General features: G+C 40.6%; 7 protein-coding genes, 1 non-coding gene and 1 pseudogene across 13 annotated transcripts in view; all 9 read left to right on the top strand.

Annotated features, from left to right (window-relative positions):
• The window catches only part of LOC132527575 (zinc finger protein 239-like), an 11,335-nt pseudogene extending 817 nt beyond the window's left edge, over positions 1-10,518 (top strand).
• Positions 1,968-22,085, top strand: ZSCAN16 (zinc finger and SCAN domain containing 16). 5 transcript variants are annotated; one of them, XM_060163475.1, is made up of 4 exons: positions 1,968-2,085; positions 15,669-16,091; positions 17,089-17,227; positions 21,225-22,085. In XM_060163475.1, exons 2-4 carry the CDS (start codon positions 15,708-15,710, stop codon positions 21,743-21,745), a joined length of 1,044 nt encoding a protein of 347 aa, XP_060019458.1. In that variant the 5' UTR covers positions 1,968-2,085; positions 15,669-15,707; the 3' UTR covers positions 21,746-22,085. The 5 variants fall into 5 exon arrangements, with proteins under 5 accessions (XP_060019458.1, XP_060019457.1, XP_060019459.1 ...); XM_060163474.1 differs by lacking the exon at positions 1,968-2,085 and adding an exon at positions 14,989-15,045 and having other exon boundaries at positions 15,625-16,091; XM_060163476.1 differs by lacking the exon at positions 1,968-2,085 and adding an exon at positions 15,017-15,045.
• A 10,269-nt stretch (positions 22,086-32,354) lies between these two features.
• On the top strand, positions 32,355-47,366 carry LOC132527563 (zinc finger protein with KRAB and SCAN domains 8). The gene is made up of 6 exons (XM_060163449.1): positions 32,355-32,467; positions 38,955-39,458; positions 40,103-40,244; positions 42,288-42,379; positions 42,641-42,764; positions 44,431-47,366. The coding sequence occupies exons 2-6, from the start codon at positions 39,042-39,044 to the stop codon at positions 45,390-45,392; spliced, it is 1,737 nt and encodes a 578-aa protein (XP_060019432.1). The 5' UTR covers positions 32,355-32,467; positions 38,955-39,041; the 3' UTR covers positions 45,393-47,366.
• Positions 47,367-52,659: 5,293 nt separating this feature from the next.
• On the top strand, positions 52,660-66,177 carry LOC132527580 (zinc finger protein 501-like). 2 transcript variants are annotated; one of them, XM_060163479.1, is made up of 6 exons: positions 52,660-54,010; positions 55,786-55,935; positions 58,684-59,770; positions 62,008-62,122; positions 62,942-63,113; positions 64,446-66,177. In XM_060163479.1, exons 1-3 carry the CDS (start codon positions 53,997-53,999, stop codon positions 59,549-59,551), a joined length of 1,032 nt encoding a protein of 343 aa, XP_060019462.1. In that variant the 5' UTR covers positions 52,660-53,996; the 3' UTR covers positions 59,552-59,770; positions 62,008-62,122; positions 62,942-63,113; positions 64,446-66,177. The 2 variants fall into 2 exon arrangements, with proteins under 2 accessions (XP_060019462.1, XP_060019461.1); XM_060163478.1 differs by lacking the exon at positions 62,942-63,113.
• Positions 66,178-75,161: 8,984 nt separating this feature from the next.
• Positions 75,162-79,659, top strand: LOC132527936 (zinc finger and SCAN domain-containing protein 31-like). Its single transcript, XM_060163941.1, is given in 4 exon segments — positions 75,162-75,590; positions 75,881-76,010; positions 78,835-79,583; positions 79,585-79,659. Coding segments are annotated over 4 exon segments (1,383 nt in total).
• Positions 79,660-92,286: 12,627 nt separating this feature from the next.
• Positions 92,287-99,917, top strand: LOC132527935 (zinc finger protein 260-like). Its single transcript, XM_060163940.1, has 6 exons — positions 92,287-92,311; positions 92,978-93,051; positions 93,187-93,662; positions 93,772-93,889; positions 94,162-94,309; positions 98,171-99,917. Exons 2-6 carry the CDS (start codon positions 93,016-93,018, stop codon positions 99,562-99,564), a joined length of 2,172 nt encoding a protein of 723 aa, XP_060019923.1. The 5' UTR covers positions 92,287-92,311; positions 92,978-93,015; the 3' UTR covers positions 99,565-99,917.
• Positions 99,918-113,551: 13,634 nt separating this feature from the next.
• Positions 113,552-113,633, top strand: TRNAS-GCU (transfer RNA serine (anticodon GCU)). The gene has a single exon. It is a non-coding gene; the product is annotated as a tRNA-Ser (tRNA).
• A 12,433-nt stretch (positions 113,634-126,066) lies between these two features.
• Positions 126,067-134,772, top strand: ZSCAN9 (zinc finger and SCAN domain containing 9). Its single transcript, XM_060163939.1, has 5 exons — positions 126,067-126,570; positions 126,753-127,078; positions 129,506-129,654; positions 130,850-131,513; positions 134,680-134,772. The coding sequence occupies exons 1-4, from the start codon at positions 126,154-126,156 to the stop codon at positions 131,464-131,466; spliced, it is 1,509 nt and encodes a 502-aa protein (XP_060019922.1). The 5' UTR covers positions 126,067-126,153; the 3' UTR covers positions 131,467-131,513; positions 134,680-134,772.
• A 6,572-nt stretch (positions 134,773-141,344) lies between these two features.
• The window catches only part of ZKSCAN4 (zinc finger with KRAB and SCAN domains 4), a 7,420-nt gene continuing 5,033 nt past the window's right edge, over positions 141,345-143,731 (top strand). The window contains exons 1-2 of the mRNA XM_060163541.1: positions 141,345-142,001; positions 143,389-143,536. Coding sequence (XP_060019524.1) covers positions 141,579-142,001; positions 143,389-143,536 — 571 coding nt within the window. The 5' untranslated portion in view covers positions 141,345-141,578. The remainder of the gene's footprint in view (positions 142,002-143,388; positions 143,537-143,731) is intronic.

Genomic DNA, 143,731 nt, shown 5'->3' with positions numbered 1-143,731 from the left:
CACTATGTGATAAGGTCTGCCGTTTAGTTAATCGCACTGTAACATTATTTTCCTGGTTTTGTAATTGTGCTGTGGTTATGTAAGATGTTAACTAGGGGAAGCTGGGTGAAGGTTATAGGGATTGTTCTGTACCTTTTTTCTGGCAATTTTCTATAAGTTTAAAATTATTTCAAAATAAGACGTTTAAAAACCTCTACGATATTTTTAGAGAGGGGAAAACAGAAGTTTAGAGATGTTAAGCCACCACACATAAGAAAAGAGGATTCAAGCCCAGGTCTTTTGGAATCCACAGCCCGTGCCCTTAACCACTGCCTGCCATGCTAATTAGTTGGTAATCCACATTTCTGCAAACCCATAGGCCCTGCTTAAGTCTGTTGCTACATGGAAAACTGAAACCACCTACCCCCACACAGCCTACTACCTACACTAACATAATTTGACTGTTCAACTGTCTTCCCTAAATGTAACTCCACTATTCCACTTCTTTAGCAACATACCTTTACTATTCCAGGAAATTCTTGCCCTAGAAAGTAAAAGTTGCCGATAATTATATTTGTTTCAAGAACTTGCCCCTCAATCCATTTATGTGAACATCAAACTGTTCAACTTTCAATGGATAGGATCTAGACATTTTGTAACCGTCAACTCAAATTCTGCACCTTGCTGTGCCCATCAATCCTAAACTATTGTATCATGATCCTTGCCCAATCCTTATCCTGCTTTGAAAGATCTGCCTTAAGCCCCCAAAACCTCATAAATATCCTGACTTTGCCTTCTTCCCTGGGAGACACTACTAAGACTCTGTCAAGTAGTACTCTCTAAGAATAAACTTGGGCTGGCCTTATCAACTGATTGTTTTGGTGTTATTTGGAGGAAGCAAGCATCCAACAATATTCCCAGTATTGTCAAAAATGCAGTCTCCTGACAAACTTCCCTTCTCCTACTTGGAAAAAGGTTTGAATTGCCTTAAACTTATTTTTTTTTAATTTTCTTTATTGAATTCTCTTTAATTTGGGATTGAGCCTCCTTTTTCTTCTAAAACAGAAAGATTAGACTTAGTGTGTGAGCTCAAGTATTGAATCAGCCTGCATATACATATCTTTTTAACTATGGTTTCTGTAACCTTAGGAGTGTGCCCTAAAGGATAACACGTATCAGCAATCCTCCTCTTGGCCCATTGGAGTGGGAATAGCTGCTGTTTTCCTTCCAGATGTTCCTGAAGAGCCAAAAGGGCTCTTCGAAGTAACTAATAAGAAAGGGCCTGCTCGGCTTCCCTGGTGGCGCAGTGGTTGAGGGTCCGCCTGCCGATGCGGGAGACACGGGTTTGTGCCCCCGTCCGGGAGGATCCCACATGCCGCGGAGCAGCTGGGCCCGTGAGCCATGGCCGCTGAGCCTGCGCGTCCGGAGCCTGTGCTCCGCAACGGGAGAGGCCACAACAGTGAGAGGCCCGTGTACCGCAAAAAAAAAAAAAAAAAAGGGCTTGCTGTGAGTCAGAGATCTGGCACAAAAGGGAGCAGCCAAAACAACCAGGAGTTATTCTGCCAGCGCTTCCAACATTTCTGCTACAAGGAGACTCCTGGGCCCCATGAGGCCTTGAGCCAGCTCTGGGTGTTCTGCTGTGAGTGGCTAAGGCCTGAGATGCACACCAAGGAGCAGATGTTGGACTTGCTGGTGCTGGAGCAGTTCTTGACCATCCTGCCTGAGGAGCTGCAGGCCCGGGTGCGGGAGCATCACCCAGAGAGTGGGGAGGAGGCAGTAGCTATGCTGGAAGATCTGGAGAGGGAGCTGGATGAATCAGGCCAACAGGTAGGAAAGGGCCCTATGCTCAGCAGAGAGATAGTTGGGAGTGAGCTTCCAAGCTGGTCCTTTGTGGGGTCTCTGGGTATCATTTACTCTGTTGGCCCTTCAGATGCCTAAATGAGCTTGCTTGACCTCAGGTTTCAACCCAAGCCTGTGCGCAGGAAGTTCTTTCTGAGACATCGGTACCTCTGGACCCAGCTAAGAAAGCAACATATCTCCAGCCTCAACCCATGGAGATCCAGCTTAAGGGTGAATCTCAGGACGCTCTATAGCAACAGGATTGTGGTTAGTATTGACACTTAGGTCATATGGCTCGCCTGGAGACCTTAGAATCATTCATCATTCAGCAGATGTATATTGAGTACTTATTATATGCCAGGCACTGTGCAAGGCACTAGGTGTAATAAGCAAAGTGGACATGATCTTTGTTTTCATGGAGCTTATAATAATCTGACGACAGAGGCATTAAACAAACAACCACACAAATAAATGTGCCATGATAGATTGTACATGGGGGGAGAGGGATGACAGAGAAGGTGTCTTTGAGGAAATAACATGGTAACTGAATCCTAAAAGTAGAGTAGGAATTAACCAAGTGAATAATAGAGGGGAAAGCATTCCAGGCCAAAAGAGCATGTGCAAAAACAAGTGTGAAAGAAATTGGTGGGTTTGAAAGACGGCCAGTGTGACTGGAACGTGGAGAGACAGGCAGAGTAGCAGAGAGAAGATGGTCAGGAACAAGAAAATGGGGGCTTTGTGGGTCCTGTTAAGAAGTCAGTAAATCTTTACCTTTCACTGTGTGTAAGCCTAGCTCTGGGTTCTCTGAGGATCCCTGCCCTAAAGGGGTTGAGTATCCATAAAAAGATAGCTGTTGATTTGAGACAGTGAATGATTATGTGCCAAATTGGAGATCAGGTTCTTAGGAGAAGAAATCTACTTCTTCAGGCCCTCGTGGTAGCAGAATGGCTGGGATTTGAACTGGGTCATAAAAAAAACGGGTAGCATTTCACTGGGCAGAGAACATCAGGAAGGCTGTTGCTCATACTTCCTCCTCTTGTAGCTCTCTCTGTCCTGCTACCCTGTTCTTCAGTTCTTCAGTGGAGATTTCTAGTTATTTAGCCCATTTTTTCCTCCCAGTGCTCTTTCCTTCCCTGTCCTAACAGACCCATGACATATTTGGGTTTTGCTAATATGCTCAACATTCTCCCAGCCACCCTCACTGCACTGCCACACACATCACCACCCTTTTGGATTCATAAAACACCACCTGTGACCATACCTTCTCCACTCGCCTGCCAAACCAACTCAGAGCTATTCTTCAAGACTCACCTCAGCTGTCGCCTCCTTCAGGAAGCCTTTCTTGATACTTTCCTACATGTTTGAGTTATGTGATACCTCTTGTGCATACCTGTCACAGCAGTTAGCATATTGTATTTCCACTTCACTTGTCTGAAGCTCCTTCCATTGATTACAGTTGGTCATTCTTAGGAACCAGTTTCTTTTTTAAATGTGAAATGGACATTTTCTTTAATACTAAGATGTTAGTTAAGTTTTCTGACATGTTTTATCAATTTCTGAGGCACCATTCTTGTATGCCAGCACCTTTTCTCTGGATTCACTCTTGTTGAAGTTCATCCTTTAATAATTATTTTGTTGAGTCATTTGTTGAGACGTGGATGGATCTAGAGACTGTCATACAGAGTGAAGTAGGTCAGAAAGAGAAAAACAAATATCGTATATTAACGCATGTATGTGGAACCTAGAAAAATGGTACAGATGAACCGGTTTGCAGGGCAAAAATAGAGACGCAGATGTAGAGAACAAACGTATGGACACCAAGGGGGGAAAGCCGTGGTGGGGGGTGGGAGTGTGATGAATTGGGAGATTGGGATTGACATGTATACACTGATGTGTATAAAATGGATGACTAATAAGAACCTGCTGTATAAAAAATAAAATAAAATAAAATTCAAAAATTAAAATAATAATAATTTTAGCAAGATTCTTTGGGTAGTAGACTTAGTCTTTGCATGTCGGAAAATACCCTTATTTTGCCCTCCCTCCTTTTTAATCATGGTTTAGCTAGTGTAAAATTCTAATTGACAATTTTTTTTCCTCAGCATTTTGAAGACACTACTTCACTGTCTTCTAGCTTCTATTTGCTATTAAAAGGTTACTATCAGTCTTACTGCCTTTTAAATTTTTTTAGGGATTCCATCTTTATCCATTAGTGGCTTTTAGATTTACTCTTAACCTTTATGATCTGAATTTTCATTAAAAAGTGTGTCCTGATAGGGTTTTATTTTTGTTTGTCTTGCTTCATCTGAAAATGCTCTTTTGCTCTAAGATCTCACGTTTTTCTTCAATTCTCGGAAAATTCTCAGCTACTAATTCTTTAAATTGTGCTGCTTTTAAAATTCCTTATATTATTTTCTTCTGGAGCTCCCAGAATACACTGATTAGAACCTACTTATCAATCTATTCATTTAGCCACTTTTTCACATATTTTATGTCTTTGTCTCTCTGTGGTACATCCAAGTGGATTCCTCTTCTGTTATCTTTGAGTTTATTCTGCCTCTAGTTTATTCACTTCTAAAATTTCTATTCAGTTTTTATACCACATATCTTTGTTTCATTTTTGCTTATTTTATTTCATAATTCCATGCTTATTTGCCATGGATGGTATGTCATCATTTAGCTCTTTTAGGTATCTTTATTCTACTAATTTTTCAGGATTTTTGATGAAAATAACTTCATCTGGATTGAATTCATGTTCCAATTGACTTTGTGAACCATCTTTCTTAGTGTTCCATTCATTCTGAAATTTTCATATCTAGGCTCACTTTGAGTTCTTTCTGATCTGTTTAACATCATCTGCTTCCATGTTTAGCTATTCTGTTGTTACTGTTACCTGGCCCCCTGGAAGCAGGTTTTAGGGCTCCTGTTTCATGTCATACACAAATATCACCAGTGTAGTCACAGGCTTCCAGGTGGCTTGACATGGTTCTTGGTCAGAGTTGTATCTTTCTCTGTATGTGTCTGTGTGCTTGTGTATGTGTGTACCTGCGTGTCCCACCCAGCCTCTGGCATCAAGCAGTGAGCTGGTGCTACTCCTTTCAGGAAGTAATTTTAGGTCCCCATTTTCCTCTGGGACTAAGATTTCAGTCACTCTCTGGGGCCCAGCAGACCCACAGCTTCAACTGTAGCCACCATTGTGTATTTTTGTTTCCATTCTGGTCCGCAGAGATGTTTCTCTTACTTTTTAGCACAGATGGGTTTTTAGATTTATTTTTATTTTTTACTCAGTGTATTTAGAGCTGAAGTGTGAACTCCTGGCGCCATCCTGTCTAGAAGTATACCATTTTCCCCAACCTTTTTAAAATATATTTATTTATTTATTTATTTTAGGCTGTCTTGGGTCTTCGTTTCTGTGCGAGGGCTTTCTCCAGTTGCGGCGAGCGGGGGCCACTCTTCATCGCGGTGCGTGGGCCTCTCACTGTGGCGGCCTCTCTTGTTGAGGAGCACAGGCTCCAGACGCGCAGGCTCAGTAGTTGTGGCTCACGGGCCTAGTTGCTCCGCGGCATGTGGGATCTTCCCAGACCAGGGCTCGAACCCGTGTCCCCTGCATTAGCAGGCAGATTATCAACCACTGCGCCACCAGGGAAGCCCCCAACCTTTTTTAGACAGTTAGAAATTGAGTTTCTGTGCTGTACTTTATTATATTAATCCATAAATTTTTTTCTCATGCTGATACGGATTTTAGTTCTATTATATGTGCAATGCTGCTTTGTAACCCATCTGCAGTAGCCATTTTTTATTTGCTAATGGCTCTAAAAGACTATGTTCTTGCATAAATGCATCTCTTTGTGTAATTTGCCTTTAAATTCTACACAGATATATCTAAGGTAACTGTAACATAAATTAAAGTTTTAAAGCACCTAAATACTTTAAGATAACCTTATATTAAACCACTAACAATGAGGGTTTTTTACCATAGTGGCAAGCTGGTTTGGTGAGGAAATTATTGCAGGTTCCTGTCCTAAAAGGAAACCCCGAGGAAAGGCTTCTCTCACTCTTGGCAACATTCTTTCTCAGCTCTGCCTTATCTCTGGGTTTCTGCCCTTCACAGAATGGGAGCTCCAGGACCCAGAAGTGGCTGTCACTTTTCTCAGGCAGACTGCCAGTGAGCTTCTTCCCTCATCCACACTCTCAGAGGTCTGGAATGTGCTGTTTGACCATGGCTCCTTCTCACCCCTCATCCCAGATTCTCTTTAGGCAACGCATTTTGGCACAGTCAGCCCAGTACTTCTGCTTAGAGTTAGGTCTGACTTGTACTACATCCTAGATCTTCAACTGGCTCCATAGTAGTCTTTCCCTTTTTTCTCCCATTTAATATCTTTTATAACACAAAGCAAACCACTTTTCCCTGCATTATTTCTACATAGTTATAAATTCTGCCCTTTACTCTGGGTCCTAAAAATGTGATTACTTCAGGGAGAACATGGCTTGAATGGGACAATCTCACTTTTTTTCAGAAACTGTTGATCATTGAGGAAGTGGCCACATCTCCCACCCTGGAAGAGTGGGGAGTGTCGGGACTCTACTCAAAAGCAACCTCTGTAGGAAAGAAAGGCAGAGGAATTATGGAATCATGCTTTCCTTGGATGAGGTCAGATGGGAGTCTAGGGTCTGCTAAAGAACCTTCTCTGTGCTAGTACTGGTTTCCTGGGAAATCTCGAATGACCCACAGAATGTAGCTTCAGGTTTGACAGATTTCCAGTGTTCTTTGCAAGAAGAGTAGTAATGTCTCTGGGAGCTAAAGCAATTTCTGTCTGTCCCCACATGAGAACATCCTCTTTTACCCCCTGTGTCTAGACTCTAATCTCTTTGTCCTGCCTGTTTACAAATGTGATACTTCTCTGTGGCTGATCCCAGAGGCCTTCAGAGCAACCTGCACAGAACTGTTTCATGACTCCCAACTTGGTACCTGCCACTGTCAGCTTCCTGTTTCGTTTTGTTTCTCCCACAGTTTCTGTTCTTTCATCCCTCTCTACTCAACTTTTGGCCTTCCTGGTGAACCCATTCTTATCTTAGGTCTTCTTCTGTTGTTTATGATGCTTGTTCATTGGACCATTCTTAATCCTCCCTGATGTTTCTCCACTCTTTTCTTGAATCACCCCCTCCCAGTCCAGCCACTGTTAGTCCTCTCTTCCTTTGCCATCTCCAAATTTCCTCCTCAAACGCTGTAAAACCATTTTGTTGGTATATTGAAGCTGTGTACTTCTAGTATAAGTGTTTCATTTTATTTCCTGTATATTTCAGTGACATTTGAATACTGTATTTTTTATTTCGGATGATGTGATACGAATTGAGAAAGAAGAATTGGTTCAAAAGCAGGAGCTTACTGTAGATATGGAATCCCAAGGAAAGTTATCAGACCAAATCAATGGAGAGGCTCTTGAATGTGGAGAAACCCAAGAACATGAAGGATGGACAGAAAGGTATCAGAGAAACACTTCAAATGGCAGAAGATACAAATGTGATGAATGTAGAAAAAGATTCACTCAAAACTCAAGCCTCATTAGACATAAAAGAATCCACACTGGAGAGAGACCCTGTTCATGTAATGTATGTGGCAAAACTTTCATTCAGAGCTCACAACTTCCTGACCATCAGAGAATACATAGCCAATTAAAACCGTATCAGTGTGATGAATGTGGAAAAGCCTTTTATTACAGTTTACACCTTGTTCAGCATCAAAGGACCCACACTGGAGAAAAACCTTTCTAATGTAATGAGTGTGAAAGCTTTTCATTACAGCTCAGGCCTTATTCAACACCAAAGGACCCACACAGGAGAGAAACCATACCAGTGTAATGACTGCGGGAAAGCTTTCTCTCTGAGCTCACATCTGATACAACATCAGAGAGTCCATACTGGAGAGAAGCCATACCAGTGTAGTGAGTGTGGGAAAAGCTTCAGTCAGCGTTCAGGCCTCTTCCGTCACCAGAGAATCCACAGTGAGGAGAAACCATATGAATGTGATGAGTGTGGAAAGGCTTTCAGTCATAGTTCAGCTCTTGTTGGACGCCAGCGAATCCACAGTGAAGAGAGGCCCTATGAGTGTGATGTGTGTGGGAAAGCTTTCAGCTATAGCTCACATCTTCTGGGACACCAAAGAATCCACACTGGAGAGAAGGCCTATGAATGCGATGTGTGTGGAAAAGCTTTCCGGCAGAGCTCACACTTCATTGTACATCAGCGAATCCACACTGGAGAGAAGCCCTGGCGATGTCAAGAGTGATGTAGAATTTTCCGTCTATGTCCATTCCTGTGGGACATCATCAGAAAAGCACAGCTAGATGTAGGGAACTCTGTGATCCTATTGCAATTTCAGCTGTCATTTGAAAATACTTATAGAGGCTGAAATAGGCAGACACCTGACAGCTTACCAAGCAAGACATTGTGATGTTCTGCCACTAAGCACATCATGTGATGAACTGGGACTTTGGAAGGGCTCATTCCATATTCTCAAACTTTTCTTCTCTGAAGCAAGTGGCTCAGGCAATCTAAATGGTCTGTTAGACAAATAACAAGATTTTAGAGATTACTACTGTTTCTTTTCCCTTTCCCTTTTTATTCTCCCGTTTTCTTTGGAGTTGGAATAATAATCTTGTCTAAAGTGTGAATTTAGAATTAACATCTGATCTGCATTTTTTTAAAAAACCATGAATTTTTGGTTAGCTTGATAAAATACATTAACCAATCAATTACATACACTAAAACATTGTGCAATACAAAAGCCATTTTGTAATATTGGAATGAACTATGATTTGCACGGGTAGGATGGGTTAGTGGCAGTAGAGCAAGAAGATTTACCATGCAATTTCCCAGTGACCTTTCACATCTTAAACCAGAGAGGGCAAACAGGCCAATGGGCTGTAGTTGGCCTGCACATGCATTTTTCTCACAAAGTTTTTTTGTTTTTTTGGTGATATAAAATTATTGCAACTACTTAAATTCACATAAAGTCTGACTTTCCAGATTCTCTTACAAAAATGCATGATGTGGCAACCCTGGGCACCACATTCCCATGTGGGAACAACTGACTGGAGCTGATTATCACTGTTGTCTAGTTGGACATGGTCCCCACTGCCACACAGATTCCTACTGTCTTATATCCCCCCCTTAATTCATTTTGTCTGTGTGAACCCTGCCCCTGCCCTAAGGGTTTCTCAGAGAGGCTTCAGGGCTCTAGGTCCCTCACCACTGAAACAGCTTCATTTTAATTTGTTTTAAATATTGGCCTCTAAATAAGATTTCTCTGAAGAAAGGGTTTTCTGCTAGCAACAGTTTGAAGATTTAGATTAAATAATAAATTCTAAAATGTAACTTTTGAGCACCTGAAGGTAGAGGAAAGCCACTTTAAAATTTTCTTTAGATAGAATGTATAGGTAATCTATTGAAAGTCAATTATAATAGCTTCTAACCAAATTCTTAGAGACCAGTTAATCAGGTGAGATGAAAAACATAAAAACACATGAAGGGAGTCAACATTAAGTGAAAAATTGAAAAAACGCGAGGCCAAAAGCAGAGACCATTTGGGAAAGAGAACTGTTGAAATGTGAAACATTCAGTTATAGGAGCAGTTGTGGGAAAACAGTGGGATGAGGCCTTAATGGGAGAGTAGGCAGAAGTGAAAAGAAAAAGCAGCTAAGAAATGGAAAGATGGGGATAAACTCTACGAGAGGAAGAAAGCGAAGAGAAGTTAGGGAGAAAAGGGAAAGACCAGAGATGCCAGAAAAACAAACTTCAAAGAGGAAATGGAAGCAAAATTAGTGAAAACATAATAAATGAAAAAGCAACCTTTAAAGAAACATGAAGGGGAGGTTGAGGGTTTGTAGAGGCTAGAGCCCATGTTTTGATCGTTAACCTCCCAGTGACTTCAGAGTAATAATCAACCCTTTATTTCTATGCCATGTAGGCCAAATCCCTCATATGAAAGATCCTAACCCAAACCTGAGTTCACTACTCTATGTACCACTCAGGATCCTGGTCCTGCATGGGTCTTTGAGTGTTGAGACACAGGACGCCCCTCTTTACCACTCTAAGCCCCAACTTGTTGAACTCTGCTCAGCCTGAACTCTACCTTCTTAGCAAAACCAAACAAGCAGAAGGATTCTCCTGAGGAGCAATAATATATTCTTGGCCTCTCTCTGCGAGGCATGTGGCTTGCCTATTCCACTGAAGAGGAAAAAGCATGATGTTGTGAGATAGTAATATCCATTATAAATTAAATAATGATATATGCAAAAGGAAAAGCCCTTTGCAAAGTATAACAGTAATAGCTATCGTCTGTTGAACCCATGTCCCACACACTATACCAAGCACCTTATTATCAATATATATCTCATGTAAACTTTTCATCTCTTCTATAAGCACTACTTATTATATCTCAATGTCTATATATAATTTATTCTTATGAAAAGCTTGTAATAAAATGAAAAGTTTTTATTATATTAAAATGTTAAATAGCCTGTTAAAGTGCTTTTAGAATAAAATCACACAACTATGTAAAACAGATTAAAAATATCAAAAATTGGAAGGGAATGACAACAAAATGTCAATAGTGACTGTATTTAGGTGATGAAAATAGAACGATTCTCTTCTTTTCTTTCTACTTGTCTTATATTCCAAATGGAAAATTTAGAATTTATCCTACACATGTAATAAATACTTTTAAAAAATTAAAATGCTACAGAATTTTCTGAGCCTTTCTGGAGATGATTCTTTGATAGTTTTTTCAATTATTTCCTTTAGGATTGGTTTTTTCAGATTTTTCTACTTCTTGAATGAATTTCGGAACTAATGGTTTTTTCCCAGAAAACGATCAATTTCATTAAGATTTTTAAAAATTTTGGTAGCATACTTACCTCATCTGCTATTATTTGTCATTGATAACTTAATTTTCTTCTCTCACTTGGATTTACCATAGGTTTGTTGTTTTTATGGGCTCATTTACAAAGATTTCATTCTTGGATTTATTTATTAACATGACTTTTTCTATTTTTAATTCATTTACTTTTATTTTTCTTTTCTAACCTTTTCCTTGGGAATTTCTCATTCTTTTTCTGATTTCTTGAGTTCAATTCTTAGTTCATTTATTTTCTCTCTGTTGAAATAATTAAAGCAAGTGAGTATATACATCTACCAAGTGCTGATATTTTTTTAAATTGTCCACTAGTGTTTTTTCTGGGTTTTTGTTTTGCTTTGCTTTGTTTCTTGGTAGTTTTGAAAGATATAACTAGAGGGGGAGAAGGGAGGACTCTCCTTGTCATACATAGACTGTCTGCTTATGCCTTAGTAAAGAGGTCAGAGAGGCTTTATCCAAGTAGAGGAAGGACATACCTAAGACAAGGGCAGAGCCAGGATTTTAACAGGATCTGTGACAGTGGTTGGAAGCCTCATTTTGTCTGGTGCTCAACCACTCAAGTTACCACAGCTGGTGCTCCAAGGCGCTGGTGTGTTGATTCTCTGAAGTTGACGAGTGACTGAAGCCAGGGGTACCTGAAGAATACTCTGGGCTACTCAGTATGTTCACGGCCTCTAGCAAGGTTTGTGTTTGAAAACCTGATAAGAGAATTTGATACAACAAGGCACTAAATAAGGAGGGAGAAACATGCTAATAGTGCACCGTGCACTAAAGGGGGAACAGGAAATAGTTAAGCATTTTCTAGATGTTTTACTTGCTCAGTTGGTTATGAGGGACATATTATGCCAGTCAAGGGAAAGGGCTTTGGCTTTCCATCATGTAATTCTAGTGAAAGAAGAACAGGGGTTATCCTTTGTCTAAATGTTTCTCCCCAGAGAGGAGAGTTTTCTAAAGCTTACATGAAAGTCACTCATTTCTACGCTTTCTAAATGTTCCACCCATGTTTACTTGATCACTTATATTTGCCTGAAGCACAGGAAAGTTAGATCTGATTTTCATCTTAAAGGAGTTATACTCTTTTACAGGATGACTTGTCAGGCAAAGAATTTCAGAGAGAGAAAAGAGATATTGATGGCATTCTCCAAACAGGAAAATTGTTTGTAAGTTGTGAAGAATAAATAGGGTTTAAAAGCAATTATCTTTTTCTATTTATGCCAATATTAAGTTTTTATAAAAATTAAACCTTAACAGAAATATATAATGTATAAAATGCAAGTTCTCTGTAAGTTTACCCCAAGTGATAATCACTGAGAACACATTTAAGATGATTATTTTACAAAAATGATCATATCATACTGTTTTGTAACTTACTTTTTTTACTCAGTATGTCTTTGGCATCTTATAGTTTTTAGTTTTAAAAATGATGAGGGTATAAGGGCTTCCCTGCTGGCACAGTGGTTAAGAATCTGCCTGCCAATGCAGAAGACGTGGGTTCGAGCCCTGGTCCAGGTAAATCCCACAGGCCGCGAGACAACTAAGCCCGTGTGCCACAACTACTGAGCCTGCGCTCTAGAGCTCATGAGCCCCAACTACTGAAGCCCACATCTAGAGCCTGTGCTCCCAACAAGAGAATCCACCACAGTGAGAAGCCTGCACACCAAAACGAAGAGTAGCCCCGGCTCACCGCAAGCAGAGAAAAGCCTACATGCAGCAATGAAGACCCAACGCAGCCAAATAAATAAAATTTTTTAAAAAGTGATTGGGTATATAGAAATTTAAATTCCCAAATGATGGATATTCAAGTTTCCCCATTTAAATAAAAAATGTCTCTTTGTACACATTTTCAAACATTTGTATAAGTATTTTATATGGATAATTCAAAGAAGCTAAGTTGCTGGATCAAGGAGTACAGACATATTAATTTTAAGATGTCTTCCAAAAATATACGACTAACAGTGCCTCTATTTCCACACACTTTCTAATATTGAATATTATCGATTTTTTGTCTTTAGTAATGGAAAAGATTTTTTAAATCTCATTGTTTTAATGTAAATTCTTTAAGTAGTAAATTTGAATACTTTTTAACAGTCATTTTTGTCTATCAATATTTGTGTTCTATAAATGCCAACTTAGGTCCTTTGCCAATTTTTCTACTGGCCTGTTCACGTTTTTCTTTTCTTTTTTTTTTTTTCAAGAGATCTTTGCTTATTAGGAAAATCAGCCCTGTGTCTTTGAGATGTGTGGTATATTTTACTCTGAGCTTATATTTTAGGTGGGTTTTTTTTTCATTCAAAAATCCTAAACTGTTCCATCACCAGTTCCGTTTATCTTTCTCTTCATGGCTTTTCAGTTATCTCTTTAGGGTTTTTTATGTCACACTTAGAAAGTCCCTCCCCACTCCAAGGTAGCAATAGCTTCACATTTACAAGTCTATTGTTAACACAGCAGCCAGAAAAATCTTTTCAATGCCTAAATCTGATTAAGCTACTCCTCTGCTCAGAAATTCTGAACGGCTTTTCATCTTGGAGTACAAAACAATAACCTCGCACTCACGCAAGACCCTCATCTCTCTCTCTCTCTACTCCCAACACCCTTTTGCTCCTTCAGCTCCAGACACGTAAGTCTCCTTCCTGTTCTTTGATTATTTAAAATACTCTCCATTCCAAGCCTCTGCATTTTCTATCCCTCTCCCAGAAACCCCTTTACCCCTAAGGGCCCACTCACTCATCTCCCTCAATCTTTGCTCAAGTCAATGTACTAGTGAGGTCCTCAATGACTCACCCTATTAAAAGTGCATTACTCCTGGGCTTCCCTGGTGGCGCGGTGGTTGAGAGTCCGCCTGCCGATGCAGGAGACACGGATTCTGTGCCCCGGTCCGGGAAGATCCCACATGCCGCGGAGTGGCTGGGCCCGTGAGCCATGGCCGCTGAGCCTGTGCGTCTGGAGCCTGTGCCCCGCAATGGGAGAGGCCACAGCAGTGAGAAGCCCGCGTACCGAAAAAAAAAAAAAAAAAAAAAACTTGCATTACTCCTTCATTGTCATCCCAAACTCCATATTTTCTTTATTTTCTCCTGAGCACTAACAACCACCATCTGATACACTATATATTTTTCTTGTTTGTTTATTGCCTGCCTCCCTACCGCCACCCTCCACACACACACACTTAGAAGTTTTATGAAGGCACGGGCATTGTTCTACTTTACACTAGTTCCAGCTTCTAGAACAGTGCCTGGCACAGTAGGTGAATAATCAATATTTGTGAAAGAAAGAGAAAGGAGAAAAAAAACCTAAGCTTTTCTTACCCATCAGCTTGGCAAAGATCAAAATATTTCATAACATTGCATTGGCAAGTATGGGTAAACAGCGCAGATGCGTTCTATGATTAGTAATTTGGCACTAAGAAAAGTACAAATGCCCCTACTCTGTGCTCTAGTAAATCTTTTTCTAGGAATATATACTATGGGTATATCCTTACACACAAGAAATTATGATGTTCAGAGTAATTTATTGCAGCATTGTTTGAAAAATAAAAGAATGGAAACAACCTACTTGACCATCAATAGGGTAATTATTAATAAATTATGGCATAACTGAATACTATGTGATTATTCTTTTTAAAAAAGAGCAAGATGGAAGAAGCCCTTTATGTACAATCTCCAAAATCAATTAGTAGGAGGGAAAAAAAAAATCAAGTTGCAGAACTGTTACCATTTGTGTATGGGTGTGTGTATTTGGGGGTGAGGGTGAGGGAATCTAAACCTGCGTAATATACCTATGGAATGATATAGCATATGTCACGAAAAATGGTTGTCAAATCTAGATGCGGGGGCCAGTTATCCTTTTCTTTTCTAATCTTTTTTATTGAAGTTTACTTAATTTACAGTGTTGTGTTAGTTTCGAGTGTACAGCAGAGTGATTCAGTTATACCTATATTCTTCTTAGATTCTTTTTCACTATAGTTTATAATTCTTTTTAAACACTGAACCATGTGAATGCATTACATACTCATATTATTTATTTAATAATTAAGTGGGGGAAGAAAATCTTGAGAGGGAAAAAGTTTTTTTTAAGAGCAAAAAAAACCAGCTTGCGGGCGCCTAAGTCCCATCAGTCCAATGTACAGGAACCGGGCGCTCCGCGGGTTAGAGCTGAGGCTGGGCAGCCCGGCGGACGCCACCGAGGCGAGGCTTCCTAGAGCGGCCCGGAAGTGCCCAGCTGACAGCGACCCAGCGCCGATTGGTCGGTTTGAGTCTGACCTTTGTTCGGGCCGCCCAAAAGACGCTAGCTGTCGCACCTGTACCTCTCGGCGCGAGGTGAGTCTCTTCCGGCTCCTGGGTGGAGGAGGGGGCAGGGTATAGTCGTGGTCTGCAGCAACTGTCTCCCCACACCTCCCCCTCACAGGCTGTCCCCTCCCTCCAGACATAGCTACGAGAGAGGACTTAGGCCGACATCCCGGGAGAACGGAGCTAAAGGGAACACTGGTTACGAGTTGCTCTGCGAGGGCATTCATCCTAACCCCTTTCCTGAGTTGGCGCATGTACCCCACAACCCCTGCATCCTAGGGACCCGTACATCTCAGGTTGTGGAATGAAAGAGGCTTTTAACAACGCTGTTAATACTTAGCGATTATTTAGTGCTTGCTCTCAGGCCAAGGACTTTGCATACTTATTTAATCTACACGTCGATCCTATGAGAAACACGAGAATTTTTACAGATGAGGAGCTAGTAACTTGCTCTAAATTACACAACAGCCCAGATTCAAATGCATGCTCCTGCTTCAGTGTTCTTATTTACAGCCTCCTGTCAGACTGTTTTCTCTACTCAGTTCTGGTTGCTTCCCTTTATCAGTGTTTATGTTCACAGCAGCTTTTGTCATTTCTCTATGGTAACAGATTTTTCTCTGAGACAAGATTCTAAGAGATTCTCCTTGAATCAGTTCCAGATAGAGGATTAATCTCCTGAAAAACAGCCCAGAATGGCCACATCCCTGGAACCTGAGGAACAAAAAGGACTTTTAATAGTTAAGGCAGACCATTATGGGGGACAGGACTCCATCTCACAAAAGTACAGTCCTCACAGAAGGGAACTCTTCAGGCAGCACTTCAGGAAGCTCTGCTATCAGGATGCACCTGGACCCCGTGAAGCTCTTACCCAGCTCTGGGAGCTTTGCCACCAGTGGCTGAGGCCAGAATGCCACACAAAGGAGCAGATTTTAGACCTGCTGGTGCTTGAACAGTTCCTGAACATTCTCCCTAGGGACCTGCAAGCATGGGTGCAGGCACACCATCCAGAGACTGGAGAGGAGGCGGTGACTGTGCTGGAGGATCTGGAGAGAGAGCTTGATGAACCTCGAAAGCAGGTGGGAAGGGAGCGGTCATTTGGCTGTGAGAGAGCAGGGTTTAGACCAAGCCAAAGCAAAAAGCATATGAAAGAACACCTGAAGGTATTTAATACGTTACCCTAGAGAAGAACAAGGCTTAGGGACTGACTGCCAGTGTCAAATAACTGAAGTGTGACTGATTAAAAAGAGACACTAGACTGATTCTATGTCAGTTTGGAAGGCTAGGATCAGTGAGAAGCTGTAGGAAGGCATAAAGGTATCAGGAAAACAAACAATTTTCTAACATTCATGGTTACCTATACGTAACATAGGCTACCTTGGAATAAAAAACTCCCCTTCAAGGTTTGGTTCAAGTAGATAATAAGGATAATACAGAACAGCATGGTCTAATTGTGACCCATTCACATTTAATACATGTAATTATACATTTAATATATGGTAATTAAATATAATGTGAGCCCTATATGTGGTTTAAATTTTTAGTAGCCACATTTGTGAAATTAAATACATTTCATTTAACCAAAAATATGTAATCATGTAATCAATATTAAACATGAGGTATTTTACATTTTTTAATTTCAGTTTTCAATATTTGAATGTATTTTACACTTCACATATCTCAATTTGTATTAGCCACATTTCAAGTGCTCAGTAACCACATCTGGCTAGTGGCTATCATATTGGACCACATGGCTATAGAAGAAATGCCCCCATTTGGTGGAAGTTGGGTTCGATGATCTTTAAGGTACCTTTCAAGTCCCCAGACTCTGATTCTGGACCTCTGCAGATCACTGTTAGAGGCACCGAATTTTCTTCTCCAGTGTCCTGAACTGTACAGATTAGACTGCGTCTCTTGGTTTTTAGTCATTATTGCCATTTGCAGTTGCATCAGAATTTGTCCTCTTTTCTATGGCCCTGGTCCCTGGCACATGCTTCTTTTGATCTTTCTCTGAAGTTCTTTCAGTTCTTTCACAAAATCTACCTTGCAAGCCCAATCATACTTCATTGTTCCCAGGTCCCAGCCAATTCAGAAAGACAGGACACACTTTTGGACAAGTTGGCCCCCTTGAGAAGGCCACATGAGTCACTGACTATCCAGCTCCATCCCAAGAAGACCCAGCAGGAGCAGGAATCTGGGGAGCCCCAAAGGAATGGTAAGGAGCAGGAGTCTGTGTTTATGAGGGAAGAGCTGGTTCCTTAGGTTACAGAGGAGCTTTCTCACTTTCATCTTCTCCCTTTTAAGTTTTCCTGCTTGTCCTTCACCTCACTGTGGAAGATCTTATCTCCCTTCCTACCCTTGCCCTGTCATGAAAAGAACTGTATTCCAGTTTTTCATTACACTTAAAAGCTGCTATTTGGCCCAAGGGGTGGGGGAGGAGTTCACCAGATGTAATCAATGCTACTAATAGAACACAAGATGAGGACTGATAAGAGTCCTTTGAGTTTGGTATTTAGAAGTTAATGAGTCTTACCAAGAGTATCAGGAGGCAGAAGCTGAAAGAGTCAGACTATTTTAATAAGCTTTAGTAAGCTTAACTCTGTGGAATCCTCACCTCTTTTCTGTGAGAAGCCATATAAGTTTCTCTCCTCACCTTTCAGAGAAGATAGGACACGCACTTATAAAATAGGTCGCAATAATAATTTAACGTGTCTATTGTGCTAAATTGTATTGCAGAGAACATGGAGAATTATTATTATTATGACTAATGGCTTATCTATGCAAAACTTTGAATTCTAGATATCTTTCCTTCTGTGTTTTTTTTTTTTTAATACTTCTGGACCAGTTTCACTCTGCTTCCCGTTAACGTAAGTCCAGAAAATTACACACTTCCTATACCTAAAATTATAGAGGTTTACACATGTGCTGCTACCAAAATAACCTTTCAAGGGAATACTATACAGTTAAAATGTGAATTGTATTTTCTTAATCTAATGTACCAAAAGATACCTCATGAAATCTAGCTATCCTTGAGGCCTATGACTTCTTAGGGAAGTCTACTTTGTCTGCATTGAACAGTATTAATATGACTTTTTTCTAAGGTACAACCCTGGCAATCTTACACAATTTTTATCTGTGTTCCCACTACCACTATACTCCCCACCAAAAAACAGACAAACAAAAAACAAAACCATCAAAGCAAAACCAAAGGAAAAAAAGAAAAAAACCCTGCAGAAATCACAACAAATACATTTGAAGAAATGCCTCTCAACTTTATTAAAAGAATGTAATATCTGGTCCAAATCCTCATTTTACAATTAAACAGATATACCCACAGTGATTGTGACTTTTCCAAGTTTCCATAAGGAGTTAGAGGGAAAGCTGGGGCTCCTGTCTACTAGTAGAACAAATTTTTAAAACCATCATGATAATATACCAAAAAGCCAGTGTCTTTTAAAATAAATTTATTGTTAAATAGAGAGACTTTTTTATGCAATATCTCATTTTAAAATTTTCATTGTATCCATTTCAGCAAGATTATTAGTATTAGCCGTTGGCTAGGGTAATGGGACTCGTCTCTGTAAACATACCTGGAAATTATAATAGTGGTCACTTAACACAGAATTATCTTCACATATGAGAGAACTTGGAGAACCGAGTGTTTTGCAGTTCTTTGTAGCACATTGTCAGGTATTTCAAAGGGAATTTTTGGATGTTCTGTTAACCCACAACTCTGACTCTGTGGTAGCAGTAAATGATTGTCTACTTAACTCTGTTCCAGTTTCACTTCAGTCAGCATTTAACCTTGTTCTTTCCCTCTAGACTGTCAAGCAAGTTGTACATATGGTAATCAAATGGTCTTTATGGACATAGCCTCATCTCAGTGACAAGCAGGACTGGGCTTACCTGGAATGTAACTGATAGGGACTCTTGGATATGCCAAAATAAAATTGGAAGAATGGCCCTGGCAGAAGATGCTAAAATGAAATACTCCTAATTTCGTCAGTTCTGAAACAAGATCTCCTAGAATCCTATTAGCCTGGGAATAGCTGGCACTTGGAAGAGATACATAAAGCCCTGAAACTCCAGTTGGCCAAGTAGACTGCAGGTCCCTGAGATGAGAAAAGTTCCCATTTGACAGTTTCCATACAATTTTCTTTATGTTGTTCAATTGCAGATGTAAGGGAGAGGGTTGTAATTTGAATTGCTGAACAAGGAAAACTGACCCTGTATTTAAAAAAAAAAAATCTTTTCAAGTCCTGGTGAGGGATTTTTCTCCAGACTTCTCCTGAAGTTGTAGGAGAGAGACTCATCCTAAGGACTGGTAGATTCCCCTGAAGGTGGTAAACTGACCATAAGTGCCAACTCTTTGTATCCTTTTTTAAAAGATATTCATCTTCATCAGTAAGCCACCGAAAACCAACCATCAGTGACTCCAGTATGTAAAAGAAGCTGTTGAGCCAATATGTTGATGTTTGAAAACACTTTTCTTAATGGTATGGGGGTGTCTCTGATTTCTATGATTTGCTTAATGATCATTAACCTACTAACTTAGCAGTACTTCTGCCACACGCTATACTTTTACACATGCTTTATCATACATTTCATCATCTGATCAAACTATAGGAAAGGAGGAGGGCACAGAGGTGATAAGGAAACCAAAATGGTTATAATCTGCCAACATTTAAACAATTTTCAGCAAAGCCAGGACTGATATCTGGACTTTCTGGCTCTAATCCAGTCCTTGTAATTTGTAGCCTGAGATAATATGGTATTTAGATTCCAAAACAATATCACTTTAGAGCAAATAACCAAACTTTAAGAAATTTATTGCCTGATTTAAAAAAATATATTGTAAGGAGGACGGTAAGATTTGAGGAAGATTTAGTAGGATGGGGACACTGTGATGACAATGAAGAATGGGGTTCATGGCGCTCAGTCCAGAGCCAATGTTTTCCATACCCAGCCCAGGAACTGAAATGTTCTAGTAGCTCTTGCTGCTTCTTCCATCATACCGAGTGAACCACTGAAAACTATATGTGATTAAATGATTGTTCTACAGTTGGGATTCCTAGGCCTGTTGAGATGGAGGTTTCATCATAACCAAATAGGTGACACCCAGCATTAAGACCAAATAGGTTTATTCCCTCCAAATCATCAAAACACCTATTTTCTTATAGAATTCAACTCAACAAATATTTATTGAGTACTTGCTACGTGCCAAGTTCTATGCTTAGCTTGGGGTTGAGGATATGGGGATCAGAAAGAGGGAGAGAGCACATCCGATTTAGGAGGTTAGGGAAGACTTCCTGGAGGAGACAGCATTTGAGATGGACCTTGAATAATAGCTAGGCCAGTGGCTCTCGAAGTGCAGTCCCTGGACCAGCAGTGTCTGTCATACCAAGAAGAGCAAATTTCAGGGTTCTACTCCAGCCTTATCAAATCAGAAGCTCTGGGGGTAGGTAGCACAGCAATGTTTTGATAAGCCATCCAGATGGTTCTGATGCACAATAAAGTTTGAGAACCACCAAGCTAGGGTTTAGACAGGAGGAGATGATAGTGAGGATGTCAGTTTCAGAAAAAGAATTCCACCCAGCACATACACCAGACCATTCACTGTCACTTCCTGCTTAGCTTCCTCCATTTATCCTGACCTGCATGCTCTCTCTGCTTTTAGCTAACTATTATTTATACATACTTCTCTCCTTTAATGGTTCCAACTCACTATATTCCTCTCAGACCCCTGATCCCATTACCTTCTCCAGTCACTTTTACTTGGTTTTACTCCCACTTACTACCTAGGTTTCAGACCCCTCATGTTTCTCCCAAAATTTTACCTCCCTCCCCATCTGTTTTCTAATCTCCCTGTTTATCCTTCTTAGTTATCCTTGGCATGTGTGTAGTTCCTATTTACCACTCTGCATTTGCACAGGATTGCCAGGTAACCCCTCATCCACATTTTTGCCTTTTCCTCTCTTCATAATCTATTCACAAATAATGTATCCTGCTATCTTCCTTACTGGCCTCTTCTTTAATTTCTTCCCTATATTGTCAATATATGTTTTGATGGTGCCAAAGATCTAATTTTTGCATTGCATGTGACTTTTCACTTTTATAACACATTTTTAACATTTACATGTTCTTTATTCCATAGGCTTTTTGCTTCTTAAACCTAGAATAGGACCTGTTTGTATACTGTTCATTTGTTACAGGTGATAAAACCAAGACTAAGAATGAAGAGTTGTCCCAGAAGGAAGATATACCCAAAGACATGGAATTCCTTGGGAAAATAAACAACAGACTTACCAAAGCTATTCCTCAGTATCCTGAATCCAAAGATGCTATTGAAAGTGAAGGCAGATTCGAGTGGCAACAGAGGGAAAGAAGACGCTATAAATGTGATGACTGTGGAAAAAGTTTCAGTCATAGCTCAGACCTTAGTAAACACAGGAGAACTCACACTGGAGAGAAGCCCTATAAATGTGACGAATGTGGAAAAGCCTTCATTCAATACTCACATCTCATTGGACATCATAGAGTACACACTGGAGTGAAACCCTATAAATGTAAAGAATGTGGGAAAGATTTCAGCGGGCGCACAGGTCTCATTCAGCATCAGAGAATCCACACAGGTGAAAAACCCTATGAATGTGATGAGTGTGGGAGGCCTTTCCGTGTAAGTTCAGCCCTTATTAGACATCAAAGAATTCATACAGCAAATAAGCTCTACTAATATGGTGGAAGTAACAAAAGTTCTTCAGACACTCAGGCCTAATTAGTTATCAGAGAAATCTGCCTTGGAGACCTTGAGTATCCTGATGTAGGCAAAGCTTCAATCATCATTAAAAATTTCTCTGGCACCAGAGAATTTACCTGAGTAAAATTTCCTTTTATTTCTGAAGTAGTTCAGTTTCTTGGAAGGAACTAAGAGTTATTTCAGAAAGCCTTGTCCACTGCCAGCATTGCTCACTTGCAGCCCCAAATAACCATGTTTCCTGGTCCTGGTTGAAAGATGTGAATTCTACCTCTCGACTCTGGCTCCTTTTTCCTTGGCCACTCAGTGTATGACTTTAGGCAAGACATTCATATTTTCTCTGCCTTCGTTTTCCCATTCTGCAAAGTGCAGATGATATAATAGAAGCCCACCGGGTATGCTGTATTAAGTTAAAATAGATGAAAACTGCTTTTGAAATTAAGAACTAAAACCATACTATTTTTCCCCATCATTAGTGATATAATGGCCTAAACATCCCTTATCTTAAAGTGGGGAATATAATAATTTTGTGGAATATTTTGCTTTGCCAGTGATAAAAAAATGAGGAAACCACCAGAAAGATAGCAGACTAAGAAAAACATTAAAATGGAGAGGAAAGCTATAAGTCATCAGTGGGAGCTGCTGGGAAGGGGGATGATGGAGTGTGTTAGGGATCTGTAACTTTGGATAAGTCACCTCTCTTCTGAATCTCAGGTCATTTAAACTGAGGGAGATCGGGAGAGGTTGGTCTAGAACTGCACTGTCCAATATGGTAGCCAGTACCCACATGTGGCTATATACATTTAAACTTAACTGAAATAAAGGGGGAAATTCAGTTCCTTGGTGACATTAGCCACATTCCAAGTGCTCAGTAGCCACATGTGGCTGGTAGCTACAATAATGGACAGCACAGATCCAGACCATTTTTTATCACTGCAGAAACTTCTCAAGGACATTGCTGTTCAATCATTGGTAAGGTAACTTCCAGCTTTGGTATGTGATTCTGAGTTCAGGAAGGTAGCAAAAGAGATAGCTGAAGAGGCTGTAATAGCAATAGGAGATAAAATACAAACACCTTAAAACAAAGTAATTTAGTAAAAATAACTCTGTGGTACTTTTTCAGCCTTAGAAAGAGAGTGTATTGTAATTGGAGAAAGATGATTATTAAGTAAATACAATAACCTAATAATCAAAATTGAAAGCTTAACTTACTACCTCATCTCTATAAAAAGAGTGTAATTACCTTTACAAGGTAACATCCCCTGTCAGTTACCCTATACTAATGAGAAACTGGGACTCTCAGGACACTAATACTTTAAGACACAGTGAACAATTTAGTTTTTCTTTTTCTTTTGGCTTCGGAATGTATTAGCATTTCATGAACGTATTTGCGACAGTTTTACATCACTAGTTTGAGAATTTTATAGCATGACAGGAATTGTGACCAAAGGCCAACACATTCAAATTTACAACACCATCAAACTGCCACGAACCACTGATTCTAGGAATAGCCATCACCAAAATGATCAGGAAGTGATCTAATCTCTTACTGAAGACATTAATTACACATACTTGCTTTGAGAGTAGGAAAAGCACCAGAATCATTTTGTGTCTACTACTGTTGGAAGGTGACTCTTAAATCATTCTTCATAACACCATAAAGATAAACTGAGCTTTTACATCTTTTGAACATAATGCTCCTTTTAAAAAAATAAAAGTAAGTTTACTTTGAATGTATACATCAACTGATACAAATATTTTAAGACATCAAGTTTCACACTCATACTTGCTTTTTCATTTATCTGAGCACTATTTCAAAACATTTGAAACAAAGGATTTTTTAATGATCATGAAAAGTAAAGTATTAAATCTTTAGTATTAGAAACATCCTTATCTAAAAAATAAAGTTAGATGCTTAATGAATGATAGCTTTTCCCCCTTTACCTTCAGTCTTGCTAAAAAACTGTCATGTGTAGAAGCTGTTCACAGTCTTTAAAGGGGAAACTCATGTTTCTGATCTTATCCTTGAATTTAGAGACTTCTGCAATGGTAAGAAAGATGATCTTGGCTACCACAACATTAAGTTTACTTAAATGGGTAAAAACGATGACAGACTGATTTTCCTCTAACGTACTCTGTATGATTGAACATTCTATTCAGGTAGTAGTTTTGAATACCTGTTGTGTATAAAGAACTGTTCTAGTCTTAGAGTTGTACACCCTCAAAGTCTGAGTGAAGAGTAGTTTGGAGCACTGAGACTATGCTACCCTTTTTAGTCTGGTGTTGATTCCAAATTGCCACCACAGTGTCCACCATCTGATCTTGACCAGAGGGGCAAGGATAAGAGTCAGGGAGGTACAGAAAGATTTGGGGCCAGAGACAGCCTGGAGTGATAGTGGCAAGAGAAGAAAGTCCAGTGGGACCTGGGATAACTGCTGGCATAAGGCAAAGGGGGCATGAGGTTGAAGGAGATCTAAGTAGTAGTTAGTATTATGAAGGATTAGGCAGTGTCCTAGTAAGTCTGTAGAAACGCACAAAAAAATTGGTGAGGATGCAAGCAGTTAGAAAGAGGAGCTCTGAGTTCAATCACAGCTACAGTTATTCGAAAAGAAGGTGTAATATGTTAGACGCCGTAATGAGAACCACTGAGTTCTAGCAGAGAGCCATCCTGGAATGATGGCACCTGCTCGAAAAGAACCCTAAACATGGAAGGCAGTTTCTTAAATAGTTGTGTCAAAAACACATGCATCACTCCTCCCAAATTTTTTGGAGGGTTTTTCTTTTTTTTGGAGGGAGGCAAGAACTTGTAGTTTGTAGTTTTCATGAACTAGTAGAACAGACAGTGATTTTAAGAGGCATCTAAAGGGAGTACGGGGGCAGTTCTTTCAGATACAGTTGGGGAATGGTGGTTAAACTGGTGATTTTGAATGAGGAGCCAACAGCTATAAAGGGAGGAAACAGATGAGAGTTGGGGTAGGAGAGGATGTCGGAGGTATGCACGGGCCTTGGTGAACAGGGGGGAAACAAGATAGAGGAGAAGGGGATGGAACAAAAAGAGAGTGATAAAAAAAGAGCAAGGGTGTAGGGAAAGGAACAAAGATAAAATAAGAGATGGTGATAGAGAAAGAAAAGAGTGACAAGTAATTCCAATATTGACATCAATTATAATTGAGACAGTGGGTCATATGCCACAGCCATACGAAGGTGAACAGATCAGCTTATCCCAAGGTTGTTGAGTCTTACATGCACAGCACATATTATTTATGTTATCTTTATTGAATGGGTCTACAATCTCATTCTGAGCATGAAATTGTTTCTTTATAGTCTAATCAAAAAGTCCATCAACAATGAAACTGCTAGAAACTTTGAAATGCTTCAAAACAACCTGTTCTCCCCTTAGTAATATCACAAGGCAATTAGACTAAGGTTCTAAAAGAATAGATCTCTCAGTCTTTCTTCCTCAAATCCTCTAAAGCACAGTTTCTCAACCTTGGTTTTACTGACATTTTCAGCCAAACAATTTCTTGCTGTGGGGGGCTGTCCTCTGCAGTGTGGGATGTTTAGCAGCATTCCTGGCCTCTACCCTCTAGATACCAGCAGCCCCAACTTGTGGCAAGCAAAAATTTCTTAAGAGATATAAATGTTCCCTGAGGGACAAAATCTCTCCCCCGCCCTGCCAGCCCAGTTGAGAACCACTGCTCTATAGGAAAATAATCTGATTTCCATGACCGTTCCACATCATATACAATAAGATTCAACTTAGAAATGTTATATATGGCCAGCACTGTTAGACCCTTTTACTACCCCACAAAATGATTTTCTAGACCTTCTTCTCTCTATACCGTACTTCTGCTGCTACCCTCTCCTTTGCCCCTTGATCCAACCACAAATAGACACTTTATCCTTGATCTGCACTGTCCAATACATTAGCCACTAGGTACATGTGGCTATCGAGCACTTGAAATGTGGCTATGCAACTGAGGAACTAAATTTTTTTCACTTTAATTTAAATTTAAAAACTGATACTCAATTCAGTTATTGGAAAACCTTTAAGTATGTTCCGAGTATTTTGGGTATAGGAATCTATTTTTTCTATTCAAAATTTTATGTAATCTCAATACAGATCAAGTACTTCCAATGAAAATTTAATAACTGAATTGAGATGTGTAGTAAGTATAAACACACTGGATTACAAAGACTTAGTATGAAAAAGGAATGTAAAATATTTCATTAATAAGATATTATTTTAAAATAATATTTTGGATATACTGGTTTAAATAAAATACATTAAGAATTAATTTCACCTATCTTTTTACATTTTTAATGTGGCTACTAGAAAACTTACATCCACATAGGTGGATCACATTACATTCCTATTAATTGGACAACAATGATCAAGATCTTCTCACTCTCAGGGTAGGTCCCATTCACTATGTTCCAAACCACCTCAATTCTGTGAGGCTAAGTTCTGTGCTGCCAAGGACTTTTTACCTTTTTCTTCTTATTCATTAATCCAACAGGTATTTACTGAGTGCATGCTATGTGCCACGCCTCTATTTTAGGTATTGGGGATAGAGCAGGATATAACAAGATATTTCCATGTAAGACTGTGAGAAAAATAGTGAATGTTAAAATTAAAGGTATAATGCTGTCCTTTCAGATGGAAGACTATTAGGAAAAAAAAGGCAGGGCATTTCAGGTTAGGTGTGGGGAGGAAGGAAAGAAAAGGGGGAAAAATAGATTGTTACTTCGGGATTACAATTCCATTTCAATTTAATAAGATTTTAAGTTTGGTTTGTTTGGCAAGTCCAATAGCACAGCAATAGGGACTAAAGGTCTTTGGATATGCCATTGCATGAGAGGACTTATTAATGGTTAGACCTGCTTTATGCATTATTTTTAATACACACTTCATAGTATTTACTGCAGAAGTCTCTTTGGGGAAATTAGCAATGGAACAATTTCTATATGTAAGAACCATAAGTTCCCATGTATGTTGAATTAACCTATTATATATCACCGTAATACTGGGTACAAGGAAGGAAATTTCATTAATCCAGTTATTGTGCCTTTTTGTTTTTCTCTACTCTACTCAGTAGATAGTCTTGGAAAACTCTCCTATAGCCTTAACTTTATCTCAAAGACATGAAGTGATTACGTGCTTTTGATGTTTTTTGTTTAAAAATAACTTACCTATGAAGAACAATCAACAGTTAGATAATTATAAACATTCTATTTTACTATCTATATAAAAATACAAACATGAATATGAGGACATCTAAAAATGCAGAAATAGTTATATATTCCATGTATCAATGTATAAAAACATAGCTGGAAGGAAATCCTTTTTCAGAATCAGGAAATAGTGCCTTATCTACTAGGTTAAAATCCTAAACCCTCCAGCAAATGTATAATTCCATATTTTGAACAATTTTAGTATTTCATTGTCACATAAAATATGTAAATAGCTATTCACATTATTGTGGTGATTTGCATGTACAATAGGAGTCAGATGGGAAAGAAAATACCATTCTTATTTGTAAAGCAATGACAACACAATAAATCTGGAATCTTTGAAATAATTTTAAGTTAAAACATTTCTTCACCTACTGCATATATTTATAAGTTACGTTAATGTCTAACTCTTACACAAGTTGAGTTTTTTGCATAAACACTTAATGCTACTTTCTAGGCACTCTGTTACTCAAGGGTTGACCTTAAATTCATTTTTCCCCTTGGATCAGTATTCTTGACACCTATGGAAAAGAACATCCTGGCTCCTCCAGAAAGTAGATAAAGCTAAGTCAGAAATAAAGAACAGATAAACATGACACTCCAATTGGAAAAGTATAAAACCATCACAGTCAGTTTGGCTTCAAATGAAGAGTAAAGTACATCAATACCTCCTAGAAAAATCTATGCCATTTCTTACATAAAACCCAAACTACTACCAGGACTTTGAGTTAGTTCAGTGTAGACATTCTACCAGACATAATGTATTTGATAAAGCTTCTAGCTTTTTATCTTCAGACTGGTTTGCTATATTAATTCCAGTTAAAAAAGGGAGATATCCAACTGTCCCAAATGCAATTCTTAAATGAATAGCCCATTCTTGCCATTTGCACCTCTTGGTCCTGAGGTTTGAACTTCTCCAGGATTCTTTTGCAGATGCATACCTGGCCCTGGTGTCTTACAGGGCAATTTCCTCTGCTTCTTCAACAATCTGATCCCAATTGCTGATTCTTTTCCAGAAATGCCTCAAAATTTCTGCTCCACTCTTTATTTTCTAGCACTGTTATTTATTTATTTTGTTTTAAATTTTTTCAGTCATTTAAGTGTGTTCTTGGGAGGGAAAGGAAGTAGATATATGTCACCCTTCCAACTTGAACTTAAAACAAGCCATGTTCTTCTATACCACCTCTCTCTCACTTTCTCATTTTTACACACCTCATTTTTGGATTCTTAGAGAAGGCTTTCTGATTAAAGTGAAATCTGAGCCAGACCTTGAAGGATGGATAGAGTTTAGGTAAGTGGAGAGTAGTAGGAAGTACACTTCTAGCAGAGGGGTCAGTATGAGCAAAAGTGTGATACTGAATGAAGTAGCAGGTATGAGAACCAAGTCACCTCCTATTAAGCCAGACATTAAAGAGATTTGCAAAATGATTCCACTCCTTTTACTTTTTTTGAAAATATAGTTAAATTTCATAAAATATTAAAGTAACAAAATATGTTACTTAAGTTAACATGTAATGGGTATGTTATTGTTAAAGAATAAATACTTTTAATTCCTGTTTTAATTTCGAACAAAGCAAATCTTGATGGATATGACCCATATAAACATAAGCTCTTTGGAGTCCTCACTAGTTTTTAAGAGTATAAAAGGAGTCATGAGACCAAAATATTTGAGAATTAATATGCTAGTCCATACACTATATGAAGTGATGCTTCTGAAACTAAAATGTAGAGCAACTACGGAAAATGTGGGAACACCCTTGTGGCCCTAGGTGTGGAAAATATTTGGAGTCTTATTAAAAACTTGTCACCTGCTTATACAAATAAGGAAAGTATGAGTAACCAGGGTCTAACTTTTTTTGTGCTTTGGTGGGGCTGTCATGGTTGTTGGACCTAGCGACTCAGGCAGTTTAAAATATGTTCTAAACCCTGGTGTGGCTAATTATAGTAGTGATTTAAAAGGGTTAAATGCTTACTTCCCATAGCAGGAAGTCAATAGATAATATATCTATACCTGAAAAATCAAGAAATGGCAGTGTTAGCGTGTTATTTATAAATATGGAGGTTAATATCAAGAGTAAAAGGAAAGAGTTAAAGTGGTTGTCTCTGGGGAATAGATATTGATAACGGAAGGGAAGAGTGAGGCCTGGTGTTTTTCACACCATAAACCTGAGAGTACTATTCAATTTTATTTACTTTTTTTTTTTTTTTTAGGCTGCATTGGGTCTGTTGCTGCCTGCGGGCTTTCTCTAGTTGTGGTGAGGCGGGGCTACTCTTTGTTGCGATGTGTGGCCTTCTCTTGTTGCAGAGCACAGACTCTAGGCATGCGGGCTTCAGTAGTTGCAGCACATGGGCTCAGTAGTTGTGGCTCGCAGGCTCTAGAGCACAGGCTCAGTAGTTGTGGCGCACAGGCTTGGTTGCTCTGCAGTATGTGGGATCTTCCCGGACCAGGGATCGAACCCATGTCCCCTGCATTGGCAGGTGGATTCTTATCCACTGCGCCACCAGGGGAGTCCGTACTTTTTTAAAATGTATTTTTATTAGTAAAATGCACAAATCAGGTGTGCAACTCAATGAATTTTTACATATGTATGCAACCATGTTAACTACAACTCCAATCAGTGGTAAACACTTTTTTGTCTTCTGTCACCAGAGATTAATTTTACTTGTTCATACAAGGCTACTTTTATTCAACATAATATTTTTTAGATTCATCTACATTGTTCATCTATCAGTAGCTCCTTTTAATTTCTGAGTAGTATTCCACTGTATGAACATAACACTATTTGATTCTCTGTTATCCTGTTGATGAGCATTTGGGTTTTTCCAGTTTGGGCCTACTATGAATAAAGCTGCTATGGACTTATGTTTTCATATCTCTTAGGTAAATACTTAAGGGTGAGATTACTGGGTCATAATGTAGGCATTATTTAACTTCATTAAAAATTGCCATTTTTCAAACTAGTACCATTTTACACTCCCATTAGGAGTGTATAAGAGTTCCAGTTGCTTCATATCCTCATTAGCACTTGGTATTGTCAGTCATTTTAATTTTAGCCATTCTAATGGATGTGTAGTAGCTTTAGTTTTATATTTCCTTGATGAATATGACCTTGAGTACCTTTTAATGTACTTATTGATAATTCATATATATTCTTTGGTAAAGTGTGTGTCCATAACTTTTGCCTATTTATGTTTGTCTTCTTATGATTGAGTTGTAAGAGTTCTTTATATATTCTGGATACCGGCTATCAGAAATATGTATTGAAAATACAGAACTATGAGATATGAGGCAAGAACTATGAGATAAAGAGTAGAAATAAGTGTTTTGAAAGAGCTGAAGCACTGTAACTTCTCAATGTTTATTGTTATTTGTTTCATTATGATGATTAGATGACAAAACTCTTAAAAACAAATCAAAGCTACTGGGGGTAGACAAAATATTTTTAGGTTAAGGTTGGGGACTGGATAGAAACATCGGTGGTGGCTATCAGCAGGAACAGATAAGGAGGGGAAATTAAGATGAAGACTGGAGGGACTTCCCTGGTGGTTAAGAATCGGCCTGCCAATGCTAGGAGACACGGGTTCAAGCCCTGGTCCCACATGCCGCGCAGTAACTAAGCGCGGGCGCCACAACTACTGAGCCTGCGCTCTAGAGCCCGTGCTCTGCAACAAGAGAAGCCACTGCAATGAGAAGCACTCACACCGCAACGAAGAGTAGCCCCCACTCACCGCAACTAAAGGAAGCCTTTGTGCAGCAACGAAGACCCTACGCAGCCAAAAATAAATAAATAAAATAAATAAATATATTTTTTAAAAAGTGAAGACTGGAGGGGAACCTGAAAACCCAAAATAAATGGGTAGTTAGAAAAAGTGTTAAAGGAATAAAAATGGGGGACCAAAGTAAAACAGTTTTCATGTGAAAATAAATTAAGGAAAAACCTCATTTAAATTGGAGTCAGGAAGCCCTGAAGGAGAGCTCTCACGCATGTACCACTGTTACAGCCTGCATAACCAGCAGGAATAAGGAAGATACAAATGATTTTAACGAGGTCAGCTTATACAGAATTCTTTGTATAAATTTTTCTCTGTCACAACTTCTTATCCATGATAATAAGAACGTTACTTCTCTTCTGGTACAAGGGAGGACATTTTTCACATGGGAACTGCATCACCTGCTTTTAAGAAGATCACTTCTTGTCCTAGCAACAAGGCACTGACCACTGCTTGCAGCTAATAAGAAACCGCCATAACAACTAACACTTGTTCTTCTCCAATGAACTTTTATTCAAGACAACCCTCCCCAGTCTCCTCCTAAAACCTAGTAAAAGCTGACCTTCCCTTTGTCTCTTGCACTTGCCTATGATTCACTACGGCTTGCCTGACCGAAATTGCAATTTTCTGCTTTTCCTGCATAAACCCATTTTGCTGTTTAAAAAATTGTGTTTTATTTCTAAGGTTAACATCCACAACCTCCACCCCAAAATCCTACGTAGTCTGAAAAGTTAAAATTGTAAGGGTGTATAAAGAATGAACATAGATTTGAACTTAGGTTTTTCGAAATTTGTGGTATTAGAACTAGGGTCTACTACTGAAGCTTAAGGCACAGATTACGTCATGATGCTAAGCTTAACTCAGCACTAAAAATAAAGTACAAAGCAGGTTTGGTAAGAGACTGCAATTCATTAAGATAGGAAAGGGTGGAACATATGTACAGACTCGAAAAGAATTTACATTTAATTATAATTATTTTTCGAATACATAATAGTATATGGTATACTATTACTAGGTGCCGTAGGGGATTCGAAAAGCTATGAACCATGATTAACAAAATTCCTCAAGAGATCTGCAGTCTACGTGAGAGGACTGGACATATTTATGAAGCGAGAACAGTAAAGTACAGGGGTAACTAACCCGGCCAAACGCGAGTCTAGTTAATTAGCATCATAAGGATCCTTAAGGCGCATCCTCCTCCACCGATACCCCAGCTTCCGCCTGCTCTCATCGCTGGCTCCCGCACGCCCTCGGATCAGCCCGCCGGGGGACAGTTACCTCCCCAGCGACCGTGCCGGGCGGACTGGGTGAGCCAGGTGCGCGGGGCAGAGGTGACACCACAGTCCGTTATTCCCCACGACTTTCCCGATGCCTTAGAGCCGCGCAACCCTGCGACGCGTAGACGCAAGAGAAACGCTAGGCCCAGAGTACTGGTAAGAGGGGCGCGGTGCCCCCGTCCGCTTAGTCGGCCGACCATAGAGCTTTCAGACCTCCAGGATTCCTAGAGAGCTCCCGGAAGTGGCTTGGGGCAAGATGCTTGCTGGCCGGTGCTGTGCCTCCGCACGTTTGGAAGTTAGGGGCTGGAGGGGCCTGGTCCGGTTACAGCTTTCGCCCCTTTTTCTACCAGCCCTCCCTCCAGGTCTGTCCACAGTTTGCAGCCTCACTTCCCCACCCGGGCCGCCGCTGGAACTCACGGTGAGTACGGTTCGGGCTCCGGGCCGGAGGAAGGGGAGGGCTTTGTGGCCAGACCAGGCCGCAGGTGAGAACAAGCGTGAGGGGTCTTGAGAGGGGACCTGAGCCGAAGTCGGCGCCCCGGTGATTCGGTGGATCACGGGTCGCTTTGGTTGCCAGCGCAGGCCGAGTCCGCGTGCCTAAACTTTTTGCGAGGGAACCTTTAGTAGAGATTCGCTGTCTTCATCGCTAATCGTTTTGTGGCGTTATTTGCAGTCGATTTTGTCTTAAAATAGGAAACTGTTCCCGGGTTATCTTTTTTTTTCCCCCGTGTTATCTTTCATCCTCCTCTTTCCACGATCTGAATTGTTTTTACTTAGCAATTTTGCATTTCCGTCACAATTCTCTTTTTTTTTTTTTAAGATATATTTTGCTTTTGGAAACCCCAGTTATCCTTGGAAGCCAATTTTTCCTGCTAAGTTATTTTGCTCTTTGTGGTGTATTCAGAATGTGGTGGTGTGTTGACTGCATAAATGTACAAAAGAAACATTTTTTGACAGCTTCGTGGTGATGTAAAATTCAGACTTATTCAGAATACTTAGTTTATTAAAGCTAATTGAAGCAGATGCCTGGGAACTCTTTCGGAGGGGCCCCATTTCCAAAACTCAAGTGACTCATGAGTAATTTTTGTCAGGCAACATTAAGACTGCCACTACCACCTCTAAAAAATAATCCCTATTTCTATTTGATTAGTTCAGTTAAGTATACTTATGCAGTAATCATTGTTGTAGCAAATGCATACATATTTTGAATTTCTGCTGTGGTTAAGTGTAAAATGTGGTAGATGTTAAAACTTAACGCAGTTTGAGATACCTATAAAGCACAGTGTTTACTTCACCTTTATCTTTAAAGCCTGGAAAATATCTTTGTTTTGTTTTATTTTCAGCTCTCAAACATCCCAAATTAGACTTAAATTAGTCTAAAGGAAGAAAACATTCTTTCTTCATCTGTTGAAATGCTGTTAAAATGGGTTGTGCTTTCAGTAGTTCACAGGATTATAGCGTTTGAGATGAGAAGAAGCTTTAAAGATTGATTATTTTAGCTTCCTAAATCAAGAAACTTGATGAGGTATTCTTAAAAGAGAATGTAAGACGCAATCTTGATCCACAAGGTGCTTACCAACCTAAATACAGGTGTATATACTTTGAGAGGAGGGTACATAGTAGACTAATTTTGTAGTACGTATCTTTGTACTTGTTTAGTTATAGGCTGTAATTTTCAAAAACTTGTCTCATGGGAGAGGGAAGAGGCTAAAAATGGAAAGTTAGCTACTAAAAAGAATAATCAAATGGATAATGGATAAGATTGGTTGATTTGGTTTAAAATATGAACAAATCTGATAATTAGATGACTCCCATCAGTTTCACTACTGAGGTTTTAATGTCATTTAGTATTATATTACCGTTTTAACATATCAACAATATAAAGTTCTTGCGTGATGCACACTTAACATTGAAACCTTTTAAAGCTAGTATTGACGAGCATTGATTATAAGATGGAAGATGGCCAGTAGTTCAGTACTTAAAGATGAACCTTGACTTTAGGAAATTCATAGGAAAACATGGTAAAACTATGACTATGCAGAATCACATTCAAAACAATTAGAGTTCAGAATTCATGTCCCATAGTAATGACCTTTTAAGTTTTTAAACTATAAGTATCTATTTTAAGAATTTATTAAATTTTCCTTGATTTTTTAAATGAATTATTTTAAAACCATGGATGTTAACCCTGTCTGTTCAAAACAAAATTGTTTACCCCTTGTCTCAAACCCTCCACAAAATCTCAGCCTCTTGTCCAAATTCACTCTTCCCTCAAATCTCTGTATTCCAGGAAATTCCCCCACTTCTCTGTAAAGTTATCATCTATGAATTAAACCCTCTGTTGTCAGTTACCATATTTAACGTTATCTCTAGCTCCTTGATTTCTCCTATCTGTAGTTTACTCCCAAAACTACTGTCACCAGTCTTGTCTGATTTTAAAGATAACTTTTCAAATTCTCTTCCTTTTCTGTCCACTCTCTCTACGTAGGGGTTCTTAACCTTCCTGGAGTCCTTAGGTGGACGTTTGGTGTATGAACCCGATGAAATTGAATGTAAACTTTTGTGCCTATGGGCTTTTTTATGGGGAGAAGTTCTGTGTTTTCATTAGACTGAGAGACTATGAGCCAACCCTACCCCACCCTCTCGGCCCAAAACCCCTGAAAGATAGAGACACTGCTTTGAAGACTCATGTCAGGAACAATATGTAATCTGATTTTCCTTATAAGTGCCTACCTCTTCTTTCCCTTGGCGGACTACAGGTCTGGGATTTTATCTTGATGTTCGCATTTCTTGCCAGTTGCTTTTGGATATGATGCCCTTGGTTATGCTCTTTTCCATTCTCTACAGTGATGCCTTCAGTTATGTTTTTCTCCATCCTGTTTTCCACAGTGCTGCCATTGTGATCTTTCTGACATACAAATATGTAATATAACTTCCCTGCTTAAAAAGAGATACAAAGAAAAAGGTCACGGCTACAAACTAACATTTGCAAGAAAACCATGGCCATGGGCTGACATTTGCAGTACATACTGTACACAGTGTGATAAATCCTATGTCTGGACCATGTAAAAAATAACTTGGCAAGAATGAGCACCTTAGGGCTTCCCTGGTGGTGCAGTGGTTGAGAGTCCGCCTGCCGATGCAGGGGATGCGGGTTCGTGCCCCGGTCCAGGAAGATCCCACATGCCACGGAGTGGCTGGGCCCGTGAGCCATGGCCGAGCCTGCGCATCCGGAGGCCACAACAGTGAGAGGCCCTCGTACCACAAAAACAAAACAAAACAAAACAAAAAGCAAAAAAACAAACAAACAAAAAAGAATGAGCACCTTAGTCTTCTGGGGCAGGGGGTTGGGGGTATTGGCGGCTGAGGAGTGAGGGCAACAGGAATTTAAAAGGTAATAGGTAAGCTGAGACTTTTTAAGTTAGAGTTGAATGATTTCCACGAGACCAGGATTTATCAGCCTCGATATTGACACTTTGGACCAGATCATTCTTTGTTGTGGGGATTATGTTATGCATTGTAGTACGTTTTGTTTTGTTTTGTTTTGTTTTGTTTGTGGTACGTGGGCCTCTCACTGTTGTGGCCTCTCCCATTGCGGAGCACAGGCTCCAGACGGACGTGCAGGCTCAGCGGCCATGGCTCACGGGCCCAGCCGCTCCGCGGCATGTGGGATCTTCCCGGACCGGGGCATGAACCCGTGTCCCCTGCATCGGCAGGCGGACTCTCAACCACTGCGCCACCAGGGAAGCCCTGTAGTATGTTTTTTGTTTGTTTGTTTGCTGTTAGTACCTCGACATATCTTTTTTTGGGGGGGGAAACAATTCAACCCACAATAAGCATCTTTATGGAACATGAATGGAAAGAAAGCATAACCAAAGGCAGGAAGACCACTTACCACTGCTACTGCAGGCAAGAGATGATGCCTAATACCAAAGGTAAAAGCCATAGACATATATCCCCCAAAGAAATAGGACCCTGTAATTGAACAGGTCTAAAGAAGACCTCAGGCCTTATATCTAAAACTTACTCTTCAACAAATATAAATACAGTCTGTGTCGGGTATTGTAAATAATAGCCCTCTAATGTTCTTCAATTCTATCAGTAAGATAAAAGATAAAGACCTGTACTCATGGGAAACATACAGTTAAGTTAGAAAGTCAAAACTCCTTTGCAACTAATAATACACAATTATGGCAAAAGTAACATTAAAGTAATACATACTTATGTAACAGATGTATAGAATAAGAGGGAAATCACTTCCAATTGGAATCATTAAGAAAGGATTTTAAGAAGAAAGCATTTTATCTTGTCCTTTGAGAATAGGTAAATAGTGTGGGTACTAATGAAAGAAATCAGAAGACTTAAATAAATGGACAGATATACCATGTTTATGGAATAGAAAACAATATTGTTAAGATGTCAGTTGTACCTCAACTGAGTTACAGATTCAACACAGATCCTATTCCAGGAATTTTTTTTGTAGGAGAAGCCAATTATAACATTTATATCAAAAGGCAACAGAACTAGAAAAGCTGAAACAATTTTGAAAATGAACAACAAAGTTGCAGGACTCTTAGTAATTTCAGGATTTTAAAAGCCACAGCAATCAAGACAGTTTTGTATTGGCAAAAAGAAAAACATATAGGTCAGTGGAACAAAATAGACTCCAGAAAGAGATCCACACATGTATAGTCACTTGATTTTTGACAAAGATGCAAAGACAATTCAATGGGTAAAGTTTAATCTGTTTTTGCAAATAGTGCTGGAACAATTGATATTTGTATGCAAAAAAATGAACCTCCATCCATACCTCAAACTCTGAACAAAAATTAACTTAAAAGCAATCATAGAACTAAAGGTAAAACCTAAAACTATAAAACTTTTAGGAAAAAAACAGGAGAAAATCTTTGTGACCTTAGATTAAGCAAAGATTTCTTAGATATGACACCAAAAGTACAATGCCTAAAAGGAAAAAGTTGACAAACTTCAAAAATTTATAAATTTCAGGGCTTCTCTGGTGGCGCAGTGGTTGAGAGTCCTCCTGCCGATGCAGGGGACGCGGGTTCGTGCCCTGGTCCGGGAAGATCCCACATGCCGCGGAGCGGCTGGGCCCGTGAGCCATGGCCGCTGAGCCTGTGCGTCCGGAGCCTGTGCTCCGCAACGGGAGAGGCCACAACAGTGAGAGGCCCGCGTACCACAAAAAAAAAAAAAATTACGAATTTCTGTTCTTGGAAAGGCACTTTTAAAAGAATGTAAAGGAGGAAATATTTGCAAGTCACGTATTTCATAAAGGACTTGTATCCAAAATATGTAAGGAATTCTCAAAGCTCAATTATAAAATAAACTAATTTTATAAATAGGCAAAAGTTTTGAGCAGATACTTACCAAAAAAGATACAGTTGTCCCTTGGTATCCATGGGGGATTTGTTTCAGGACCCCTCATGGATACTAAAATTTGTCGATGCTCGAGTCTCATATAAAATGGCATAGTCTTTGCATATAACCTACACACATCCTCACGTATACTTTAAATCATCTCTAGATTACTTATAATACCTAATAAAATGTAAAGGCTATGTAAATAGTTGGTGGTGTGTAGCAAATTCAGGTTTTCCTTTTGGGAACTTTCTGGAATTTTTTTTCCCCAAACATCTTTGACCCGTGGTTGATTGAATCAAGGGATGTGGAACCCATGGGTATGAAGGACCAACTATATGGATGGCAAATAAGCACAGGAAAGGGTGCTCAACGTCATTAGTCAATAGAGAAATGCAAATTAAAACCCTTGTGAGATACCACTATATGCCTTTAGGATATCTAAATCTATATATATGTCTATATATTTATTTATTTATATGTCAAATGCTGGTCAGGATATGGAGCAACTGCAGTTCTCACATCTTGCTAGTGGAATGCAAAGTATTATAGCCACTTTGGAAAACAGTTTGGCAGTTTCTTATAAAGTTATACATATACTTACAATATGACCTAGCAATTTTACTTCTGGATGTTTACCCAGGTGAAATGAAAACTGTGTTCACACAAAAACTCATGTGCAGATGTTTATAGTGGCATCACTTGTAATCATCAAAAACTGGAAGCAATTGAGGTATTGTCAACTAGAGAATGGGTAAACATTCATCCATATAAGGAATAAACTCCTGATATGTACAACAGCATTGATGATCTCAAGTACAATATGCTAAGTGAAAGATGCCAGACTCAAAAGGCTACATACTGTATGATTTTATTTATAAAACGTTCTGGAACATCATTAGTGTATGGGACTAGGTTTTGGGGTTGCAGGTGTTGATAGGGCATCCAGGTTCCTTGGAGATACAGGACCTGTGCCCCAGAGAAGAGTTACAGAGCTTGAGGTAAAGTCCATAGTAGAAGTTAGCCTGGAGACAGGGGGAAGATGGCAGGGGGAGCACATGTATGATAATGTTAGGTGGAGAAGAAGAAAGTGTTAGGACAGTTCTTGACAATATCTTGAGCTAGATTATATGGAAATTAGTCTCATGTTGAGAGTGAGGGGCAGGTTGAGAGCCAAAGTGTGTAGAAACAGTATAGCTGGTATAGCGAATGTTGAAAGGAGTTAAATCAGCAGCCCTGAGGGCCAGATGAGGTTAAATGCAGAATTTCAGTTAGACCCAGTCTACATGGTTTCCTGACTTTGTTTAGCCATGTTCCACATCCCCAAGAGAGAAGGCAGAAGGAAAGGGTTATTCCCAGATGAGATTGGCATGCAGAAGGCTAAGGAGGCAAGGAGTTATTTCTGGAGAGGATCACTTAAATGACTGAGCCATGAAGTCCATGTCATGGAAGGGAACTTGTTAAGATATCTCAGTAGATTACTATGACCTTTGACTTGCCTTTACACTATTTGTCATTTTCTCTTCCCAAAGAAGTACCCTTAAAGAAGAGGCCCTCAGAAGGTTCTCTTAAGAAGATAAAGTAGTGGAAACAAGTCTCCTGAGCTTTTCTGGCCCTAAATGGCTGCAGAATCAAGGAAGTCTTCAGCCCCATCCCCACCAGACCAGGCTCCTGAAGAGGACCTTGTAATCATCAAGGTAGAGGAAGATCATGGTTGGGACCAGGAATCAAGTCTACATGAAAATAACCCTCCTGGCCAAGAGCTGTTCCGCCTGCGCTTCAGGAAGTTATGCTACCAAGAGACACTAGGACCCCGAGAAGCGCTGATCCAACTCCGAGCACTTTGCCACCAGTGGCTGAGGCCAGATTTGAACACCAAGGAGCAGATCCTGGAGCTGCTGGTGCTGGAGCAGTTCTTGACCATCCTGCCTGAGGAGCTCCAGACTCTGGTTAAGGAACATCATCTAGAGAATGGAGAGGAGGTGGTGACTCTATTGGAGGATTTGGAAAGGCAAATTGATATACTGGGACGGCCAGTAAGTAGAAGGAGGTGGGCATGCTCTGACTGTGAGAGTCCAGGAAGCTGGGTGGAGGGACATTGACACAACAATGGGAGAATAAATGCTGAGCATGAGTTTGTGTTGCAGGAGGATGAAAAGAGTTATCGTGTGGTATGGCTTGTATTTGTAGAGTTCTTTTTATTCTTGTAAAGGATATAAATCCATTTTTTATCCTCATAACATCCCTACAACTGTATTATTGTTCTGTTTGCTAGATGGGAAACTGATGCATAGAGAGCTTAACTTACTTTTTCAGGGGCACCCAAATAACTAAATGCAGATCTGAGCCCCTAACTCAGGTTTCCTAGTTCCTTATCAAAAGTTGTTTCCACTAAAGAGCACTGTTTTAAGCTTCTGTTTATCATTCTTCCCCTTTCTTGGGAATGCAGAATATCAGCATTGTGGGCAGCAGGGAGGGCATCAGCAGAAATCTTTTCCTTCAGTACTAAGCAGAAATGATGCCTTTCTGTGCAAATCAACATGTTTGTGTTCCTAACTAAGTGAGATTCTGCTTTTTCCTTCCCCCAGTATGTACCCCTTTAGATGTGCTCTTGGTACTGTTACATTGTTCACTTCATTTCTCAAAGGGATTCCTTGTAATGCAGGTGTCTTGTTTCTAGGTCCCTGCTCGTGCACATGGACATAGGGTACTCTGGGAGGAGGTCGTGCATTCCAAATCTGCACCAGAGCCTCCGGATACTCAGCTCCAACCTGTGGCAACCCAGCACGAATCTCCAGTGCTCCAAGGGCCACAAGACAGAGGTGAGGAGCTAGATTTCATTGATGAGGAGTGGGAAAGCAGAGAGGAAAGAAAGTACCTTTGGGACACCTGTCTAGTTCCTGGAAGGAACTAGCCTCTACTGTTTACAGACCAGCAATAAGACCTGATTTAAATGTTTATCTAGGCTTCAAATACAGACTCTTAGTCCCAGTGGTAAACTCATGAACAAATTAAAGAATTTGGGGGTTTTATATATTCATACATTTCTGTTACCACAGTGTATTTTACAACATAGGCATTTTGAGGTTTTGCTGGTATCATGACACTTTATTTGTAAATATTTCAGTATGTATTTTCTTAAACAAGAGTGTTTTCATAGATAACCACAATAAATTGATCACAATTAGGAGTTTTTTTTTTTTTTTTTGCGGTACGCGGGCCTCTGTTGTGGCCTCTCCCGTTGCGGAGCACAGGCTCCGGACGCGCAGGCTCAGCGGCCATGGCTCACGGGCCCAGCCGCTCCGTGGCATCTGAGATCCTCCCGAACCGGGGCATGAACCCGTGTCCCCCACATTGGCAGACGGACTCTCAACCACTGCGCCACCAGGGAAGCCCCCACAATTAGGAAATTTAACACTGATACAATACTAATCTAGTCCACAGTTCATATTCAGTTTTTGCTGGTTGTCCCAATAATGTTCTTCCAGAGTCTAGTCCAAGATCCCACTTTGCAGTTAGCTGTCCTGTCTCTTTAGTCTCCTTTAACTTGGAGTAGTTCCTCACCCTTCCTTTGCCTTTCACGATCTTGACATTTTTGAAGAGTACAAGTCAGTTATTTTGTAGAATGACAACAATTTGAGTTTGTATGATGTTTCTTCATATGTAGATTCGAGTTGTATATATTTGGCATGAACATCCCAGAAGTGATGTTGTCCTCAGGAATACAACAGGAATTTGCCTGTTATTGGTAATGTTATCTTTGATGACTTGGTTAAGGTTATTCTTGCTAGGTTTTTGTTACTGTTTTTCCCTTTGTAGTTAATAAGTAATTTGTGGGGAGATACTCTTGAGTCTATGTAAATATCCTGGTCCTCATGAAACTTTTGTTGCTGAAACACTAGTTTTAGTATTTATTGATGCTTCTTGACTGAATCAGTGATTACTAAAGTGATTATTTTCTAACTCTGTCATTTCTTCTACATTTATTTATTTATTGTAATGGAGAGTGTTCTCTCCTTCCCCCATTTTATTTTATTTATTCATTTTTTATTTATCAATATGGACTCATAAATTCTTATTTTATTCCAGAAATGTTCTGTTACTATCTTTATTTTGATGCTTAAATTGTCTCAGAGTTGGCCAGAGGAGGCCTCTTCAGTCTGGCTCCTGTGTCCTATTGACATTTCTCCATCATTTTTTGAGAATTTTCTTACAGAACAAGATAAGGTGTTCTAGTCTCATCTCATACTTGCCCTGAATTTCTTATTTTTTCATTTGTGTGGTTTATAGTAATTTGTTCTAAATTAATGGATTTTTAATATTTCTAAAGAAGTTTAGAAACATTTTCAATTAATAATACAATCCTTATGTAAAATTCTAATGCCTGTTGCCCAAGACACAGTAGTCTATGTTTATTTTGATATTACCCTGTCTGGTTTCTATAGGAAGCAGATGCTGGCAGTCATGGTAGACATTTCAAAAAAGTAGTAGAGTTAGTAGAGATAGATTGGTTCTCATATTCAGCTTGGCAAGAGATCAGGACCTAAAGAAATACTGTGTACAAGCACAAGGATGGAATATAGCTTTGGTGGTAGAGAAGAAGTTGTAATGCACTTCCTGTTAGGAAACCGGTATACTTTCTATTTTTGACATGTAACTTCAGGCTGAGTGGGACATCAAAGTGCAGATGTTTTGTGAGCAACCATAGGTATGAACCCAGAGTCCAAGATTAACAGCATTTCATATTCAAAATCTCTGGCATGCGTATTGGCTGAAATACAAATAATTTTGGAATGTGTTAGTGCTGGTTCCTATAACCACAGGACAAGGCTGTTCTCATTCATAGCTCCTTTCTCCTCTCTCAGCCATATCTGCTTCACAGAGTCCTACTCCTTCCCAGAAAGGAAGTCCTCGAGACCAGGAGATGAGAGCTACACTTCTTACAGCAGGGTTCCAGGTGAGTTGTTCTCCTCACTGAAACCCCATAGCTCCATTAAGAACTTGCCCCATGTTCTTCTGCATAGAGACAGGTTGATCCTTGATTTTCCCCCAATGAATCTGGTGCATTTTCCTGTTCTTTCCTGCTAGCTATGCAGATCCCTTTACACAGTACATTCCCACCTCTTGATCCACTCCAACCCTGGTGGATCTCTCTGACACTCTGGGTTTGAACTGTGGAACAGTCCCAGTCCCAGATGGGCATCTTGTTTTGTTTCAGACTTTGGAGAAGATTGAAGACATGGCTGTGTCCCTAATTCGAGAGGAATGGCTTCTTGATTCATCACAGAAGGATCTGAGTAGAGATAACAGGCCAGAGAATTACAGAAACATGTTCTCCCTGGGTAAGGAAAGCTCTGGTTATTATTATCATTTACAGTTTTGTGTTTGTTTATGTGTACAGTAGCTTTGAGCTTTCTGAAAGACATAGTTGAGTTTAAACTCAGGATCCAACAGAAAGATAAAATATTGAGACTTCTGGAGTTCTAAAAGGAACTTTTGCAGCCACTATGGAAAACAGCATGGAGGTTCCTTAAAAAACTAAAAATAGAGTTACCATATGATCCAGCAATCCCACTCCTGGGTGTGTATCTGGAAAAGACAGAAGCTGTCATTTGAAAAGATACATGCCCCCCAATGTTCAAAGCAGCACTATTTACAATAGCCAAGACATGGAAGCAACCTAAGTGTCCATCAGCAGATGAATGGATAAAGACGATGTGGTGTGTGTGTATGTGTATGTGTGTGTGTATATATATATATATATATATATATCAATACAATGGAATATTACTAGGCCATAAAAAAGAATGAAATAATGCCATTTGCAGCAACATGGATGGACCTAGAGATTATCATACTAAGTGAAGTAAGTCAGACAGAGAATCTAAAAAATAGTGGAATCTAAAATATAGTACAAATGAACTTATTTACAAAACAGAAATAGACTCACAGGCACAGAAAACAAACTTATGGTTACCAAAGGGGAAGGTGGGGAGAGGAATAAATTAGGAGTATGGGATTAAGATACACACTACCATATATAAAATTGATAAACAACAAGGATTTACTGTATAGCACAGCAACTATTCAATATCTTATAATAACCTATAATGGAAAAGAATTTTAAAAAAGAATAAAGATATATACACATATATATGTGTAACTGAATCACTTTACTGTACACCCAAAACTAACACGGTATTGTAAACGAACTATACTTCAATTAAAAAAATAAATAGAAATAAAATAACCAGGATAAATAAATAAATTAAAAAAAATTAAAGGGCACTTTTATTCTCTAATCTAGGACTTACCTTACAGTTTGTAACTGGGTATTGCTCTCTTTGCCAGTTGGAAATTGAAATCTTTTAGTGCTCTCTGAGTTCACATAGATTCTCTCACTTAGACCTATTGTGCTCCTCCCTTTTAATGACTGGGACTTTTTCATTCCTTTTCCACTCATTAGGTCTTTTCGTAGTTCCATATTCCTTCCCACTCCCCAACTTCCACTTCTCCGCAGTTGATCCCTTCTCTACTTTAGTCCTCCTTCCATCAACCCTATTTTTTTTTTTTTTTTTTTTTTGCGGTATGCGGGCCTCTCACTGTTGTGGCCTCTCCCATTGTGGAGCACAGGTTCCGGACGCGCAGGCTCAACGGCCATGGCTCACGGGCCCAGCCGCTCTGCGGCACGTGGGATCCTCCCAGACCGGGGCACGAACCTGTGTCCCCTGCATCGGCAGGCGAACTCTCAACCACTGTGCCACCAGGGAAGCCCCATCAACCCTATTTTTTGATGGCAGTTCTTCCCCAGTTGGTGTGTGGTACTTCTCTTTGACCCTGCTCCTTTCTCCCCATATTAACAAAGGCATTTCAGAGACAGGTGGGAGCTTTGCGTTTACTTGTAGCTGTTCCAAGTGTATATTCCTTTCCCCCATCTTTGATTTCTTTCTCCTAACATAGAGTATAGGAAGTGACGTTGGCTTGATGTTTATTACATTTTTATTCCAGGTGGTGAGACCAGGAATGAGAACAGGGAATTAGCTTCAAAACAGGTAATATCTACTGGAATCCAACCACATGGAGAGACAGCTGCCAAATGCAACGGGGATGTTATCGGGGGTCTTGAGCATGGAGAAGCCCGAGACCTTCTGGGCACATTAGAGAGGCAGCGGGGAAATCCCACCCAAGAGAGACGACATAAATGTGATGAATGTGGGAAGAGCTTTGCTCAGAGTTCAGGTCTTGTTCGCCACTGGAGAATCCACACTGGGGAGAAACCCTATCAGTGTAATGTGTGTGGTAAAGCCTTCAGTTACAGGTCAGCCCTTCTTTCCCATCAGGATATCCACAACAAAGTAAAACGCTACCACTGTAAGGAGTGTGGTAAAGCCTTCAGTCAAAACACAGGCCTGATCCTGCACCAGAGAATCCATACTGGGGAGAAGCCGTATCAGTGCAATCAGTGTGGGAAGGCTTTCAGTCAGAGTGCGGGCCTTATTCTGCACCAGAGAATCCACAGTGGGGAGAGACCCTATGAATGTAATGAGTGTGGGAAAGCTTTCAGTCATAGCTCACACCTCATCGGACATCAGAGAATCCACACTGGGGAGAAGCCCTATGAGTGTGATGAGTGTGGGAAAACCTTCAGGCGGAGCTCACATCTTATTGGCCATCAGAGAAGCCACACTGGGGAGAAACCCTACAAATGCAATGAGTGTGGGAGGGCCTTCAGTCAAAAGTCAGGCCTTATTGAACATCAGAGAATCCACACTGGAGAAAGACCCTATAAATGTAAAGAATGTGGGAAAGCTTTCAATGGGAACACTGGCCTCATTCAGCATCTGAGAATTCACACAGGGGAGAAGCCCTATCAATGTAATGAGTGTGGGAAAGCCTTTATTCAGAGGTCAAGTCTCATTCGACATCAGAGAATCCACAGTGGAGAAAAGTCTGAATCCACGGGAGTTTAGGAAAAAACTTTAGTCATAGATTGGGCATTATTCAGCATTAGAGGAACCATGTGCTAGTGAGAGGTCTTTCAGTGTAACAAAAAGGCAGAAAGTTCAGCATCATTACAACCTTATCTAGGGTCAGAATTGATAGTGTGACAAAGTTAGAATAGCTCTTCAGTAGTTTGGGCACAGTGCCTTGATGCAGGTTGATTAGCTTGACTATCTTGGGAGGTGTCTGATGGAGTGGAGCTCCCGATGGCCTAAGGTCTCCTTTAGAAGCTTAAAATAGCATTAGAGCAAGTTGCTCGTCGTGGCTTGAGGCACTTAACTTTGTCTTTTTGGTGAGTAGCTATAGGTTTGAGAGAGGCTACTCCTCCTAGTTCCTCTGTTTCTTCCCATCTGTGATCCCTTCTCCCATTTATTCCCCTAAAGGTGCACTTGTGCTCCTAATCTGACCTAAGAAGCTGCTTTAGAGTTTGAAGCAGCCTCTGTGTGAGACTTATATTTAGCTTTCTAAGATCCTGTTCTAGGGAAGTTTTTACAGACATCTCATGTATTTATGCTTAAGTGTGCATTTTATTTTATTCTAATGCTCCTGATAGTGGAAATCCATATTCCCATGCAAACTCAGAATGCTATATTTTTAACAGCACTCCAGCATTTTTCTTCATATATCACCTTCACTGACTCCACTGAGTCATTGAGCATCCATACGTATCCTTCACCACTCCCAGTCCCAGTACCTGTGTCAGCGAGGAAGTGGACGCATTAGTGATGGTTGTGGGAATGATGCAGAGAAAGAGGTGAGTGGAGACTCAGCCCCGCTGCTCTTGAGCTTGGATGGTTGTGCCTTTTGGTGACTTCTGACTCTGCTTTCCACCTTCCCACTGTACACTGTGGTACAAATAGGTGTTTACACTATCCTCGTTAAGGCATCACATGGGGAAAAAAAAGGAGACAGAGGTGCTTGAAGAAGACATAAAAATCCTTACAAAGAATGTATACTCATCTCTTTTGGCCCATTACGGTACCACTCTCTCAGGGGTCTGCACAAACCCCCTGACTAGATGGTCTACACTCTTGTCTTTACCCTGGACCCACCTCCTTAGATGGCCTCAACACCTCCCTCATTCTTCATCTCTTTCTTGCCATATCTACAGCGGTAATCAGTTGAACACTTCACCTCACAGTTCCTCATTCTTCTGAATTCTGGTGCACTCCATCTGTAATCCAGCAAAGACACAGTATTAAACTCATCATCACCAAGCACTATATTTCATCTTTGAAGCTTTCAGTATACCAGGGGATATTGTATAAAGTAATGAGGCTGGTTTAACACCTACAACTTCCAGAAGAATCCAAATATGGGTTGTCCTTTAAATTGGGCAGTTCTAGCTATTCCAGTAGTGCTATTATTCCAAGTGCTACCACTCCTTTAGATATTTGGAACATTCTCAAGATTCCCATTTAATAGACCATACAAGAAAACTCTATTACTCTTGAATTTCATCTCATTTTTGACCACTTGATTACTCACTTATTCACCATATTTGGAATTGAATAACTTTTGGCTGTTTCCAAAATCAGCTGTCAGAATTGGAATTAATTCCATTAATCCTATCCAGAAGAAAATGATACACATTGTGATGAAAATTCCAAGAGAAATTATGAAATTTCACACTGTGACTATCATGAACAGGGACAGCACTTTCTAATCATGTTGTTTTATGATTGATGTTTTCAAAAATCAGTTATAAAATCAGGTATCATAGAGGTCCACCTTTTAGATCATAAATTCCTTCCCTATAACATCCCTTCCCTACCCCAGTATGGCCCATATTGACCACTAATAACATCAAGGCTATCTACATCTATTTCATTGAACCATTGGTACCCCCTTGTCATTTGTCATCCTGGTTTCCTTGGTTAACTTCTTCAAAACAATGCTTTTCAGTATCCTTTATTTTCTTATCTTCCCTCCTCCCTCCTCCCTCCTCCCTCCTCCCCCCTCCCCCCTTCCTCCCCCCTCCCCCTTCCTCCCTCCTCCCTCCTCCCCCCTCCCTCCTCCCCCTCCCCCCTTCCTCCCTCCTCCTTCCTCCCCCCCTCCTCCCTCCTCCCTCTCCCTCTTTTTGGCCTGTAGATTACTATTCCTAATTCCCTGGTACTTGAAATTACAAGAAACCAGAAATAAATCTAGTTATCTCTAGATCCTTGCTCTCCACTTTAGTTGTGCCTTATTGTCCTTAAGATACTAATTCTACCTGAGGCAAATGCTACCTGTGTACAGATATTACATAGGATGAGTACATTGTCAGAGGGAGAGTATGTGTGTGTGTGCATGTGCATGTATACACACACTCCTCCCATGTATTGATAGTTTAGGGGAACAATTGTCTCCTATTCCAATGAAAGCTCTCAGCAGAGTACCGTATTGAAATGACTGTAGATGTACCAGTTAACATCTCTACTCAGAGTAATGTGTAGCCAGACTTAAATCTCAGAATTACTAATATCTGGCAGAAATTTAAAGAAAATATGACCAGAAAGATTACTATTTTACTGGGATGCATGTGAGAAAAGAATATGACTTGAAAGAACGATATATACCAAGGCTGATTCAGCACACCTATAGAGATAGCCAAGTAGTATAAGACAGTAGAAAAAGGCTATTGTTTCTTTGGGGGCATAAGTAGAAGCCCATTCTTGGTCTCCTGTTTTCACTCTTAGCATTAGAATATTGTTGATCACTCTGTATGACCTTATTTTGCTCCTAACTATGAGTGACATGCACTAAGTTCCTTTATCCTGCATATTCTGTTTTTATGCTCTTAATCTGAAATGAACTGTTCACCAGTACTTTCTTCTCCCATCCTCAGCTTTTCATTTTAGGACCTGGTGTAATAAAGTGGTTCTTCTGTAACTGTTGCGATCCAGCATAGTCCTAGTAGAGACATCTTAGGTTTCAAAGATTTTCTCCATTGAGTAAGGTGGCAGGCTAGAATGCAGTGATTGATTCCCATATGGGAACAGTTAGTTTTACTCTTGGTTCTGAGGCTCTAGATAATAATAGCTGACATTTATTGAGCACTCACTATGTGCCAAACCCAGTGTTACACATTTCTTATGCTTATGGTAGATATTGTATACTCCACTGTATGGATGAGGAAACTGAGGCTTAGAGAGCTGAATGAGTTGATCAAGATCACAACTAGTAAGTGATAGAGCAGGGATTCTAACCTACATAGTCTGATTCTCAAGCCTGTGCTCCTGACAGCTGACCTGCTGTGTCTCTAATGAACACCCTAACCCTGGCCAGCCATTTAAAAATTATGTATTCCTGGGCTTCCCTGGTGGCGCAGTGGTTGAGAGTCCGCCTGCCGATGCAGGGGACACGGATTCGTGCCCCAGTCCGGGAAGATCCCACATGCCACGGAGCGGCTGGGCCCGTGAGCCATGGCAGCTGAGCCTGTGTGTCTGGAGCCTGTGCTGCGCAACGGGAGAGGCCACAACAGTGAGAGGCCCGCATACCGCATACCGCAAAAAAAAAAAAAAAAAAATTATGTATTCCTGGTTACTGAGGGAGGAAATGTGCACTATAGTGCAAATCCATACAGTTACTGGAAAATTGGTTGAAAATGCCATTTTGGTTTATAATTATATCATCTTTAAATGTTGATACTTTTGATGCTTTGTAGTACTAGAAAGCTAAATTCTGCAAGGAAAACGTGTAAAGAAGTAAAACATTTTTAAAAACTGGGAGGACAAAGCAGTAACTTATAGATTCAAGTACATTTCTCTGTGAACTGCCCCAGGGAAAGTAACATTGTGGAGGGAAATGAAATATCCATGCCCTAGGCCAGGCAGATGGACAGTCAGGATGACACCAGTAAGTTCATCTACAGCATAAAATGTGTAAAAACTTCAACTTTACTGCTCATTTCCAACTACCATTTTATTCTTCTGTCATTCATGGTTTCTCAAACATGTCATCCATTATTAAACCCCGTTTCCTCATTAATCTATTCTTAAAACTTCTCCTTGTTGGCTTTTGTATTCCACTGAAATATCCTCAGAATCATCAGTGGATAAATATTAATGCCTTTTCTTAGTTCTTGTCCTTCTAGATCTGTATTTCATACTTGGGAATTTCCCCTGCATCTCAGGGATTCTCCTTTGACTTGTGGGATCCTTTTTGGTCAGTTTCTTCACTTTTAGCTTTTCTTTGTTGGTCTTTTCTTCCTCTCCACTGAGAAAATCTCCATGTCTTAATTTTATTCACTACTTTTTCTATACTCCTATTTAACCATTGTGATTGTTTACACTTACCTTCTTATATTTGAGTAACTTAATATTTCCTGCCCTGTGGGTTGTCTCCCACAGGTACTATAGGTACCTGTGAACTTTTCCACAGGTACCTATACAACTTGGTATTTGAAAACAGAACTCATCACTCTGTCCCCAACCCCTGTTTTCCTTTTAAATAGGCATCTTTGCTTAACATCTTTACTCTGAACAGACTCACTACCCTTCATATTTCTTATCCCAATCTTAGAGTGGTCTTTTAGTCTTTTTCTGGTCTCCATCGTTCATGTCCAAAGTCTTGCTAAGTTGTACCAATTCTTAGTCAGTTTTCTCTTTGAGGCTGGACTTTTTTACGTTTCTGCTATCCCTTCATATCCTTCTCTGCAGATCCATATCATCTGAGGCCCAGGTTATTGTAATTCTTTCTTTTCAGTTTACTTACTCCCAAGATCCCCACCTTGTATGCTTCCAAGATGGTCCTCCTCAAACTCCATTTTCATGATATCTCATTTTCACTCAAGAACACCCAGCAAATAATTCCTATCAGAGCAGTGATGTTCAAAGCTCTTCATTACCTTGCCCTCCATACTTAATCTGCCTCAGCTTCATTGCTCTCTAGCATATTCACCTTGATTTATCATGGTTAAACTTCCTGTGACCTTCCACTGTTGTCTTATAAGCCCTTGCCTCTGTGCCTTTCTCATGCTGTTCCTTTTGCTTAGATTTCTCTTTGGCCCCAGCTCATGTTCATTACTCCCTTCAAAGCCTAGCTTCCATTACATCTTCTGAATGAGCTCTCCCTGACGATTTCATCTCACACTGAGACCTCCCTTATTCTGTGCTGCCTCAGCACTGATCCTTTTGAGTTTTTACTATGGTCCATGCAGTTACTAATATGTTGTTATGTAATTATTTTCTAGCATTCTGTATTGTAGTTTCACATTTGTATTTATTTCCCAAGTTAAATTGTAAGCTCCTTGAGGGCAGGAATAATAACTTTTACATTTGTATCTTTGCACCCCTTAGTGCCTAGTACAGTGCTGAGCACATAGTAGGCGTTTAATAAATGCTTGTCGAATTATTGTGTGGATTATTTTTTTATATACAGAAAATTTTACACTGCTTTTGAGGATATGTGTCTCTTCTTATTTTGTGCACAGACCCATTTCCATTGTACATCAATAACTGCCTGTACCTAAGACTAAAGACCAAAAAATTCAACTTTAGGAGGGTATGTGTGAAAAGTTGAAATGTGAAGCTTTCTATTTGTTTGGTCAGAGTTATTTATTGGTTAAGAAAGAAAATAGGAAACTCTAAAGATTACTGTTTATCATTGCAAAAGTGCTTGAGAATAGGCTTTTGTATCTCAAGTTAGACTGGTGGTTCTCAACTGGAGAAATCTGGCAACGTCTGGAGACAATTTCGGTTGTACCTTTAGTGGATGGCTAGGATACCACTGGCATCTAGTGTTAAGGCTGGAGATGTTGCTAAACATCCTGCGTGCACAGGACAACCCCCACAACAAAAGAATTATCAAGCTCCGTATGTTTAATAGTTCCAAGGTGGAGAAACCCTGGTCTAGATATATTTAAGGTAAATAGGAAAAAGAAGAGAGAGGAAATACTAGATTTTTTTTACAATTAGAAAAATTAGCTATGCCAAGCTTTATGAGAATCCTAAGTGTTTATATATTTTGTAGTTTGTAAGATTAGAAAAAGCCTTAATGTTTGGAGTTTACAGCAACATACCTGTATGTTTTAAGATTGCTTTCAGCATCAAATCTGCCTCCATCCTTTATACCAAGTGGAAGATGTTGTAGGAGTACAAGTCTAGTTTTAGCCTTCTATATCTTGGTTCATTACATAAAATACAAGGTAAAACACTGGGGCCTATCTCTTTAGCAGGGGGCCTGCAACTTACCAAAGATTTAGCTTTGGGGACAACACATGACCCTCGACAGTCCCTTGGACAGCCACTAGACAGGAATAACTGTCAACTTCCCAAGGAAACCCCAAGCCAGAACGTTGTCAAAGTTTGCCAAGTATTAAAACACATCCCCACTTAAAATGTTTTTAACATACTCTGTTAATCCTACTTAAGAAACACATGTAGGGGGAAATATTAGTAGGAAATTTAGTTAATTAGGAAATTGAGTAGTGTAAAAGAAGACTTTTTAAAAACTAGTCTCCTTTTGTAACTCAATGGTACTTCCTTCAACAGGTTTAAAGAGTAACAATCCCAGAGTTAGAAAAATCAGTTTATGTAATACAGCAAAGAAATAACTGTGTTGATCTGTTGTGTTTACTCATACAGTCTATAGAATGCTAGGTTTGGAAGTGACTTTTTGTTTTTTGTTTTTTTTGCGGTACGCGGGCCTCTCACTGATGTGGCCCCTCCCGCTGCGGAACACAGGCTCCGGACGCGCAGGCCTAGCGGCCGTGGCTCACGGGCCTATCCACTCCGCGGCATGTGGGATCTTCGCGGACCGGGGCACGAACCCGTGTCCCCTGCATCGTCAGGTGGACTCTCAACCCTGGAAGTGACTTTTGAGATAATTTTCCAGCCCGTTATTCTGTAAATGAAGGTCCAGAGAGGTCATGTGGCTTGCACCAGGTCACCCATTAAGTTAATGGTACAGGCGAAAATAGAATCCAGGCTTCCTGAGGCTTTGCCTATTTCTTTTTTGGCTAGTCATGACCCTTGTTTTATGTTCTTGTTTCATACTGTGCCATGGGATGTATTCATACTTATTGCCTCCACTTGTAGTGTTTCATTTTAGGAATTATTCCTTTCATCAGCTTGTATGTCCAAAGGAGTATACTGACTGGTGTCTTGAGTTAAATTCTTTAATAAACGACTGAGTAGTCCAAGGGATTTTGCAGTACCGCCGCCCTTTTGAAAGTCCTGCCCTCTCAGGTCTGGTTCCTAATCTTGGAGAAAGCACATAGGATGTGCAGCATTGGCTTCAGAATACTAATAATGAAGACCAGAGCTCTTAGGGACCTGTGGGTCACTTTTAGGAATCCTGTAGGGCCCAGACTGGAGATGTTGCCCTTTCCCAGCTGCAGTGTCTTTAAATTCCAATATTCAAGGGTGATCCTACCCTGGGTAAAATCAGGAAGCAAAAAATCACCTTCGTGACGAGTGAGGCAGGAATTCGGAGTCTTTCAAAGACTCGGGGCAGAGGAGCTCCCAGGAATGACAGTACTGCCCAGACCCCACAACTGCCTGCCTGGGTACAAGCTAGGCCCCGCCCCGGAAGTGCTGAGAGGGACTTCCGCTCGCGGGGAGCTCTCGGACCAGGTTGCTGCTCGGGCTGTAGTAGTAGGGTTCTCTGCGTTTGGGCGGTGGCGTGGTGGGCGTTGCTCAGCTGCAACCCCTCGGATTCCTTCTCCTTGGTTGGACCGGGTGGAGCGTTGGCATGAGCCCCGAGAGGCAGTCCTGGGACGGTGGGCGCTAAGCCCAGATGCAACCTCCCAGGGAAGGGTTTTTCTCGCGATTTAGTGCTGCTGGAGTCCACATTTGGACTACTTCTCTCGGGATTATAACCCCTATCTTTCTGAGGTCTTCAGAGATTTATTGAGTCACATTAACAACGTGTACCCCTGGTACATTTGGAATCAATGCCCACCAGACCCCTCAGCTTGCCATTCCAAACAAAAGGGAGAAACTGCAAATGAGTGGAAGTATTAGGATCTCTAAATTTAGGAGAGGTTTCCTCTTCCACATCTGCGTTTCGTGCCCATACTTCCTTTAGAATGCAGAATACACCTCTGTATTTCAGCTTGGCAATAAATAATCGCCCTTCCCCTTTAGCAGTAACTTTTCCGTCCACACGTGTGCAGACCCGCCTACCAGCAACGGCGGTGCTGTTCTCTCCCGACGCACGTCTCCAGGCCCTCTCCCAGTAGTGCTCCGAGGCAATGGCAAGGAGATTCCTGTGGCACAGGGCCACGCCTGCTAAGCCCAGTTTGTGATCTGACAGACCTTCTTTGAAAGTTAGCCCCTTATTTGACATGGCTTTCTTTCTTTTTCTTTTTTTTTCTCCCATTACCCTCAGTAATTAGTGTAACAGCTGTGGCAATCTGCTTTTTCTTTGAGTAAATTAATGTTTCTTTTACAGAAGTATTCCGGAAAAGGGAGGCCCTCAAGAGGAATCTTACTGAATTGCAGACTCTCCAATTAACAAGAAAGCTGCATGTATGCATTTTTAGAAGAGCTGCTTTTGCTGGTTCCAAGGATTCTGTTACTGGAAAACTGCTCCGAGCTGGCTCCAGCAGCTCGGTTGACAATGGCTGAGTCCAGTTCCTGACTATTCTGATGAGGAATGCCAGGTCTCGGAATGGGAGTGGCATTGGGGGGAGAGGTGAGAGGGTCTTTGGGAAAGTGACTAAGCTGGAGGACCTCAAGAGGGAGTAGGATGAACCTAGACAAGAGGGCAGCAAAGGAGAGGTATTATCAAGTCATCTTAAAACTTTCAGCCTCTTAGTGATGATTTTTCTCTTTTTTTTCCTACGTTTTATGTATGCAAGTCTAAAGTCAGACTGTGATAGTAGCCAAATAACTTAATCTCTGTGCTTCCATTTCCTCGTCTGTAAATGAGGATGATAAAAGCAACTGCCTTTTACATTACATGAACATTACCTGGTACAAAAGAAGTGCTATCTAGATATTTGTTGTAATTATTTCTTCCTCTCCTTACCTTCCTGGGACTTGGCCTGCTCTGCTGATTTATTTGTTTATACAGTGATTCCCCATAATTTCACGTGTTTAATTTTTTCTAGGTCCCATTTCTTGCACACAGTCAAGAAGTGATCTATTAATAAATGTCAGCTCTGGCAGCAGAAGGAGAACCACTGTCTCTGCGGCTCCTAGCCAGGAATACACTATTGAAATATTAATTACAGGGACCCTTCTCCCTACAGGAGAGTTGTTAAGTGTTAAACTTTGACATTCTGTAGTTTTCTGAAGGTTCTGGATCTAAGGGACCTGAGGACACTTTTTTTTTTTTTCTTAAACTTCTGTTTAATGAGATCAGCATAACTGTGTGGTTATGACTGCTCAGCAATCTGGTTAAGTTCAAAATGAACAATAGGTGGAACAATAGGGAATCCAGCTCAGCTCTGCCAATTCCATGATTTGTATTATTCAGAAGTTCTCCCTTTGCTGTCTGTTGTCTGAGCTATAAGTTGTAAGTATATTTTCCATTTTTTATTTGTTTTTCACTCGACTTAAGTGGGTTTTTTTGTTTTACCTTGCCGGAGTATGGATTCTTTGCGGGGTCAAATTTATCAATCTTTTCATTTATGGCCTCTGGATTTTGGTTCTTAATTAGAAAGAAAGGGCTTCCTACTCTGAAGTTATAAAAGACTTCTCCCATGTTTTCCTCTGGCACTTGTATGGTTTCATTTATAACATTTACAACTTCTATTTATTTGAAATATTTACCAGTGTACAGAGTGAGGTCGGAATCCAGTTTAATATTTTTCCAGATGATTACCCAGTTCTCTGCATACATTTATTAAAAAGTCTATTCATCCTTTTCTTACTGATTGGCTACTTTATTATATGCTAGATTTCTGCCTGTGATTGCATCTATTTCTGAACCTTCTATTCTGAATCATTTGTTTATCTCCTTCACCAGTGCCACACTGTTTAATTATTGAGGCTTTATAATATGTTTAAAATTCTTTAGGACAAGTGCCCCTTCATTGCCCTTCTTTTTCAGTTTTCGCAGGCGGAGTCTTGCTTGTTTAGTTTTCTATGTGAACTTTAAAATCTACTTATTAAAAGGTTCGTATTTTTTTGGAATAGTGTTAAATTTACAAATTAATATAGGGATTACTTTCTAAGACCTAAGCCTTGAGATACCATTCGCTGGTTCTGCTGGGAGGCAAATGGAAGGAGTTGGGACTGTAACAGATCTAGGTTCAAATTCCACCTCGGCGCTTTTATTAGTTGTCCAACCTCAGAAAACTTATCTGCTTCTTAGATTTCTTATATATGAGAGGATGACTGTAACGTCTGCCCTGCAGGATTAAAGGAGCTAAAAAGCCTAAAATGCCTTTTTCTGTGTAAATAGAATCCTTTCCACTCTTGCTCCTTTCAGGTCCTCAGCTCATGAACCACTGAGAGGGAAGCCTCCAGGATCCCAGAGCGGACCACCAGGTGCCTGGGGCGGGGTTCCGCGGAAGTCGACCTCTCCGAGCCAGTGCGGGCGTCAGACGACCTGTCTATTCATCAAATCACGGTTTTCCAGGTGAGACCTCTCGCGTCATTTGGGTTTGGAGTGAGCTGTAGGGCGAAGAGCAGCAGGGAGGGTTACTACGCGCTGCACCTCGTTGCCTTACACCTGCCCCTCTACCTTGCGCCCCGACCCTTTCCTTCCCCTCACCCTGCCGCCTCTCCCCTTTCCCCGCCTTCTTTGCACACTCCTCCCTTCTCTTTTACTATATTTTCCTTTCTCATTTCCCACGGCTTCTTTTTCTGTCCTTTCCCTCCTCCTTCTCCTCTGGGCCGTTGCCACACTGGCATTGCCGACTCCCCCAGAGACCCCCGAGTTCCCCAATCGCTTTTCTGGCGGGGCCGATTTCCAGGCGGGTGTGGGGAGGTGGAGTAGATTTTCTTTTCTCTTGGCCGTGTGCCCTCAGCTCTCCTTTGTTCTGATAACCTTAGTAGCTGACGGACGCTTGGCAATTTTATTTAGTTGTTCTTGAAGTATTTTCATTTTGCCTCAAAGGAAAAAATCAGTTTAGCTGAATGCTCTACTCACGGAAACTCCTTTCTTTTGGTATCTATATCTCATTCCCCTCTGCCTCCAACCTTTTTCTTCTGTTTAAATGATGAAAGCAAATGTCCCTCTTTCTTCTTGATAGCTTTTCTTTGGAATTAAAAATCTTAAGGTATCTGATAACAGCTCAGAAAGGTAACTTTATACATATTTGTATCCTTAAGATAATTTATCCAGAAAAAATACTGTATTTATTATCCTTTGTAGTTGCCTAAAGTCAGTATCAGCAGTTTGGGGCTGTGAGGGGAATATATTAGGGAAAAGAAGGCACATTGAGGCAGCCACAGGAAAGGCTAATTCAAGTATGAGCAAGCTACAGACCAGAAGGGGTTTGGGTAGGACTAGGCGTTCTCTGTGTTTTGCTAAGGGCAAAGCGACTTGCACCACATGCTTCCATGGTAGCCATGTTTCTGGGCTCTGGGCAAGCGTTCATTTGCATGTGACCTGTGCACTGAGTTAGCCTTTTTCAGTGTTGCCAAGGAGCTACTGTTCAGAGAAACTGGATAGAACAGCATCACTTAGAAATGGTACAGTTCGTAAGCCATGGAGAGTATAGTGCCCATATGAAAGTAAACCTGTGACTGATCTGTGGGGCTCGAAACTGGATTAAGGAAATCAGAGGCTTTAAAAGTACATGTTTCTATAAAGAAATATTGGAAAGACACAAGAAGCTAATAAAATTGATTACCTATGGAGGTGGCAAACTGAGGGGGGATCAGGGTGGAAACAAGTCTTCTTTTTATATATCTTTTGAGACCATTTTGACTTTTGAATTGTATATTACCTATTCAAAGACATAGACAAATTTTTAAATAAAATTTTTAGAATAGTTTCTGATCTCTGGGCATTTTGGATTAGCAGAAAAATTGTGAAGGTAGTACAGAGAGTTCTTATATCCCCCACACCCAGTTTCTTTCTTTTTTTTTTTTTTGGCTGCACCACGTGGCATGTAAAATCATAGTTTCCCAACCAGGGATCAAACCTGTGCCCACTGCATTGAAAGCATGAATTCTTAACCACTGGATCACCAGGGAAGTCCCCAGTTTCCCCTGTTATTAACATCTTACATTATATAGAATACTTATCACAACTATTGAGTTACTATTGCCTAGTATTATTAAAGTCCATACTTTATTCACGCTTCCTTAATTTTTACTTAATGTTCTTTTTTCTAGTCCAGGATCCCATCCAGCATACCATATTACATTTAATTGTCATGTCTCCATATGCTCCTCTTGGCTGTGACAGTTTCTCAGACTTTCCTTGTTTTTGATGACTTTGAAAGTTTTGAGGAGTACTTTAAGGTTTCTTTGTAGAGTGTTACTCAATTGAAATTTGATGTTTTTCTCATTATCATGCTGAGGTTAGAGGTTTGGGGGTGTTGACTTATCACTATTGAGACATAAAACAATTTGTAAGATGGAAAAAGGCAGAGGGAGATAATTTGTGTAATTTGAGTTTGAAGCAGAAGTTTTATTAAGTTTGGAGATAGAATTGAGTTTGTTCCCAGGGGATAAGAGAGTGGGAGCAGTCCAACAAGTTATCCACACATTGGTCTGAATTATAAAGATGGAGTGGACCCTTCTTTGGAGAGATAAAGTGTCTGTTCTGTCACAGTTCCAGAGAAGACAAAGCACCCCTGTTGCTAAGATACTGTCTGTCATAGCAACATCAGCTGCAGCAATAGTAGAGGTAGCAGTAGACAGAGCTTCTTTTATCTCCATGTCTCTCTTCCAACCCAAATAGTGTGGACTTGTGTGAGTGATAAAACACAATGATAATGTTATTGTCATTTTTCCCAAACTAATTCATTATCAGTTGAACTTCTGGTTTTTTGCCTTCTCTATTCCTGTGCTCCTTCATCTGCTCTGTTATCTGCAAATCTCTGCAACTCCTGTCTTGTTTCCCAATTTAATTAAATATGATAAAAAGTCTTAAGTAGAAACTATCTATTATTTTATATTCTCACTTATATCCCAGATTTTGTGCTTTAAATACCTTTATAAAGGGTAGACTTAAATAGTTATTTGAGTCAGGTGTTCATTCCAATAGTTCTGTGGTAGTGCAGACTGAAGAAAAACATTTGATCTGGCCACCGTGTGATCGGTGTGTCCTGGGTTTGTGGAACATGTTTGAGAGTCCTAGTTTAGTCTTTATTACATCATATTGCTTTAGCATCAGGGAATAAATTACATTTGAAAGGTCTGTTTATTTCAGGAATCAAGGCCAAAGGTATGAACAAGGTGTCAATTCTGAAGGGAAGATTTTTGTAAGGATGGACCCACACCCGAAGGTCCCCAGCATATATGATAGGGATACTTTACAGATTCCTGAGAATGAAAAACCTTTTCAGTATGAGGACCAGTTAGAAAGGCATGTGGACAAGCCTGAAGAAGAAAGATGGTATAAATGCAGTGAGTGTGGAAAGAAGTTTGCCCAGAGCTCAAGCCTTGTTCGACATCGGAGAATCCACACCGGAGAGAAACCCTATGAGTGTGATCACTGTGGAAAAGCCTTCAATGCGCGCTCAACACTCACTGTGCATGAAAGAATCCACACTGGTGAGAAACCCTATACTTGTAATGAGTGTAGGAAAGCATTCAGTGTGAGGGCGCACCTAATTATACATCAGAGAATCCACAATGGAGAGAAACCCTATGAATGTAATGAATGTGGCAGAGCATTTAGTGTGAGCTCAGACCTCATCAAACATCAGAGAATCCACTCTGGTGAGAAACCTTATGAGTGTGATGAGTGTAGGAAAGCCTTCAGTGTGAGCTCAGACCTCATCAAACATCAGAGAATCCACACAGGAGAGAAGCCATATGAGTGTAAGGAGTGTGGGAAGGCCTTCTATGTGAACTCAGCCCTTATTAATCACCAGAGGATTCATTCTGGAGAAAAGCCCTATAAGTGTGGAGAATGCAGGAAAGCATTCAGCCAGATCTCAACTCTTATTCTTCATCAGAGAATCCATACTGGAGAGAAACCGTACGAGTGTGACGAATGTGGGAAAGCATTCCGTGGGAGCTCTAATCTTACTAAACACCAGAAAATACATGCCAAAGGAAAGTGTCATCAGTGACTTACATGGTGAAGATATTACAAAGGCCTTTTTTTTTTAATATCAGAAGTTGTCACCAAAGGAAGGGTATGGTAAAAGTTAATGTTTTAATTGACACTTCGTTTCTTGGAATATCAAAGAAGTGAGAAGTCAATGAAAAAGGACTCCATCATTGTAATGATTGACTTAAGTCTCTAAGATCACATCTACTTCTGAGAATGCAGTTTTACTACTCATAAGGTAAATTATACCATAATATAGTTTGTTATGGTTTAGTAAGAGCAAACTTCAGTATTTCAAACATGATTTTTCCTTTTCTTATGTGCAAGCCTTCTGTTGTTGTTGTTGCTACCAGTATTATAGGTGAAACATTAAATTTTGAAATTGGAAGTAATGTTGGTTGGTGAGACAGGGACTACGTGTCCTCATTGAATCTGCAAATAACTAACCTATTGGTCTTGATTTCTTTGGCTTTAATGTACTGCTATGCTCTTAGAGACGGTTAAATGAGTTAGTGACCTCGTGGCAGAAGGCATACTCTCTTTTTGGCTAGGAATCCCAACTGATAATTCTTCAAAGTTATTCTTTTTTTTTTTTTTTTTTTTTTTTTTTGACCATGCCATGCGGCTTGCAGGATCTTAGTTCCCCAACCAGGGATCAAACTCGGGCCCTCTGCAGTGAAGGGGCTGAGTCCTAACCACTGAACCGCCAGGGAATTCCCTCTTCAAGGTTATTCTTGCTTAGTTAAAGCCCCAGGCCTGGCTAAGACTCCGCATTCCCAACGCAGGTGGCCCAGGTTCGATCCCTGGTCAGGGAACTAGATCCCACATGCCGCAACTAAGAGTGCGAATGCCCAACTAAAGATCCCGCATGCTGCAACGAAGATCCCATTTGCTGCGGCCAAGACCCAGCGCAGCCAAATAAATACATAAAAATAGATTAATTTTTTAAAAAAGGTTAGTTATAAGCCCCAGGCCTTTTGGACTTAATAATCCAATAAACCCCAGAACTTAACTGAGCTTCCTAAACCAAAAACCTCTCAAAGAGTGTCAGGTGCTTCTGACCCTTGCATTCAGTGTTTCTCAAAGTGTAATGTGGCATATGCAAAGACTCAGAGGTATGAGAATGGAACAAGCCTGGGGAACTGTGTTGAGTTGGGGTTGGCATTAGTCTTAGGATGGCTTTCAACGATCTGTTTGAGAATAGAGATGCAGACGTAGAGAACAGAGGTGTAGACACGGGGGTGGGGGGATGAATTTGGAGATTGGGATTGACATATGTGCACTGCCATGGTGTAAAACATGGCTAGTAGGAACCTACTGTATAGTGCAGGGAGCTCAGCTTGGTGCTCTGTGGTGACCTAGATGGGTGGGATGGGGTGGGGGTGGGAAGGAGGGGATATATGTACACATGTAGCTGATTCACTTCGTTGTACAGCAGAAACTAACCCAACATTGTAAAGCAACTATACTCCAATAAAAAAAAAAAACGATCTATTTGAGTGACTATGTGAAACTTGATATCTGTAATCAACCAGGAGAGCTCAGATTTGGGAGGTGGTAGAAAGTTAATGAATTCAGTTAGAGAAATGTCTTTGTTATATCTGTGGAAATCCCAGTAGAGCTGTTCACCAGACTATAGCCTAACTTCCTAACTATCCCCAGGCCTAAAACTCAAACTCTGTATTCTCTGCGCATATGAAACTCAAAGGAAATCTGGACTTTAAAATTACTTTGTTATTATTTTTCTATTTTAGTAGTGATTTCTTACTCCTGGGTAATGGGCCTGAAATCCTTTTGATCCCTGAAACTTAGTAATTCGAGGTTCAAGGTGAGCACCAAATTGATAGAAATTGCAGATTGCTTTGGTCCACACTGTGGACAAGTAGGAGGGAACACTCTGTGGGAAGTTGAAGTGGTATTCACTTCAGAGTAAGACTGTGTTGCAAAGGATGCACAGTTTCCCTGAATTCTCATCAGCAATTCAAGCAAGTCAGCTATAAGGCACACTGGATTCCAGGTAGCTTAAGCTAACTTGTGCCCTCCAACACTGAGGTCACAGACGCATGTTAAAAAGCACATCATGAAGTCTCTGTTATTGAGATAGTGCTTAACACACTAGTCAGGTAACTTTAGGCCTGGACATGGGGCCTGAAGGTAGAGAATGTCATGGTTCTGCAGCTCAAATTGAGGAGATAGGACCTCAATCAGGGCATGAGGCATGTTAGAGAAAGTAAGGCACTGTACTTACAGGCAGTGAAGGGCCTCAAAGAAGCACCAGGAAGTTGACTGTGCTATGCTGGGTTGAAGGTGTTAATTCTTTGCCCTACTTTTTCCTGTCTTTGCCAATTGAAGGACACTGTGGTTTCCCCCTGCTCTGCTCTGGAGAGACTTCCCTGTCACTCCCTGTCTATGTTGTTATCGCCATTGTTTTCAGTATTTACCTCTTTGGGCCCAGCTGTCTTGGTTTGTTCATAGGATGGTGGTTTGCAGGCAGAGTCGTCTGGGTGGAGCACACCCTTCTGGGATCAGCACTGAAGTGATGCCATATCCCACCCAGACCAGCACAACTGTGATTCCTAAGCAGTAAGTGGTGAGTATTTTGAAAACTTTGAAGGAACAGACATTCTGGAAAAAGAAATTTCATTTACTGAAGAATTGAGTGTTAGGATATCAGGATATATGTAACATGGTTATTCCTTATAAGCTCAGATTAAGGTATTAATGATTATCTATTTTAGGTTGGGCCTTGTGTCAGGTACTAGGAATACAAAGATAAAAGAAAAAAGCACCCTACTCTCCAGAGGCTTACAGTCTATTTGCGGACGGGGAGCAAGGAGTAGATAGAAAATAATAATTACAGTGATAAAGCCATTGGATTTATACCGAATGCTTTTCATTGTAAGTGTAACAAGTACTTATGAGAAGGTTGGAAAAGCTTTGAAGGAGGATGAAATCTTGAAGAAAGAATGAGTTCTTCAGCCACCTGAAAAGGAATGAAGGAAGGTACAGTGGGAATAACATGTGAAAATCATGGTGCATCTGGGGGAGGAGAAGGAAGTTTTCAATGTGTATGATTTTTCAGACCTGACCATAGGCAGTTACAAAGGCTTTATCCCTCATGGGTGTAAAGCTACCCTCCTACACAAGGCTTTGAGGCACAGCCAGCGCATGCAGTCTCTGAAGGGAGTTGCAGTCAAAGACTCAGACTGCCTGGCCAGCCATGCTTTTAGGCATATCTGTACTCTTAGCCCAGGCACCTCCTTTTGGGGCCCTTTTTACTGGGGGTCTTGCCCGAGTAACTCTTCAAGATTCTCTCACCCTGATAAGGCAAGACACTTTTTCCACTCTGACTCAGTACTAGTACTTTTACAATCCTAGCCTTTCCCCTCTTTCTTCCCCTGGCCTCCAGGTCCAGAAAATGACTGGAGCCTTTTGTTTGGTGCTGTGTTGGCAGTGACACAGTCCCCACACCTGTGCTGATTCACCTGACCCCTGCCTGGCACTGTTGCATGGATAAGAATAACACACTGCAGGAGCCAGCACTTTTTTGTTGTTGGGCCTCTCTTGCTAATGCTATTGCAGTAAGTGATTAAAGGCTTGGCTGTTACTTTCATTTTTGCCTGTGTTAACTGACTAATGCAACACATTCTCACCACTCTAGAATCCAGGCTAGAAGAATGCTCCTACCTTGAATATGCTGCTGTTATGGCAAAAGAAAAACAGTGGTAGGACCACATGATGGCTTTTAAAGCATCTATTCAGGAGGAGCATATGTCATTTCCACTTACGTTTCATTAGTCAAAGCAGTTCAAATCACCAAGCTTACTATCCATAGCGTGGAGAAAAATAAAGCTTACAAAGAGGACAGTGAATAACTAAGAAAAGCAATATAATTTACCATTGAGATAGTGGATCTACCATATTGGTCAATATTTTTGGAATGCTTCCTATGCTGGGGCTTTTTCTGAGTACCTTACATGTGTATTTTTCTCAATAAAAAATAATGAAATGAGATACATACTACTATATTCCCATTTTACAGCTAAAAATATTGAGGAACAGAGACAGCTAGGAAACGGCAGAGCCAGGAATTGAAACCAGAAGTTCAACTTGACGATGTTTTCTCTTAACCACTATGCTATATTATGAAAGTTTTGATCTGAAGGTTGTTTATGCACCACAGTGGGCCAGTGTGTTATGCTGGTAAAAACTTTAAAGGTGAAATTCAAGAGCCCTTGGTCTCAACCTATCTTTACCTCTAAGTAATCCTGTTACCTAGGCTAATGCCACCTAGCTGGGCCTCAGTTTTACATCCTTAAAAATAAGGAGACAGGCTAGATATTCTCTGATACACCTTACAGCTTTGAGGTTTTTATCATCTCTCCAAATAGATAGTAAAATGCTTTGTTATGTGATGACCTCTTCTTTAATCTGCTACTTTATATATTGTTATGTTCACTGGAGCTCTTGCACAAATGAGTCTCCTCACCAGTCCTTTCTGTTTTACTTCTCCTGCTTTACATTAGTGATGATACTAATAATGAGTAGCTTCCATTTATTTAGACCTATTCTGTTCCCGGTACTTTTTCAGGCTCCTTAGGGTAAATATTTCATTTAAAAGTATAGATGCTATATTTAGAAAAGAAGCAAAGGTGAAAAAAAAATGCTCTAAACATCCCTTTTGAGAACTTAAAGCACAGGAAAATAAACCCAAGAAAGCAGAAGGAAGAAATTACTAAAGATAAGAGCAGAAAGTAATGGAAAAGCAAGTATGTATTCTTACTTAGAACTTTCACACATAAAGAGTTGTGTTTTATGTAGTTTCTCTCTGTAGGCTACTCTCATGTATGTTACATTTGACTCCCTCTTTCTGGGGGAAAGATGCTAATTTCATGATCAACCTGTTCTTTCAGATGGTGACTCCTGGCCTTAAATAAGGAGTCTGTTTCAAAGCAGAGTTTTCCAGAAGAAGTCTAACAAACAAGGCAGATGTTCAGAAGACTAAGTGGGAACATCATCAGGGGCTCCACACTGGACAAGTTCATGGACTTCTGAATAATTTACCCAAGTGAGAGAGGAGCTCCTTTGAGGACGCACAACTTACATTGCCTCAAGCCATGGAGAATATCACTCCGATAAAGAGGCCTAAGATACCTGGGAGAATTCACCCTGAAGTTCAGTCCTGTCGATGCTGTGGGCATGGGAAATTCTGCATTCAGCTTGTGCACAATTTCCAACTTCAACTGTAATAAAATAAAAGCCACTCGTAAAGCGAGTGGAAGTCACCAAACCAAAAATATGCCTCCCTCATAAGACAAACCCTGGTACACCAGCATCCCTGACCAAGCACCAGCACATCCAAACTTAAAGAAAGCCCTATAGATCCTCAACCAGGAACGACCTTCAGTGTAATCCCAAGTCTCAATAAACAACAGAGAAGCCATCCTGAAAAGAGTTTCATGAGAATAAAGAATGTGGCAAAACCTTCAGACACTGGAGTGATCTTAGACATCAGAGAACCCTTGGGGATATCTTCAGTGTCAGAAGCCTTCTCTGTGAAGTCAAGTCTCATTGAACATAAGCAAATTCATTTTGGACAGGAACCTTATCTATGTCACGAATGTGGCAAAGCCTTTAAGTTCTCTGATAGCCTTGCTAAACATCAGAGAATCCATACTGAAGAGAAAACTTATTGGTGTAAAGAGTATAATACTGTAGGATTCATTGTGTTTCGAGTCTGGTCACCCGCCAAAGAACCCACAATGGAAAGCACCATTATGAATGTAGTGAGTGGGGGAAGGCCTTCGTTTGGAAGCCAGCACTTAATTACCAGAAAACCCATGCTAGAGAGAAAATCCATAAATATTAAAATGTGGGAAGGCCTTCACTTAAAAGCTCAATCTTATACATTGGAAAATCCATACTGGAACAAAACGCTATGTATGTATGACCACTGTGGGGACGCTTTCAGCGTTAGGTCAACTCTTAAAGTGTAGCAAAGATTCCTTGTGGGGGAAAGCTCTTTAAGGGTAAATAATGTAGGAAAGCCTTCAGTCAAAGTTCATATCTTATCAGGAATTCCCTGGCAGTCCAGTAGGACTCCACACTTTAACTGCCCCCCACCCCCATCAAAAAGAAAGAAAGAAAAAAAAAGTTTAGATCTTATCAAACATCAGGATCCACACTGGAGAGAAGCCTTATGACTGGGACAGATGTGGGAAAATCTCTTGAACTCATCTCTTACTAAACATCAGAGGATACACAACAAAAATGAACCTCAGTAGTCAAATATGTGGTAGAGGTATAACATAGAACTTTTCAACATCAAATGTCACCACTAAGAAAAAACCCAATTGCAAAAAATCACTTTAACTGGCATCATTTTATGCAGTTAGACAAGTATTACCAGAGAGACTTTGTCAGGTCACTTCGGGCAAAGCTGAATTAAAACAGATTCCTGTGACAGATGTCAGCGGATATTTAACTGTCTTTGGCACAGTTAGCTTTTCATTTTCTACAGTAAATGTAGAGAGAGTAGGGGGATGTCTTTAAAACTAACCACAACCTTGGATAATCCAAATATTATTTATTACATTTATTTTTTGTTTGGAATTCATGACGCTAATTAAATACTTTTTCTAAGAATGATTTTGACATTGATTCCTGGGATGCAACGGGTATACACTTCTACCAGACTTACACCCTTTTACTTTTTTTTTTTCAAACATCTTTATTGGAGTATAATTGTTTTACAATGGTGTGTTAGTTTCTGCTGTATAACAAAGTGAGTCAGCTATACGTATACATATATCCCCATATCCCCTCCCTCTGTCTCCCTCCCATCCTCCCTTCCCACCCCTCTAGGTGGTCACAAAGCACCGAGCTGATCTCACTGTGCTATGCTGCTGTTTCCCACTAGCTAGCTATCTTGGTGGTGTATATATTTGGTGGTGTATATATGTCCATGCCACTCTCTCACTTCGTCCCAGCTTACCCTTCCCCCTCCCTGTGTCCTCAACTCCGTTCTCTATGTCTGTGTCTTTATTCCTGTCCTGCCCCTAGGTTCGTCAGAACCGGTTGTTTTTTTTTAGATTCTGTATGTATGTGTTAGCATACGGTATTTGTTTTTCTCTTCTGACTTACTTCACTCTGTATGACAGACTCTAGGTCCATCCACCTCACTACAAATAATTCAATTTTGTTTCTTTCTATGGCTGAGTAATATTCCATTGTATATATGTGCCACATCTTCTTTATCCATTCATCTGTCGATGGACACTTAGGTTGCTTCCATGTCCTGGCTATTGTAAATAGTGCTGGAGTGAACATTGTGGTACATGACTCTTTTTGTATTACGGTTTTCTCAGGGTATATGCCCAGTAGTGGGATTGCTGGGTCGTATGGTAGTTCTACTTTTCGTTTCTTAAGGAACCTCCATACTGTTCTCCATAGCGGCTGTATCAATTTACATTCCCACCAACAGTGCAAGAGGGTTCCCTTTTCTCCACACCCCCTCCAGCATTTATTGTTTGTAGATTTTTTTATGATGGCCATTCTGACCTGTGTGAGGTGATACCTCATTATAGTTTTGATTTGCATTTCTCTAATGATTAGTGATACCTTTTTATCGTGTTAGTATATCTGGGAAATGCAGCAAATATCTGTGTTTTGGTAAATCATTTCACAAAATTTCCTATCCTTTGTTAAAAAAAAAAAAAAGATGGTGAAATGTGGGTGGGCCATGTGTACATGTGATATGCTGAACACAGACCGTATTTACCTCATTCATCTTTGGGTCTCCAATATATAAAATATTGACTGACGCAGAGAAGGCTTGTGACACATGCTGTTGAATGACTGCTTGAAGGGCTCTGTTTATGGGTTGGTATCTATTCAGCCTAAAGAGGGATCTCTAATCGTTTGCTATAGGATCTGCCCTCTTCCCAGACCTGGTCAAGAAATGACCTTGGGTGCTCAGTGGGGATTGATTACAAACTCATTTCATGGTGCATCATAATCATTGGTCTGTGTGTGGCCTTACTTTCAATTTTATACATTTAGGCTTTTAACCAACTCCTTATTATAAAGTCTTGGTCTGAACACCTTTGAGAGTTTTTCTGGAAAACATATGCAGGAATGAAATTGCTGGGTCATAGGTTATGCACTATGTCAATTTTACTAGCAGGTAATGGTTCCTGTTCCTTAGGAACTAAGAGATCTATCTGGTGCCTTACATGATCATGATATCACCTTTTCTGTGTGGGTTCCTAAGAGCAGCAGATATCCCAATCAGCCAGGCACCCTCTCATCTGATGAGGATGGGGTGAGGTGAATCTCCAAGGTAGAATAAAGAAACTTCAATTTCAAGAATAATGCCTGACTTCTCAGGGTCTGTTGAAGCAAACTGATTCTACTATTTAAAATACAATGTGGTTAGGGACTTACCTGGTAGTCCAGAGGATAAGACTCTGTGCTCCAAATGCAGGGGGCCTGGGTTCAATCCCTGGTCAGGGAACTAGATCCCACATGCCACACCTAAGTGTTCGCATGCCGCAACTAAGAAGCCCACGTGCTGCAACTAAAAGACCCCACATGCCACAACAAAGATCCTGCATGCTGCAACTAAGACCTGGCACAGCCAAAAATAAATACTTTTAAAAATACTGAAAAAATAAAATACAGTGTGATTAAAAGCTACATATCAGACCATGTTGTGGATAAAGGGGAAAATGAAAGGTTTTTCCCTTCTACCTAAGAACATCATCCCAGAAAGGGAGTGTACCGAGTGCATAGGTCCTGACATTGGCCTGGAGACACCAAAATTGGATTCTGGGGACTGCCAAGGTGAGGGTTAGTGCTGGTAAATTCCTTCCCTTTGGTGTGTGGGACCCCAGATGACCACACTCTAAAAATAAGTGTGAACCACACACAGGCTCACCCAGGGGGCTGCAGCTCAGCTTTTGAATTTCTCAATTTCTACAGTTGGATTTAAGTGATTCCATAATGCTAGTGTCCTCAGGTACCAGGAAATCCTCTCTGTAAGGACGTAATAGTCTATTAGCTCTCAAATTATTTTTACAAACAATTTTGTGAAAACTTTTTTTAAACTAGGCACAAGAGAAGACAAATAATGCAAAGAAAAGTCAACAGAAGCAATTGAGAGTAGAAACATTTCTACTGGGAATTCAGAATTTGAGTTACTGGGCACAGATTTTAAAATAATACGTACAATGTTCAGAAATGAAAGATAAGAATTTTAACAAAAAATGGGGAACAATGGAAAGAACTAAATGGAAATTCTGAAATTGAAAAACAAAAACAAAGAATTTGTGGATGCATATAGCAGCAGATGAAACAGCTGAAGAAAAAATGAGTGAACTACATAGTTGAGAAGAAAATATCTAGAATGAAGCACAAAAAGGACAAAAAGGATGGATTATATAGGAAAAGGGTAAGAGACAGAGAATACAGATCTAAAATATTTGTAATTAGGGTTGCAGGAGAAATTAACAAAACCAAAGCCAGACACGATATTTAAATACATAAGAACTTCCCAAAATTTAATTTAGACACGTGGTTAGCTCCACTGACAACCAAGCCCCAATCCTTAGATGCTTTCCAAAAGTCACCCCATTAACATAAAAGATCTCAACATTGAGGAAATTCCAAGATTTTTAGGAGCCTAGTACCAGGAATGAGGAGAAAGACCAAATATATTTCTCTTATTATAAATCACAATAATCACAGGCACAATCTACCAAAACCCCAACAAGGATAAGTAGATCATCTGATTGGCCTTTATCTATTAAAGAACTTGAATCAATAATTAATAATCTTCCAAAACAGCACCAGTGCAGGTGGGTTCACTGGTAAATTCTACCAAACATTTCAGTAGAAATTTTATAAATATTTTTCTTAACAGATAATAGAAGCAGAGGGAATACTTCCTAATTCATTCTGTAAGGCTAGAATTACCCCAATACCAAAACTAGACAAAGACATTACTTGAAAGGAAAACTACAGACCAATATATTTCATGAATAGATGCAAAAATATGCAACAAAATATTAGTAACTTGAATCCAACAATGTATAAAAAGAATTATACAACATGACCAAGTGGGATTTATCCCAGGTATGCAAGGTTGGTTCACCATTTAAAAATCAGTTAATGTAATCCATCACATCAATAGGCTAAAGAAGAAAAAATATATAATCATATCAATAGGTGCAGAAAAAGCATTTGACAAAATCTAACACCCTTTCATAATAAAAATTCTCAGCAAACTAGGGATGGAGAGGAACTTCCTCAACTTGATAAAGAACATCTACCAAAGACTTCCCTGGTGGCACAGTGGTTAATAATCCACCTGCCAATGCAGGGGACACAAGTTCGAGCCCTGGTCTGGAAAGATCCCACATGCCGCAGAGCAACTAAGCCCACGTGCCACAACTACTGAACCTGCACTCTAGAGCCCGTGAGCCACAACTACTGAAGCCAGCGTGCCTAGAGCGCATGCTCCGCAACAAGAGAAGCCACTGCAACGAGAAGCCCATACACCACAACGAAGAGTAGCCCCCACTCACCACAACTAGAGAAAGCCCATGTACAGCAATGAAAATCCAACACAGCCAAAAATAAATAAATAAATAATAATAATAAAAGATAAGCAGTAGCTTAAAGAAAAATATCTACCAAAACTACAGCTAACATCATACTTAATGGTAAAAAAAACTAGATGCTTTCCTGCTAAGATGAGGAGTAGGACAAAGATGTCCCTTCTCACTTCCATTCAACATTATACTGGAAGACTTAATGCAAATAGAGAGCCCAGAAGTAAACCCACACACCTACAGTCAATTAATCTTTGACAAAGGAGGCAAGAATATACAACGGGGAAAAGACAGTCTCTTCAGCAAGTGGTGTTGAGAAAGCTGGACAGCCACATGTAAATCATTGAATTTAGAACACTGACTCACACCATACACAAAAATAAACTCAAAATGGCTTAAAGACTTAAATATAAGACATGATACCGTAAAGCTCCTACAAGAGAACCTAGACAAAACATTCTCTGACATAAATCGTAGCAATGTTTTCTTAAGTCAGTCTCCCAAGGCGATAGAAATAAAAGCAAAAGTAAACAAATGGGACCTAATCAATTGTATAAGATTTTTTTACATAGCAAAGGAAACCATAAACAAAATGAAAAGACAACCTACAGAATGGGAGAAAATATTTCCAAATGATGTGACAGACAAGGGATTAATTTCCAAAATGTACAAACAGCTCATACAACTCAATAGCAACAACAACAAAAAAAACCCAATTGAAAAGTGGGCAGAAGACCTAAATTGACATTTCTCCAAAGAAGACACACAGGCCAACAGGCACATGAAAAAAATGTGCAACATCAACTAATTATTAGAGAAATTCAAATCAAAACTACAATGAGGTATCACCTTACTCTTGTCAGAATGACCATCATCAAAAAGTATACAAATAGGGACTTCCCTGGTTGTCCAGTGGTTAGGACTCCATGATCCCAATGCAGGGGGCCTGGGTTCAATCCCTGGTCAGGGAACTAGATCCTGTATGCCTCAGCTAAAAGCCTGCGTGCTGCAACTAAAGATCCCACATGCCGCAACTAAAAAAACAGATTCCACATGCTGCAACGAAGATCCCACATATAGCAAGAAAGATCACTCTTGCCGCAACTAAGACCTGACCCAGCCAAATAAATAAATAATTTTTTTATTTTTAAAATATACAGGGACTTCCCTGGTGGTCCAGTGGGTAAGACTCTATGCTCCCAGTGCAGGGGCCCTGGGTTTGATCCTTGGTCTGGGAACTAGATTCCACATGCACACTACAACTAAGAATCCGCATGCCGCAAGTAAGACCTGGCGCAGCCAAATAAATAAATAAACAATAAAAAGGTAGATTGGTAATTTTTAAAAAGTATACAAATAATAAATGCTGGAGATGGTGTGGAGGAAAAGGAACCCTCCTACACTGTTGGTGGGAATGTAAATTGGTACAGCCACTTTGGAAAGCAGTATGAAAATTCCTTAAAAAACTAAAAATAGAGTTACCATATGATCCTGCAATTCCACTCCTGTGCCTATATCTGGAGAAAACTATAATTCGAAAAGATACATGCACCCCAATGTTCATAGCAGCACTCTTTACAATAGCCAAGACATGGAAGCAACCTAAATGCACATTGACAGAGGAATGGATAAAGAAGATGTGGTATGTATATACAGTGGAATATTACTCAGCCATAAAAAAGAGTAAATGAAATAATGCCATTTGCAGCAACACGGTTGTACCTAGAGATTATCATACTAAGTGAAGTAAGACAGAGAAAGACAAATATCATATGATATTGCTTATATATGGAATCTAAAAAAAGAGAGAGAGAGATACAAATGAACTTATTTACATAACAGAAATAGACTCACAGACATAGAAAACAAACTTATGGTTACCAAAGGGGAAGGAGGGGGAGGGATAAATTAGGAGGTTGGGATTAACACATACACACTACTATATATAAAATAGATAGCCAACAAGGACCTACTGTATAACAGGGAACTATACTCAGTATTTTGTAATAACCTATAAGGGAAAAGAATCTGAAAAAGAACATATAGGGAATTCCCTTGTGGTCCAGTGGTTAAGACTCAATGCTCCGATGCAGGGGGCCCGGGTTCAATCCCTGGTCAGGGAACTAGATCCCGCATGCCGCAACTAAAAGATCCTGTGTGCCACAACTAAGATCCGGTGCAGCCAAATAAATAAATAAATAAAAATAAATAATAAGAAAAAAAGAACATATATATATATTCTTTTTTATGGATATGTATATAACTTAGTCACTGAGCTGTACACCTGAAACTAAACACAACATTGTAAATCAACTATCCTTTAATAAAATGAATTTTTTTAAAGAAGGACTGTTATCTGAAATATACAAAGAACTCCTAAAACTCAACAATAAGGAAACAAACAACTCAGTTTTTTAAATGGGCAAAAGATCTGCATAGACACCTCACCAGAGAAGATATACAGATGGTAAATAATCATATGAATAGATGCTCCACATCATATGTCATTAGGGAATTGTAAATTAAAACAAGGAGATACCACTACACACCTATTAGAATAGCTAAATTGCTAAACAGTGACAACTCCAAATGCTGATGAAGATGTGGAGCAACAGGAACTCTCATACATTCTTTGTGGGAATGCAAAATGGTACAGCCACTTAAGAAAACAGTTTAGCAGTTTCTTACAAAAGTAAACATACTCTTACCATATGATTCAGCAATTGCATTCCTTGGTATTTATCCAAATGAATCAAAAACTTAGGTCCACACAAAACCTGCACAAGGATGTTCATAGCAGCTTTATTCATAACTGATAAAACTTGGAAACAAGAAAGATTTCCTTCAGTAAGTGAGCGGATAAACTGTGGTACATCCAGACAATAGAATACTCAGCAATAAAAAGAAATGAACTATTATGCTATGAAAATCCATGGAGAAATTAATGTTATATGCTTTTGCTAAGTGAAGAGGCCAATCTGAAAAGGCTACAAACTCTGGTTCCAACTACATGACATTGTGGAACAGGCAAAACGATGGAGACATAAAAAGATCAGTGGTTGCTGGGGGTTATAGGGGTTGGAGTGTGGGAATGATGAATGGGTGGAGCATAGGGGATTTTTAGGGCAGTGAAACTGTTTAGTATGATGCTTGTAATGGTTGATGCATGTTATTATGTTTTCTAAAGCCATAGAATGTATTACACAGTTTATATTAACCTTAATATAAACTATGGACTTTAGCTAATAATACTTTATCAATATTGGCTCACTGATTGTAACCAAAGATACCGCACTAATGCAAGATGTTAATAATAGGTTTTTTGTGTAGCCGGGGAGGGGGTTTGGAGGGGCCATGTGGGAAGTCTATACTTTCTGCTCCATTTTTTCTGTAAACCTAAAACTACTCTTTTAAAATAAAGTCTATTAGGTTTTTTAAAGCTATTTTTCAGCAAAAAGACATCGGTTGGGAGTAAAAAGGGAAGTCGGAGCCGATATCTGGTGTTCATATAACAAAGAGCTCATATCCAGAATGTAAAAAGAACTTTCACTCATCAATAATAAATACACAACAAAAAGGGCTCTGAGCTAACTCCTGGAGTGTGGCAAGTCTCAGCAACCTTGTGGGTGATTTGAACTTTATCGACTGGCTCAGATTTCCTCACGAGAAGGCAGGGGGTGAGAAAGAGGGGAATAAAAATCCAAACGCCGGAATGAAGCGCTCCTCCCGCCCTGGCCGAACCTGGTGAAGGCAGTAAAGCCGGCGGAGTAGTAAGGTTGATCATAGAGAGGACCGCGCCTCCGGATTCCTAGGCGGGCACCGGAAGTGGCCTCGTGGTCCTGGGCGCCTTTTGCTCGGCCGTTTTGGGTTCCTGGTTGGCCCGGCGGGATGGTGGTTTAAGATTTTGCCTTAACTACCTGACAGGGCTAGTCTCCAGGGAGCGCCAGTCATCCCCAGAGCTGCGGGTGAGCGGTCGGGCTTCTCCCCAGCCACGCTGCAGAACGCCCCATCTCTGTTGTCCCACGGCCCAGAGGTGGGACGGGGAGGAGGTCTTTGCGGCTTGCGTGTCCTGTTCTCCCCCCAGCACGTGCACACAATGCTTGGTAACGAGCTCAGTGACGATTTGTCTCTCTACTGTTCGGTTTGGATTTGTCGCTGTTATTTTGATTTTATAGTACAGCATAAACCACTCAGATTTTGCTTAATTCTCATTCTTTCATACACGATGGAGGCGGGGTGGGGGGTTGTGGTGGGAGAGGGAAATGCCTCAACTGAGGGTTAGGTGCTTAATCCTTTATTCCCTGAACGAACACTATAACCAGTTTATGGAGCTGTAGTATATTACTCCTCTGTATAAGTAGTTTGATTCCTTTAAATGTCGTAAAAGTTTTACTGGAAAAATAACTATGACTCGGCTCGTGTATATTGTCATAGTAAGTTTACTAAAGTGTGGCAAGATCCATCTTCCCTTACCTTGCTAAGCATCAGGAAGCCTCCTTTTCCCTCTACAGGAGTGTCCCAAGACCCATCCTGCCCTGCTGAAGCAGTTCTATGAAGGGGTGGTAGATTATGAGTATACATGAAAGAAAGCCTTGGTAAATGAGCTATGGTGGTCGCCAGCCTTGGCTCATGTGATTTTTTTCTTCCTGTAATGTAGTTCTTATAAACTAAAAAGTCTTTAAAGTCTGAGAATGTGGCCTTATTTCCCACAATAGAAGTTCTAATGCTAATATTTATGTAGCACTTTTCTGTATATCAGCAGCCAAGTGCCCTTTCTCAGTAATTCTGATCTATTTTCACGGATCTCAGGAATATTATCCTCCTAATGTTCCGCTACTCAGGAACATCACCTTGGCAGTGAGTCTTCATTATTAATGACATAGGTTCTTGACTGCTGTAGTTATTCTGCTGTTTTAAGTGTGTTCTCCTCCCACAGGAGTGCTCTGATCCTAAGGTTCTTCCTGATTCCTGGTATGTAAGACAAGTGAATCCTATCCTGAGCCATTGCACTCTAAGATGTCCACCAAGTTGAGAGAACATGCAGCCTTGATTCCTGTGGTGCACACTCGAGAGGAGCAGGAGGGACTGAGAATCGTGAAGGTAGAGGAAGAGGAGAACCATGCTTGGGAGCAGAAGCCTCGCCAAGTAGGGAATGTGCACCCTTATCAGGAACTTTTCCGCCAGTGCTTCAGGCAGTTCCATTACCAGGCGGCCCCTGGACCTCGAGAGGCTCTGAGCCGGCTCCGGGAGCTCTGCCAAAAGTGGCTGCGGCCTGAGATGCACACCAAGGAGCAGATCCTGGAGCTGCTGGTGCTGGAGCAGTTCCTGACCATGTTGCCCGAGGAGCTGCAGGCCAGGGTATGGGAGTATCATCCAGGGAGTGGAGAGGAAGTGGTGACTGTGCTGGAAAATCTGGAGACAGAACTTGGAGACGAAGGACAACAGGTGGGAAAAGGGTAATCTATTGTTCATTTATGAGAACCCCAGGGGTCTACCAGCAAAGAGAGTGGGCATGGGTAAGCAAGAGGATTTTATGACCATTATTTTCTGGGCTGATGCATTATCCTCTGTTTTCCCTTGAAAGCTCTGCTGCTTTTGTGAACTGATTAAGACACTGGTTTCTTCATCATTCTGCTTTCTGTACCCATAGGAAATTTTATGTTTAATCAAACTTTGAGGTTTAGTTAACTATTGCTGATCCTCTCATGAACCCAGCTCTTCTTGTATGTCCTTAGGTCCAAGCCAGTGCACATTACAAACAAGAAGTGCTGTGGAAGGAAGTAGGACCTGTAAGCCTCGCAAAGCAGTCACTTAACATCCAGCTGAAGTGTGATCCTTGGGAGCATTTTCCTCTGCAAGAGAATGGTAAGCTTTAAAATGTGAATCTTTTGTGATCTTTTGGAAGCACTGAGTATAGCGTCTGCTAGGAAGCAGTATTTCTGGTGAAAAAAGTGGTATCTAGAATAGCAGAATAAGTTTAACACCAGAAGGTTATTTACAAAGTGAGCATATCTAGAGTTGATTTAATTTTGCATTGGGATATGTGGTATTTTTTAATTGGGTTATGATAGTGGTTTACAATTCTAACTGTGAGTCCAAATCATTATGGAACCGTTTTAACAATACAGGTACCCAGATCTACCATAGATTTACTATAGTGGGCCCTAGTACTATATGTTTTAATTAGCTACTATAGAACAATAGTGGTAGCTTATATTTTAAAAATCCAAGTAGTATAGAAAAATACGAAATGAAAATAAAATTTCCATTCCGAAGAGTTAACCACTGTTAACATTCTCCAGTATATACTTCTAAAATTTTTCTTGTATGTTCAAGCCTCTCCCCACTTTCTAGGGAAAATTGTATCCTGACGTATTGCCTATATTTAAAAATTTTTTTATATTCTTGATGCTCTGGCATTTGGGGCCTTGATCATGGACAGACTGGCCTTCCCAGGGCTAGCTAATTCCTAGAGACAGCAAAGGACTCCCCTGCAAGTGGGCCTTTCATATACAGTCCAACCAATATGGAGCCCAGTCCCCCAACCATCTCCTTTATCAAACCTTCACACACCAAGCCAATATTCCCCCTGCCCTAAATCACTCCAGGGTCAGATACCAGAGAACTAGCGACCATCCCTATAGCCCAGAGTGTGCCAAAAGTATTCAAATTATCCATCCTAAGCTTACTCAGCATACCTACCCTGCCTTATCCATTCCCTCCTGGGGAAACTCCAATAAAGGCTCTAGGCCATGCTCTCCCCTCTTCCCCTTCTGCCTCCTGATCGATCGTGGTGCTTTCCCATGCAGCCCTGCATGGCAGACTACATCTTCTGTTCCTTGGGATCTATGAGTGTAAAAAATTTCTTTCTTCGTATAGTCCTTTCCATGTCTGCGTGTCTTACCATACCCACTTAAAACAAATCCTGGATACATTTTAACATACATATTATACACACCACTTTGCATTTTGCTTTTTTTTTTACCTAATGAGAATATTCATTCATGCACCAAATATTTATTGAACATCAACTATGTATCCAGCAGTATTCTAAGCATTGGGGATATAGAGGTGAACAAGAAGGCCAAAGTCTCTGCCCTCATGCAACTTACATTCTAGTTAAATCAGTGGGTACTACAATCTCAGTTCCTTCATTCAGTTGCAGTCGATGTTTGTGGCCTAGAGAAAACATGCAGAAATAATGTTATTCTTATCAGTAGAGTTATTTTATTCTTTTTGATGTTTAGTTTTCTGTTGCATACATGTATAATAGTTAATAGTCTCCTACTGATGTGCATTTAAGCTGTTTCCAGTATTTTCATTATTTTATTTATTTACTTATTTGGTCGCACCATGTGGCTTCTGAGATCTTAGTTCCCCTACCAGGGATTGAACCTGCACCCTCAGCAGTGAAAGCATGGAGTCCTAACCACTGGACTGCCAGGGAATTCCCTCTTTTTGTTATTTTAAACACTGCATCAGTGGATGTCTTTATGTAAAAGTCTTTTGGCTCTTGTGTGAAAATATTGGAGGAAAAAAATTCCTTTAAATGCAGTGAGAGATTGATAGCCACTGGAGTAAAGTAGAAAACTTATTATGTAGGCAACAATGTTATAGTGATTACCTCTAGGGAAAGTAAAAGGGCACAGGGTGATGGAGAAAGATGAATTGGGATTTGGACTTTTTACTTTTATACCTTTTGTACTGTTGAAATTTTTACCATGAGTATCTATTCCTTTTATAGTAAAAATAAAGAGCGCGGTCTTTGAATTCAGATAAACCTGAGTTTCAGGCCAGGATTTATCACTTAATAGTCATGTGACCACAGACCAATTATTTAATTTCTGTGTTTCAGTTGCTATATCTATTACCCAGCTCATTGTGTTGCTGTGAGCATCACCAAATATTGGGTGATCACTTGGTGTTTTAGCTATCCCATTTCCATGTAACAAACCACCCCAAAACTTAGTGACTAAAAGGAACAACCATTATGTTATCTCTCACAGTTCTCTGGATTGACTGGGATAAACAGGATGGTTCTTCTACTGTACATGATATCAATTTAAGCTGTAGTTATCAGGGGGCTTGCCTGGACTGTGATGCTCGAGATACTTCACTCGCTTCTCATACTTTAGCAGGAGATGGCTAGAAAACTGGGCTTAGCAAGATTCTGAGATGCATGGGCCTCAGGTTATCTCATTCTCTCACTCTTTAGTGGGGTAACTGGACTTCTTACATGGTAACTCAGGGATCTCAAAAGCATCTTTTTAAAGTCTTAATCCTTGAACTGACGTATCATCACTTTCACCATATTCTGTTGGATAAAGCAAGTCACAGGCCAGCCTAGACCCTGTGTGGGAGGGGGGTGGACTACACAAGGGATGAATGCTAGAAGGTATGTTCATTGGGGGCCCTTTGAAGACTCTTGGGAAATTTACATTTCTTTCCTGCCATTCTGAGTTTTTAGATCTGGGCTGGGGCCCAAACATGTTTTATTTATTTATTTTTATTCTCTATGACTCATAGGTGCAGTGAGTATCAAAAACCATTAGGATGATAGTTCTTGCTTATTTAGCACAATCCTTGATATTAATAAGCATTCATAATGTTATCAATTATTATTACTAATCTTACTTCCAAACATTTATGTGGGACATGTGGCACTTAAATAATCGACTTGCTCTTTCAGCAGGAGCTGAGACCAGGAATATGACTGGTGAATTTGCTCCAAAGCAGATTTCTGCAGAAAGGAAATCATTGGTTGCTTTCCAGGATCCAAAGTGTGGAGAAACTTTTCAATATAGGGGTAAATCAGAACAGCAAAAGGTCAACCCCATGAGAGTAAAACGACACAAATGTAAGGAGTGTGGAAAGGCCTTTGCTCAGAGCTCAGGGCTTGTTCGACATTGGAGAATTCACACTGGAGAGAAACCTTATAAATGCAATCAATGTGGAAAAGCAGTCAGTTATAAATCAGCCCTTCTTTCACACCAGGAAATTCATAATAAAATAAAACGCTATCAGTGTAATGAATGTGGGAAAGCCTTCAGTCAAAACACAGGCCTGGTTCTTCATCAGAGGATCCATACTGGGAAAAGACCTTATGGATGTAAAGAGTGCAGTAAATCCTTTAGTCAAAGTTCACACCTTATTGGACATCTGAGGATCCATACTGGAGAGAAACCCTTCAAATGTAATGAGTGCGAGAGGGCCTTCACTCAGAGGTCAGGACTCATGGAACATCAGAGAAGTCACACTGGAGAGAAACCGTATATGTGTAAGGAATGTGGGAAAGCTTTCCGAGGGAGCACCAGCCTCACTCAGCACCTGAGGATCCACACTGGGGAGAAGCCCTATCAGTGTGAGGAATGTGGACGAGCCTTCATTCAGAGGTCAAGCCTTGTTCGTCATCAGAGGATCCACAGAGGGCAGAAGTCTGTTTCTGTATCCTAATTGTAAGAAGGCCTTTAATCATAAATCAGGCCTTACTGAACACTTTAGAAAGCTATGCTGAATACAGACCCAATCACTGTGTAATAAATTCAAGAAATTAGGGATGTGGTGTCTCCATTGTTATTGTAAGTAGCCAAACTAGAAGAGATTCTGATATCATCCAACAGATTGAAAGAAGCTGGTAGCTTGTCAATGGAGCAGACCATTCACATTTTGGCCTGAGTCTGTTGTGGATGCTGCTATTTCTTTCTCCCATTCTTTTGGTCCTTCTCCTTTGGTCCTTAAGCACTTTTGCTCCTTGAAGTCACTACCATCACATACCCTGAATAGCCTGATGATTCAGTGGCTCTCAGATTTTGAACAGAAGATCACTGAGACTGTTACTACTACTGTATACTATGCAAAGGAGAACTTAGCAGGATGAACAGGGAAAGTGATGCTGTTGTTAAAGTTATATAAATGAGGGGTAAGCTAGGTAAGTTACACTTAAAAGTGACTACTCAACGACATAGCTTGCTGTTTTGTTTGCCTTCTCTTCACCCTGTTGGTGAGGGAAGAAGTCCTACCCTAGGATTTGGAAGATGGCCAAACACATGACACCCGACACTGGACTGGACAGATGGGATCGACAGCAGTTAATTAGCCGCTTATAGCCTAGGGGAGGAGGGCCACTTGGGAGCAGAGGGAACAAATAGGAGCTTTGGGATACAGGCTTTGTAGTAATAAGATGGGGTGATGTCTGGTTTCCTTGGGAGGATGTGATTGGCTTGTTTGAATAATTTCATGGGCAGGCAAGGAGGTGAAACCCAGTAGGTTGAGGAGTGTAGCTAGTCCAGCTGACGGGGAACGAGCCAAGTGGGGTCACTTCCTGCTGGGTGGGAGGCATATATAGCAAGAGCAGAGGAACCGATGGTTAGGCTTTTGGGTCCCTGTGAGGCTCAAAGATGTCAAGGCAGCACAGGAAGTTTTAGGCCTTGCTTCTCACTTTGTCAACTTAGAAAAAAGGCATAGTTTTTAGGAAAGAGTTATAATGTATATCTGTGCCCTCAAGAGTGCTGTTTATTCATATGTACTCTTTTTTTTTTTCTTTTTCTTTTTGAATCTCAGTGATACACATTCCTCCTCCAGTTTATCTCTAGGAAAAAACCCCAGAAATACCTTTGACCATCCAGCATGCCAGTTGGACTTGATCCCATATTGGTAGTGGGATTGAAGAGACATCAGGTAGCAGAGTCTATAATGCTTCTCCTACATCTTTCTGACTTTCTTATGCTAAAAACCAGTAGAGATCTCAAGCTCAGCTCCCTCACTGTCCACTGTTATCGTCTGGATACCTATGTCCTCATTATGCTTTAGTTTATCTTTTCAACCTTTGGAATAGACAGTCTGAAAAGCATTGGTGTTGTCTTCTACTCTGAAAGAAATATACTTTTCACTATTAGGAGGATTTGAGAAACTAGAAAGTTTATAAGGTAGAAAGTGTATAAAAGTGGGGTATTTCACTATATTCATATTTTTATAGGGACGGTATAAATAAATACCAACCTGGAAAACTCTGGAGGTGCTAATTGTTCATCCTTAGTGCCATCACTTACTTTGTTTTGCCTTGTTTCAAGGCTCAGGTAGGAAATACCTTAGAGGTTGACATCTACAGGTCAGAGGGAAATACCTATGACAAAAATAAAAGAGAAGTGGATAGAACATTAAATCTCCCTGAAGTGAGACACCTTGAAATTTAAAATGCAGACTTTCACAGAATACTGGTACATTTGAGGAATTTTCAACCAAGTGGATGAAATCTCCTGTGAAATGTGCTGATGAACTGAGCTTTTCTGGCAGTGGGAACTATGCCAGAGATGAAAACTGGCATCAGATACATTTGGCAGACATTTGTGTAGCTCATTCATTGTTTTTAGGAATTGAATTAGCTGTCACCTTAAAAAAACTTAGAAATTTTATGCAGAAATGGGATTTCCGTATTATTTTGAAAAAAATAAGATCTGGCATCACTGGGCCAGACCTCTTACCTACGAGTTCTTTCCATGTCCCACACTCCAGCTTCATTATGTGTCTGAGCCCTGGAGACATTTGAATTTGCTTATCTGGAGAATGACTACTTCAGAGGAGGGTTTTATTTAATAGCAGAGTAAACTAAATAGAAACAAGGTGAAGTCATCCTTGACTTTTTGATAGGTTGTTTGCAAAAAATGGAAAACCATAAATTGAGAAATTTGAAAAGTAGGATACAGGTTTCCCCTGCTACCTGAAAGTGAAGCATTACTATGAAACTTTTTGTAAGCCGAAATGACATAAAGCAAAGAGGCAGTTACCTTAGGACACATTTTGCTAACGAATGCACAAAATCGAGATAAAGCACAGATGCTCACAGACACAGTTCAAAGCTATAGTGGCTTAATGCTGAGATGCTGAGTGTAGTTCCCAGGGAAGGAGCTTGGTGGTGCCACTTGCTTGATTTGCACGATACCTCTCTACAAGGCTGGCTGCAAAACAAATGTTGAACGCTATTTTCGCTTTTCACCCTTTTTGGCAAACAAAATCCTCTTCGGCTTTCTTTCAGTTAGTGAAAACAGGTACTAATGTAGGTCTTTATTTGTAAAGGCGAAGAGGCGTAAAGCAAATTTTCAAAAAGTAGGGGATACTTGTATTTCTTGATTTAGTTTAAATAAAAATAATGAAAACATACATAAGTGTCAATAATGTTACCTTTGTGGACTTGCTAACCTTAGAGTTAGGCATGTGTTTACAAAAGTAAATATAACAGGTCTCTCCACAGTGACTTGGCTAGTATACATTTCTGAAGATATGTGTTTAAAGAACGGTTATTGCATACATATGTGTCATGCATTTTAAGGGTATTTAAAAAGGTAAATAAAACACAGATTCATTGGTGAATTTACAATTCAAGAAAGAAAATTTACAATACAAAACAAGGATAAATGAACACAAATCAAAAACAGTTCTGCCTGGGAGAATTGGGAAAGTATATAAAGAAGGTGGGCATTTGTGGGACTTTACGGATGAATAGGATTTTGGTTATTAGTCGAGATTCTAAGAGAAACAGTATATATTATTCTTTAAAAAAAAAAAAAGGAATTGGCTCAGATGACTGGGGGCTACTCAGTCCAAAATATGCAGAGCAGGCTGGCAGGTGAACTCAGGCAGGATTTCTGTGTTACAGTTTTAAGGCAAAATTCCCTCTTGAGGATATCAGTTTTGTCTCAAGGGCTTCAGCTGATTGGATGAAGCCCATCCATTATGGAGGGTAATATCCTTTGCTTCAAGTCAACAGATTGAAGATGTTTATCCCATCTACAAAATACCTTCACAGCAACATCTACACTAGTGCTAAAACAACTGGGCACCGTAGGCAAGCCAGGTTTACATATAAAATTTAACCATCACAGATATATAGAAAAAAGCAGAAGAAGCTGTTAACATCAGTGTCACTGATATTGCACAGGGGTGTTATGTGCAATTCCTTTTAAAGGGTGCTGTGTAGAGTAGTAGGTTATATCAAGACTTGTTTCTCTGGGCTGTTTACATCAAAATTGTGTCTTATTTGCTTAAGTATGCCTTCCATGTTAGAGTCCATTTTAAAGACATTCAAAGCACTTCGGAGGTAACAGTATACAGGAACAAACCCAAGAATGGCATCAGGGAAATCTCAACCTGACTCGCCCAGTGCCCCTTAGAAAGCATAAAACTTGGTTGGTGAGCTAAACAGGTTGGAAAAACTTCCCTGAGTTCATTTCGTTATCCATCCACACATTTTATAATAAATCTGACCTGTCGATATAATTGACTTTGGTCCTTGGAACAGAGAAAGTGAGTGACTTGTTTAAAGTGACCTAGTGCAAGGCTTTAAAATTTCTTGACTCCAAGTCTGGCGTCCTTTATGCTACTGTTTTCCGACGTACATTTCCTGGGTGCAGTGGTCGACTCACAAACACCGAGAGGGCGCCAGGCTGCTCGCTAGAAGAGTCTGGGTCTGCAGAAGCTGTGAAGGAGGGGGAGCTCTGCAAGGCGGCCTGGAGAGGCCGGCGGCAGGGCGGCCCGGGTGAGGAGGGAGCGCCTGGTAACCACCAGTGGGGCGCCGGCGAGATCATAGAGATGCTCAGACCTTCCAAGTTCCTGTACAAACCCCGGAAGTACAGTCTCCGGGACCGAGATCCTAGGTGACTTGTCCAGCTGTATACTTGTGTGCACGTGTCGGGTCACACTCCAGCGCTTCTCCCTCTTTTCTCTAGAGCAGAGCCGGCCGTTTTCCGGCTTCGGGGTGAAGAACCGGGGTTCCTGAGTGGGTTGTAAAGAGAGGGCAGATGCTAGAGTCGAGTTTGGGGGGCGTGGGGGCGACGCCCCGCTCTCCGTGCGCAGCTGCGGCTGCCAGGTGCACCCAAACACCCACGAGACCCCCATAGCGCATGCGGAGTGTGACTTCGTTGGCGTAGGGGAAGCAGGGTGGGCTGGATTTCCCTGGCGTTTGCTGCCATGCAAAGACATACCTGTCTCCGCAGCCTTGGCAACAGTTTGTCCCTAAACTGTTAGGCTTGGTTTGTCACTATTTTATCTCATAAAGTTAACAAGCTTATGTAAATTCTTGGCCGCCCAGGTAATTTTGTTCTGTTTACAATACGTTCCTATCCCCCAGAGCCCAGGAGAGCCTTCACCTTGACTCTGTACCCTAAGTCAAGTGAACTTTGTCTTGAGCCATCATAGCCCAAGATATCAAAAGTTTGGTGTAACCCTGACTTCTGTAGTTCATGTTACTAGGAGCAGGAGGGTTTGCACATAGTGAAAGTGGAAAAGAAGCACATGCTCGGGAGAGGCCTAGGTTGCCTGGGAAGGTGCATCCTCACCAGAAGTTCTGCCCCTAGCATTTCAGGCAGTTCTGCTACCAGGAGGTCCCTGGACCTCACAAATTTTGAACTTTGTCATTACTGGCTGAAGCCAGAGATGCACACCAAGGAGCAGATCCTGGAACTGCTGGTGATGGAGTAGTTCCTGACCCTATTGGAACGGGAGAGCTTTGTACTTAGATACAGGAGAATCATCCAGCTAAGAGGCAGTAGTTGTGCAGGAGAGTCTGAAGACACAGCTTGGATATGCAGGCCAGCAAGTGGGAAAGGGGTAATCCAATATTATGTTATAAAAATGCTGAATCCTGAGCTTCCAAGTATGGGAAGGGATAGAAGCAAATCAAGATTTTATGTCCTTTCTTTACTGGGGCTAAAGCAGTGTCTTTCTGTTTTTCTTCTCCAAAGATCTGCTCTTGAGACTGTGATATTTGTCTGTCTCCTAACTCCATTGGAAATTTTCTTTTTAACTAAATGCTGAGGTTTTAGCTATTAGCAATGATTTCCAAACCAATTGGGCCTGTTTGTAAAGGAGCAGTAAGTGTAGTGGTCAGACTGCAAGAATTTATATCTAGAGTGTACCGCTTACTAGCTCTGTGATCTTAGGCAAGTTATTTAATCTCATCAGAATCCTTTACATGTACAATGAGAAAAATTTTTTTTATCCTTAGGTTCAAGCCCATGCACAAAAGCAGAAAGTACTCTGGAAGGGGGCAAGATCTTTAACCAGAGAAGTCATTGAATATCTAGCTCAGGAATAACCCTTGGGAGCCCACCCCTCTATAGCAAAGTGGTGAGTATAAAAAAGAGCCTTCTGGGGAGAAGTAGTTTCTGAAGTGGCAATATGACATGCCTGTCTTTATGCTTTTCATAAGGACAGCCAGGTCTGATCTGAGTAGGAATAAGGCAGAAAATTCATCATACATGTAATGATGCTTTGCCATCAGTTACACAGAACCGAGAACTTAGCTTTGGGGGGAGCTTCTCAGCTACCATCTTAATGGGGGCTTGGCCTTCGGATGTTCCTGCTCTTTACACTGTTTATTTATTTTTATATTTATTTTTATTATATTACTCCTTGAGTGACCTTTATACCACCATTTAATTTTTGGTCAAAGAAGCAAAGATGCAAGGACAATGCTTTCCATTTAACCTCCTATTTTCTATTAACTTTTGTAAAAATAACCTGTCAGGGTTAATGAGAAAAGGTATGCTGCTTTTACAAAAACTCAAATCAGAGAAAACATTTGAAAGATGAGGGGTATGCATATCATGAAACAACCACGTGAAAAAGATACACATTTCCCTCAGATTAATGTATGATACAATCTGAAAAGCACCTGTTTCCCTCAGAGTAACTTATTTATGGTCTACGGAACTTTAGTTTGCCATGCACAGTTTCTTGCTTGGGGAGACTTAATGAATATTCAGTTTCCTCTGAGGAATTAAGTGAATTGCACTAATAGTATCTCCTGTGACAAAGGGAAAACAAATTCTACCTGACCTTATTCCCATAGAAGCACTATGTTAAGTCAAAATGATGTAAAACACAAGCATTTAGGACCTGTAGACTTTTTCTACTTGGTATATTAAATTTGTTATGTTTGAAATTCCTATCAAAATATAAATATGGCCGTATATCCTATTATTAATTTCATCTGTATGAAACATTCAAGTATATTCCCTAGTCGTCTTCTTTTTTTTTTTTTTGGTTGTACCAGGTCTTAGTTGTAGCATGTGGGATCTTTAGTTGCAGTATGCAAACTCTTAGTCACAGCATGTGGGATCTAGTTCCCTGACCAGAGATAGAACCTGAGCCCCCTACATTGGGAGCACGGAGTCTTAGCCACTGGACCACCAGGGAAGTCCCTATTCTCTAGTCTTTTTCCCAGTATATTTAAGGCACAAAAAGTACACTCCAAGTTAAAGTACAAAATAAATCCAATTCTCTTTAGGCTGTCCTTCCAGAAGGAAAGATGGAAAACTGCATGATTGGGATATGGTGGGATATCTCTACTACTTATTGGTGGACAAGGAACAACTGAGTTTGAGGGACCTCCCAGCTTTTAGTGTAGGAAAGTAGGAGTGGGGATCCTTGGTGTCTCTCTTGGTGTCTCTCTTGTCTCTCTTGTCTCTCTTGGTGTCAGATGTGTCTTCAGCCCATAGACAGGGCCTAGAGTAGTGCAGCTAAAGGAATGGTACTCACTGGCCAAAAATGTCTCTTGGATTATTTTCTCAGGTCACATTGGAGCCTGATATTTAAAAAGACATTTGGGACATTTGATATTTAAAAACAAAGGAAATAAGATCAGATACATGAAAGCCAGAGATGGGGAAAGTGATATAAGTCTTCCGCATACTGGCCTCTTCTCCCAGGTTCATTGACATATTGAATAGTTGTATCAGTCATTCAGCCAGCTAATCCCCTGATGTGTGGAGTTCCATGGTTGTGAGAATTCAATAGAGATTAAAATTACAAGAGATTTTAGTCTAATGACAGGGGAAAATACAATGTCCCTTCTTTATGTGATATATTCAGTGGGTGTAGCTGTATCAAATAGTGAGAAGATGTAAGTTGAGGAAATTAATAATTTGATTCTTTAGTCTAACATTATAATATTAAAGAAAAGCAATAAAGCATACCATAAATATCAACCTGAGCTTTTTGGACCTTCCTCAACCATAGAACCAACAGCCTCCATAAATCTAATTATAGCAGCCCCTCAGTGTTAACCTAACCCCAGCACATGCTTCTAAAAGTATTAATCATACAGAGTATGTATTTATGAAGCCCTTCCTCTGTGTCATTAACTATACGAAGGACATATGCAGAGATAAGTAGAACATGAATTTATAATCTATTAAAGCAGAATAGGCTACATAAACAATAAGTAATTATATTATAAAGTCCAAATAATGTTAAAGCACATTAATTCTGACTGAAGGAGTCAGCAGAGTCTTCACAGAAAAGAAGACATTGGTGGTAGCTTTTAATAAGTACAGCTTTGAAAAAAGGGAGAGAACTTGTTGACACCTTATTTGTAATTGTAATATACAAAGATGACATTCAAAACAATGTGAGATTTCTTTACAAAAGAACACTTGGTGACAACACATTTATGTGTGTGGATATGTATACACACCTACATATACAAGCATACATTTCTTATACATTATTACAAATCTATTTGAAAAATAGTGCCAAAATAAAATATGATTAGGAAGGCACATTATGCCAATAAAATATATGAACAGGGACTTCCCTGGTGGTCCAGTGGTTGGGACTTCGCCTTCCAATGCAGGGGGTGCAGGTTTGATCCCTGGTTGAGGAGCTGGGATCCCACATGCCTCGTGGCCAAGGGGCCAAAGTGTGGAACAGAAGCAATGTTGTGATGGGTTCAATGGAGACGTTAAAAATGGTCCACATAAAAAAAATTTATTTTTTAAATGAACAGAGTCTTTTTTATTGAGGTACACTTCTATTTTTGTGAATTGTCTGAAATTATATTAGGAAATAGACACAATCCAACATTGAGACAAGATTGCATACCTTCCAGGAACATCCTGTATGGAAGAGGGAAAATGGTTTGGTTATTGAACTTACATCCCATTTGTCTAGTGAAAACAGGTTGTCCTTGTTGTATGGTCTGCAATTTACTAAGAAACAAACACCACCACAAAAAGTTGACCTAATTGTCTACGTGGATAGATCCTCTAATCAGTAATATATCCTTCAGGGGTGGTTCACCAACACTTAATCAGAAAGGCCACACTCCAGAGGAAGTTAGCATTAAGCACAGCAATTAGCTCTATCTCCAATTAATAGCAGAGGTTTTACTAGTTTACATACTGAATGTTAGAAGTGAGTTTTCATTGGTGGAATTTGTGATATTAAAGATATATAGTGACTAAAAGAATTTAGAGTCTCTTCCTTCTACCTTTGCATGAACATCTAGAGTCCTTCATGGCTCACCTTTTAGAATGGCACTCGAGGCTTGATTCGCAACCTTTTCTGATGTCAGAAGATTCCGTTTGCCTGATCCTGACTCTAAGATTAACTGCATCCTTAGCAACATTTCCTTCCAATGAACCTTTCACCCAAGATGTGAGAGGAGCAGCCACGCAGACAGAGAAACTGGGAATTCATCATGCTCCCAGAACGGGCTATATGACTTTTGTCCATGCTTGCTGTCAATGTTTCACTCTTAAATTAAGGAAAATGTTTCTTATAAATATTAGGTTATAAGCATTAGAGGAAGCAATCATTTCATATAGCTCATTCTAACAAATAATGAGCAAGTGTCCAAATTTTATTTAACTCATTAATGGAGGAGCCAACAGAATGGTAGACTTGATTCCACGAGAATATACAAAATTGAAATTCATATAATTAGTGAGGGGAAAATATTGCAATAAAATTGCTAAATTAGATACAAAATTGGTTAGTATTCTCTTCTGGGCAGAGGAAAATTTTATATCTTTTCAGTTTTCTATAAGTTAACCTCTAACTTTATAGGACTGTAAAACATTTGAAATCTAATCAATTGTAGGTCAATGTTAAATTCCCCGAGAGTCAAAATGTTCTAGCATATTTTTGCCTATTTCCAATTTTTGATAATTTTCCTGAACATTGCTAATAAATGTCTGTATGCATAGCAGATTTCAGTCTAAAACCAGAACTGATAGCTGGGGGAGAGGATCCCAAAGCCCTCATGAATCTCGATTGCTGGCTTCTGATACTTCTCAAAATGAGCCTAATAATTATGAATGAGAAAATTAGCTATGTTCAGTACATTACAGTCATGTTCAGTCTTGAGACCCCTCCACGTTTTCAGAAGTTGGCACATGTAGATATTTAAAAATCACAAGTAAATAGGAGCAAGATTGATGTAACATGTTTTCTGTTTTGTTTTTGAGGGTTTTTTTAGCTAGGCTACGTGGCTTGTGGGATCTTAGTTCCCCAACCAGGGATCGAACCCGGGCCCACAGCAGTGAAAGCATGAAGTCGTAACCACTGGACAGCCAGGGAACTCCCAAGATTGATGTAACATGTTTAAAAGATTTGCCTTTTCCTTGGGTTTAGTCTGGGAAAACTCTTTATGTAACCATAGCGAGCGAAGCAACAATTTCAGGGTAAGAGTGGACGCAGGGCACTCCCTGAAGAGGATAAAGATCTGAGCAGATCTTTGACAGCCTTTCTAGACTGTGCCCTGCTGGTCGTCTCCCCCATCCTGGTGGCCTCTGGCCAACTGCTGTTTGCCAGCCTCCTATTCAGTTCACAAGCCTCCTTTCCATTGCTAGCCCCAGGATGGTTTCCCCAACTCCTGAACCTTTCCCAACCTGAGAAGGAGGAATTCTTAACTTGCTCCCTTTCTCCAGGGCCCATCCTGCCTTCCACATCTCCCGTAAAGACTCTAACCACTGGGCCTCAGTGAATCTCCATACTTGAACTCCTTCTACATTTAAATCCAGGACCACATAATATATTTACATATTAACACTCTGTTGTTCATCAGTGTCAGGTGTTCTAGGTCTGTGCCCTAATTACATAATAGGCCTCTGGATTATAAAGATTATGTAATTTTTTTGGTATATGGTTCAGGCCCAAGGAGGACACTAATTTGCCCATTTTATATCTTCTGCAGAACAACTGACCCCTTGTGGGCAGGCTCAGTAAAAGTGTGTACTTTACACATAAACACAGTAAATGGGATGGATATATTAGTCATTTCTCCTTAGACTCTTAAGACTCAGAGTTTTTCACAAATGATAAAGCTATCCATAGTGTGTACTCTTGTCAAAAACTCTGCTCGTGGTTTTCCCTTGTGTGATCTCGTTTAATCCTCTTGATGCCCAGTGCTCTTAGTTTTCTTACTGTCGCCTAATTGGAAACAGATTTAGAGAAGTTAAGTGACTTGCTCAAGGGGCACTGCAGCACAGGAACCTGAATTCAGTGACCCCAAATTATAAGCTCTTAACCACTGTCCTATACTATCTGATCTCACTTATTGGATTTTTGATATAATTCCTAGTAAGTATAATTTGACAGATGTTTAGCCACTTTGGATGGGGCAGGGAAGAAATGTGAGGGATGTTTACAAGGCAGGGCTCGTTTTGCTCTGGACTCTGCTCTGTCATTCAGCTCTCCACATCCCCAAGGTGCCAGCCCTTCTGTGAACTGAAGGTCCTGGGTGTGGGGTTCAGAGGCTTCAGTTCCTACACATGTGAGCAGTGGTCAACTCTCCAGTCTCCTCAGGAAGCCGTGGTTGCTTTGTGGTGTTGTCCTTGGTATTTGCCTTGAAACGTAGCATCTTCAATGTGGCTTTCTAAGATCTGACCATTAAGCTCATTCCAGGTGCTTTCAAAATAGCTTGCTTTCCCCTTTTCTACTCAGTAATAATCCCTTCAGTATAACAACAGTGGTGTCCTTTCCACTCTTTCTAGGTGAAGGGATTTTGAATTTTCTCTGAGGTATCAAGAATTGAGAGAGAGGGACTTCCCTGGTGGCGCAGTTAAGAATCGGCCTGCCAATGCAGGGGACACAGGTTCGATCCCTGGTCTGGGAAGATCCCACATGCTGTGGAGCATCTAAGCCCGTGTGCCACAACTACTGAAGCCCACACGCCTAGAGCCAGTGCTCTGCAACAGGAGAAGCCACCACAACGAGAAGCCCATGCACCGCAATGAAGACCCAACGCAAACAAAACCAAAACAAAACAAAAAAAAATTAAGAAAAAAAAAGAAAAATTGAGAGAGGAAAAAGAATTGAGAGAGAGCTAGATTGTTTTAAGATATGCACGTCCTGCACTGTGAAGAATGGGGAATATCTGCCTCAGCACAAGAGAAACTCCAAAGTGAGCAACATTGTTTCTGTAGGGGCAGTGTTCTGAGAGTCTTGCTTTCCTGTGGTAATAGCCATGAGGAATCTGTTCCCAATACACCACGGTCTCTGCACAGTGGGACAAGGACAACTTTACAGTTCTGGCTGGTTTTTCAAAATTCCAGCACCCCACTTCATATGTTGATTCTCCTTTTTGTGTCTGCTACTCCCTTTATTATTCCCAACCCTGTGTTGCTGACTAACTAAAGCAGCAACTCACTGAGGAACCTCCCTCAGAGCAGTGAGCTCACCTACTTTGATCGCCCCCTCTTCCAACTCTTCCACAGTAGAACCTCTTCCATCATTTAATCCTCTTCTGCGCTTAGGGTCATGCATTCTCGCAAATTTCCACTGCCTTCTGGCCCAAGCTTTTTGCCTTAACAGCTCCCACTTTTCGACCATCACTGTTTTCTGTGTTTCTTCCTGGTTTCAGTATATTCACGAGATCCTAAAGGCTAGCTATCGTGTTCCTTCCTGAGAAGGAGACGGTTCTGGGAACAGAGGAGATGAAAGCACCCAGGAGAAGGGCAGAGGGGAGACAAACAGGTAGCGATGCTGACCGCCAACGGCCTACTTCCCGGGAACGCTCTTTATGGAAGAGAGCAATCATTTTTCTTCTCTGTTGTCATCTAGCACTCCTCCCCTACATTTTCAGTTAAGAGGTCCTATCAGGTTGGCAAGAGGCGGGTGTTCGAAACTTTTTTTTTTAATTTCAGAGATCCAGGAACTGGGTTTAGTGTTAATTGTCAAAGCACAGTTGCTGCTTTCACCGCCTTTAGTCCCGGACCGCTCGAACTGCACACGCAGCGTACCCGACGGCAGGGTAACTGGGAGACGCTGCGCACGTGGGCGGAGGCGGGTCGCGGGCGCGCGCTCGGGGGCGTGACCTCCGGGAGACGCCGGAAGCCGTTGCGCCGGAGCGTCCGGTTCCGGGAGCCGAACTTGTGCGTCCCTTTCAGGTGAGTGTATGGGGGCGTCCCTCCGCCTCGATATCGGATTCGTCCTTGCGAAGCCCCGGACGTGTTGAGCCGCGTGGGGCAGCGAACACCGGCCCTGGTTCCGGCTGGAGGACACCCTGTGCCTGGGGAGGTTCGGGGCTGCGCGGCCGGGAGCAGACGTCTGTCTGGGAGGCTCCAGAAAGGCCGGCCCCAAGGCCCCCAAGACAGGACCCTGTCCCGGGACTGGGGACCCCCTTTTGGGAACCGTAATTCCGAAGCTCTGACTAAACCAAGGCCGCCAGCACTGTGTGAAGCGAAGTGGGATTTCGCTATCAGTTTTGCCAGATTAACACGAAAACATCAATAATTTTCTGGCTGTGACTAGTAACTTTTCCTCTCCCACAGGTTGGGTCATATGTATTCAAGTATGGAAAAACGGTGCCAAGTGATAACTTGAAAATTTGCTTTAGGTTAGGGGCCACATACATGTATTTAATGCCGGATTTGGAGGAACCTTCCTCCATTAAGTGCAAGCCTTCATTCCACACACACACCCCAGCAATTATATATTCTTACTTATCAGCCTTCATTCCACACACACACACCAGCAATTATATATTTTTACTTATCTCCGTAACATACTCTACACTTTTCATATTTGTTGTATTTATTGATTGCTCCTACTAGAATGAACACTCCATGATGGCAGGGATCTTTTTACGCTAATGCGTCTCAAACACCTAGAACAGTTTCTGTACAAGGTAGGCCTCTAAAAAATATTTGTGGATTCAGTGAATTAATAAAATTAGTTACCCTGGTTACAGGTCTTCTTTCTTGTGTGCGTTCTTCGAAGTATATGCCGTGTATCCCTTTATCACTTAATTCTTATTCCCCAGGGTGCCCTCAGAAGCCTCCAGTTGAAACTCCAGCAGAAGCCAGGAATGATGGCCGTGGACACAAGAAAGTCTGCTGGCCAGCTGTTCCAAGCCCCATGGGGTCAGCAGGGGCCTGTGATGGTGAAAGTGAAGTTGGAGGAAGATCACCTCAGGAATCAGGGTCTCAGCCTTCCAGAGAACCAGCCTCCTGCCTGGGAGATCTTCAGGCAGCAGTTTAGACACTTCTGCTACCAGGATTCCCCTGGTCCCCAAGAAGCACTGAGCCGGCTCCGGGAGCTCTGCCATCAGTGGCTTAGGCCAGAGACACATACCAAGGAGCAGATCCTGGAGCTGCTGGTGCTGGAGCAGTTCCTCTCCATCCTGCCCCAGGAGCTCCAGGCCCAGCTGCAGGAACATCATCCAGAGAGTGGGGAGGAGGTGGTGACCATGCTGGAGAATCTGGAAAGAAAGAGAAATGTACACATAGGAAGAGACTAGTATGATGTGGTTGCGGGGAACTGGGAGCAAAACTTTCTCAAGTGTGAAGGCTCTGAGAGAACAGTGGGAAAACCTAGCATTCAGCAGGGAACTGAGCTTCTTGCTAAGCCAGTCAGGAGGGGAAGAAGGGGAAGGGTGGGAAACAGCAGATTCGGGGATGGTGAGTAAAGATACTGAAGGCATCGTGCTCCTTTACTGGTCATTCATCGTTCACAGCAGCAAAGATGTAGGTGGTATCACACATGAAAACTAAGTTCGGTGAGGTTGTGTAACTTAGCCAAGGACACATAGCCAATAAATGAAGTGACAGAAACAATATTTGATCAAACTTTACTTTGCTTACCTTTCTGGCTGCCTCTCAGCACCCTAGGGCCTGGTTTCTAGCTTCTTCCTCCTAGTCTTTGTCGGGGGATGTTTCTTGGGGACTCCTCCCTGAGGTTTGGTTCCTGTTAAATTCATGATATCCTTACAGGCCTAATGAGTGCTGCTTGTCTCTAGCTTTCAGCCTGTGCTCTGGAACAGAAGATCCTTTTGCAGACAGTGACACTTAAGACACTAGATGAAAAATCTTCATGTACCAGAGTTCAACCTCCAGCAGTCCAGTTCAAGGGCAAAGGACCTGAGCCCCACGCATCAGAGGAAAGAGGTGAGGCAAGAATTTCTCTAAGGAATTTGGACTGAAATCAACTCCCCTTTGGTTTTTTTGTGGAGTGTGACTTGTTAATTCCTTGTGATGAGAGTTGTTAAAGAGTGACAGAGCTGACATTTTAGGTAATAATGATTAACAGGTGATAAGTCATCTCAGACCAACCTCAGCAGTATGTCGGTTTTAAACATCCACAGTTGAATTTTCTGCAGATTGTCTATAGCAAATGTTACTTTCAAGTATTTTGATGCTTACATAAATAGACCCTGATAGGATATTAACATTGTAAAACTACATTGACTTTTTTGAAAGTTACCTCTTATTATTACCAGAGAAGTATACATGCATTGTAGAAAGTTAGAAAATACAGAGTTGCAAAATAAGAAAGCAAATCATGATATTCTTATCACCCAGAGATTACGATTGATGACTTTTTATTTTATATCTGTATATCTTTTATGTGCACATGTGTGTATACACACATACACACATTCCTTTCACCAAAAAGGGATCATTTCTATGTGCTATTTTATAATCTATTTTGCTCAGTTAATAATCTTCCCTTTTCCCTGTCAATACATCTTAATGTTATCTAAACTCAATCCAAATTCAAACTGGTCCATTTTTTTCCAAAATGTCTTTAAAGCTGATTTGTGCAAACCAGGATAGAAGCCAGGGTCACATAACACATCTGGTTGTTATGCCTTTTAATTCTTTTTTACTTTAGAACAGTTTCACTGCCCCATTTTCCCTCTCACAGCCCAGACTTTTTGATGAGCCCAGGCCAGTCTCCTACCCTCTGTATTTTTCTGGTTGCTTCCTCATTGTATCATTTATTTTGCTGCCTCTGTACCCTGGATTTCCATAAACTGGAAAAAAGATTGAAAGACTCAAGTTAAACATTTTTGGCTAGAATTAATATTAGGTAAGTAGACATGAATTCCTGGGTGACCCACTATAAAATCCCTGGCTGGCTTAGGATGATGACAGGATGATCCCTCCATTGAACAGCTAATTTTTCCCCTTGTAATTGTGTGGTATCACTTTGGCAGTTTGTGAATGGCCAGTTTCCTATCAACAAAATACAAAATATTTGAGAATTCTTGTGTCGGTCAACCATTTTATTAAGGGTTACAGAATGATTTTATAATTCTTTCATTCCTTCTACATTATTAACTGGCATTCTTCTTTATAGTAAAGAAACGGTCAAATCATCTATTTGTTGATTAGATTGACTTGACTTCATATTAGACAGTCAAGATTGACACTTAGTTTTCCCCCTTTATTTACCAATTTTCATATTCAAGGAATGGTTTAATAGGTACCTCAAATGGCAACGTGAGATTTTAGGACTTTCTCTGTGTTAGTATCATTATGGACTTAGTAATTTTCATTGAGTCAGTGTGTTTCAATCTACCAGTTATTACTCTTTTTAATGCTCAGACTGACACATCTTTGCCTTGTATGGATGTCTGACATCTTGCCCCTGTCTCTTTTTGCCATGACCCTATGAATTTTGAATCCTTGCTTTCCGAACAAAATTAATTGTTCCAGGCTCACCTTGTACTTTCCCTAGACTCAGATTTGGCATCAACCCTTTCTGAAGGAGCCTTGATTCTTCTTAATGGAGAATGCTACTGAGGTATAAAATCTGGTGCTAGGGGAGTTCTTTACCACTAGGGTAACAATACTTCTAGCACATTTTATGGGTAGAGCTAGAAGTACATTTTTTTTTTTCTAAAAAATATGAGTTCACAATGGTGTATTCACACTACAATGTTCCATTATTTTTCTATATTTTATTTCTGCATTTATTTTTGTTAATTCCTTCCTTATGTTCTCACTTGTTTTTTAAATTTATTTATTTTACATTGTAGTAATTTGTATCAGAGGTGTTCCCAGGAAGCATAAGGAAGGGGAATGAGACACAAAAGGGAGAAAAGCCAGTAAAGTGTTCCTAAATGAGCAAGTTATCTTGGTTAATTAGTTGTCCTTTTTATTTTTTAACTTTTGAGCTGGATTGATCTATATATCTGTTACTAATATAAATATTTGATGCTACAGATGAACACAGGTTTTGATGAATCCCAAATGTTTTGAAATGTAGTGTTTTTGTTATTTTCTAGAAAATCAGAAATGTATGCTTGTATTTTGCCTTTGAACCAATAATTGGAAATTTTAAAATTTTCAGATGGAAGGGCTTATTTTCTGATTTTGTTATTAATTTTAGATTTAGTCTGTTGTAATCAGAGAATGTTTGTGTTGTTTTTACACCTTTGGGACTTTATTATGGTTTTCCTATGACCCAAAAAATAGTTTTCATTAAAGGTCACTGCACATCTGAAAAGATGTTCTATTTTCAGGATACAGAGCTTGATATACGTATTTATCCATAAGATTTAATTTTGTTGATTTCATTTTGTAAATCTTCCGTATCTTTATTTTTTTGCCCATTTGGTGTTTTTTCAGACAGAGAAAGGATGATTAAAGTCTGTTATTTGTTTTGTCTCTTTATGTCATCTATAATTTCTGCTCTAGGAAAGTTGTTCCTCTGTTATTTTCTGCATAATTAGACATATCTGTTCCATTATCACAGTAAATTGTATATTTAGCATTATAAAGTTCTCTTCTTTGTCTAATTTCATGCTTTTGGCCTGAATCTCTCCTTTTTTCTGAAACTGAGATCATGATGCCTTCTTTCTTTTATTTGCATTTGCTTAATTTTCTCTTGTTCATCATTTATTCATAACTTTTCTGTATCATTTTATTTTAGATGTGTTTCTTGTATATATAATAGAGTTGGGTTTTTCTCTGTGACCAAATCTATTTTTTTTCTTTTTCTTTTTCTTTTTTTTTTTTTCTGGCCACGCTTTGCTGCTTGCAGGATCTTAGTTCGCCAACCAGGGATCAAACCCGGGTAGTGAAAGTGCCAAGTCCTAGCCACTGAACCACCAGGGAATTCCCTAATTCTTTTCTTTTAATAGTTAAGTTAAGCCATTTGCGTTTATTGATAATAAGTATAAACATATATATACACATATGCATAAATACTTATCTGTGTTCATGTATGTATGGATATACATATACATGCATATGATTTTAAGTGTGTGATTTGTTTTCCCTCCTCTTTTTTAAATTGTAGTAGTTCTTATAGTTAAGAAGCTTTGTATTTTTGTAGTAGTGGTACATTAGTTATCAATTGCTGCTTAATGAATTACCACAAACCTAGCAGTTAAACGACTCACGTTTATTGTCTCATAGTTTCTATGGGTCAAGAGTCTGGGTATGGCTTACCTGGACCCTCTACTTCTGGGTCTCTCACAAGGTTGCAGTCAAAATGCCAAAGATGGGATCTCATCTGAGTTGTGACTGAAGGATCCACTTCCACCCTCACATGGATGGTGGCAGGACTCAGTTCTCTGTCAGTCACTCACACAGACACAGGGCCTCAGTTCCTTGCTGGCTACTGGCCATAACCCATCTTCAGTTCCTTGCCACATGGGCTTCTTCATATGGTGGCTTTCTTCATCAAAGCCAGCAAACCAGCAAGGGAGAGTGTCAATAGAGAAAATCTCATAGTAGGTGGAACTTACAGTCTTAGGTAATCACAGAAGTGACATCCTATCAATTTTACCATGCTCTATTGGTAACTTGGCCATGCTTTATTCTTTCTCACTCCCACACCTGTATTACTCCCATTCCTTCTACTTGGCTGACCTGTTTCTCTGAACCCCTGACACTAAATAAAGAAAAGATATAAAATCCTCTGTTAAATCTAAAATAAAGATTAACCCTCCTACCTGTCTGTTTCTTAATTTTGAGTTGCCTTTTCTCCTCGAGTTATATGATGTGTTGTTTCAGATGGTGGTGTGAGGACTGAGAACCTGACATTAGAAGTGAAGCAGGAACCTTATGAAGAAATATTATGGTGTAGGGAGGGGTCTGATGGACATCATGAAACTGTGTGTCAGCATGCCACATACAGAGGAGACAGTGAGCCTAGTGGAAGTTTGGAGTTGCAGGATGGGGATGCCACAGGTGAAAAAAAATATGAATGTGATGAATGTAGGAAAACCTTCACTTGGATAAGAGGCCTTCAGCTGCATAGGAGGATCCACATTGGGAAGAAACCATATTCCAGTACAGAATATGGAAAGGCCTTCATCAGACGTGTAGAACTTACTCAGCATCAGGGGCTTCAAAGCAAGGGAAGACCTTATCAGTGTAAAGAGTGTGGCAAAGGCTTCAGTCAGAAAGCAGGCCTCTCCCAACATCTCAAAATCCACACTAGAGAAGAGCCCCATCAATGTAATAAATGTGGCAAATTTTTTAGTCAGAGATCGGTTCTTACAAAGCATCAAAGCCTCCACACTGGAAAGAAACCTTTTGAATGTATATGCTGTGGGAAAACCTTCTGCCATAGTGCAGACCTCACTGAACATAGGCAATTCCACAACAAAGAGAAGCCTTATGAATGTAATGAATGTGGGAAAACCTTCAGGCAGCGTTCAAATCTTACTGAGCATCAGCGAATTCACAGTAAAGAAAAACTCTATGAATGTAAAGTATGTGGAAAAGCCTTCGCTCAGTATGCAGGACTTAACCAACACTGGAGAATCCACACTGGAGAGAAACCTTTTGAATGTCCTGTATGTGGACGAGCCTTTAGCCGGAGCTCAGAACTTATAATACATCACAGAATTCACTCAGGGGAAAAACCCTATGAATGTGCCGAGTGTGGAAAAACCTTTAGAGTGAACTCAACCCTGGTCATACATCAGAGAATTCACACTGGGGAGAAGCCCTATAAATGTGATGAGTGTGGTGAAGCCTTCAGTCAACACTCAGGCCTCAACAAACACAAGTTAGGAGGGAAGCACGGAAACCCTCCTAAACCAAGAAAATATACGTGTGATATATGTGGGAAGACCCTCACGCAGTTAACTGGCCTGAGAAACCACAAAAGAATCCACACTGGGGATAAGACCTACCAATGTCCTGAGTGTGGCAAGGCCTTCACAAGGGGAGAGCATCTTATTGAACATCAGGGGATTCACAACAAGGAGAAGCCTTATCAATGTAAAGAGTGTGGCAAAGCCTTCAGTCAGAAGACAGGTCTTAGTCATCATCTCAAAATCCACACAGTAGAGAAACCTTTCAAATGTTCTGAATGTGGGCGAGCCTTCAGCTGTAAGTCAAATCTCAATAAACATAAGAGAGTCCACTCTGAGGAAAAATCCTATACATTTAAGTAGTGTGGGAAGGCATACAAGCAGAGAGCAATGCTGATCCAACATCAGAGAGGCCACATCCTACTAAGCCCCAACAGTGGTGAATGAGGTGAAGCCTGCAGTAGAAGCTCAGTTCTGATTAAGCACCAGAGAATCCACTAAAATGACTCCTTGCCAAGGTGTTTGGTGACAACTTCAAGTAGAGTTCAGAATTTTTAAAAATTGAGATAAAATGTTTCTTGAACTTCCTTATTTAAAGAACATCAGAGATAACACATTGAAAAGTTGTTTAAAGGTCATAAATGCTGGAAAAGTTGAGATTTTGGAAAAATAAACATCAACAAGAAATTTACCTGTGATTACCTTTGTTAAATGCAGTGTCATTTAATACAATGAAAAGGTACACAAGGGCAGCTGTAAAAAATATAGTTTTTTATACTGAATTCAAGAATATGTTTTGCTTTTTCAAATCATTCTGATTTCTAACTAGCCTTAGCCTAGTCTAATGTTGAAATTGCTTCTCTTAGTACCAGTTGAGGTCACAGGACTATCGGAGGGCTTAGAATGTGTGAGATGAGTTGTCTCTGTTTCCCTCCCACCTTGGCTACCTAACCAAGCCTCTTGACCATACGTGGATGGCCTGCAGACCCTTCCTGATCCCCACCCACAGAACTAGCATTTCCTGGTGAAAAAGGACATGTTATATTCTAAGTGATATGGAGAGCATAGAGGTTTGGGCCCCCAGTACATCAAAATCTAGTGTGGCCGTCATGGCTAAAGCACAAAGCATACATTTTGATTGTGAACACAGCTCCTTGAGCTCACAACAGAGGACAAAAGAGAAGAGGGGAAAGCAAGCCTTTCATTCCAGCATTTTCCATCTCCTACAAAGTATATACAACTGAAACCTCTTTCAGCTTCAGCACTGCGTATATCCCTCAGTCAATGTAGTGAGGGACTTTGCTGAAGCTGATGATAGTTTTCAAGTACTGGAAGAATATTTCCTCATTTTTGTGACTGCTTCTGACTTCTACTAGAGTTACAGTATTTATAGGGCAACATAATTCCCTGTCAATAGAAACTCTGGCCCAGCTGTGGTAAAAAAATTTTGGTGAATTTAAGTCTCCCTTAGGCTATCTAGTTTGCTAATTTGTCATTCTTTCGCTTTTCTTTTCTGCTCTACTGCCTCTGATCCTCTGAATATAAGACTCTTGAAACTTTCCTGGTCATAGAGAATGTTTCCCATTGTGTCTTTTTATAGGTTTTTGTTTGTTTGTTTGTTTGTTTTGGCGGTACGTGGGCCTCTCACTGTTGTGGCCTCTCCGTTGCAGAGCACAGGTTCCAGACGCGCAGGCTCAGCAGCCGTGGCTCACAGGCTTAGCGGCCATGGCTCATGGGCCCAGCCGCTCCACAGCATGTGGGATCTTCCTGGACCGGGGCACAAACCCGTGTCCCCTGCATCAGCAGGCAGACACTCAACCACTGCGCCACCAGGGAAGCCTTCTTTTTATAGTTTTTACCTGTCACTTCCATGGTGAATAGAAGTGGCGTTTCTCTTACAGGCCAGTGATATTTAACTATCTCCAGGTTCCAGCCTATCCATATAAATACAATGTTTTCTTAAAAGAAATGGCAAATATGGGAGCATCAAAAGTTATTAAATGTTGTGTCAGTCCTTAAAACCCAACTCAAGTGTGAATCGCCACAAGTCCGACACTTTTTTGAGATGTAATTGACATAACATTATATTAGCTTCAGATCTACAACAAAACAATTCAATATTTGTACATACTGTGAATCGCCACAATAAGTCTAGTTAATATCCATCAACATATATAGTTAAATTTTTTTTCTTTTGATGAGAACACTTTAAGATCTACTCTCTTAGCAACTTTCAAATATACAGTACAGTATTAACTGTAGTCACCATGCTGTATATTACATCCCCATGACATTTATTTTATAACTTGAGGATTGTACCTTTTGACACCCTTCACCCATTTCACCCCTACCCTCTCTCCCAACTCTGGCAACCACCAATCTATTCTCTGTATCTGTGAGTTTGGTTTGTTCTTGTTGTTTTAAATTCCACATATGAGATAGTGTGGTATTTGTCTTTCTCTGTCTGACTTATTTCACTCAGCATAATGTCCTCAAGTTGTTGCAAATGGCAAGATTTTCTCTTTTATGGCTGAACGGTATACACACACACAACATTTTCTTTATCCATTCATCTATTGATGGACACTTAGGTTGCTTTCATGTGTTGGCTATTGTAAATAATGCTGCAGTGAACAGGGACGGGAGGAGCATTGCGGACTGGTGCAGATATCTTTTTGAGTTTATGTTTTTGTTCCCTTTGGATAAATACCAAGGAATGGAATTGCCGGATCATGTTCTATTTTTTGAGGAATCTCAATACTGTTTTCCATAATGGCTGCACCTATTTACATTCCCATCAACAGTGTACAAGCATTCCCTTTTCGCCACATCCTTACCAACACTTATTTCTTGTCTTTTTGATAATTGCCGTTCTAACAGGTGTGAGGTAATATCTCCTTGCGGTTTTAATTTGCTTTTTCCTGATGATTGGTGACATAGAGCTCCTTTTCATGTACCTATTGACCATCGTATATCTTCTTTGGGAAAATGTCTATGCAGATCCTCTGCCCATTTTTTAATGTTTTCTTTTTTTTCCTTTTGAGTTGTATAAGTTGTTTATACATCTTGGATATTAACCCCCTATCAGATAAGTGATTTTGCAGATATTTTCTCCCATTTCGTAGGTAGGTTGCCTTTTCATTTTGTTGATGGTTTCCTTTGCTGTGCAGAAGCTTTTTAATTTCATGTAGCCTCACTTTTTTTTTCTTTTACATTTGTTTCCTCTGCTTTTGGTGTCAAATCCAAAAAATCATCACCAAGACCAGAATCAAGGAGACTACCCCCTATGTTTTTTCTAGGAGTCTTACAGTTTCAGGTCTTATATTCAGTCTTTAATCCATTTTTACTTAATTTTTGTGTATGGTGTAAGATAGTGGCCCAGTTTCATTCTTTTGCATGTGGTGGTCCAGTTTCCTTAACACTATTTATTGAAGGGACTGTCTTTCCCCATTGTATATTCTTGGATCCTTTGTTGTAAATTAATTGATCATATATGCATGGGTTTATTTTTGGACTCTGTTCTGTCCCATTGATCTGTGTATCTGATGTATGCCAATACCATACTGTTTTGATTATTATAGTTTTGTAATATAGTTTGAAATCAGGAAGTGTGTTGCTTCCAGCTTCTTTCTCAACATTGCTTTCACTATTTGGCGTCTTTTGTGGTTCCATATGAATTTTAGGATTGTTTGTTCTATTTCTGTGAAAAATACCATTGGAATTTTGATAGGGATTGCACTGAATCTGTAGATAGCTCTGGATTGTGTGGTACAGTGTCAAAGTTTAAAGTAACTTTTTATAAGCGGTTTTTTTTTTTTTTTTTTGCCGTATGTGGGCCTCTCACTGTTGTGGCCTCTCCCGTTGTGGAGCACAGGCTCTGGATTTGCAGGCTCAGTGGTCATGGCTCATGGGCCTAGCCACTATGCGGCATGTGGGATCTTCCCGGACTGGGGCACGAACCTGTGTCCCCTGCATCGGCAGGCGGACTCTCAACCACTGTGCCACCAGGGAAGCCCAGGGATTCTTATCTCAGTGAAAATATTGGTTCCCAGCCTTCAGCACTGGGTTATTAACCAAAACAAGTCCTTTATAAGGCACAGCTTTACCCACAGACAGTAAAATCTTGTAAGCATTCTGAAGACCCTCAATAAAGACAACTAGTCACTTCCAGAAAATGGAAAGAGGTTTTTTTGAGATTCTATTCTTTAGGAACATGAGAGCTTTGTATTCTCCTAAAAGTGATGTTAAAGGTAGAATTTCAGGAAAGTTTCTAATTTCTTTTAAAAATGAGAAATATCCATTTTAAAAATAAGTGTAGGGAAGAAAACAACTGAATAGTATTGATTCATCAGAGACTGTGGGAAAGTAAGCCTACCATATGACCCAGCAATTCCACTCCTGCTTATATACCTGAAAAAAATTAAAACACTAAATCGAAAGGATACCACGCACCCCAGTGTTCATAGCTGCATTATTTACAATTGCCAAGATATGGAAGCAACCTAAGTATCCATCAACAAATGAATGGATAAAGATGTATATATATATATACAATGGAATATTATTCATCCATAAAGAACAATGAAATAATGCCACTTGCAGCAATATGGATGGACTTGGAAGGGTATTATGCTAAGTGAAATAAATCAGAGAAAGACACTGTATGTCACTTATATGTGGAATCTAAAAAATAAACTAGTGAATATAACAAAAGGAACACAGATACAGAGAACAAACTAGTGGTTACCAGTGGGGAGAGTGAAGGGAGGAGGGGTAATGTAGGGGTAGGATTAAGAGGTACAAACTATCATGTAAAAAAGAAGTTACAATGATATATTGTACAACACAGGGAATATAGACAATATTTTATAATAACTATAAATGGAGTATAACCTTTAAAATTTTTGAATCACTATATTGTACACCTGTAACTTACATAATATTGTACATCAACTATACTTAAATTAAAAAAACAAGTGAGCACTGATTCATCAGAGACTCTGGCAAAGCAATTCCTTCAACTACAGAGAAACTTGGCAGAAAGATAGGGGTCTTAATCTCAAGGTCCAAGCAATACCCAGGGAGTTCTCCTGCACTGGACAAATTTCCACGAAGCTCTTCCGGCATCCAGCTCATTAGCATTCCCGGGTAAGAGGAAAAGTCAGCCACGCTCCCCACCAGATTTTCCCTATATCTGGTCTCCTGGAAACAGGGAAGGAGGGCAATTTGAAAGAAAGGTCTGTGGTCTTGGGAACCTCCGAAAGCTAGTTGGGTGGATGAAAATGATGGCCCTGCTAGGATCCAGATGTTAACACGGAAAATTGTTGGATCCTTTTCCTGGTCATTATCCACCCTATCGTCCCCTCTCTCCCGGCTTTGACTATTTCGAAATTCCAAGATACTCTATTAACACTATACCTACAGAAAGAACTGGAGGGATACAGCCCAAGGGAGGGATCGTCCTGCTTTCCTGGGATTTCACAACCTAGACTGATTTCAGAAACTCAAGTGCATATCCCAGCGGGAGTGAGAAAGGCTGCAATCACGTCACCGCCTCCGAAATTCCCTGCAATTCACCTTATCCTCCTTGACTTTTCTTCTCCGTGCGCCTGGGGACACATACTTCTCGGAGAGGGTGGTCAGTACCTGGTCCCCAGTTCCCTTCAGGATGCAAAGAGGCGCAGTTTTGAAATATTAGCTAGGATTCTCCTTCAGATGGGAAAGGTTCGGCTCTGGGCAACTGATTTGAATAGAAGTGGGGATTGTGACCAGGGCAAGAAGAGCCAAGCAGAGCGCGTTATAGAGCTAGTTACAATCACAGCTTTCTCCGTCTAGAGAACCGAAGCCCAGAGCAATATCCTTCAAAAATCTCCAGAAAAATCGAGGGAAGCCTTCACCTCCGCACTGAGCAGATTTTGTCTCCCGGCTTTTGGTTTGTTATTTGGCAAATGCAGTCCTAAGAATGGCTTCTGGTTTTCCCAGCGTTCTGTTTCTCTTTAAGACTTTTGACACCACTGGTTTCCCCTTCTCCCTTCCCTCTCAAGCCTAAAACAAACCACTCAATGAAACACGATCGCGTCTCCATTGAATTTTAGGGGAAAATAATTTGCCATTTTCGCGTTTGAAATACTTCGTGGTAGTTAACAGCATGGGCTATGGAGACGGACTGCCCCGTTTAAACCGCATCCCGGCAACTCTGCGTGAGGCCCTTGGCAGGCACCCACCTTACCAGGACGGTGCTGAGATTGCCTTAAATTTTTTAAAATTTATTATATTGAAGTATAGTTGATTTACAATGTTGTGTTAATTTCTGGTATACGGCAAAGTGATACAGCTACACACACACACACACACACACACATACACAATTTTTTCCATTATGGTTTATCACAGGGTATTGAATATAGTTCCTTATGCTATACAGTAGGACCTTGTTGTTTACCCATTCTATATATAATAGTTTGCATCTCCTATGGGATTCCCTTAATTAATGCATGTAAAGCACTTAGGAGTGTGCTAGGCATAGTAGGCTCTGTGTAGGAGTTTGCCATTATTATTATTATTATTATTATTATTATTATTATTATTACCCAGCTATGAAAGACTTTAGAAGACAGAAACCAGGAATTTTGTAAACCTCCAGAGATGTCCCCACCTCCCCCAACAAGGAGCATGTCCGGTTTAGCAGCATCGCCACCAGCTTGTGCTCCACAACCGTCTGCGCTTTCCAGGGAATAAAGTAAAAGCTAAAGCTTAGAGCGCGGGGGCGTTGCTGGCGAGGGGTCTTCACCGTCGGGTGGAAAGGTTTGCCGCCTGCGGGCGGGTGAGCACTTCTCATGCAGCTGTCAACCCGTGGACGGCGACGCTCTTCAATTTTGCAGTTTTACCTGCATGCCTTTAGGTTCTCGATAAGGAGTTTCCGACAAATAGGGTATTAACGCCTCCCTCACCTTTTCTTGTCAGCAGTTATATATGTCTTTGCTTATTTACTTGTACTCTCCCTGACCACTGCATTAATTCTTCCTTGCAGGGACCATGACATCGGGCATATTTATGCAATAAAGTGAAGTTAAACATATTATAACTTTTAGTATGAACATTTAAATACACAAAATAAAGAAAATGATATGATGTAGCCTAATGTATTCATCACCCAACTGGAAGAATTAGCAATATTTTTGCCAATCTCTCTCCCTATATATATATATATGTATGTGTATATATATAATTTATTTATTTATTCATTTATTTATATTTCCCGACCTTTTTCTCCTATATTTTAAAGAAAATCCAGGCATCATATAATTTTATCCATAATGACTTCAATATGTAAGAGAGATAGAATTTCTAAATATATGCCCTTCTTATTTAATGGGGATGGCTAGCAGGGGGGAAATGGCTTCTTCAGATTCCTTTGTTTTGTCCTATTTTATTTTGATCAGTGTGTTAATTTTCTTAGAATGATCTTAAAGGCTTAAGAGAACAATTCCATTGCACAAAGTTGGTGGGATGAGTTTTGCTTTACATGGTCAGCAAAATAATTTTCCTTCTAAGGATCAGTGTTAAATATTGATTTTATCCTTATTAATTTGCACTTAATCAGCAACATTGTTTAAGAACCGAGCCACCTAAATATTCATGCTCTTGGCAGTGTGGGGTATCTTCCCTTACTTCTCAGCTCTACTTGAATGCCTTGCAATTGTCTCCTAAAAGTCTCCTTTACTTAGGTTTTATATTTCTCCTTATTTTTAACCTAAGACATTGTTTTAGTCAAAACACACTCTCTTTATAGAAGTTTGCACTTAGGATCTTCAGTTTTCAAGACTGACCTTAAGTCTTTTTTCACATTTGCTAAGAATTTCACTTTTGCTAAGAAGACATCAACTAAACAATTATTTTTATTCCAATTAATGTGGATTCAAACAAATTGGCTGTCAAAGCTTTTGCAAGATTGGAGGTTTTCTTAAAAGTTTTTTATCTTCTTTTTTTTTAGGGTTTTTTTCTTTTGGAGGAAATTTTTGTTTGTTTGTTTGGAGGCTTCCCTTTTCTTTTGAATAAATTAATCTGTACAATTTAACCTTGCAGTATTTAAATGAATGGACAGGGTTTCCCTGGTGGTCCAGTGATTAAGACTTCACCTTCCAATGCAGGGGTTGCAGGTTTGATCGCTGGGAGCAAAGATCCCAAAGGCCTCGTGGCCAAAAAACCAAAGCATAAAACAGAAGCAATATTGTAACAAAGATTCAATAAAGACTTAATAAAAACTGTCCACATAAAAAAAATCTTTAAATAAATGGATAAATGAAAGAATAGAATCATTTAAAAATGGGAAATAAACCAAGGAATCACCAAATAATTTCCTGTGAATTAGTTTTATAGCAAGAAAGAAAAAATTCCAGAATCTTTACCATTTGTAGTTAAAATCTTGAAAGAGGAAAGAAGTTACTCATTATGGATATAAATCTGATTTTTTTTACAGTCCTTTAAAAATCAAAATTCATCAGCTGACTCTAATATGAAGGAAAAAATATTCTACTTCAGACATCTGGCTTAATGAGGTTATGTCCAGTCTCAGCATAGAAAAGCTAAATTGTCATTCCCACAATACCTGTTACTCCCCCAATCCTCCCAGTTTCAATATACACTTTCTCCATTTGCTCCATCACTCAAGTCAGAAGCATGAGAATCATCCTTTGTCCTTCCCTGTTACCAGATGTTTGGGTTTGCTTGGGACTGAGGGGGCTCCAGGAGAGGCAGGTCTTTCAGTGCTGAAACAAAAAAGTTCCAGAATCCAGCAGTAGTTAGTCACCCTACCTGTCCCTCACAGTGTGTATCCAAATCATGATCAGGTCCCGATGATTTTATCTCCAAAATATATCTTGGATTCATCTACCTCTCTCCATTCCTGTAGTCATTCTTTTAGCCCACCATCATCTTTCAAGCCACCAACCATCTTTCATGCTGACTGCTGCCATGGCTGCCCAATGGATCTGCTCAAATCTATTCAACCTGTTCTCTCCAGAGCACCCAGAATGATCTTTCAAAAATATTAAACAGATCACATTCTTCCTCTACTTTTAAGCCCCAATATGTTCCCATTGCAATTTGGATAAAAATTTCAAATCCTGAACATGGCATTCAAGGCCTGTATTGATTTGTCCAACCTCTCCAGTGCCATTTCCCCACTGTCTCCTTTGCTTGCTTCTGTGCAGGTCACACTGACCTTCTCTCAATTTTCCCAGTTCTTCCTGTTTTGGGAACTTCACACATGTTTTCCACTCTGCCTGGAATACCCTTTGCTTCACTTTCTGCCTCCTTGTCTCCTACACTTCTCTTGAATTTTATCCTGTCACCTATTTATCTAAAGGATATCTATTTAAGAGACACATTTCCGAATTTCCCAGTTAATGTTAATTCTCCCCCCATGGTTTTTCTCATGACACTCTATGTTTTCATATCCCTTAACAAAATTTGTGATCATATAACTTTTTGTGTTCTTTTTTGTCTAAATATCTGTCTTCCCCTCTAGACAGTGCACACTGTGCATGACACAGTGCCTGGAATAGAAGAGACATTTGTTAAATAATTGTTGAGAGAATGGGTACATAGATGGTGGATGGTGTGATTTTATCATGCTTAAAGTACAAATTTGTGGACTTTTCTGGTGGCGCAGTGGTTAAGAATCCACCTGCCAATGCAGGGGACATGGGTTCAAGCCCTGGTCTGGGAAGATCCCACATTCCGTGGAGCAACTAAACCCGTGTGTTGCAACTAATGAGCCTGTGCTCTAGAGCCCGCGAGCCACAACTACTGAGCCTGCGTGCCACAACTACTGAAGCCTGCATGCCTGGAGCCTGTGCTCCACAACAAGAGAAGCCACCACAGTGAGAAGCCCATGCACTGCAACAAAGAGTAGCCCCCACTCGCTGCAACTAGAGAAAGCCCACATGCAGCAATGGAGACCCAAAGCAGCAAAAAATAAATAAATTTTTTTTAAAAAGTACAAATTTGTTTCCTGGCAGACTTGCTGCTACTATAGATTATTAAAAATGATCTAAACAGAGAGGTTCCAAGCTTCAACAGTAAGTCCCCAGATCACTCAGTGATTTGGCCCCATCTGTACATGTAGGGAAGGAGAGAAAAAATAGAATAACAGGCACAGAGGACAATGAGATCTGAAGGTCCTCAGAGCTGAAGGATCAGGAGGATAAGCAGGTTATGAGGGAAAGGGGCTAATGCAGGGCACCAAATGGGAATTCTATTCAGACTCTGCTTCAGAGAGGTTTGTAGTCAAATACCTTTTTCTGGAAATTATATACTCTACCTGTGGAAATGGAAAGTGAAACCAAATCCCTCTGAGAAAAGGTGGGGACATAAAGCTCCAATCCTCTGTAGTTTGGTGAGAAGTAAGACGTGAGATTATGAAGCTTTGGTAGGAGGAAAGCCCAGGAAGGAGCTTGAGGTACAAAAACAGCTATTACAATCACTACGCTGTAGAACACAATGAAAAGGATGCTTTCATTGTGCTGTGCTGAAGTAGTCTGTGGAATCAGACCTCTTACAAGTAGTGTAACCTTGACCTGTAAAGATATTATGATGACACTCTACCTTATCATATGTAAAAATTGTTGTTGTTAAATCTAGTGGTCATTTCTTTCTTTTTTTTTTAAATTTATTTATTTTTGGTTGCGTTGTGTCTTCGTTGCTGTGCGCGAGCTTTCTCTAGTTGTGGCGAGCAGGGGCTACTCTTCGTTTCAGTGCGCGGGCTTCTCATTGTGGTGGCTTCTCTTGTTAGGGAGCACGGGCTCTAGGCACGTGGGCTTCAGTAGTTGTGGCACGTGGGCTCCAGTTGTGGCTCACAGGCTCAGAGCTCAGCCTCAGTTGTTGTGGCACACGGGCTTAGTTGCTCCGCGGCACGTGGGATCTTCCCGGACCAGGGCTCAAACCCATGTCCCCTGCACTGGCAGGCGGATTCTTAACCACTGCACCACCAGGGAAGTCCTTAGTGGTCATTTCTTAATTAATATCTCCATTTATGAGTAGGATTTGGCTCTGTTCACCACTCTTCCGTCTTTAAAAAAAAAACTTGTTTAAATTTTTCTTTACTTAAAAAAGTAAATTACTAAATAACATGTACTCGTGGTAAAGAAAAAAATCTTGAAAAATGTTTTAACATAGAAAAGTTTAAAGTTTCTGATACTAGCTGTTTACAATTTGTATACATCCTTCAAGATATTTTAATTTTATATCAATCAGAGCCTTCCAGAATTTGCAAAAGGTTCATGTCATCTTCATTACCAGTATATAAAAAATAAAGAAACGCCAAATAAGGTTTGAAGATATTGAGATATGTTTAAGACCCTTCAGTTAACTCAAAAAAGAAACAAACATTTGTTTATATATGTATAGATATACACATACATACATAATACTCCTTTGAAGACAATATGAAAAGTCTAAGTGTGGGGCCTTCATAAAATTGAGGTTAAAGCTAAATGGCCTTCACTGATATTAAATATCTACTCTCTCAGTCTATCATCTAAAACAAACAAAAATACTATACATGCTGTTCTGCAACTTGCCTTTAAAAAAAAAACTTAACAGTGGGAAAATATTTATTTGTAAGTTACTACATGTAGATATGTATTAGTCTTATTAATGCACACATACTGCTCTAACGTTTTGCTTTTCATAAGTTATTTAACTCAATATTACATTTGGTGGACATTGGATAGTTTTTAATAGTTTAACTAAAAAGTAGTGCTTCACTGTATATATATATAATGTGTGTGTATACATAATTTTCACACTAGTGTTGGCATTTCTCCAGCATAATTCTCTGCTAGTAGGTTGACTATTGGGTTTCAGGAAGGGAGGAAGGGAGGAAGGAAGGAAGGAAGGAAGGAAGGAAGGAAGGAAGGAAGGAAGGAAGAAGGAAGGAAGGGAGGGAGGAAGGGAGGGAAAGAAGAAAGGAAGGATATGAACTTCGTAAATTTTAATAGTTCTTATGCAATTGTCCTTCAGTCTGATTGGGCCGATTTACACTTGCATGGACAGTATTTCAGAAATCTAAAGTGGGAGTAGGGAAGGAGAATGATATATTATTGCTTTAAATGGCACATCCTTACATGAGTTAGGTGGAGCATCCTCAGGTACATTTATTAACCATTTGGTTTCCTTTTGTGAATTGACCATAAGTGTTTGGGGTTTTTTTGTTTGTTTGTTTTGCCGCACCAGGCTTGCGGGATGGGACCCTGGCCATGGCAGTGAAAGCGCCGAGTACTAACCACTGGACCGCCACGGAATTCCGACCATACATGGGTTTGTTTGTTTTTTGTTTTGTTTTGTTTTTCCTCCCTACTGGGTTTTCTTTTCGTGTTGAATACAATTTCATGTAATTAATTATTAGTGTATTATTTATTTTGTTAGTAATAAAAATAACTACCATAATATCAAATGATTTACACAGTAATTACTATTTGCAAGACAATTATTTTTGAATTTTTGAATTTTATTTTATTTTATTTTTATACAGCAGGTTCTTATTAGTCATCCATTTTATACACATCACTGTATACATGTCACTCCCAATCTCCCAGTTCATCACACCCCCAGCCCCTCCCCCGCCGCTTTCCCCCCTTGGTGTCCATACGTTTGTTCTCTACATCTGTGTCTCTATTTCTGCCCTGCAGACCGGTTCATCTGTACCATTTTTCTAGGTTCCACATATATGCGTTAATATACAATATTAGTTTTTCTGTTTCTGACTTACTTCACTCTGTATGACAGTCTCTAGATCCATCCACGTGCAAGACAATTTTCTAAGCATTTCACTGATGTTAACTAATTTAATACTCATCGTAACCTTATGTATTTTTAAAAAGTAGGATTATTAACCCAAAAGTTTTAATTAATTGAAAATATCCTTTCTAGGAGCCTTAATTCTAAGGCTTAGATTTGGTATTAAATCTGTGAAAAATAGTTATCATTTGCTTACACGGACACTGGTGTATTAAGACCAAAACAAATACCTTCCATGTCCTCTTGCTGTAGCGAGAGTGGTCTAAGTCAAACTTCACCGAAGCTCTTAGTTAACAGCAGAAATCCAGCCCCGCCCGAGGCTTTCCCTAGGAACAGTTCTGAAGTCACTGGTGCGAAATGAGCTTGCCTTTGAGTCTCTGAAAAGTAAGTGTGAGTGGTAGCGGATGACTCAAAGTGTAACAATACTCAAAGGAACAAGTATTGTTTCATTCAGTATTGCGGATGAAGTACCTCTAAAGGTTTCGTGCTGATCGAAGATATTTTGAAATTCGGTGAACTGGGGTGAGAGAGAAGAGTCCCTCCCAACAAAGCTGAGAATAGAGCTAAGAGATTTCGTAGAGAGGAAAAAGGCAACAACATTTTTGTAGAAAAGAACAATTCAACCTCCAAAATTCTGCACTAAATATTTAAAAGTACACAAACTCTCACGAGTGGGAGAGGTTTTTTGCTTTTGTTTTTGTTTTTTTGCCGCGCCGTGCGGCTTGTGGGATCTTATTTCCCCCACGAGGGATCGAACCTCGGCCCCCGGGATTCTTAATGGTCACTTTATCACAGAGGTTGTCAGAGCTGCAGGGGACGTTAGGGGTTACTCCGTCCGGCCTCCCTAGTGGGGCTTAGGAAAGAGCCACAACCAGGAACTGCACCCTGCCTCCTGCATCAGGGATTACCCACCTCACCGGCCCTTCCCAGCGTTAATAGTAGTCAAGCTAAGCCGCTCTTGCGCTATGATACAAGTATCTTCCCATTGGGGCTCTTTCTCTTGTCTACTTTTTTCCAAAACATGTTCTCATGCGTTGCTGATTTTTCATAGACTGATCAATACCAAGTCCTAAAGTGGATAACAAAAGACAAATGAGGGCGTCTCCAGGCTGGCGGGCATATCACAAAAGCAAATGGAAAGGAATCGCAGAGCCGGGATTCTTGTACCACTCAGAAAACGGGAATCCCGGGATTTCTGATCAGGTGGTGGGGAAATCAGTCCCTCGAATGCGGAATGCAGCGGCGGAGGGACCCTGTGAACGTCCGGGTGTGTGTCTCCCCGGCACGCAGAGCTGAGTCGGCCAGCCAGGGTTGGCTTGCGTCCAACAACGTGTGTCAGGCCTAGTTCCACCTGTTATCAGGTATTTGCCAAGTAAATTCACCACTCCAAGTGTTGTGCATCTGTTTTGTGGTGGTTGTGAAATTTACTTAGACACCTGACTCACACTACGGTTGTGACGATTAATCCAGGAAAAGAGCGATCAGATGCATTGCTATAAAACGCCTGGAAGTACTGCAGGAAGAAGCTGAATAAAAGAGAGTCACATGTGACGAGGTGGCCGAGTGGTTAAGGCGATGGACTGCTAATCCATTGTGCTCTGCACGCGTGGGTTCGAATCCCATCCTCGTCGGTTTGCTGTGCATAAGAAGAGTGAATGTTCCTTTTTGGTGAGTTAATTCTTTACTCATCACTCACTTGAGTAGTTCCTTCTAATCCCCCCTATTCTCCACTTCCTCAGTAGCATTTTCCTGGCTGTGAACTTTGTTAACTGATATGCTTGATTCATGTTTCATTCTCCCACAAAATGTTCATTCCATTACAAGTTTTGCTTAGCAGGAATTCCCCATTGAGGAAATAATTGAAGAATTAATTGAGGACCATAGAAAAACCTAATAAATTTAGAGGAGCTGATAAAATTGTCTGTAGAGTAATGTACACAAAATTATGGGTTATTTAAGGCATTATCGGGCTGATTTTATCTCTATGCAATTTTTGTCTATTATCTTTTAACTTTAAAAGCAACCATTATTGTCTAGGTATCCCAGTCTTTGACAAGGAAGAGTATGTATCTCTTAGAGATATGACAAAACTAAAAAGTACACGCTATACAACATTCTCAGTTAGGGCTAAATATTTCTTCCTGAGAAAAGGTAATAAAAATATAGGACTCCCCTGGTGGTCCAGCGGTTAAGACTGCATTTCCCCTGCAGGGGGCAGGGGTTTGATCCCCGGTCGGGGAAGTAAGATCCTGCCCACATGCCGTGCGCGATGCACACCCCCGCCCCCCAAAAAATGTTAGTAACATGTAGTTTCTACATGTGACTTCCATATTAGACCTTGGGAGAAAAAAAAAAGAATAATGTATTTCTTCATTTTTTAATTTATTTATTGCCATTCTGGAGTAAGTACTACATTCACATGATTCAAAAACTATAAAAATCTAGACACCAAACTTTTGTCACCAATACTGGCCTTCATGTGTCATTCCAGAAAAAAAGAATGCACGTATAATATTAAGTTCTCCAAGATATATTATTTTTAATTGAAGTATAGTTGATTTACAATATTGTGTTAATTTCTGCTGTACAGCAAAGTGATTCAGATATATACACACACACACACACACACACACACACACATTCTTTTTATATATATGTTCTTTTCCATCGTGATTTATCACAGGATTTGAATATAGCTCCCTGTGCTATACAGTAGGACCTTGTTGTCATCCATTCTATATATAATAGTTTGCATCTGTTAACCCCAAACTCCCAATCTTTCCCTCCTGAACCACCCCTCCCCTTGGCAACCACAAGTCTGTGCTCTATGTCTGTGAGCCCATTTCTCTTTCATAGATAAGTTCATTTGTGTCATATTTTAGATTCCACATATAAGTGATATCATATGGTATTTGTCTTTATCTTTCTGACTTACTTCACTTAGTATGATAATCTCTAGTTCCATCCATGTTGCTGCAAATGGCATTATTTCATTCTTTTTTAATGGCTGAGCAATATTCATTGTGTATATGTACCACATCTTCTTTATCTATTCATCTGTCGTTGGACATTTAGGTTGTTTCCATGTCTTGGCTATTGTGAGTACTGCTACTTTGAACACAGGGGTACATGAAACCAAGATATATTGTTAAATGAAAAAGAGCATAGTGCAAGACAATGTGTATAATACTACTTATAAAAAAAAGGTAAATATATCTATATCTGAATATATACAACATTTTGCATATGTGTGTCTATAGCTATAATATAAATGTCTAGAAGGAGATAAGCTGTGTTCTAGGGTGTATTCATTTGTAAGATGTTGCCACATTTCCTCCATAGGAATTGTACTGATTTGCACCCCCAACCAAATAAGTAGAAAGGAGACCAGACCACACCTGCTTCTGCAGCCCTGTAAGAGGGATTATTTCAACTAGCATTGTCACAGATCATCTAAATGGAAGCACAAGCACCCACAGTGGAAGGAAATAGGAATCCTGATTTCTCATAAGCTTGGTGACTTTGGTTTATTACAGAATTTCTGGATAATCAGTGGCAGTTTATAGACTGGACTGATTAAAAATTCAAGATTTAATGGATTTGGGATATTGGTGAGATTGAGCTGCTGTGTGGTTTTAAGGTAGAACTCATTTGATTGTTTTATTAGAATGAAAATTTTATATGTCTAAATCAGAGATCTGAAATTAGATCACTGGATTTGAAGCATTAGATCATATGCAACTGATGAGATTACTCTAGTTCAGTCGTTCTCTAAAGTGCAGTTCCTCCCAAGCAACAGCATTATTATCACCTGCAAACTTGTTAGAAGTACAAACTCCAGGGCTGGGACCCAACAATTTGTGCTTGAACAAGCTCTTAGGATAATCCTGATTTATGCTAAAGTTTGAAACTCTAGTTTTGTTTTATTTCAAAACATGGTTAACCTAGTTTCTGTCCATCTTGGTAATATCTTTTCTCCCCAGGATGCACATTTCTCCCATCATTCCAACATCAACATGAGTGTCTATCTTGATTTTTCCCTGCTCTGCCAGGATTAATCGTTCTAACCCCTACTCTGCCTACAGAGCTAGGACCCACAGAGCAAGCTAATGTGGTGTAAAGACACCAGCCAAAGATCACCAGAACCAAACCTGACAAAATCAGTGTAATGAATTAATGCAGCGACAGGATACTCCAAGGTAACCGGGAAATACCTCTCAACAAGATAAATGAGAGAAACCTCTTTTATTAATAATTGAGTTTAGACGACTCTGAAGAGGCCCTAAGGGGAGCGGGTCTGGGTTGGTGGCTATTTCTGAGGCGGGATTAGAAGAAGCGCGGATTAGCTAGGGATTGGGTATGGTCATGAAGAGAGGGCTGTTATCCCAGTAATAGGTGGACATAGCCGACCGGGTCTGGGGCGTCGTAAGAAGGCAGTTATCACTCAAAGTGGGGGCCGTAGTGGCATTTTACAGCTGCTGCATGATCTTGGGGAAAACATTGTTTCCTGTTTACTTTGCAGCTGGCATTACCTGTATCTGTCCTCCCAGCCCAATAACAGCAGCTTCACTTTTTTCTTTTTCAATTGAAGTAGGTTTTCTTCCTTTTAATCTAGACAGGGTTCCTGAGCCTCGGCTTCAAGGAACTACTCCCCGGTTGCTTCGACTTTGGTTGTTCAAGAGACTTTTGAGAGGAAGGAGGCCGAGGTTTCCTCCTTTTCACCCCAATCCAAGGGGCCTAAGAGACGAGGCACGGGAGAACGGCCCGCAGAGGGAACTTACGCTCTCGCATTCTCTGCCTGCTGCTGGGTTTTGAGGCCTTTCCGGGCTAGGGTTGGGGTCGTGGTGGGTGGTGAGGAAGGTAGAACAGAAGGCCGACTCGCGTGAATTATCCCGGCGAATTGCGAGGTCTCCTCCCGCGGACGCCCAGCAGCGAAGAAAGCTGGAGGTCGGCGGTAGGGTTGCCGGGTAAAACAGAACTCCCAGTTAATTTGAATTTCAGATAAAGAACGAACAATTTTTACATACAAATGTGGCAAACCTAATTGGTGGCTGCGCGTCCGTGAGCGGCCTTCAGGGCAGGGCGGGCGGCAGGGAGTGTTCCCTTCCTCGACGATTCAGAGGCCAGAGGGCGTCTCCATCTCAGGAAATGTCACTCTCCCGCCCTTTCCACCGGCTCCCGAGGGTTTGTAAACTTCCAAGAGAAAATGCCCATTTCTGACCTCTCCAGGGCTCAGCCCACTTGGGAATCTCAGAAAGAGGCATTAAATAACGGCTTGAGAACTCCTTCGCTTTGAAATACAACTCTCACTCCTTGAAGCTGAATGAATATATCATTACGTCGGAAAGGAGTGTTACTCAAAAAAAAGGGGAGAAATGAGCTCCTTCAAGTCACTTAACCCGAGAGGCAAATGCAAAACTAGACCCAAAGGTCGCATCGAGATATGAACTCCGATCATCAGATTCAAAGCCCATAATGCTAACCGTTACACAGCAGGACAGTTACCTGGCGGTGTTTACGGTGATGTTTAAGTGAAATGAACTAGCGGCTTCGGCTGCGGTGGAACGGGCGGCTCCTGAGCTCCCACTGCCCCGGCGGAATCCCCCGGCCTCCGCCTTCCGCTCTCTCAGTCCGCTTTTTTGCTCCAAGTCCAATTCTTTCGTTTCTTCATTCTCTTGCATCTCCAGTTCCCGCGAGTCTTCAAATAACCTGGCTGGAAGAGCGAGCCTGTCGAAATGGTGTGTTATGCGGCGATGCGGTGCCCCCTCCCGCTCCAGTTTCAATCCTGAGGTTCGCTGTTCTCTTTGGGGTGAGCTCCTGAAACGCTGTCGGTCGCCGGGCACAGCCCGTGGTGGCCGGAATGTTCGTAACCGCAAATGCAGGTAAAACTAAAAGATACTACCCTAATCAACGCTATGCAGAATAGTTTTAAGAACCTGGTTGCAATGTATATGTATTTCTAGAAAATATAATATACCGAAACAACTTTAGAAGAAATAGAAAATCCGAGCAGACCAGTTACAATTGAAGACATAAAGTTGTCAACACACTACCCCCGAAAAAATATCAGACATAAGTTTCACAGGTGAATTTTAATAAACTAGTTACAGAACAGATAATTCCAATGCATTTAAAACTGTTCCAGAGTATAGATAAAGAAGAGAATCTTCGGTCTTGGAAGGCGGGGTGGGGGAGGGGGGCGGAGAACAATCCAAATAATGATCTTGAAACCAAAACTGATTACCAAAAAGAAAACCACATATTCTTATTCTTATTTATGCTTAATCCTAAATAAAATAGGAGCAGAATCCAGCAGCACGTTAGAGTAAATCATTTACTATGGCAAAGTGGAGATGAGATGAACATTGTTTAAAATTTTCAGAGCTTTAAACACAATTCACCATATTAGCATATCTAAGGAGAAACAGCATACATGCATTTAATACACGTGGGGATGGCATTTTATTATGTTAACATCCATTTTGATATATTAAAATTTTAAAATAAAAAGAATAGATAGTTCCTTACTTAACGTGATAAACATATCTAACTAACATCAACATCATCCTGCTTTTCAGAGGAAACATTTTATGCCTTCTCTTTGAAGCTAGATAGAAACATGTTAGAAAAATGTCCATTCTCACTAGTATTATTTTATATTGTTCTGGAGGAACTAGACAATGCATTTAACAAGAGAAATAAATGAATTTGAAAGAAAGAGTTAAAATTATATGAAGGTATCCAAGGATTTGATAATAAAATTAAATATATTTATAAAAATAAACAAGAGAAATCAATTGCCTTCACACACACACACACAACATGAAAGACCCCCATTTACAATAGCAACAAAAGAGATAAAACGTTGAGAAATAAATTTTCTTCAGTTTTGTTTATTCATTTGTTTTTTTTAAGATTCCACATATAAGTGATAATATTATTAATATAATATAATATTCCATTGTGTATATATACCACATCTTCTTTATCCATTCATCTGTTGATTGACACTTAGATTGCTTTCACATCGTGGCTATTATAAATAATGCTGCTATGAACATTGGTGTGCATGTATATTTTTGAATTAGTGTTTTCATTTTCTCTGGACACATACCCAGGAATGGAATACCTAGATCATATGGCAGTTCTATTTTTATTTTTTTGAGGAACCTCCATACTGTTTTTCATAGTGGCTGCACCAATGCACATTCCCACCAACAGTGTATGAGGGTTCCCCTTTCTCCACATCCTCTCTAACATTTGTTATTTACAGACTTTTTGATGATAGCCATTCTGACAGGTGTGAGGTGATATTTCATTGTGGTTTTGATTTGCACTTCTCTGATGATTAGAGATGTTGAGCATATTTTCATGTGCCTGTTGGCTATCTGTATGTCTTCTTTGGAAAAATGTCTATTCTGGTCTTCTGCTCATTTTTAAATCAGGTTGTTTGTTTGTTTGTTTGTTGATATTGAGTTGTATGAACTGTTTATATATTTTGGGTATTAACCCATTATCAGTCATATCATTTGCAAATGCTTTCTCTCATTCAGTAGGTTGTCTTTTCGTTTTGTTGAGAAATAAATTTAAGAGCAAATTACAAGATCAATAGTAAGAAAACTTTAAATATTGTTGACTGAATCAAGATATGGAGAGGAAGGCATATCAATTTTCTCTACATGTTAGTCTAGGTGTTTAATATAATGCCAATAAAAATTAACATAGAATTTCGTTTTCAGATTGGATAAACAGCTTCTAAAGTTTATGTGAAAAGTAAACAAGCATTGGTAGTCAGGAAAATTCAGAAAAGAATAACAAAGAAGACACAGGCCTTTTGGGTTTTAAAACATATTACAAGCTATAATGAATAAAACATTGTAGTATGAACAGGATAGAAAAATCCAAGAGTAGGCACAAATATTTAAGAATTTGATAAAAATGGCATTTCAAGTCAGTGGAGAAAAGATAGATCATTCAGTAAATGGTACTGGGACATCTGGGTAGACTTCTAAAAAAAATTAAGTGTAATCCACACCTCACAGTTTACAACTGAATAGTTTCTAGGTGGTTCAAAAATTTTAAAAGGAAAAAAATAAAACCATAAAATTCCTAGAAGAAACCACATGAGAATTTTCCTTTATAGTCTTGGCACAAGGGAGGCCTTTCTTGAAATCACAGGAAACATAAAGGATTAGTAAATTTACTTAAAAATTAAAAATTTCTGTGTAACTAAAATGAACATAAACTAGGGTGGAAAAATTCCAAATTACCACAACGGGCTAATTTCCCTAATATAAAATGATCATGCAAATCAGTATAAAGACCGTCACAAAAGGAAAAAGGGAAAGGGTATGAACACAAACTTCACAGAAAGAAAATGTACATGAATATTAATTTATTCAATTTTGTTCATATTTAAAGAAATGCTAATTAATACTACAAGAATATACCATTTTTCTTCTTTTGGCAAAGATCAAAAAGTTTGTTGAAGATTGGGGGTGGTATCACTTTCAGATATTATTAGAGAGCTGCAAATTTTCATAACTATTAATACTTTTGAGGGCAATTTAGTAGTCTATATACATAAGTGCATATATTCTTTGACTCAGAAATTCTATGTCTAGGAATTTACCCTAGAGATATACTCATACATGGGTAAGATGATGTATGTATGAAACTATTTAATTTAGTACAGTTTATAAATAGAAAATAATTGGAAATAACGTAACTGTTCATCCATAGAAGACTGCCTAAAAAAAAAAAATCTACATGATGAAATATTATACAACTGTCAAAAATAAAGAGGTAAATCTATGTCTATGGCTATGGGAAAAACTCCAAGATATATTGTTAAATTAAATAAGCAAAATGGAGAGCTGTATGCATAATATTCTACTATTTGTGTAAAATAATGGAGATAAATTATAAATAAATATTTGCCTCTATATGTATAAAATATTTCTGAAAACCTACAGAAGAAATCAAAGGTTTTGGCTGTTTCTAGGGAATGAAATTAGATGACGGGGGGTAGGAGTAGGATGGAAATTTTTATTAAATAGTTCTTAAATTTGAAAATGTTTAAATAGACGGGGAGGGGGGAAGAGAGGGAGAGAGGGAGACTAGTACATATCCAGGATCCCTTATCCACAGTTCCAAAATCTATAAAATTCTGAAAACTTTTTTCCCCCATGAATTTGGCACTAAAACTCATCTGAGGCAAATCTCGAAGTGAACTGAACTCGGATTTTTTTTTTAATAGTCTTAAAAAATCTGAATTCTGAAACACAGTTACTCCCAAAGGTTTATATGTAACGAACATCATATACTCATCTACATTTATAAGTATTCATTTTGCTATATTTGCACTCTCTCTCACATACTCTCTGGCTGAAGTATTTGATAGCAAATTATAGACATCATGATATACCACCCTTGAACACTTCAGTTCCCATCTCTAAAAAATAAGGACATTTTCCGGGACTTCCCTGGTGGTCCAATGGTTAAGACTCTGTGCTCTCAATGCAGGGGGCACAGGTTGAATCCCTGGTTGGGGAAATAAGACCCCACATTCCACACAGTGCAGCAAAAAAAAAAAGTCTTAAAAAATAAGGATATTTTCCTACAGAACTGCAATACCATTGTCAAGCTCAACAGAAGAGAAAAGTCAAAGGGAGATGTTTCAATGTATTCCCTTTTGTACTTTTTGTATTTTGAATCTGTGGCTCTATAACTTATTCAATAGATAACACAATTTTAAATTAGAAACAAATTAGATGAGACCTTTAATACATAAAATTGACCAGAAAGCTTGGGATCTGTCAAGCCATCATTAAAGGACAGGAAAGGATTCACAAGTACCCAATTAATAATAGAGATTGAGAGAAAAATCATTTCACTTTAATGTCCAACTAATTTGGGGCTGGTGTGCGTAGAGCTTTCATCAAGTCAGTACTGACAGCAGCATGGTAGGTACAGAAAGCCAACCCAAATCCAACACAAGTGTCTATTGCTTTGAAGTAAGATTTTGTTCTCTCTGTCGTAGAGAGTCCAATGTAATCAACTTGCCATTAGGTGACTGGCTGTTCCCACTGGGATATTACACCATATCTAGGGTTTTGGATTTGTTGTGGTTCAACAGTGGTGCTGTCTTGATTAGCTTTAGTGAAAGAAAGGCTTTTTTTCTTTTTTTGAGAGTATGCACATCCTTTATCATGGTAGTCATGGTCACCATGTTCAAAAGTTCCTTGATCAAACACTGAGCTGAAAAAACAGTTGCTGACATCCATAGGGCAGATCAGCGTACCCACTTGCTTACTGAAACCTCTTACACGGTGGGTTAATGAAGATTTGTATGGGACACAAATAGTTTTACACTTGAATCTCACCACATACCAGCTAGTTCCCTCAATCTCTGTGTTACCAATCCTTCAAAACATTTCCTCCTCCTTCCCCTCCTCCTTCTTCTTTTCTTGAACTTACAACATAACACACAGTAGAGTCAGTATCCCAATATGCCTGTTTCCAGATTCAGGTGACCCTCGATCTTTTTAGTAAGCCACGTAGTCAGCATTTCTTCTTGTCTCTGAGCTAATGGCATTTTAAATATTTTGAGTAGAAAGTCCCAATTCTAAGTTAAAAATAATCCCTTCTGTACCAAGACACTCATCAAGGTACTGCTATAGGGGAATCTTCCTCCAAACAGACAAGTGGGAGCCAGTCTTTCTCTGGACCACAAGGAAGTCCAATGTGCTGTCCACTTGACCCTAGAGTCTAACTGGCCTGAGTCCTATAGTTGACCTACTTAACAAGCACACATAAGCCAGTTAAAGAGCCTAATTAACTGTTAGTGAGACATTTGAGAGCATGAAAACTGTGTTTACTTGTCACAGATAGGCATCAAAAATGGAAGAGAATAACACATTTAAAGCCCAAGAGAAGTTGAGCATTTACTCCCATTTTATAGTTTTTAGGAAAGTTGTACTGAGGGCTTTGCAAGTGAGGTATGCTGGAGAAAGTGATCAGGATTGGGGGCAAGTTTTCTTCATGCTGGTGCTCTTAATACACAGTTATTGGATATTTGGAAGAAGCTAAAGTAAAGGATGAAGCTTGAGCTTATTTAATGACCTCAGATGGCTAGGTTGTGTAAAACAACTAAAGAAATTTACACAGCTACAGTTTTGGAGTTAAAATGCATCATGGGGGCTTCCCTGGTGGCTCAGTGGTTGAGGGTCTGCCTGCAGATGCAGGGGAGACGGGCTCGTGCCCCGGTCTGGGAAGATCCCACATGCCGCGGAACGGCTGGGCCCATGAGCCATGGCCGCTGAGCCTGCGCGTCCGGAGCCTATGCTCCCCAACGGGAGAGGCCACAACAGTGAGAGGCCCGCATACCGGAAAAAAAAAAAAAAAAAAAAAAAAAGCATCATGGAACCTCCATTAACATACAAGATGCTTTTTTATTACTGTGATAAAATAAATAAACAACGAGGTTCCATTAAAACAAAGCAAAACATAATCTATGAATTACCACCATTCTTTTTGGCATAATAAAATTAATGAATGACAAACAGTACTTATAATTATGCTCTTTGATACTAATAAAGGTAATTTAATAGGTTTTGGACTGATTTTATATTACTACTAAGAATCCAGACAACTTTGTAGCAAACAAACAAACATATAAAACCAAAACCAAACCAAACAAACAAAAAAAAGGAAGGAAGGAGGGAAGAAAAGTAGGAAGGAAAGAAGACCTCTATCAATATGTAAGGGCCTGGTCAAATAAATTGCCAGGCATGTACTTGATGTACTATTATTATGCAGCCACTAAATGAGTTAGACCTGCCTGACTGATAAAGATGTCTGGGATACATGACGTGAAAACGTTAAAATAAGTGATGGGGGAAAAGCTAAATGTAAAATAGCTCAATGCCTGTCTATCCATCTATCTATCTAACGTGCGTGAGAGAGAGACAGAGATGAGAATTATACATGCAAATTCCAAGCTAACGGTGACAGCGGTTATCTCAGGGAACTGAGGCTTAGGAGGGACAGGATGGGATTTCACCTTTTACTTTATTAAATTTGGCATTGTCTGAGCCTTTTAAAAAGTCATAGGTAATGTATTAATTTTTTAAATGTGTTAAAAATAAGCATTTTCAATAATTAACGTTTTGTGCTTCATCTGTGTTTTCAGTTTAAAACCTATCTGGGGTCCACACACGTAACGAATTCTGATTATGTGATTCACAGTTGAAATCGAACCGGACGCCCAGGAAATTGGCGGCTGGTTCCAGGTGAGGCACGCGTAGGAGGTAGGAAACGAGACACTGAATCCTAGACCGGCCGGAAGTGCCCGTGCGAGGTGGGCCCCGCGGCGGGCTGGCGTCTTTCCCGCAGGGCCATTGTTCCCGGCGCGGTCCTCCCAGCGTCGGGGCGGGAGCCCCCAACCTCCTCACCTTTTCCAGGTCCGGTGAGTCGGCCCGGGAACCGGGGTTGGGTGGGTGTGGCTGAGAAAGGGGTGTGGAAAGTGAGCTTCGGCCCCGGGCCACTGGGTCGTGCCCGCGATCCTGGAGCCGATCCGTCACCCGGGCTGGGGGGACGTTACGCGGGAGAGGTCTCGGGGAGGTTCACTGCGGTGAATAACGGCAGCAGGATTAGGACTCAGGGCAGGAAACGCCTGGAGTCTGGGGAAATATCCTCGGGGACAAGGAAGTTAAGGACAAATTTGTAAAGACTTTCTGCAGCCTTCCTCGTGGAGAGCCAGTTCTATACACTCTCACTCTTTGGTTCTAAAAGCAGATGAAGGGGCGTTGAATGACTGCTTGTCAAGTGCAGAATGTGACATTTTCCGATTCCCTTTCCCTTAGTTCATTGATTCTCAAACCTTGGAGTGCGTACAAATCCCTGGGGAGCCTAGAAATTAAAAGTACATAATCAGGGCTCCCTGCTCTTCCCCTCCGACCCCTAAGCTCCGGATTCCGATTCCCTAGCTGTCTGCCACAGGGCCTGTCAAGCTGGAATTCAGCTTCTGGTCTGCACTCCTGACATTTTGGAGACACTCAGACCTCCTGGGTCTCAGACACTGCCTGGATATGAGCACACTTTTCTCTTGGGCTTCTGTGGATTCTTAGAACTGTCCGCACAAAGAATTTGACCTTAAGAAACTTACTTAACTTTCCCTGGCTCCCATTTCTTATCTAGTGAAATAGTGATTGTAATCAAACCTCAGAGGGTAATTGTGAGGATTAAATGTGGTCTTGTATCTGAAAGCATGTTGTAGACTGTTGTACAGTGTTGGCTGTTACTCTTAGGAAGCAGCAGAGCAGTGTGGAAAGCTCACAGGACTTGCAGTCGACCTAAGCTTTCCTTTCTGTAAATTTAGTAAAAATGAAACCAGCCTTAATGGTTGTTTTGAAGATTAATTTTAAAAACTCAAGTAAAGATTTCAATAAAAGTTAGTTCATTTAGTCAAAGACAAGAACAACAGGGACTTCCCTGGTGGTCCAGTGGGTAAGACTCCACGTTCCCAATGCCAGGGGCCCGGGTTCTATCCCTGGTCAGGGAACTAGATCCCGCCCCCCCCCCCAACTAAATGATCCCCCGTGCCACAAATAAGACCCGGCGCAGCCAAATAAATAAATTTTAAAAAATTATTTTTAAAGGCAAGAGCAATATTTCCATTTATTCTTTCTCTAATTTGATTTTTATACAGTGAGTCTGAACTTTTTAACCATTCTGAGTGATCTGTATGGCCCTTAATTCCTCCATGAACTCCATATGGTATTATTGCTATTTCTTTTTCACATTAAAAAACTGAGATTGAAACAAGATAAGAAATTGGCACAAGGTCGAATAATTAGCAAAAGTTAGAACTGGAATAAAACCTAGGTCTGGGTAACTTGAAAACCTATGCTTTTTGTACATTATGACCTTATATTTTCCACTATTCTCATCTTTGGTTACCAAGTCACTTTACTTTCAGTGAAGAGCTTTAGGTGTATGACAGTTGCTTATATTATCAGTTTTTTGTCATTAACTATTGCCATTTTTCTACTTAAACAATGATTTTTACTGCTTAGGAGGGAACTTCCAAAGGTGTTTTTAAAACATAGCTCCAGCTAGAGGGTACCTTTTAAGCTGTTGAAGATCAAAATGAATACAGACTCCAAGGAGGTTATATCCCTGGATGTTGAAGCTCGTGATGTTTGGGAAGAACTGACAGTGAAAGCAGAGGCAGAAAGTCACCTCCAAATGCAGGAATCCGGACTGAAACGCAATAACCCACTGGCAAGGGAGATCTTCCGAAGGCGCTTTCGACAGCTCTGCTACCAGGAGACCCCTGGACCAAGGGAGGCTCTCACCCAACTCCGGGATCTTTGCTACCAGTGGTTGAGGCCGCATGTGAGCACGAAGGAGCAGATTCTGGACCTGCTGGTGCTGGAGCAGTTCCTGTGTATCCTGCCCAAGGAGGTGCAGGGCTGGGTGCAGGAGCACTGTCCAGAGAGTGGGGAAGAGGCAGTGATTCTGCTGGAGGATCTGGAGAGAGAGCTCGATGAACCACAACATGAGGTAGGAAGGGAGATTCGCCAGGGAAAGAGTATATGTAGGTCACCAAGGACCTTTGTGTCCTCTGCTTTGTATCCTCTTGACTTTGCTGATTAAATGAGACTCAGCTTTCTGCTTCTCTCTGGGAAATGTTTCTTTAGACAGTTAATTTCTTCAGAAGTCACATCTTGTCTCTTTATTTCTAGATGGTAGCCTACAGACACCGACGAGAAGTCCTCTCTAAAGAGACAGTGTCTCTAGGAGAGCAGATGTCACTGGGCCTTCAGTCCCAGCCTAAGGAGCCCCAGCTCACATGTGACCCTGCTCAGGAGCCCCACCGTATCGGAAAGACAGGTGAGAGACAGGATTTATCTGGTGTTGAACATATCCCACCTGGTCAAGTACAAACCAACAAAAAACCAGAGCTGGGAAACCAGGGGGTCAGAAGACGCTTTACCAGCAATGTTCAGTGCTTCCGAGTGCCTAGTGTGCTTGTCTTTGTCCCAATCCTCTGCATGCAGTCTTCCCCTGGGTACTATCCTGGAAGCTGTCTTGTCTGCTGGCACATGGTACATTAGGAAGACTTTTAGGAATCACTGTGGAGCACAGCTTTAGAGAATGGGCTTCAAGGTTTGACAGACAGGTTCATATCATGGCTTTGCCCCTTGGAAGCTGCTTGTACCTGGGCAGGTTACTTAACCGATTGATCAAGGTTTCTTCATCTACAAAATGGGGTTAATAATAGTATTGTCTTAGTCTGCTCAGGCTGCTGTAACAGAATATCACAGACTGGGTGGCTTAAACAACAGAAGTTTTTTTCTCATAGTTCTGGAGGCTAGAAATTGAAGATCAGAGTTGGTTTCTGGTGAGACCTGTCTTCCTGGATTGTAGAGAGCGGCCTTCTTGCTGTGTCCTCACATGGGCATTCCTCTCTGCATGTGCCTGTGGAGAGAGGGAGAGAGAGACAGAGAGTCAGAGAGCGCTCTGGTAGTTCTTCCTCTTCTTCTAAGAACATCAGTCCTATTGGATTGTGGCCCCACCTTTAATTACCTTAATTATCTCCCTAAAGACCTTATCTCCAAAAACAGGGCTTCAGGGCTTCCCTGGTGGTGCAGTGGTTAAGAATCCACCTGCCAGTGCAGGAGACACAGGTTCGAGCCCTGGTCTGGGAAGATCCCACATGCCGCGGAGCAACTAAGCCCGTGTGCCACAACTACTGAGCCTGCACTCTAGAGCCCGCGAGCCACAACTACTGAGCCCACGCTCCTAGAGCCCGTGCTCCGCAACAAGAGAAGCCACCACAATGAGAAGCCCGCGCACCGTAACGAAGAGTAGCCCCCGTTTGCCGCAACTAGAGAAACCCGGGTGCAGCATCGAACACCCAATGCAGCCAAAATTAAACAAATAAATAAACAAAAACAGGGCTTCAACATATGAATTTGCAGTGGGGATAACACAGTTCAGTCTATAACAAAAATGTACCTCAGAAGGTTGTTGTGAGCGTTGAATACAAACAATTTGTGAAAAACACTTGGCACGCATTGTGCTTAATATATAGTAACTGTTCTTATCAGAAACTACCAGTGCCACCCTTGTCAATTTGGGTTTACATTTGCAGTCAGAAGATATGAGATATGCTTAGTAGGTGGCAAACTGGATGAGAAAATCCAGTGGAATAGACTTTGCCATTTCCTTGTATGCAATCTCCTTAGTGGTGTCAGTACTGGGCACCAGTGGGTATAGTAGTGGGCACTTGGGGCTGAGTCAGCTGCCTTCCCATTCTAGCTCTCCCTGCAGAATTTGGCTCCAAATTCTGTCTAATTTCCCACACATAACATCACAGCCTCTTTCTGACTTCTTGTTACCCTACTGGTAACCCATCTACAGCAGAGGTTTCCTGTTTTCATTTTCACATTACCTCCATATGTATCCAAGTCACAGCTTTTCTTGCTGCTCTGCCTCCTGCTTCTATTCATTTCATTTATCCTACCAATCTTACAGTTATCTTGGATTTTGGAACACATCTCTTGATTTAAATTAAAATTATATTTGATGAGTAAATTCTGTGCACACTGCAGACCTTCCTCTGACTCCCATGACTTCATCTTATTAAAATTCTTTCTGGTTTCATTTTCCCCCTTTTTGAGCATCTTTCCAGTCAGTTTCTTTGCTACTTTCTTCCTCCTCTCCCCATGAACTTGGATTTTTCATTTTCCATTTATTTTCTCCTTTCTTCTACTTTCCAAACTGCACCTAGAACCCTGCTGAGAACCCTTCCTCCAGGGTACATCTGAGTAAGTCTGTTCCCCCATCCATCCATCTAGTCATTCATTCATTCAACAAATATTTATTAAGCATCTACAGTGGCTACAGGAGAGTATCCAGAGAGCATCTACAGATCAGAGAATTCTCCCTATAGGACTATCAATGCAGGTGTGTGTTATACATTTAGGACAAGTTTATTTTGTAAAGCAACATAGTATTTGGGATTAAAAGGACCAAATCGAAGTTCCAGCTGTTTGGTTTTTTAGCCAAGCAACATTTAAAGTTACTTTATATTACCGAGTTTGAATTTTGTTTAGAATTCTTAGTGATAGTAAAAAAAAATACAAATAATGCATAAGTTTACATAGTAAAAAGTAAAAGTTCTCCTCTAAGTCCAACTCCCCAGGAGTAACCACTCTTGTCAAATTGCTGTACATTTTCCAGACTTTTTTCTAAATATAGAGTCTGTCTAGCTATATGTCTGTCTGCCTTTTTATTTTTTTCCTAGTTCTTTTTTTATTTCCTAGTTCTTTAAAGAAGTGGGATAATAGCATCAGGGGGGTTGTGGTGAATTAGTTTGATAATGTATGTGAAAGTGCTTTGTAAGTCATGGAAGGCTGTATAAATGGTAATTATTAAAAGGTGAGAAATGTCTTCATTTTTATATTCTACCCAGTTCCTTTGTGCATTTCAGATATAAATGTGAAGTTTGGGCAGCAGCACTGATCTCACTTGTGGCCCATTTCTTCTCTGCAGGCACATTTCTGTTTTGCAAACCTGTTGTCATCTCCCAGCTAAAAGGAGGAGAAGAACCATGGTCTCACCCCACAGGAGTCCTAAGAGGTACCTATCCAGGTGTGTGAGGGACAGTGCAGTTAGATGTGGGAGAAAAAGCCAGATGTTGGTTAAAGGAGGGGGTTGGGGGCAATTTTCCTTGGGCTTTTCTGGGTTGCAAGGTGGGAATCACACCTGGGGAACCCTAAGAATTCCACAGCAGCTGCTCTCTAGCGTTTAGACAGTTTGGGTCTGTTTGTCTCCATTCTCACCTTCAACTCTTCCAAGCAGAGAGGGTCTAATTGGGTTGGTTGGACACTGTCCAACATGAACCAGTCCTACAGGCAGCCTTTGCCTCAGTGCTGGTCCCTGGGCCAGTCAATTGAGGCCATAGTAGTAGCACTGTTCAGTCCTTTCTCTTTTATTCATTCAGGAAATATTTATTGATCAGCCACTATGTGCCAAGCTTGCTTCTCAGGGAATAAACCAGAAAGATCCTGTTTCCGTGGAGATGAGATTGTAGCAAGGGGGAGACAATAAGCATATAAATAAGGAGATGATATGTTAGGAGGTGGTGTTATGGAATGAAGCACAAATAGAACTGCCTAAGGGGGTTATGACTGCTATGGATGGGGCACACAGATTGTAGTTTTAAATAGAAGAATTAGGGTGAGAATTGAGCAAAAACTTGAAGGAAGTGAGAGAGTGAGGGTTGCTGTTATCTGAGGTCCGAGCTTTCCAGAAAGAGAGAAGCGCTAGAGCAAAGGCTTTGTGCTGGGGATGCACCTGGGATGGTTATGGATTAGAAACATGAAGTACTGCCTGAAGCACCTAGAATAGGAGAAGCTCAGCGCTTGTTCCATAAATGACTGACTGAATGAATGTATACATAAGGTCAGTTTCCTTGGAAAGGGTCACTTGAAGGCTCCCTGCCTCACAGAGGGGAGGGAGTTCTCAGGGAAGACTCCAAAGAAGCCACTCTGATCCTGACCCTTCTCCTCCCGTGAAGAAGTATAAAAAAAATTCTCTCCAGGCCCCATCCATGTTGGGGTGGATCAAGCTGCATTTCTCCAAAGAGGGCAAACCTCCCTCATTACCTAGAAGAAGGTGTTAACACACTGGCCCTTCTGCTTCTAACCTCCTCCCTACTCTGTGACGTAGAGTGACATCAGAATAGAAGCACCTTGCATTTCTGTGCACATAGTGACCCTCCTGTCACTAGGCTCAGGGACCAGTGACATTTACCTGGTCTTTTTTGTTTCAGATGGAATGACCAAGACTGAGAACAGAGAGTTGGTGCTAAGGAAAGACTGTCCTAAGAGAGTGGAACCACATGGGAAAATGTCTTACGGACAGACCTGGGAGATATCACAGCAGGATCCGCGACACAGAGAAGTTGGTGACTGCAAGGGTAGGGTAGAGAGGCACTGGGGAAACCCCTTAGGAGCCGGACCACACAGATGTGAAGAATGTGGGAAGAGCTTTGCTCAGAGCTCAGGTCTTGTTCGACATCAAAGAGTTCACACTGGAGAAAGACCCTACGAATGTAATGAGTGTGGGAAAACCTTCAGTCGGAGTTCGGGTCTTTTTAATCACCGAGGAATCCACAATATTCAGAAACGGTACCACTGTAAGGAGTGTGGGAAGGCCTTCAGTCAGAGTGCCGGTCTCATCCAGCATCAGAGAATCCACAAGGGAGAAAAGCCCTATCAGTGCAGCCAATGCAACAAGAGCTACGGTCGGCGTTCATTTCTCATCGAGCATCAGAGAAGCCACACAGGGGAGCGACCTCACCATTGCAACAAATGTGGGAAAAGCTTTAATCGCCACTGCAACCTCATCCGCCATCAGAAGATCCACATGGTGGCAGAGCTGGTCTAATCCAAGCTGTGTGCAAGTTTTCCAGATCACTGGCCAAGTCGTGCGGGGTAGGTTGAGACTAGAAAACGCCTTTCTTCCTGTCTCCACTAAGTGTATTTTGGTCTGGGGACATTCAAAGAGGGAGGTTTGGGTTTTTGAAGCTGCTACTTTCCCTTTGGTTCCTTTGCACTTTCCTGTTCTTACTACCCCCATCTCTCTTATTTATCTTTTTGAGATGGCTGCTAAACTTTTCTAATAATGTAATAAATGGCACTGCTATAGCCAACATGCCAGAAAGATCTGTATCTGTGTTTAACCCCTAAAGATCCCGTAGAGCTCTGCTGATGTTTTACAGTAAATGGGTCTTTGGTGTTCCCCGTGACCAGTACCTGCATAGTAAATACCTTTTGTGCCTACTGCTTCCCTCTGACACCTGCGTGATGCTCCCCTGGGATAGTGACCAGCACTGGCTGGGTTCCACTTACTTAACCACAGTTGGTCCTCACAACAACCACACAGGGAAATGAGTTTTATCATTATCCTGTTTTACAGATGAGGAATTGAAGATTCACAAAACCCAAGCCTCAGCACCAAGGCTTAAACCCTGGACTTTTATTTTTAGTAACTTTAAATTATGGAATAATTTTAGACTTATAACAAAGTTGCAAAGATAGAGTGCTTATATACCGTTCACCCAGCTTCCTCTAGTGTTAACATCTCACATCGGGTCTTCTTAGTTAAACCCTTGGCTTTTGACTCCAAATTCCAATCTGTTTACAGTGTCATGCTTCATACTGGTATTCTCAGATTCCCTCATTTGAGCTTAGTCACCTGAAATTCCCTTAGTGCTTTCCCGTCACATCTTCAGCGTTACAAAAAGTCATCGGTATTCTGAGTACAAGACATCGGAGCATTGGGTCATCATCCATAAGATGCTTTAAAAACTACCATATTAAATCTCCTGAGTTTTTCCCTTCTGTCGCTTTGCTTAGGTCTGGAGTTGTCTGCTGATGTTCTGATCTAATCTCATGTCCATTGTTTTTTTCACACTTAGGATCCTGGTGAATGCTCTCATTCAGTGTTCTACATACCTTCCCATATAACTGTATTTTCTTTGGAACTGCTATCCCTTTATCAGTCCTGACCTTTCCATCTGAAACAATAATCCAGTGAAAAGAAGGGACCTGTTGTAAGGGAGAAAATCTTCCAAATGAAATGCAAGAGTAGGAAGTTTGTGTATATCTGAAAAGTATATGAAGAGGGAATAATATGAGAAGGGCATGAGAAAGATGAAATCTGTGGTGCCAGGGGCCAGAAAGACAGAGAACATGTACGTGGGTTGAAGAAAGGAAGGAAAAGTTCAGACAGTGGACATCAGTCGGTAAAAGGACTGACGATGGGCATAGGAACTTATCCAGAATGGTACAGAATGGTTATGGATGCGTCAAGATTTGACTGTGCAGGGCAAATATGCAACAAACTGTCAACATGGTAACTAGGGTGGATGGGGGATTATATGGCCCTTTCACATTCTGTGTTACTTATCTTTGAACTGTGAATGTGATGATCCTACAGAGGTGGTATGGACCCCGCTTCCCAGTTACTAGAGATGATGCCATGCACACACACAAGAATGTATGAAAAATTTATTACTCTCATCATGGAACTCTCTGGAGATAGCAGGGCAGCACCCAAGCTGGTCCAGAACTGGCTTGAGTAGCATAAAGAGAGTGAGAGTTAGTGGCCCTGGTTTTTATTGTGATTAGGGGATGGGTCCAGGAAATAGTTCTCATTGCACAAATAGATAAGGGCTTGCATAGCTTGAACTTCCTTCAGGTGCCAAGTGAGGAGGCACTGGGATTTCTTATAAACTTGCCCAGATGTGGGGCAGAAGGGAAGGGGAAGATAGAGGTTGAAAGCTGTCAGTGATCAAACATCAAAAATGGAGTCAAGATTTTTTAAAAATTACAGTTTAAAGAGAATCAGTTCAGGAGATGCTTTTATTTACCATGTGATTCTGGTCTCTCTGTCCTTATAAACTAAGGAGTAATTACAAATTTAGCATTCAATCAATTTTTTAAAAAATGTGTGTAACCAGAAAAAACATGTGTTAAAAAACCAAAAATTCATACTTGTCCATTTGACTTCCTGAAACTCTTACTTCTGCAGAGTGGCTCACCTCCCTGTGAAGTCAGCTGAGGCTTTCTAGAAAAGGTGAGCCCCCAGAGGCAGCCTTTCCCCTCACCAGCCTCTTAAAGGGGATGTGGCTTATGGGACCAGAGGTGAAATTTCAGGGGTTCCTGATCTGTTTGGAGACATAACTCCTTCTTTCCTTCTCGAGAGGATCAGCTGGGACCTATGAGTAATTAAGAACATTTAGATTCAAAAGGGCATTACTATGGTAGTGATTAATTTTAATACACTGAGGACCCATAATGTCCATCATATTTTCAAAAGGGTTGGAGAACTAAATGAAGTCAAGAACCACTGCTCGAGGGGTGGTGGAATGACAAGAAATAGGTGTGGTGGAGCCTATTCAGAAAGAGCCCTGACTCACCCACTTTTGTTTTGTATCATACACACACACACACACACACACACACACACAGAGTCCCACATCAACCTTTTCATCTGCTCTCCTGGTTCACCAAGTTCTCTCTCCAGATCCTCCAGCACAGTCACTACCTCCTCTTCACATTCTGGATGACATCCTCACACTCGGACCAGTTGCTGGTCATCCTACCCTTGAATATTTAACAAGATGATACCCAATGCATCAGAGGCCAATGCTTTGGGGGCACTTTCAAGGTATAGAACTAATTGTTGAACAGAAAGGTATTACTATCAGATGAGCTAGATGAAGGCTGTAACCAGGAGATTCTCTGAAGCTCATATAGCAAGAAGTTAACTCAGAACAACCCACAATTTGGGAAATCCTAGATGTCTTCTACATTCTGTTCACCCTTAGGAAACTTTCTTTGACTCGTAGAGAAAATGCAGGTATCTGAGGCAGGGTTTCCAGGTTTGCCCAATCCCCTTGGGAGCAAGGTAGAGAAATGGAGAGAGAAGGAATATACTAGACTTCTCTTTGAGATCACATCAAAGGCTGGCTTTCATCACAACTCATGCTATAGCCTTTCACAGTGGCAGTACCTAACCAAGTGCTTGATGTCATTTGCCACTTTCCAACTTCCTCCACTTCTGTTATTTATTTTCCTGAATCTGTTTCCTTAGGTCTGACTGAAATTCCAGTCTTATTCATGGGACTGTGGACTACCCAAGCCAGGAGAGTCACCACTGTTACCTGTACAACAGCTGATGAATAATGTAGGTGAGGGGTACTGTTCATGAGAAACAATATAGGTGGGTAGAAATCTTACTGGATAACTGAAGCTCTGGGTAACAAAGCTTCTAGTGCTAATTTTGCTAGTAATTAGATGGGGAACTTGAGCAGTCCCTAAATTTCTCTGTGTTTCAGCAGAGAAGTGAATCTTTTAGTTTCAAGGGGGTCTTTAAAAGTGACCATGGGGAGGAGTTAATAAACTGAAATATTTTTAAGGAGTCTACAAATTAGCCATAATACCTTTAATTTTGTCTGGCAGCAGGTGACTGTTCCTCAAGAGGTAAAAGCAGTGCAAGAGTTAAAATGTGTCTAGAGTGAGTGCTGGCCTCCTATACCAATATATGTATATATCTTGAGGGAATTTGAATTATTAAAAAATCATTATGCATGCAAAGCTTTATCACTATAATACTGAAAGGGAATATATGTCTAAGGAAAATTCATAAGTAATGCTCCAAATCATGAGATAGGTGTGTATGCATAACCAGAGTCTTTGACCCAAGAACAAATACGTGCAAAAGGACATCAACAAAGACTGTTGGACATATTTTCTCAGATTTTAGGGGTCTGGGATTTCATTTTACTCTAGTAACAAGCTAATTAACTTAGCCTGTGATTGTTTCATGGAATCTGGCAAAAATACGAGTTCCTGGGCCAGAAACAAAGGATTTTATATGATTCTAAGGAGGCCCAATGCCTTTCACATTTTGCCTTCAGAATTTCATTGTGTTTCTCCAATGCATCGATGCCCGCCCACCTCCCCACCCCCCAAATACCCATACTATTTAAAAGTCCTTGTAATTGTTATTCTTCTCCAATTCTCAAAACCCTTAGGCGTGACAGTCCTCCTTGGGCCTTTTGTGCTCCTACATGTCTTGTTGCATGGGTCCAGGATATAAGGCCCTGATCTTTTTTTTACTTTTTTTCTTTTTTTCCCACCCCATTTCTTATAGATAGCAAGCCTAACACTTGTTATTCATAGATAGCAAGCAGCATGAGATCATCGTATTTACATCAGTTGCCCTTGCCCCCAAGTCCCAAGGAGGTGACATGATGGGCTCAGGTGGATGCTCTACACACATCATGCCTATGCTGCATCCAGGGAAGCCTGAATTTAGGAAATCCTCAGCTTTTATAACAAGCAGTAAGTAAGCCTGGTAATTGACCACTGGGATGTGTTATCTCATCTTTCAAGATTACCAGCTACATAAACAATCTTGAGGAATAGACTGGTAAAAAAATGACCAGGGTCTTGTCCTAATTCTGTTTTATTCTTTTATTCCTTTTTTTAAAACATTGTGCTCGTGACGTCCTATTAAAATTTATGTATTTATTCTTCTCATAGTTTATTTTTTTGTTAATCCCCACTGGAATATAAACTCCATGAGGGCAGAAATCTTTGTTGTTTTTTTGTTACTGTTGTATCCTGAATATCTAAAACAGTGTCTGGCTCAGAAAAGTGACTCAATTAACATTATTGTTCATGTACAAGACTCCTACAGGTTAAATAATTTAAAGCTGTTAAGTCCATGTGTATATCATTTTCAACTTTACTATACAGTATATACTGACATAGTTTTTTTTTTTTTTTTTTGGCCGTGCCATGTGGGATCTTAGTTTCCTGATCAGGGATCTAACCCATGCCCCCGGCATTGGGAGCACAGAGTCTTAACCACTGGACCACCAGGGAAGTCCCTGACATTGCTTTTTTTTTTTTTTTTTTTTTTTTTGGCTGTACGCGGGCCTCTCAATGTTGTGGCCTCTCCCGTTGTGGAGCACAGGCTCCGGACGCGCAGGCTCAGCGACCATGGCTCATGGGCCCAGCCACTCCGCGGCATATGGGATCTTCCCGGACTGGGTCACAAACCCGTGTCCCCTGCATCGGCAGGTGGACTTTCAACCACTGCGCCACCAGGGAAGCCCCTGACATTGCTTTTTAAGATGAGCATACCGGCTTACACACCCATCAGCTGTGTACAAGAGTTCAAAAATTTTCACATTCTTACTAGCAAATATTATTGAAGCTCTGCAAAATTTTGCTGAGGTATGGGTATGAAATGGCTTAAAATTTATCTTCTCTTAGTAAATGATGAGGTTAAGGATCTTTGCTTATGTTTGTTGGTCATTCCAGATTCCACATCTATGAATTGCCTGTGTATGGTTCTTGTCAATTATTCTGTTTGATTGTTGGCTTTTTTCTTGTTTATTTGTTAGTGCTCTCTGTATAGTCTGTATATTGATCCTTGTTGATCATATGGCTTGCAAATATCTTCTGTCAGTCTTCTGTTTGTAGTTTCTACTTGTTTCCAGTATCTTTTGATGTAGTTTTAAATTTTAATGATGTCAAATTTACGAAATTTTTCCTTCACATTTTGTGCAGTTTGTGTATTTTAAAAGAAATCTTGCTTTATTCAAGAGCATAAAAAAATGCTTCTAATTTTTTTCTAAAAGTGTGAAAGTTTTCCTTTTTGACTTTTAAGTCTTTAAACAACTGGAAGTAATTTTTTATTTGTCAACCAAATTTTTTTTTCCATTTATATCAAAACATTGCAGTGCTATTTATCAAATACTGTATATACACGTATACACCTACATGCCTACATCTATATTTATTTCTATAAGTAACTGTAGATATTGGGAATTGAGTTCACGCTGATACCTTCAATTCCAATCCAACACCACAGGATACATTTCGGCCTTTCTCTTTTTCATGTTTGTAACTCCTTTTCTGACATGAGGAATCTGGCTCCCAATATCTTGTGTATTTACTTAATTGATTAATCCTTCCTGTGTGTAATCAATTTCCCCATGTCGTCTTGCTCCTCTCATGGGCTCAGACCTCAGATCTTACGTTGGTGAAACTTGAATGGGGTCTGTGGAGTAGGTAGTTGTAATATATCAGTACCAATTTTCCTGCTGTAGCTTCCTTCCTTCACCCCTCTGAACACTCTTCTCACTCACTGGGGCTCCGAACTCACTCTGGGCTGGGATGCCACCTCCTCTCCCACTTCCTTTGGCCCTGCCTTTTGGATGGAATTATTCTGGAAGGAAGGTAGGATTTTGTTTAATTTAAAAGAAAATTACTATGGAAAATTTCAAACATATAAGTGTAAAGAGAATATTACAATGAACCCCCCTCTGCCTCTCACGTAACTTCAACAACTCTCATCTTTGCACCATTTTCTTTTTTCCTCTGTTTCTTTCTGAGTATTTCAAAGCAAATCTAGACCTTATATCAGTTCACCCACAAGTACAAATTTCAGTATGAATTTCTAACAAATGAGGACTTTTTTCTTAACATGAACATAGTATCATTATGGCAACTAACTTGGTAGTGATTCCTTAATGCCATTGTGATATAGTTTTCCCAGTTGTCTCAAATATGCCATTTTACAGTTGTTTTGGTCTGATTAGGGCCCAAATAAGGTTTACCGTTGCATTTGGTTGGTATATCTATTCAGTCTCTTTTAATATATGACAGCTCCCCTTTCTCCCCTGCCCTTTTGAAAGATGCCATTTATTTGTTGAAGAACCTGAATCTTCTGTTCTATAGAATATAGAATGTCCCACATTCTGGATTTGGTTGATTACTTCTTTTAAGTATCATTTAACTCATTAATTCTCAAACTCAGCTGCATACTGGAATCACCTAGGAAATATTTAAAGTCATTCATGCCTGAGTCCCACCCTCTGACATTCTGATTTAATTGATTTCAGTTTCAGCCAAGGTATCAGGATGTTTTAAAAGCTCCCCAGTGATCCTAATGTGCTGAGGTGTTTGAAAACTGCTTAACTTGCTTCTGTATCTCACCTATACAAAGGCATTAGGATCTAGAAACTAGATTCAGGTTCACTTATTTTGCCAATGCTTCATGGCAGTGCCCTGTACCTAGTGTGGCAGCTCATCAAGAGAAGAATATTTTCTAGTAGTTTTCCTTTGTAACAGCCTTGACATCTCTCTTTTTCTTAAGTTTTATCTCTTTGTTATCCCTTGAACTGCAGAGGGAACAAAAACTAGGGAATAAAAACTCAGGAAGGGGGCTTCCCTTGTGGCGCAGTGGTTGAGAGTCTGCTTGCTGATGCAGGGGACACTGGTTTGAGCCCTGGTCTGGGAGGATCCCACATGCCGTGGAGCAACTGGGCCCGTGAGCCACAACTACTGAGCCTGTGCATCTGGAGCCTGTGCTCCTCAACAAGAGGCCGCGACAGTGAGAGGCCCACACACCGCGATGAAGAGTGGCCCCCGCTCGCTGCAACTGGAGAAAGACCTCGCACAGAAATGAAGACCCAACACAGCCAAAAATAAATAAATAAATAAATTTATAAAAACAAACAAACAAAATAACTCAGGAAGGTATCAGCATGGTATTCTTCCATTTAATGAACTTCTACCAAACTTGTATTCCATTGGGTAGAAAGGGGACTTACTGACATCTTGGTCCACCAAAATAACTTTGCAGTCATTTCTGGCTTAAAATCTAATCCTGCCTGGTTCAAAGGAATCTCGGGGCTTCCATTTTAGGGTAGGCCTAATTTATTATAGGCCAGGCATTGTTCTAAGCACTTTACACAAAAACTCACCTTAATGCTCACAACATCCCTTTCATCAATGCAATAATCAATAAACAATCTATAATAATAATAGAAAAGAGTTTCATTTGAGCCAAACTGAGGACTGTAACCCAAGAGACATGGATTCAAGAAGCACTTGAATTGTGTTCTGTCAGACTACAAAATGGGGGGCGGGGGCTTAGGTAGGCAAAAAACAATTTGTACACAAATTGTCAAGAATTAGGATTGGAGGGGACTTCCCTGGTGGTCCAGTGTTTAAGAATCTGCCTTCCAATGCAGGGGACATGGGTACAATCCCTGGTCGGGGAACTAAGATCCCACATGCCACAGGGCATCTAAGCCCACGTGCTCCAAAACCCACGTGCCACAACTAGAGAGCCTGCATGCTGCAAGTACTGAGCCTGCACATGCACCACAACGAAAGATCCCACATGCCACAACTAAGACCTGACACAGCCAAATAAATAAATTAGGATTGAAGCTGGCAAGAAGTAAGGGTGCTTGCTAAGCAAGGGTTGGTTGGGGCCCAAAATGGGTTACATAGTTACAAGGGGAGACCTTGAGCCCTTAAGGTTGCAGCTGGCAGCTACTAGCAGATATTGTTTTGAGAACAGCTGGTAGTGTCCTTGAGTTTGATACAGTTTAGAAAATTCAGGTTCTCAGTGACGCAGGAACATTTCTGAAACCACATGCACAATGGTTACCCGGTTCCATTTTGGATGCCCGAACCACAGTTTCATATCTTGTCAGAACAAAGAACAAATATCAAACATGACAGGGGTGATTCCTTCAAGGTTTCAAAAGAGACAGATTAGCACATACACAGCGAGTCAGCATGACCTTGGTGTCTGGGAAGGGACCCTTATCTTCGAAGGAGTAATAGCATTGGCATCATGGGCAGGGTCGGGGGGGGCATTTATCTCTGTCTTCAAAGTGGAGATTGTGAACAATATGGTAAATGCATTCTTTTTTAATGGTTAGAACAGATGTACACCATATAAGTCAGAATGACTTCCCCATACCTCAACAGGCAAAAATTTCCTCCATCACTATCTACTGTTACTATCCCCATTTATAGATTGGGAAAGTCAGGCACAGAGAGGATAAGTAATTTACCAAGGTCACCCAGCTAGTACGTGGTACAGCCAAGATTACATACCGGTAACTTGGCTTGAGAGTCGGCGGATCTAACCACTATTCCAGACCATAAATGAGGGCTGGAAAGAAACAAGAAAAATGAAAGCCCAAGATAGTATGGTCCCTGATGCCAGGGACTAGAGAGTTTCTGATAGTGGGAAGCCTGGAAATCCTGGTTGCCTGAGAGGAAGCCATGGAAAATAGAAAGTGGTAACTGTTGTGTGTGGAGGGGAAGAGGGACAGAATCTCTAGTTACTTTTGCAGGAGCAATCTCAATGGCTTTGTTGGCAGTTTGCCGCCTACAGTGTGTTAAGGTGAGGACTAGAGTCAGAGATAGGAGGGCTTTCCTTCAAGTAGTTTAGCCTTGAAAGGGAGGGAAGAATGGCAGCTGGAGTGGAGCAAGAGCCAGGGGCAGCCACTGCTTCTCCAAGCAAGTGCCTGGTGATGTGGTCTTCGATGTTTCTGAGAGAAAGGGCATGTCCTCCTGCCTGGTGCTCTGAGGAAGCTCTGCTTTATACTGAATTTTAGTGTCAATCTTATGCCAGCTCTGTAGTCAAGCTTTACATCAGAGCATGGGGGGGGGCACAACAGCATCCTCACAGGACTGAAAGATCTAGTCTTATTTCTTATGATACAGAGCCTGTCATCCTTTTTTTTTCCTTCCCCTAACTGCTTCGCTTGAGTGGAGGTAAGGGCGTGGTTGCTAACGGGTTAACTCGGGGACAACCACCGAGAGGTGCTTCCTAGAGAGCCCGGGAAGTGGCATTGATTCCCACCGAGGCTTCCTGTGCCCCATCCTCAATTTTTCTCCAGCATCTGGAATCTGTTCATTCCACCAAGACATCCTTTGGGGTTACTTATTGTGGGATTCGGGGTGGGGTGCAGAGGAGGACGCTGCAAAGGCACGGACTACAGGGGGCAATCTGTGAAGTTGCGCCCCAGGGGTGTCCTGGGCCCCTGGACACGCGGAAGGGGACCACTGCAGTTTTACAGTATAATTGTGATTTCCCACCTTTCAAGAATTTTCCGAAGAAATACAGCTCCCAGCTAGACTGAGGCCCAAGTACTGCCTTGGTCCAGGATGGCTAGAGAATCGAAGGAAAGCGCAGCCTTGGACGCCCAGTCTGCAGAGGACCGGACCGGGATCCTGACCGTGAAGGTGGAGAAGGAGGAAGCCTCCGCCTTGGCTGCTGAGGCGGGCGCCCCAGGCAGCCCAGCTCCGGGCTCCGAGCACTCCCGCCAGCGCTTCCGAGGCTTCCGCTACCCGGAGGCTGAGGGGCCCCGCGAGGCTCTGAGCCGGCTCCGGGAGCTCTGCCGACTGTGGCTGCGGCCAGAGGTGCACACTAAGGAGCAGATCCTGGAAGTGCTGGTGCTGGAGCAGTTCCTGACCATCCTGCCGGGGGACCTGCAGAGCTGGGTGCGGAAGCAGCATCCGGAGAGCGGGGAGGAGGTGGTGGTGCTCTTGGAGTATTTGGAGAAGCAGTTGGATGAGCCGATGCCGCAGGTAGAGAGAACAGGTTTAGCCTCTGAAAGCTGTGGTCTGTTTCTTCCTGAAATCTCCAGATCAGAGTGAGGGGATTTTCTTTAAGATCCAGAAGTTCTCAGTCTCTTTTTGTACCTGAACCTCTTTGCCAGTAAGGTGAAGTCCCTGGACTCCTTCACATAATAGTATTTTTTAAATACATAAGGGAAAATATAAAGGATTAAAAAGAACTCAATTATATTGAAATACAGTTAGCAAAGCATTAAATGTATTATAAAGTTATATATGTGCTTTTTAAAATTAATGCACTAAATATTAACATCTAGAGACAGGCCTAATAACTAGTATAATTTCAAAGTGGCGTTGAATGACTTTGACATTTACCTGGTTGTAATGTGGTATGAGAACATCTGCAGTTTCAGTTGGTGACAGATTCCTGTGTACTGCTTATAACACCTTGGTTTGTTGCTTCCATTCATAATTGAAGGAAATGCTAAATTTTGCTTAGAAGCTAGTAAAAATAAAGTTATTTTTCCTATTCACATTCATGGAATACGTGGGAGGGAGTCGGTGGACCACAAGTTAGAAACCCCAGGGCTCATTTTTACTTGCACCTTCCTGAATGTTGTATGAGTCTATTTTGCCTTTGCAGTATTCTGTGTCCTTGTGTGTTCCTTTCAGCATGTACATAACCAGACCAAAGACTTCTAACCCGTGACCCAGAGACCAAGGTTCTTGAGTTGGCATTTGTGCCCCTTAGCCCTGTAATAGAGAAAAATCATCTCAAGTCTCAGCTTCAGGCTCTTCATTCTTTACAGAAGATATGGGAAATTCTAAGCTGCACATGAGCTAATTATTATGAAAGTGACTCGAAAATTAATTAATGACAAATGTCTGGAAGGAAACCTTCATTTAATGAGGACATACCATGTACCAGGCCCTGTGTTAGGTGATTTCGCACACTGCAATCTTATTTGCTGGTCTCCAAAACCCTATAAGCTAGAAATTATTATTTTCATTTTTTAGATAAGAAAACATATTAGTATTCTCTGAGAACTTAGCCCCAATTCCCAAAGAGTTTTCATAAAAGCACAAATATATATAATGAGGGAGTACAGAGTAATGCTTAAGAGCGTGGGCGCTAGATTCATTCTGCCTGAGCTCCCATCCTAACATTTCTGCTTTTACCTGGGTGACCTTGGGCAAGTTGCTTAAACATTGTGCCTCAGTTTCCCCATTACAAAAATACAGATAATAAAAGTACCTAGCTCATAAGGTTGTTGTGCTCTACATCAAGTGACTTAATATTCATGAAGCTCTTAGAAATAGTGCCTGGGAAATAGAAAGTACTAGCACATAGAGAGTGTGATAGAAGTGTCTGATGAATAAATAAATGAATGACTTTTAGGTCCCAGGTGGTGACCAGGGGCAAGAACTGTTCTGTTGCAAGATGGCAGTGTTGACACCAGCTCAGAGGTCACGAAATACCCAGTTCCAGCCAAGAAAGGCTCCACTCAAGCATGAATCTCTGGGATCCCACTCCTTACCAGACAGAAGTGAGTATTATCTTCTGGGCAATATGAATTCTGCAGACTCCAACCAATTTTATTTAAGGATCACCTACAAGATCTATTGATGGGTGTCTTATATGCCCCTTGCAGATCTACTTTACTTTGAGACTGAGACTAATAGGGAAATTTCAAACAATAGTGGAAAGCTTTCCTAACCAAACCTAGACATGGTAAATAAGA

The sequence above is a fragment of the Lagenorhynchus albirostris genome, chromosome 10 (assembly GCF_949774975.1).
Source record: "Lagenorhynchus albirostris chromosome 10, mLagAlb1.1, whole genome shotgun sequence".
Taxonomy (NCBI): domain Eukaryota; kingdom Metazoa; phylum Chordata; class Mammalia; order Artiodactyla; family Delphinidae; genus Lagenorhynchus; species Lagenorhynchus albirostris.
Note: the sequence above shows the minus strand (reverse complement) of the source record. Positions and strands in the feature narration are given on the sequence as shown.

Bases quoted from the DNA above. Each gene is read 5' to 3' on its own strand.
- LOC132527580 (XM_060163478.1), top strand. The intron at 55,936-58,683 runs GTGAGACCTCTC...TGTTTATTTCAG, and splicing joins ATCAAATCACGGTTTTCCAG to GAATCAAGGCCAAAGGTATG.
- LOC132527935 (XM_060163940.1), top strand. From the start codon at position 93,016: ATGCGTCTCAAACACCTAGAACAGTTTCTGTACAAG. The intron at 93,052-93,186 runs GTAGGCCTCTAA...CTTATTCCCCAG, and splicing joins TAGAACAGTTTCTGTACAAG to GGTGCCCTCAGAAGCCTCCA. The intron at 94,310-98,170 runs GTGAGGCAAGAA...GTGTTGTTTCAG, and splicing joins CCACGCATCAGAGGAAAGAG to ATGGTGGTGTGAGGACTGAG.
- LOC132527563 (XM_060163449.1), top strand. From the start codon at position 39,042: ATGGCTGCAGAATCAAGGAAGTCTTCAGCCCCATCCCCACCAGACCAG. The intron at 40,245-42,287 runs GTGAGGAGCTAG...CTCCTCTCTCAG, and splicing joins CCAAGGGCCACAAGACAGAG to CCATATCTGCTTCACAGAGT. The intron at 42,765-44,430 runs GTAAGGAAAGCT...TTTTTATTCCAG, and splicing joins CAGAAACATGTTCTCCCTGG to GTGGTGAGACCAGGAATGAG.
- ZSCAN16 (XM_060163475.1), top strand. From the start codon at position 15,708: ATGGCCACATCCCTGGAACCTGAGGAACAAAAAGGACTTTTAATAGTT. The intron at 16,092-17,088 runs GTGGGAAGGGAG...CATTGTTCCCAG, and splicing joins TTGATGAACCTCGAAAGCAG to GTCCCAGCCAATTCAGAAAG. The intron at 17,228-21,224 runs GTAAGGAGCAGG...CATTTGTTACAG, and splicing joins TGGGGAGCCCCAAAGGAATG to GTGATAAAACCAAGACTAAG.
- ZSCAN9 (XM_060163939.1), top strand. From the start codon at position 126,154: ATGAATACAGACTCCAAGGAGGTTATATCCCTGGATGTTGAAGCTCGT. The intron at 126,571-126,752 runs GTAGGAAGGGAG...CTTTATTTCTAG, and splicing joins TCGATGAACCACAACATGAG to ATGGTAGCCTACAGACACCG. The intron at 129,655-130,849 runs GTACCTATCCAG...TTTTTGTTTCAG, and splicing joins CCCCACAGGAGTCCTAAGAG to ATGGAATGACCAAGACTGAG.